General features: G+C 44.5%; 1 long non-coding RNA gene across 1 annotated transcript; it reads left to right on the forward strand.

Moving 5' to 3' along the window:
* Nucleotides 1-6,780: 6,780 nt before the first annotated feature.
* On the forward strand, nucleotides 6,781-51,472 carry LOC122738017. The gene is made up of 3 exons (XR_006354622.1): nucleotides 6,781-7,027; nucleotides 31,609-31,846; nucleotides 51,054-51,472. It is a non-coding gene; the product is annotated as an uncharacterized LOC122738017 (long non-coding RNA).
* Nucleotides 51,473-144,179: the final 92,707 nt, after the last annotated feature.

A 144,179-nucleotide genomic window follows, 5' to 3' on the forward strand; every position in this document is an offset into this window, starting at 1 on the left:
AGAGTTTTTTGTTTTTACAATATAATTATTATTGTATAAACAGCCCTCCAGTTCTGTTTATTTTTCTATATCCATTCATATATCTTCCCGGGTTTTTCTGAAATCATCACCTTCATAATTTCTGACAGCACAATAGTGTTTCATCACATTCATATACTATCATTTTTTTTTTTAGTGAGGCAATTGGGGTTAAGTGACTTGCCCAGGGTCACACAGCTAGTAAGTGTTAAGTGTCTGAGACCAGATTTGAACCCAGGTACTCCTGACTCCAGGGCCGGTGCTCTATCCACTGCGCCACCTAGCTGCCCCATAAATACTGTCATTTTTGAAGGCATTCCCCAATTGTTGAGTCCCTACCTCAGTTTCTAATTCTTCACCACAACAATAAGAGCTACTCTATGTCTGTACATATGGGTATGGAGGTCCTTTTCCATTTTCTTTGATCTCTTTGGGATAGAGACCTTTGTTTCTCCTGACTTCCTCCCTCCCCCTCCAATTACAGACATATAATCAGGCAAAAATGAATTCCTTTGTTGGGCATGCAGTGGTACCATTCCTGAATTAAAGGGAATGCACAGTTTAATAACAACGGGAATAGTTCCAAACTCATTTACAGAATGGTGGGATGCAGATATCCCCCCCCAACACCCCGCCCCGAGCTCTAGGATGCTTTGTAGTGAACCACCTACTACTAACCACAACCTGCTGGGGGCCCAGCCCTGATCTTTGACCTCCCTGGAGAAAGAAGACACTTTTCCCATATGGCCACAGAATCCTATTGTGGATCTCAGACATTCCATCCCAAAGCTGGCAAATGGATGGAGTTCTGAGCCTGGAGTCAGGAAGACCTGAGTTCAAATCCAGCCTCCGATACTTACTAGCTGTGAGACCCTGGGCAAGTCACTTAACCTCTCCCTGCCTCCATGTCCTCATTTGTAAAATGGGGATACAGTACCTGCCTCCCAGGGTGGTTGTCAGGATCACAGGAGATATTTACTTGTAAGGATCTTAACATAATACCTGGCATAGAGTAGGTACTTAATAAATGTTTGTTCCTTTCCCTCTTCTCCTTCTAAAAGTTTTTCTAAATGAACCTTGGAAATCTTGTCATCTTGGGACCATTTCTCCCTTCTTAGGGTTAGTTGCCTAAAGGACATATATAAAACTCATTCAGGCTGGTTCATCTCTTTGCCAAAACAGTCCCTTCCCTGATGGTTCTAAGTCCCCACCTGATTCTTCATCTAATGTGGTGAAAAGAGCAACCATCAGAAGAGATTCAAATGGGAAAAAAATTGATTCGAATCTCATCCAGATCTTTGGACATGGACTTTTGACTCAAGACCTTCACTGTGTCCAGGCTTTCCTGTTTATTTTCTTTCCCCTTAGTTATTTTATTTGTTTGTTTGTTTTGGGGGGGTGTTTGAGGGGCAATTGGGGTTAAGCAACTTGCCCAGGGTCACACAGCTAGTAAGTGTTAAGTGTCTGAGGCCAGATTTGAACTCAGGTACTCCTGAATCCAGGGCCAGTGCTTTATCCACTGCGCCATCTAGCTGCCCCCCCTTAGTTATTTTAAGCAAAATTTCCTTTTTTAAAAAATCCCTAACCTTGGCTTAACTGAATTGAGGGGAGAGTGGCTTGTCCTACCTGGCCAGAATGGGGCAAGGTGTCTGGAAATAAAGGGTTGGGTGTGGTAGCAGTGGTCCCAGTTTTGGATCCTGTGGCAAATAGAAGGAGAGATCTGGGAACAGCTGAGAGACCACTGGCCTCTTTTCTCCAGATGATAATAACTGACATTTATAGTGTCTTATGCTCTGTAAAGTGTTTTATTACATACATTATCTTTTTTGATCTTCACAACAATCCCATGAGGTAGGTACTATAGATATTATTTTATCTTTCAGATGAGGCTGAGAGGTTAAGTAATTTGCCTGTGGTCATTACAGTAGTGTCAGAGACAGGATTCAAATGCAAGGCCTCAAAATCCTGGGCTCCTTCCAGTCAGTACACCACCCTATTCCCAGGTATTTTTCTGAATAAGAGAGTGTGCATCTTCAATAACACATTATTATATTATTTGTCCCTAGGTATGTCTGTGTGGTGAGGGCATATATGTCACAGAGTCTGCTTATGTATGAATCTCTGAGTGTATTTTGTGTGAGTTAGCATCAGTATGTATATTATTTGAGGAACATATATTTATATGTCTTTGTTAGGTTTTAGGAATACACATGTATATGTACATATATGAATATTAATAGGTATATGAATATGAGCCTTTTCCAGAACCTCATTACTATTATACTACTCCCACCCCTCACCCCCCACATACAATCTCATCCATAGCCCTATTGCCCTATTCTCCTTTTAGGTAAATGGTGCTATGTTCTTTTCCCCCCTGAGGATGTAAAGTTTAATAGCTTTTGGAGAATCGTTCCAAATTGCTGATATTTAAAAGCTGAAATGGTGACCACCAACAGCTTCCCAAACCTCAGCTGTTGGGAAATATGGTTTGCCTCTTTCCCATATCTCTCTATGTGGTCTCTTTAGGGGGAAGAAAAGTCCAGAGTTTCCCAGCTTTTGTCCAAACCCATACTAATCTCCTCTCTCAGTTCTGACGAAATGTCCTTTCTTTGTACATCAAACCTCATCCACTCAGCAAACCTCTACTTGTGCCTGGTCCTTTTTGCAGAGTTGTGTAACCTGTCTGAGTTTTCTGAGCATAGGACTGTTTCTTTGTCTCCCCATGTTGTGATAGAACATGGTGGGTAGGGGCATTCATTGCAGGGGTCAGGAGGCTCAGCAAATATTTAGGGGATTGCACTGGATTAGATGCAGGCTTTAGCATCCTTCATGAAACAATGGAACATGGGGACTAAGAGAGAAGAGGGGATCCAGGAGGGTCCGTGTCCTGTTGGCCCTCTCCTAGGTCTTTTGGCCTGGGCCTTGGAGGGGAGGGGAGGCAGGAGCAGAGCTGTCAGTTCCCATCAGAGCTAGGGGATTGTTAGAGACACGAGGAGGCCCTGCCGGTGTTTCTGTGTCAGAGAGTTTTGCCGGCTCCGTGACCCATGCAAAGGGGGTCGGGGCTGCTCGTGTGGGAGCGGCCAACAGTGACCAACATGTCGACTGCATCATCGCTGCCTGGTCGGGTCACGTGGGTTCTGACTCTTGGAGCTCAGAGCTTGAGGGAGGGGGGAAGGGGGGAGGAAAAGAAGGAGGGAAGAAGGACAGAGAAGGGAGGAGATTGTGGGACTTGGGGAAGGAGTTCCTTTTGGAGGACGAATATGGATGAGGAGGTACATTATTCCCTCTGTGGGAAAGGATCCAGAGTGTGGGATGAGTAGTCAGGAGATAGTGAGGGTTAAAATATTGCCTCAGATTTCTCCCCTGTGGATTGATGAAAAGGGACAGGAGTGCGAGATAAGTAGAAACGGAGAATACCAAGTATGTTATTGCTTTTAGTTTCTCCCTCTATAGAAGGGGGCCCAGGCAGGTCTGAGCCCATGTTTCATGCCAGTAACCAGAGGCCTGGCAGCTAAAAGTGGTTGACGAAGGTTTTAGGATTAGGTCCCCTGGGATAAGTGGTACCATCTGGGCTAGGTCACAGGGGCTCTTGGGTCCCTTTGAAAGATCAAAGATCTAAGCTAGGGGATCGACAGGCATTGAGCCTGGACCCAGGCACATGAGGATGAGGAGGTTGTTCAGAAAGAGGCTTTGGGGCCCTAGGGGTGGGGCTGGGGCTCCAGTTTTAGCTAATGAGATGATAATAAGAGAAGTGAAGGGGGGCGGGCGCCCTGACCTCTCCTCAGCCCTGCCCAGTCCCATCTGAAGTCTGTCCGGACTGTCTCAGTACTTAATGATTCTGACGGGCTGCATGCGCCCACCATTGTCTGAGCAGAGCTGATGGCCTCCCTCCTGAGCCTGCCGATCATTCACCACAGCCTCCAGCTGTTCCCATCCCTTTGGATAAACCTCCGAAGCAACCACCACAAATTGTCTCTGAACAGCCGCTCAGAGACCCCGACTCTGTCCTTGTCTTGGGACAAACGATCCCTTCCCCCACAGGGCACCGCCCCTCCCCGCCCAGACCTGCTGCCGGCTGGAGAACTGGGAAGGAAACAGAGCCCAGCTTCCAATCCCATCTTGTCCAAGAGGCCTTCACCAGCTCCCGCAACCCATTCTAATAGCTGTTTTCTCTGAATTTCTCCTAATCTCTAGCCTTTATCATACACTTCCCTGTGTGTCTTTTGGTGTCTCCTTGTGCATGCCACAGTTCACCAGCTAGGCTATGAGATCTGGAAGGCAGAGGCCTGGTTTGTTCCCCCTTTGTCTTCCCTCCACAAGGCAGAAATGGGTTACCATGGGTATTGGGGGTAGAGTAGCAAAGGAGTTCCAAACAGAGAGATAATGGACCCAAGATGCGGAATTAGACACATTTTCAGGCATAGCCAATTTGGAATTTGTTTTAGGAATTTAGGAATATTTATACATTGTACTTATACATGTATGTATAATACATCTGTGTTATATATGTACATATATACACATATGTATGCTTGTGTTTACGTGCATATATATATATATACACACACAATCTTACTCAGCCTGGAAGTGTAAGAGCAGATTTTCACAGGCTCAGTCCCTCCAATCGGCACAGGAGTTTGACCTACACTGTTTCCAACCTGGCTAATTCACCTCTCCTTAGGCAAGCTAGTGAGTCATCTACAACTCACCACCTTATGCTGAACTTAGTGCAGGTACCCAATCAGCTTAACCCCCTGCAGTTCAGAACCCTAGCCCAAGATATCTGAGAGTTCTGGTCTTCCAAAGAGTTGAGACAACGGGCATGTGCCTTCACATCAGACCAGTAGGCACATTTGTTATAAAGGTTTTCCTTTCTTTTGGGGGGGCAGGGGAGGGGAAATAAATGCTTTTTAGTTGAAATGCAAAAAATGACAATAGATTTAGATCTGGAAAGGATCCCCCTCTCTTAGACGTGAAGTGATTTGCCCAAGGGCAGGCAGGTAGCAATTGACAGAGTCAGAATTCGAACCCAACTCCTTTCATTTCCATTGTAGTGCTCTTTCCAATGCACTATACTACAGAGACAAGAGAGGGGGAGCTAGAACCCTCAGGACCTCTGGAACTGTCCCGGCTGAGCTTGGAGCCAAAGACAATTACATGCCTAGTTTTGCTGATTGCATTAAAATCATTAGAATGAGGGATCTGAAAAATCACACATTACAGGGGGGAATTAGAAAGAGCTTCAGAGACAGGACCCAGCATCTCCAAAGGGAGTGGGACAAGATTAGCTTAAATTGTATTATCCAAACATACACTGACAAACATACATAGGTACTTGGGGGAATTCAGTCTCTAGGAACCACCTAACCCCACACCTTCCCCAACCTTTTCCCCTTCTTTTTCTTCCTTCCCTTTCTCTCTTAGTTTTTCCACTTTCTCCTCCTTCCTCCCTGCTATCCTTCCCCCCCCCCCCGCCCCCATCTTGAGACAGTAGACCTGAAAGCACCTTGTAGGTTATCAATCACCCTATTGATGAGAGATGGCATTGTATTTCTGAAGATCCATGATTTCATCAGTATGGGGGCTCCTCCTTTTTATGAACCAGTTTCATGAACTGCTGTGGCCAAAACCAAAAAGCATCATCTGACTTAACCTTATGGTGATGAGATGTTCATTGTTTTTATTGTTACTCTAATTGTTTCAGGCTCTCCTCCCTTCTCACTGTTCTCCCTTTCCATACACCTAGGCAGCATAGAAAAGATTTAGGCCTGACAGGGTGGGGCCTGTAATTTCTTTGAGGAAATCAGATGATGACCTGTGTGATGGCCTGAATCCATGGTCTTGAGGGCAGCATCCACAGCAGAATAAAAGGTCAATATACATAAGTTTAAGGGGAAATAGCAACTGCCGCTTGCTACCTTCATCACCTTTTGGCTGTGTCTTACTATGCATTCATTCAACAAACATTTTCTGTCCCTAGAAGGTGCTAGACTGTTTGAGTATCCAAAGATGAATAAGACCTGATCCTTGTATGCATATACATGTAATAGAAGGTAGATTGTGAAAATCTGAGCATATATAAATGTTATGAGAAATCACCTTGCCCTTGAACATGGGACATGTTTTTCTGATTCTAGGCCACGTTCAAGGGACAGCAATTGCTGAGTTGAAGGTAGGGAGGAGTAGGAAATAAGGTTAGAGATAATGTAGATAAGTGTGGGAGAAGGTCATGGGCTCCAGTCAGACTGTGTAGGGCCATATGCATGTGTATGAGGTTCCATGGCTTTCTGTGTTTTTGTGTGAGATTAGTATTTGTATGCGTGTTGTGAGAAGGGTAGATCTAGAGGGTTTGTTGTATGCCTCTGCGAGGGTGTGAGTGCACATGGGTATCAGTGTCTCTGCTTGGCCCTATCTGGATTCTTCAGAGTTCTCTCTGGTGTCCCACCTGCCTTCAACCCCAGCATGGCCTTACAGGGGTAGGGGGGCGGGGTGGTGAGAGGGAGAGGAGGCTGTCAACCTTCTGGCCTGGATGTGAACAGAGGGTCGGGGGCTGAGGGGGACAGGGCTGGGGTTAGGTTGGGGAAGTTCCAGTGGGCAGCGGTTGGGAGTGGGGCTGGAAGGGAGGGGATCGAAAAAAGGATGGGGCGTGAGTGGGGGTGGAAAATGGAATTGCCAGCGAGGGTGGAATGAATGGATGGCGGGTTCTCTTTTGTAACCGCGAATAATTAAGATGGATGTGCGGATGGATTAGCTGTCCTGCAAGGTCAGGAGCGGATTGCCGGATCACTCTATTATTCCGCTGCGCTGCAGCCATCGGGCTAACGCCTTTTTCATGATATTTTGAACATCCGCACGGAAAAAACCGAGGAGTGCGCGAGCGATACAAATGGATCGTGCAGTGGAGAAATCTGTCTTCGTCACCGCCGCCGGGGGCCGCCGGGATTAATGCGGCTGAAGGCTCCTCTGGGCTCCGCCAGGGAGACGGGCGGAAAAGCAAGAGAAATTGGTTTGTACCCCTGGGGCTGCGATTGATGGGCCGGGCTGGGCTCGGCCTGGCGGGGCTGGGGGCCTCAGTCGGGGGGGAGGGGAGGTGGCCCACAAAGGTAGAAGAAGAAGCGGGGACTGGGCCAAGACCCCAGGGTCCCCCATCTCCAACCCTGCCTGGGGCATAGGAATAGAGAGGACCCTTGCACGCCCCCGAACCCCCTCTCCAGCCCCACAGTGACACTACAACCAAATGTGAGCCCTCCTCTCTTCTGCAGGATCCTTGTTAAGGGGAAGGAAAAAACCCGTATCGCCCCAGGGGGCAGCTGGGCAACAGGAAGGGAGGAGCAATTAGCAACACTAAATTCCTATTGGGGTGGGTGAGCCCACACTGATAAAACAGAAATTAGGGCCCAGATGTGTAGGCCTAACCAGTTGTGAGACATCCTGGGAGTAGGGAGCTCCAATGGGTGTGGAGGTGGGGCGAGGGAAGGAAAAGATGTCACCAATAGGTCTCCAAGGACCTTCCATTTAAGAGGAAAGTAAACATCTTCAAGTACTGGAGAGTCAACTAGAGTCCCCTAGTGCAGGGGGCTGTAAAGGAGGACTCAGAGGCAGCTGGTATTAATTAGGGAAGGCTTCCTAAGGAGGTGAGCTTGTGGGAAAGCTCACCAGTTGGTGGAAGGGAGAGGAAACTGTGAGAGGTACCAAAAGATAAGTAAGCAGTTAGAAGGGACTACATTTGATTCCTGGTTTACCCCACCCCCCAATCTGGGTTCTTTTATAAGAGTTGCTTTGGGGTCTTCAGCGGTGTGTTCTGGAAATCTCTGCTTAAGTCACTGGTGAACATCACTGGGAGGTCTCAGAAGGGTTAGCTTTATTTAACAGTGTTCATCCTTATGAGGTTGCTCACTGGCTTAGGTCTATCAGAGTGGCCTGTTGTCCTGTGCCTCTGGGGATGGTGGTCTGTTGCCTAATATCTATAGGAATTGTCTGCTGGCCTGTTGACTTCGGTCTATGGGGGTGACCTGATATCTCAGCATTCTGTGGAGTCCTGTTCTAAGGAGAAATGTCACAGTTCATGACAATTCTATCTCCTCAGCATCTTACATTTTGTTTCCTTCCCTCCACTTATTTGACTATCACCTCAGCTGAGGAACTCATTACCTCTCCCCTGTACTATTTCAGTACCCTCCCAATTGGTCTGCTTGCCATCCATCCTCCACACAGGCTGATAGTACTAAAAACACAAGTCTGACCACGTTATTCCCCTGCTCGAGTGATTCTCCCTTGCATATTGGATAAAATATAGATTTTAAAGTTTGCTGTTGGGGGCAGCTAGGTGGTGCAGTGGATAAAGCACTGACCCTGGATTCAGGAGGAACTGAGTTCAAATGTATCCTCAGATACTTGACACTTACTAGCTGTGTGATCTTGGGCAAGTCACTTAACCCTCATTGCCCTGCAAAAAAACAATTGTTTTTTAAAGTTTGCTAATAAAAGACTTTCACAATATGATTAAAACTTGTCTTCCCAGACCAATTTTACATTACTCTCCATGAGTTCTGCATTCCATTTAAATTGACTTGCTTGCTCTTTCTTGAACAAGACACTCAATCTTCCATATTTGTGCCTTTGTGTAGCTGGTACCTGTGCCTGGAGTGCATTTCCTTTGCATCTCTGCGTCTTAGAATCCCTGACTTGTTCAAGGCTGACCTCAAGTGCCTCTCCCTAAATGATTCCTTTTCTGATCTCTTCAGTTGTTCAAGCCCTCCCTCCAGCCCGCATTCCTTTGTATATATTTTGTATTGACTTACTTGTCTGCCCAGTAGAATGTAAGGTTTTATCTTATACCTGTCTATATAACCCCAGCTCTTAATAAATGATTGTTGAATAAGTGTAGAATGGGAGACATAGAGTGTAGATCACATGTAGGCTCAGAGAAGGGAAAACTCTCTATGGGCTCTGAGCATTAGGGTGGTGAAGAAAGACTTTGCAGAGTGGGTAGGCCTTGAGGTTGCTCTTAAAGGATGAGAAGGATTTAGAAAAGAGAAGTGGAGGGTGAAATGAATGGCCTGGGCCTGACCCCCACATTCTTCTAGAGAAGTCTTCTGAAGGCTAAAGAGAGAGCCCACAGAGGTTTAGTGGCATCTTAGTATTGTGGATACTGTTCTAAACTTGGAGTCAGGAAGACTTAGGTCTGGTTACTTCTCCCTGGTGATACTTAATAGCCATGTCACTGAACCTCTTTAATCCTATTTTCTTATCTGTAAAATGAGGACAAGAATATAGTACCTATTGAATAGGGTTGTTGTGAGGGTCAGACAAGATGACATATGTAAAATTCTTTATGGTTCCTGTAACTGAGCTCTGCCACGTCCACCATGAATGACCCAGCTAACCGCTTTGGTTCCTAGAATTCATGAGTTAATTCAGAACATCTTGTCCCTTGGCCCTCAGGAGGCATTTTCCATCCCTCCCTTCAGCATGTCACCCCTTTCCACCCCTTCCCCCCCAACATGGTACCTTTTCTCTAGGATTACCTTCCATTTGATATATCTTGTTTGTATAGTTTTTTGTTTGTTGTCTCCTTCATAAGAATGTGAGCCCCTTAAGAGAAGGGACTATATTTTTGCCTTTCTTTGTAGACCCATCCCTTGGCATAGTGCCTGGCATATAGTAAATGCTTGTTGACTAACTGCCTGGAAGGAACCTTAGAGGCCAGCTGGTCCAACCCAATTTTACAGATGAAGAAACCCAGAAGTAAGGAGGAATTGACTTACCAAAGCCAAACAGGAGTAATCATTGGAGGTGAAATGTAAACCCAGGGCCTCTGACTCCAGAGGCCCTGCTCTCCCATGAGGCTCATAGTGAATATCATCCTTATCTGCCCCCACCCTGCAAATGGAGTGCTGCTCTGAACCCCCGTCACTGTGCCTAGATCTCTGTTACCTGTTGTTTTGATGTCCATGACATTCATGGCTGCCAGACTCCCCTGGTCATCCATCCATCCATCCATCCATCCATCCATCCATCCATCCATCCATCCATCCATCCATCCACCCATCAATCCAGATTTTTCCAGTCACTCTTAACTAAGACTTTCTCAGGTTTCCTCTCCACTTTAGTAGATGTGACCTTAATGCCCACATCCTGATTCTGATTGTACACAATTTGAACTGTCCCAATGCCTTTGGAGTTCCAGCACTGACAGGGAGAGTTACACAGACAGATGGTATGCTATCATAGAATCTTGCCTGGAACTTAAGGTATATGTCAGTCAACAAGCATTCATCACTTATTTGTATTTTCATTTACTTACTTATCTACCTTTATATTTCTTCTTGGAGGGACAGCATAGCATAATGGATAGAGGACTAGACTTTGAAGTCAGGGAGATGTGGGGTTTGAATCCTGCCCTGGGCAATTCACTTAATGTCGAGCCTCAATTTCTTCTGTCCAAGGAGGGGGTTGTACTTGATGGTCTCCAAGGTCCCTTTAGGCTCTGAATCTGTGATACTTTGATTCTATGATTGAGTATTATATTTCAGACACTATGCTAGATTTGGGGAAAATAAAGACAAAAATTAAACAAGCCTTACCTTCTAGGAGCATACATGCTAGGAAGGAAGAGAGCTTATACAAAAATAAACAGGTACAAAACATAAAAATATGTACAAGATTAATTGAAAGGGTAGGGAGAAGGGACCTAGCAGCTAGGAGGGCTGGGAATAGCTTTATGTAGAAGGGGGTGCTTGAGCAACAACGATTCCAAGAGGTGGAGGTGAGGAGGGTATGCAATCCAGATATGAGGGACAGCCAGTATAGAGGCTCAAAGGAGGGAGATGGAATGTCCTCTGGGAAACAAGAATACCACTTTCACTGGACTGTAGAATTTGGGAAAGAGAATGATCCATAATAAAGTTGGAAAGGTAGACCAAAAAGAGAAACACATATTCTAGAGCAATAGGGAACCCTTGAAGTTTATTGAGAAGGGAAGTGACATGGTCATACTTTCACTTTAGAAAAAAATCATTTTGGTAACTGTGTGTGGTGGATTGGAGGAGGGATATTCTCGAAGTAGGGAGAACAATGATCAGACTATTATAATAGTCCAAAGGTGATGAAGGCCTGAACTAGAGTGGTGGTTGTGTGAATGGAGAAGAAGGAGATGACTGTGAGTGATGTAGAAGTAGAAACAATAAGAATTGGCAACTGTTGAGTGGAGATGTGGGGTAAGGGAGAAGAGTCAAGGATAATACCAAAATTGCAAACCCAGATGACTGGAAGAACAGTGGTACCTTTGACAGAGATAGGGACATTTGGAAAGGGGTGGGTGGACTTTGGGGATGACGAGTTTTATTTGAGATATGTTGAGATTGAGATGTCTATGGAATACCAAGTTTGGAATAGCCAACAGGCAGTTGGAGATGCTCACCTGTACCTCAGGGAGAGAGTCTAGGTACCCAGGATGATAGACTCTAGACCTGGACGAGATCTCAGAGATGATATAAACCAATCCCCTCATTTTACAGATGAGGAAACTGAGGTCCAGAAAATGAAAGTGATCTATCCAAAGTCTTGTAGGTATCAGGGCTCCAGTTCTCTGACTCCAAATCTAATGCTATTTTTACTACACCCAACAGCCTCTAAGCTTGTAGAATAGTAATGGGGGATAAGATAAGTTATGGAAAAGAAGATTGGTACCAGATTATCAAAGGCTTCAAATAGCTGAATGAGTAGATTTAACTTATTCCTCTAGGTATTGGAAAGACAATGGAAATTTCTTGAATTGAACAGTGATGTGATGAAAATGAAGGGCACCGGGGCAGCTAGGTGGCGCAGTGGATAGAGCACCGGCCCTGGATTCAGGAGTACCTGAGTTCAAATCCAGCCTCAGACACTTAACACTTACTAGCTGTGTGACCCTGGGCAAGTCACTTAACCCCAATTGCCTCACTAAAAACAAAAACAAAAACGAAAATGAAGGGCACCTAGGTGGTGAAGTTAATAGAGCCCTGGGATTGGAACAAGGAAGACTCATTTTTATGAGTTCAAATCTGGTCTCAGATACCTGGAGTAACCCTGGAACAGTCACTCAACACTGCTTGCCTCAGTTTCCTCATCTATGAAATGAGCTAGAGAAGGAAATTCATTTTAGAAGAGGATGAAATATTAGAGGGAGTAATGAGGATCCATATTAGGCCAGTGTCAGTGAAAGAGAGGGTGAATTTCAAAGTAAGAATTGGTAGGATTCAGTAAATCACCAATCATTAATTAATTAATTCATTCATTCATTCATTCATTCACTCATTCATTCATTCATTCATTTATCTAACCATCTATCTATCTGTTTATTTATTTATTTTTGTTTTGTTTTGTTTTTGCAGGGCAATGAGGGTTAAGTGACTTGTCCAGGGTCACACAGATCGTTAAGTGTCAAGTGTCTGAGGCTGGATTTGAACTCAGGTCCTCCTGAAGCCAAGACTAGTGCTTTATCCACTGCGCCACCTAGCTGCCCCCACCAATCTTTTTTGAAAAAAATATTTATTGGTATCTTATATCAATCAAGCAATCAAGAAACATTTAAGTGCTTACTATGTTCCAGGCATTGTGCCTGGGTATATTTAAAAAGGTAAAAACAGTCTTTGCTCTCAAGAGCTCATATATTAATGAGGGAGACAACAGGTAAATACCTAGGTATGTATAGGAAATATACAGAGTATATGGGAGGTAATATCAAGAGGAAGTTATTTACATGTATTATAAATATATTTATACTAATTTCTATTTCTAATATATTTATTCATGTGTAGGATATAAATATATTTATAATTGCCTCTTGTCACTGAACTGTATTTGGCATCTAAAGTCCTTCACAGCCTGACTCTGGTCTACATTTCCCAATTTATTTCACATTATAACCTCTTCACAAACTATATTTTCAGCCAGAATAGCCAGCTTACCATGCCCTATTGATACCAGTCCTACCTTTGTATCTTTTTTTTCTCCTCACATTCATTCTTCGAATCAGTAGTAGAAGTGGTAGTGGTAGTAGTGTGCTGTTGGCGATGGTGGTGGTAGTAGTGGTGGTGGTGATTATTGATAGTTGTGGTGGTGGCAGTAGGCATCTAGGTGTACAGTGGATAGAGTGCCAGGCCTGGTGTCAGTAAGACCTGAATTCAAAGCCGCCTCAACATTTACTTGATTTATGACCCTGGGCAAGTCACTTAACCTCTGCCTCAGTTTCTTCATCCATAAAACAAGGAGAATAATAGCATCTAACTCCCAGGGTTGCTCTGTGGATAAAATGAGATAATCTTTTAAAGGGCATTGCAAATCTTTAAATTCTCATATAAATGCTAGCTATTATTATTAACGGTGGGTGGTGGCACCTGACATTTATTAATCTTTTTTAAAGTTTCTTAAGTCTTTCCTGATTCTTCTAGTTGTGAGTGTTCTTCCTTAAGTTATCTTGTATTTACTTCTCTGTATGTAGTATCAAGAGTAGAGTACTAGACTCAACCATGAACACCTAGTTTCAAGTGCACTTCTGACAGGAACTAGCTGTGTCACCCTTGGCCAGTCACTTTACTCCTTAGTGCCTCGGACAATTTCCTATACTAACAGAAGGAGATCTGTGATAAGGGAGGAACCTTCCCTAGCCAGGGCATCATAGATGCCTTCCCAGATTGATACTTTCCTTTGTGGTTTTTTTTAATGTTTTTTTTTCCCTTTTTTTAGGGGCAATGGAGGTTAAGTGACTTGCCCAGGGTCACCCAGCTAGTAAGTTGTCAAGTGTCTGGGGTCAGATTTGAACTCAGGTCCTCCTGAATCCAGGCCGGTAACTTTATCCACTGTGCCACCTAGCTGCCCCCTGATACTTTCCTTTGTAAATGTTTTATTCCATTTTTTTTGGTTTTGTCTTTAAACGTCCAGTGTCTTCTATATACATTCTGGTTGGATTGAATTGAATTGAACCTATGATTTCCCAGGGGGCATCCTATCCCTCCTTGTGCCTTAAGTCCACACTCTTCATGTTCCAGACTTACCCACAAATGACCTGAGTAACTCCTTCCTACCTGGAAGTTCTTTCATCTCTCTAACCTATGTCTCTCTTGCTGCTACATAGGCATTTTTTTTCCTCAGTGGAGATGAGCAGGAGCTGATTTCCTTCCTCTCTCTTACTAATGGAGCAGAAAGAACAGTCAGTCAGTCAAAGGACAAATCTCTCCTGACAGCTGCCCCTGCCTAACCCTGTGTGATGAGACAGAGAAGGAGAAAGCATGGCCCTTGCCCTCCAGGAGTGCACAGTCTAATTGGGAACTTATATTTTGAGATGCAAACACAGAAAACAGAGAACAACACAAATACCACAAAGTTGTGCCATGATAAGTGCTGTCTGAGTAGTGCTTTCTGAGTTCTCGGTGGTAAATTCTGTGGAACCCCAGAGGAGGGCTGGTTTGGTCAGGAAAGACTTCCTAGAAGTGGAGGGATTTAAACTGAGTCTTGAAAAATAGATAAGATTTGTTTGGGTCCCCAAAGAGGAACATTACCAATGAGGAAACATCTGGAATAAAGGCACAGTCCAGAACTAGCATGATGTAGGGCAGGTAGCTGAGAGGGGACCCTCCATGCAGGAGCAGAAAGGTTGGGGTTCTGAGGCCCTTGTGGCCTTTGAAAGAGCCAGAGAAGGGGGTGGGTGGGGAGGGAATAAGCATTTATATAGTGCCTGCTCTGTGCCAGGCACTGTGCTAAGCACTTTTTACAAATATTATCTTATTTGAGGGAGTTGGAGAAATCTCTGCCATTTCCCTCTCTCCTGAGAATCCTCCTTCATCTCATGCTTGGGAGTGTGGGAAGACTGGATCTTGAAGGCAGTCCTCAGATGCCTTGAGCTCCCTCCCTGGCCACCCCCAGACCAGGCTAGCCTCACTGTGCCCCTGTGCTCCCCCAGCCAGGGACCCTATGAACAAATCCCCATCCATCTGTCCTGGCTGCCCTGCGGGTCACCGCCTCCCCACTGCCGGGCAGCAGCAGCAGGCTCCTTCGATGATGGATGGCCCGCCCCAACGTACATATTATTATGAAATGGGTTTATTACACTCTAAATCTCCCGCTAATGTGCCGCTGTTTAATCCCCTTATCCAATTCTCAGTCTCTCAGGCTTGGCCGAAGCTCACTCCACCCAACTCTGGGCCTGAAGGGTTTATTGGACAATTTCTGACAAGGAGGGGGAGTGAGGAGAGGAAAATGGGGGAGCAGGGAGACTAGTAGGGGTGGGTGAGTGGGTTTCAGTAGTTCAGTACTGACATCCACTGTATGGGGTAGGGGTTGAGGCTGAAGTCAAAAGATAAAACTGAAGATCACTGTGAAAGGGGGACACTCCTGGGGGCCTGGAGCTCAGGAGCTCAAAGCCATTGGCTTTTCTTCTTCTTCTTCTTCTTCTTCTTCTTCTTCTTCTTCTTCTTCTTCTTCTTCTTCTTCTTCTTCTTCTTCTTCTTCTTCTTCTTCTTCTTCTTCTTCTTCTTTGTCTCTTGGTCTCTTACTTTTTGTCTCTGAGTGTACCTCTCTGTCTTAGTCTCTGTCTCTCACTGTCTCTGGTTTTCTTTCTTTTTTGGGGGAGGGTCTGTCCAACCACTCTTTTTTCTCTCAAGAAACTCCCCTTAGAGTATAGATTGTGGCCTGGGTTCTGCTAAGCTGGGGCAAGGGGGAAGGATCAGTGACCCCTGATTCCCCCTCATCTTTAATCAAGTTACCCTCCCCCGGGGCTCATTTATCTGTAGATGCCATTTTGTGTCACTTAGCAACACCACCTTCTCACATCCAATGACCAGCTTCCCCTACTTCCCCTACAATTCTCTTTTCCCAACTTCTGACTTCCTCTTCCTCTGACACCTCCAGGTTTTCCTCTCCCTCTTTCCTCTACTTCCCCGTGCTACTTCTCTTATCTGGCCTCTTGCCAGTCTCTGGCCTTTCCTCCCCTCTCTAGCATCCTCTCTGTCTTTGTCTCTTTCTGTCTCCTTAGTCCTCCTTCCTTCCATCCTTCTGTCTAGCTTTTGATGTCTTTTCCTGTCTCTCCCTGTCTCTTTCCTGGAACAGTTCCTCTTACTCTTTCTCTCTGGCCCTCCCTCTTTCCCTCTGGCCCTCCCTCCCTCTCTGGGTGTCTCTCTCCCTCTGTCTCTCCCCGTGTCTCTCCGAGCAGTCCCTCTCCACTCTGACACACCAGCCTGTACCACATCCAAGGCTTCCTGCTGTCAGCTGGGGAATAGATAAAGATAAATGATATTATGTTAAATTCCACTTAATGACAAATTTTTAATTTTCTGAACATGGTCATTTTCTGGCTAGTGATCAAGTGTAGGGACTAATTACATGAAGATCTGAACAAAATAACTCCTAATTTTCAAGGATATTGGAAGAGAAATGTTGGAGATTAATGTGCACTATTTTATCTTTTTAAATTTCTATCTTTCTCTCCGTGATAGCCGTGCGCCCAAGGAAAAATATTCATAAAATGAAATTGAAGTCGTAACTTAATAGGTTATTAAAATTTTTGAGTGCATATCACTTTCCTTCCGCAGCACTGTAAATTTAAATTGAAGTTTGCGGCTCCCCGAGTCACCAGCGGAGTTTTTTTTATGATAGCACAATAGAGGGAAACATGCATCTTTGTCAGGAGGTATTTGCTAGTCTAATTTTATGGCAGGCCGGATTATCAGACGGGAATGTCAGCGCCGGGGGAGGCTGACAAGCCCGCAGCCGCCAGCGATGTGTTTCCATTAGCGCCCGGAGCCGGCCGGGGTTTCTCCGGACTCTTATTTTCCATTTCAGTCTTTTATCTTGATTTAAAGTGAGGGCGCCCAATATTCAGGGCCTGTCATTTTTCTCCCTCTCCCTCTTCCTCACTTTCTCCCCTCCCACTCTCCTCTCTGCTTCCTTGCTCTCTGCCCCTCTCTCTTTCATCTCTGTCTCTCTCCTGTTATCTCTCTGTCTCTACCCCCTCAACCAAACCCCCCCCCTTTGGTAGATTCAGTGTGGGGACAGTGCCCCAAGGGAAAGAGGGGAAAGAAAAAGGAAGGGAGGGAAGTGGGGGGTGGGTACACGGGACCATGAGAGTTGGTTATAAATTTGAAAACTATGGCCCCCTCCCCCTGGGCCTATCAAATGGACACTCTAATGTGAGCCGCCTGTGTATTTGTTCGTGTGCCTGTGAGGGGCTCTGCAGACAAGAGGCCCATCAGGCCCCCTAATTGAGTGTTAATGGAGTTGGGGGAGGGAGCAGAGCGCAGCTGGCGGCTCAGGGGACCTCAGGGCAGTGAGAATTATCACCACTCTCTGTCTCCATCTCTTTCTCTGTCTCTGTCTCCATTTCTGTCTCTATTTCCATCTCTCTTTCTCTCTGTTCCTGTATCTCCATTCCCATTCCCATAGGTCTCTATTTCTGTCTCTTTTTCCATCTGTCTCTCCATCTCTGTTACCATCTCTGTTTCCATCCATCCTTGTCTCTATTACCCTCTTACCCCTTTCTGAACTTGCTTGCGCTGTATCTGGCCCACCTCCTACCCGCTTGTGAACTTCCTTGTCTCTGTCAGCGGCAACATCTCCAAGTCACCCAGGCTCAAAGCTCTGAGGAGTCTCTAATTTCTATGGCTCTCACCTCTCACATCCAATAAGGCCCCCAGACCCATTGACTCTACCTTATTTCTCACACCTGTCTGCTTCTTGCCTTTCTCAATGCCAGCCTAGTTCAGCAACCTACCTGATTTATGGAAATAATCTAATAATTGATCTCCCTGATTCTAGTCCTTGTTTTTCCAATCATAAGATCATAGATTTTAGAGCTTGAAAGGATCTTAGAAAAAATCCAAGCCAACCCTATGTTCTACATCTGAGGAAACAGAGGCCTAGAGAGGAGAACTTACTCAAGGTCACACAAGTAGCAAGTGGTAATTTGAACTCAGGTACTCTGACTCTAAATCTACCAATCTTTCTATGGCACGTTAATACTAGTATATTGAATATACTGCCATATTAACCTTCTTAATACTCTGCTTTGCTCATGTAATTTCTCTGCTTTAAAACATTCAATGACTCCCTATTAGATGTTCTTGGAGTTTGTCATTCAAGACCCTCTTCAGCCTGAGCCCAACTCACCTCTTCTGCTTTTTCTTCTCTGTCTTTCCCATGTGCACTCATTTCCCCATCATTCCCACAAAACGGCAGACTCATTACCGTGACCGTTATGCCTTTACTCAAACTTCACTTCTCTCCAAACCCTAGCCTTCCTTCAAGGTCCAGATTAAGTTTCACCTCCTCTCTGAAGCCTTCCTTGACCACTCCAGCCCATACTGATCTTCCCCTCCTTGGATGTCCCAAAGCACTGAGAATCTACCAGTTATTCAGTACTAATCATACACATATGGGATGCCTTACATTGTCAGATAAATATTCTGTGGATGTTAGACTTGTCTCCCCAACTGGACAGACTGTGAGCTCCTCGGGGCCAGGGACAAGGTATTCATAGGGGTCTCTCTTCTCTCTCTCCCACATCACAGCCAAAGGACCAGGCTGGGCGTACAGCAGGTTTCAGAAAACATGTTGGACTGAGTTAGGTTATACTCACTTCCTCTAGAAGGTTTCATGAACTTACTCATGTATGATGCCCATTGCAACACATCACATTAATAATACCTAATAATAGCTAGCACTTACATAGCGCTTTAAAATTACTTTCTAGATGCTAACTCTTTTGAATCTCCCAACAGCTCTGGGAGGTGGATGCTGTTGTTATCTTTCATAATAGGAAATGAGGAAATGAAGCCGAACACAAGTAAGTGACTTGCCCAGGAACACACAGCCAGTGCCTAAGGAGGTATCCAAGGCCATATTTTCCTGACTCCTAGTCTAGTCTCTATCCACTGCACTATCTAGCTTCCATGGATGACTCAAGCACAATGTCTATATGTGGCCTTTTGGTAGAACTCTGGAATGGAAGTCAGTGCCCAAGGAAGCATAAAACCATAGGCCATGGAGCTGGAAGGAACTTTAGAAGTCAGTTATTGTTCAATCTTGTCTGAGTCTTCATGACCCCATTTGGGGTTTTTCTTGGCAAAGATACTGGAGCATTTTGCCATTTCCCTCTCCAACTCACTTTACAGATGAGGAAACTGAGGCAAACAGGGTCAAGTGACTTGTCCAGGCTCACACAGCTAATAAGTGTCTGAGGCCAGACTTGAACTTGGATCCTCCTGATTCCAGGCCTGGTGCTCTATCCACTGAGCCACCAAGCTGCCTCCACTTTATAGGAGTCAACGATAGGGCAATAACTTGCTCAAGGTTATATGATGAGTCAGTGACAGTTTTGAGACTAGAATCCAAGTCTCCTGACTTTCAGTTCAGAGCTCTTTTCACTACCCAGCATTGCCTTCTGGGTCTTGGTTCTATGTCTGACTCCAGATGTCACTTAGGGCTCATCACTTCTCTCTTGGCCTCAGTTTTCTCACATGTAAATTGAGGAGAGAAATCCTGAGCCTCTGTGTTTGACTTTAGACCAGAGCACTTTGGAGATCTCTTAAGGACGATCTGGGTTTTTTGCTACTGCCAGTTTGGATCATAGCATGGTGCCGGGCACATAGTAGGTGCTTAATTAATGCTTGATGAATACAAAAAATCCAGGATTTTAAAGCTAAAAAGAGACCTTAGAAATAATTTCATCTATCTGGATCATTTTATATATGCAGGCACTGAGGCCTAGAAGGGGAAGTAGCTTGCTTATGATCATAAAGGTCATAAGTAAAAGTTGAGATTTGAAGCCAGGTCCTCTGTCTCCCCGCTGAGCACCTCACAGGCCTGTTGGGTTCTGTCCAGCTATTGAACTGGTCATGGGGGCCTCCCTAGGTGTACCACCTCCACCATATCACCGACCTACTGTGACAGGCTGGCTTTGGGGTGGCAGTCCCTGTCATGCCATGTCTTGTGGGCCTGTTGTTGGCTTATGCCATTTCCACTTGGCTGCACGTGCCATACAGGTCAGGTGGCTGTGGCCAAGACTGCCCCCACTCCATGTTTAGCGGTGGAGCTGAGCATAGTCTGTGTCTGGTTCCCCAGCCACAGTCTCTCGTTAGAAAGAAATTAAAAGCCACTCAATTTTGGCTAATATCCCTCTGAAGGCCTTTAACTCCACCTGTGACTAACCCATTCATAATCGCTCCCGTTTAGTGGCTCAGGCTGATGGAGCCGCAATTAATTTGGGAGGAGAGATAAACGGCCGTTCCTCTTTGTCTCCCTTTCCTTCCTCCTGTCCCCTTCTTCCTCTCCACTGCAGTCAGTCCCTCTCACATGGGCTGTCTCAGTCTGTCTCTAACATACGCTCTGTCTCTCCATCTCTTTTTGTCTCTGCTGCTCGTTGGTCTTTTCCCTCCCTGCTCAGTGTTTCTGCCTTTCTTTCTCTCCCTCTCTTTGTCTCTTGTCTCTGATAGTCTTTTTGCCCCTCTCTCTCTTTCTCCCTGTTTCTTTGTATGTCTTTCTTTCTGTCCATTCATTTAATAATTATTTATTGATACTTCGTACAGTGCACTGTACTAGACTCTGTGGGGCAATACAAAGATAAGAAAGCAATGGTTCCTGTTTTTCACAAAGCTCTCTGATTCTCTTGCTCATTCTGCTTCAGCTTCTCCCTGCTTGTCTCCATCATTCTCTCAGTGTCCCAATTCATCTCCCTCCGTCTCTGCCTGAGCTGCTCCATCTCTCTTCCCTTCTACCCTCTTAAGACTTTTTTCCATTTCTTTTCTTCTTTTACTTTCCCCTTTTTCTTTCTCATTTATTCTGTCTCTTCTGTCTCTGTTTATCTCTTTGTGCTTGTCTCTGTTCATCTCTGTCTGTCTTTCTCACTGTCAATTCCTGTGTTTCTCCTAGTTCTCTCTCTTCCCTTGTGACCATCCTCTCTTCATCTCTTTTCTGGGTCCCTCAGGCACCTTTTTTCCCAGACACATCTCCCCTCTCCTATATCCACCCCGACATTCATCCCTCTGTGCCCCAGCGATGCAGGTCCCTTTGTCTCCCCCTCCCCCCTGGATGATTATTAATGATAAAAGCTCAAACATCACATCAGTAATTTCTGAGTGAGTTTTGCAATGAAACTGGGGCCTCCTCAGCCCCTCCCGAGTCCCACAAATTCTACTTTTGCAATTTCACGCCTTTGGTTATCACCAGGCTGCTCCGTCCCTCTCTGCCTCCCCGCTCCCCGCCCCCCCCTGGAGAGAGCACTTAAGCTTGTTTTCATTCCCTTCTTCTTTATTTTTTTAATGTCCACTCTCTCCGGAGTCAGTAATGTTCTCCCTCTCTTTCCTCTCCCATTTTCTGCTAATTCTGCGCCATCTGCCTCAGCATCTGTTAAAAATAAAATTTCACTCGCACACTGAGAAAGCCCTCCCTGCCCCTCTCCCCCGCCCAGCCCCCCAGCTTTGGTACTGGGCCGTCAGATGCTGCCTCCTCTCCTGGGATCCACCCCCCAGGTCTCTAGTCTGGACTGAAGAGAGGAGAGCACCACAGGGGGTGAGCTGGTGGGTGGACCAGAGGGTGGGGTCAGTGCCAGGGTGGGGGTAGAGATGGAATAGGAGCCCTTACAATCCCCACCCACTTACCTGTGCTTCATCTGGTTAGGCAGGACTCTGGATTGCAGCAACAGGATCACCTGGACAGGTGGGTGCCAACAGGTTGGGGGTGGGAGGGATGGAGCAGTCAGTGGGATGACCCCACCCTCTCCAGGATTATCTCTGGATGTCCTTGTGAAAGGGAGTGGGGCATGGATATGCTCAGACTTCTTACAGTGGTTTGGCCCAGATATGGTCTCTGTGTTCATGACTTTAAGGAGGTTAAAGGTGAATATATCACAGGGAGACAGTCTTCAGAGTCCTCTTCATCTGTGTATTAGGTCAGTTGTGGGACTTTCTCTGTGTGACTATATAACTGGATATGTCCCCAGATCCTTCCCCACCAGGGCTTAGACTAGAGTTTGGCTGGAGTGGAGGGCTCTCTGTGCCCAGCTGTTCCTTTCTAGTTCTACCACCATTTGAGGATCATATTCTATGTCCAGGAACCATGGGAAAGAGGAGGAAAGAGCTTCTCATAACCCATGATTTTAGGAGGTGGCAAACTCTGGGTGTGACAGAGCAGGCTCCCATGTACTAGAGGACTGGCCTGGGTGAAGTTCTCTGTGACCATATCTTTTGGTGATTGTGTTCATGCCTAAAACTATGATTCCATGTGACTACATATATGTGCCCAATGTCTTTTTATGGCCGCATGTATAATTGGGGAAGGTATATACCTTTTTGTATTTGTAAGGTGGTGGTGTGTTATTGTGTGTTGGTACTGTTTCATGTAATCATCAGTATATTGCTGTGTATATATGTGTACATATGTCTGTAATTCCTTGTGTGTTTTTATGTCTGGGGCTATCATTGCCTACCTTACATACAAAAGAACATGTGAAAGAAAACATCCAGACAGCTAGGTGGCACAGTGGATAGAATGCTGGGCTTGGAGTCAGCCAGACATGAATGTAAATTCTTCATCAGATATTTACTAGCTGTGTGACCCTGGGCAAGTCATTTAACGTCTTTCAGCCTCAGTTTTCTCATCTGTGAAATTAGGGAGGGAAGACTCAATGGCCTCTAATCCAGCTCTGAATCTATGGTCTCATGATCCTATGTGTTGTGTATTAAATGAACATGGTTGTATGCATAGTCTGTTAGCTATAGACAGCATCTTCAGTGTGCATAGCCATGTTGTGTATGTATAGACAGGTCAGGGGAATGTGGCTTATTAGGTTTGTAGAGACCTCCTGGGTGTTCACAAGTATGATGGGTTTGCCCAAGCATGTTACACATGTTTAGGGGGGTTGTTGGGTTTGGTTAAGACCAATTTTTTTAAAAAATGTGTGTGAAAAGGCCTTAGGAAACTAGAACACTGAACTATGGGAAGAGTAACAATGTTATAACAGCTTTGTTCGCTATTAGATATAATTGACCCCACAATGCTCCCTTAGCCCTGAATCCCTCATTTATTTTTTTATTTTTGGGGGGTGAGGTGGGCAATGAGGGTTAAATGACTTGCTCAGGGTCACACAGCTAGTAAGTGTCAAGTGTCTGAGGCCAGATTTGAACTCAGGTCCTCTTGAATCCAGGGCTGGTGCTTTATCCATTTTGCCACTTAGCTGCCCCTAAGAATCCCTCATTTAAATCCCCCTCACCCTGCCACAAATCCTTTACTTTTGTCTTCTGTATCCTGACCTGAGAACTCCAAGCCCTTACTTCAGCCCCAATCCCACCCCCAGTAGCTCATCCAAGCACCTTGTCTCATCCTCCCAATACATCAGCACAGCTCCTGTTCCCTCACAAGAGATCAATCTCCTGCCTCAGCTCTCAGTCTCTTATTTAAGTCCCTCAAGTCCTGATCAGAGAAGTGCCCACTCTTTACTCCTCCAGTTCTCTTTACTCCCTCATCCCAGTATCATTTTAGCCCCCTGTTCCTCCTAGGGCCCTGCATTTCCTCCAGTCAGTCATTAAATCCTAGAATCCAAACTCCCAGCCCCTCTCTACAGGCTCACAATTCCTCATATCTGCTTCATAATCACTTCAACCACATAATCTCTCAACTTTGTCCCCAGTCCTTTAAATCAACCCCTAAATTCTCAACCAGGGCCCCTAAAGAACTTATTCTACCTTTTGAGTTAGGCTGAGGGAGTAAGTGCCAATGGACCCGAGGGAGAACCCTTAACGATGGATTTAGATTCCCTGGAGATCACAGGTCTTCCCCACTCCTCGTATCACGTCCCTGGTTTTTAGAAAGTTTCAGAAGTGTTTTTATGTGGTATAAGAAAAAGAAGCAGCTTCACTTCTCTGCCATTTTCCTCAGCCTTGTTTTTTGAGAGAACTGTGGAATATCTTCTCCTTAACCCCGCCCAGTGGGCTATTGCCCATTCTCTCTCAGTTGGTCTGAATTCCTTATACATCCCCACTCTCAGCCTGATTCTTCCCATTGGTGGGTGGGGGCTCCATGGTAGGGCAGAGGAGAGACCTTCCCTTCTGATTTCCAGACAAAAGAAGAATCAGCCATAAAAGGGAAAATTATTTTCTGGGAGGGACGGAAGAAATCCGGGCTAATATTCTGGATCCCGCTAGCCTGGGGAACCCGAGCGCATGCCATGTAAACCTATCGGATTATCCGCTTTTCGTTCCTTACTCTATCCACTTCCACTGTCTCTTTATACGCCCGTACATACTTGATGGACACGGAAGACACTGTAATCCCTCTATACCCCGAGGGGAGCAGCCGCATTTGTGAGACAGATTTTTACAAAACGTTTTGACCCTGTCTCTCTCCCCCGCGTCCCACCCCCCACCCCCACCCCTTCGCATCAGTGTCACATAATTAAATCAGCCTCTGCGGGGCGGCGGCTAGGCTCCAGGCGAATGACTCAGATGGACCAGGCGTGGCCCCCAAGCCTGAACAGCCAAGCCATAGGGAGGGGCCCTTGGAAGACCACGAACCCCAGAACCACTGAAGCCTGGCAGGACCATACCCAGGACAAACGCTCCACTTCCAGGTGGCTCGTTTGATACCTCCATCCGGGCCCCGGCCCATGTTTTATTATTTCTTTCCGATTGGAGCACCTAACCCACTCCTCCCAACCCCAAACCATTCTTCAGTTTGGAAGACTAATACACAATTCCTTTCTCTCTCTTACCCTTAGTCCATCTTACAGCCTGGGAAACTGAGGCACAATCAGCTCCTGATTCCTCAACCTCAATTTCTCCATAAAGGCGGTCTGAAACGAAGCAGGGAGTCGGGGTGGGAAGCGTGGTGGTGAGAGGAATGAGACAGTCCTTGGGTGATCTCTCTGATTTAGGAGCAGAGTGAGTGCAAGTGTCTCTGAAAGTTTCTTTCCCAGTCTGCCACTGTTCTAGGCGATCCGGAAGTAAGTTGTTGAGGGTGTAGTTTGTCCTCCTCTCACAAAGCCAGCAGAAACCCTCTCCTCTGTCCAAGGTGCTGAACATCTTTCGACACACTGCTATCCAATTGTGTGTATAATATATACTTTTATCACTTTAAGGTTTACAAAGCACTTTATTCGCAACAACCTGTGACTTTCTTCCTCTTCACAAGGTAAGAAACTGGTTGCTAGAAGTGAAATGACTTGCCCACAGTTACACGGGGTGTGTGTGTGTGTGTGTGTGTGTGTGTGTGTGTGTGTAACATGAAATGGAATTTAGGCCTCCCTTTTTTCCACTGAGCCATGTTGTGTATGTGCATTTGTGTTGTACTGCCACCAGCTCTGGAGGATGGATGCCTTTCCCTCTTCCATATTGTTCTTGGTCAAGGAGTCAAACCCAGTGGAGTCCCACCTGAAAATACAAGAATGTGGCTACACATACTACCCCTTTTCAGCTGATTGGACATTCTCAAATTCAGAACAAACTCCTTCTGTTGCTTGTTGGCCTTATGGTGAAAATAGCTAAGCAATGAGTCGATCACAATACAGACCCAAAGGTCAGAACTTCAGCAATGGCTTAATAAAGGAAGGGAGCAGTCAATAATACTAACAGTTTACATCTAGGATTTAGAACTGGAAGGGATCTCAGGCAATATTCAGTTCTGATGACACAAGCCTGCCTCATTTTACAGATGAAGGAGCTGAGGGTCAAGGAAATTAATGTCTTGCCCAGAATTATAGATTCAGCAAGTGATATCTTTGCTTTTTACCATGAAATATTTTTAAGTTTACAAAGCACATACGTCAATAAGGTCCAGGGTTGAGGGATTAGAAGCCTCAGGGGCACATTTGGTCATTTAGGCTAAAGGAATGGGACCACTGGTGAGGCCATGGGTGCTTCAAGTGAAAAGTCAAGGACAGAGGCTTGACATTGAAGGTCTTGATTGAAGGACCGGTGGTTGAGATGAAAGATTTGAGGACTGAGCAGATAATTCAAGTATTATTATTCCTATTTTACATATGAGAATACTGAAGTACTGAGAGGTTGAGTGACTTGCTCAATGTTACTTAATTAATAAGTGGTACAAACTGGAAATGGCATTTGAACTCAGGTCTCTGACCCCAAGATCTGCCTTCTCACATAAGGGTGTGAAGAATATAAGGAATTATATATATATATATATATATATATAATATTTGTGGGGCAATGGGGGTTAAGTGATTTGCCCAGGGTCATACAGCTAGTAAGTGTGAGGCCAGATTTGAACTCAGGTACTCCTGAATCCAGGGTGGGTGCTTTATCCACTGCGACACCTAGCCACCCCTGTGCCACCTAGCCGCCCCAGGAATTTTTTATATTAAAGGATAACATTTATTGGATATTCAGTCTTAAAGGGCATTGTTTTTATTTCTCAAGCAAATCAATGAAATTACATCTTAACTAAACATACTTTGAAGTTGACAACTACATTTCACTTACAAATACAAATGTTGAAAAGAGCTCTATTTAATCAAGCCCTAGCTCTTCCCCTTCCCTTTCCCCTTCCCCTTTCCTAAAATATAGAACCACTTTTTCATACTCATTATCTTGTCTAAAAAAGCATCTCTCCAAACTGTTCCAGTAACCCTGCACTTTGCCATTAGGGCTGATGGTGGAGTTCAAGAACAAATAACCAGGTGCTCATTCTTTTAAATTTTTAACTTTTTTTTACTTTTTGTCATGAATGGACAGTTAATCCCTGAAAACAAAGTGGTCAGGGAAGTCAAGGGACAGGGACAGGGACTTTGGAGATGAGGAACTACCTCTACTGATGGCACCTTTTCTGCAGATTATGATTTTAGGAAGTTGTCTAAGAGAGTGAAGGCTCTGGATCCTAGGCAGCTTCATTTCTGTCAATGGGGCTTTGGAAACATCTGTGTGTGCCTGGACAAACTTTGCACACCCTTTTCTCATGCCTATGTCTACCCTGCACACCGCTTCTTACTACAACATTCTGTCATTCTGGATTGCTATATTCAGTCAGAGCTCCTCTCTATCCCCCCCCCCCTTTCCTCTACTCCTTTTTTGTGGGGCAATGAGGGTTAAGTGACTTGCCCAGGTCACACAGCTAGTAAGCATCAAGTATCATATTTGAACTCAGGTCTTCCTGAATCCAGGGCCAGTGTTTTATCTACTGTGCCACCTAGCTGCCCCTCTACTCCTTCATAATTTGTAGACATTTCAAAGATTCTTTGCCTTTCCTGACACTCCCTTTTCACCATACACATCCCCTCCCTCTCCCTACAGCTAACCCTTGAATTCTCCTGGAGGATGGTCCTCCCTTCCTTCCCTTTTCCAGTGTTGCCCAAATACATCTGGACACTTCAATGGCTATTTGACCTCTGCTGGCCAAGCCTGATCCCCAGCTTCTCTTTGAGCCAAAGACCCATTCTCTCTCCTCTCAGAATGGCCAGCACAAAGAACCTGTAAAATCAAGTTCTATTGGGCAGCTAGGCGGTGCAGTGGATAAAGCACTGGCCCTGGATTCAGAAGGACCTGAATTCAAATCTAGCCTATGACACTTGACGCTTACTAGCTGTGTGACCTTGGGCAAGTTGCTAACTCTCATTGCCCCGCAAAAACAAAAAGAAAAGAAAAAATCAAGTCCTATTTAATTCACCTTGTCTCCCTGGATGCCTGACTTCACTACCACCTACTTGTGATGGTCTAATTCGAAGGGGCCCTGACATCTCCACTCTGTCATTTTCATCTGTCTAGGTCTTAGTGTCCTAATTTTAAAAAATGTTGGGATGGTCCTAGATAACTTCTATGATCTTCTAGTTCTGGTACAATATGATGTGTGACTATATGTATAAGGGTGCCTGTCCATATACATGGGTGTGTTGTGGCAATAGGATTGGATTTCAAGATAGGCTTAAGTACTAGGTCTGAGAACATCTGTATGATGACCTTGTATAAGTCCTTAACTTCTCAGATGTGCACCTGAAGTGATTGGGTGTGACTGTGTCACAGCATGTGTTTTCCTCAGATTGGTAGCATAGAACAATGTATATAAGTCTATGTGAATGTGCTCTGGTTTATACTATGTAAATATAGTGAAACTAAGGAAGAGTTGACATGATGGTTTACATTCTCTTCTTAGGAGGAGGATAAGTTGGTTTGAAACACAATGGTAGATAGTACCTTGCCTTCATCCTCTGAGAATTCATCTTCCCCTTTCAGACCTTCCTCCAAGGCCAATCTGAATGTGGAATCATCCCATGGATTCTCTGTGCTTGTATGAGTATATGTCAGGACAGCTAGGTGGATAGAGCACTGGCCCTGAAGTTGGAACAACCTGAGTTCAAATCTCATCTCAGACACTTGCTAGCTATGTGACTTAACCCCAATTGCCTTAAACATCTGGGACCTTCTTCAGTCATCTTCATACACACACACACACACACAAACATACACACATACATACATACACACATATACACATACATCTTGCCACTGGACCCAGATGGCTCTGGAGGATAAAGTAATGTTAGTGACTTTGCACAGCCTTTCCTCACTTAAATCCAACTCACTGCAAGTCATGACACCATCATGGTGTCACGGTCCTCTTCAAGAACAAAGAACCACAAAAAAAAAAGAACAAAGAACCACCACCACCACCACCAATACGAGTATATGTAAATATGCAAAAATGGTGCCCATGTGGGAGTGGACACATGTGTGCAAGTATATGCATACGTGTGTGCATTTATAAACTTTTTGTAAATGGTGCTGAGGGAAAAGAGAGGGGCAGTTGTCTTGAAGTTAAGTAGGGAAGAGGGTAAGACCCAGGAGATTCTCCTGGAGTACAGTGCTATGTGTTATAAGGGAACCCAGAGTTGGGAGGCAGAAGGCTTGGTTCTAGGCCTTCTTCTACCACTTTGAGTAAGTTAATTCCCCTTTCTAGATCCCAACTCTGCTATTAGTAAAATGAGGGGGTTGTATGGTGATCTCTGAGATCTCTCCAGTTTTGTCAGTATGAGTCTTAAAGTCCCCATCAGGTTTTAGCTTGAGGCAGCTGCAGAATTAATAGGATTGATCCAGAGATGCCTCAGAAACCCTTAGTTCAAATCTATTCTTGACCCTTGTCAATCAGTGAATTTCAGCCCCCCTTCTCTCTTCCTTCTCCTTCTCCTTCTCTCCTCCTCTCTGTCCTTTCTCCCTAAGTCCTGAGCTCTGGCTCATCTGGCCACAGGAAATGATAGTCACTATATTAGAGAAAGTGTGAGTCTATATGAGAGTAAGTGCCCCAAAGTGGCTGTGTGTGAGAGTGACTGGGTGTACTGTGACTGATTATGCTGTGACAGATTGTACCTAAACCTATAAAAGAATGGCTTCATTGTGACCCTGTAAAACTGTGAGTATATATGAGTGTGTGAGTCTGTCTGGATGTATGATATTGCCTGAGTGTTTACTGAATGTATTGTGCATGTGTCCTTGAGTGGGAAGTTAGTATCAATGAAGCTGAGAGGGATGACTGAGGAGAGGACACACTGAAGAAGTCTGAAACTGGAGAACTTTTCCCTCTTTGTCCCTTCTCCTCTCCCCACCAAATAAATTCCCTTATTTCAGACCTACTTGTGTAGAGGGCTTTGGTTTGTGGAGTATGATCGTCCATATTCTCTTCACATTAGTCCAGGCACACATAGTCTCTGGGGATCCAGTGTAAACAGATCTAGTCCTCCCCTGCTCTGCCTGAAAGAGTATGAAGTAGATGTGGTGTTTGCACAGACTCCATGGGCTGGGGAAACACTTGGGCAGGGAGTGAGGAGGAGAGTTTGTGATCAGGGCTTGAAAATTATTCCTTTTAGAGAAAAGAGGCTTCTGTGTTATGTTTGACTCAGTATTTGTATGGAAAGCACAAAATCATATACATTGATAGTCACAAACATATATACTCACAATGATCACAATTGTATATACATTTAACCACATGCAAAACCATAATATAATTGTACAATATAAATATAGATGAATACACAAAGGGAACTTCACAATCACACATACATATATACTCACACATAGCTAATTCACAATTACACAGGGACATACTCACATACATAAATGCATGAACACAAGCATATAATTATATGATTCATGTAGATACAATCATGTATATACACTTGGAAACACTGTAGAGAAGCTACTTTTTTGCAGGAGTAGCTAAAGATTATAATAATAAATAATAGTAGCTGACATTTACATGCCATTTTAACATTTGCAAAATGCTTGCACACATATTATTTTATTGGAAGGCCTCATACAGAAAGTGTTGGAGGGAGACATGGAAACTGAAGTTTGGAAACTGGTAGGACTGAAATGACTCAAATGACAAAAGCCCAATTTGCTCATCACCCCTACAGGAAATGAGCTCCTTTCCACTTCCTCATCCTGAAGATCCTGGCAGCTCCCAGACAGTTGCAAGGGAAGCCAGTGAGAAAATACTGGGAGCTTTGAAAGACTCTCAAATGGAGATGGGAAGAAAATAGGGAAAAGTGAGAGGCATAGTGGTGGTGGTGGTGGTGGTGGATTCTTAGGCGGAACTCTTGAACAAATTATCTTCCAGACAGTGTTTTTCCTTCTTTTTGTTACATGACCTCAAATCCTACCAATAAACTGTGCTGGAGTTCACAATCTCCTTTTTTGAAAAAGTTTATAGGCATCTGGAAGACCTAAAAGGTGATACCAATCACCCATACCGTAGTTAGGGTTAGTTTAATCAAATTCCTTCCTTCTGGCACTAGCTTTGATCAGCTGTCCTGATAGAGTACAGAGGTTTGAGAAGAAGGGGAAAGATAATTTTCAAGCCTGGCAAGGGAGTGGCAGTGGAAGGCTTAGGGCACCCTGGGAGTACTGGGAGTGAAGAGTCAGAGAAGAGGGAAACTGGAAATGGGACAGAAAGGGAGATAGGAGGAAGCCAAAACAATCTGCCCCTTTAGGAATTTTGCTATTAGCTGCTCCAAACGCAAAAGGGAAAAAGGAAAGTCTCCTCCTGTCTTTCCCTGCCCCCCCAACTCCTTTCCCTTCTCTTCCTCATCTCTTCTCTCCTCCCTGACAGATGACTCCAAGAAGACTTCCTGCTCCTTTTCCTTCTGCTTCTCTTTTTCCCTTCTTCTTTCTTTCCCCCTCTGTCTCAGTCTCTGTCTCTGTGTGTCTCTCTCATTCATTGAGGGGCCCCTGAACATTTAGTTTTTGTTTCCTGTGCAAGTCTCTTGGAACCCAAGCCTATTCCCAAACCTCAGCATCCTTAGCAGAATTACTCACCATTTATGTGGATAACCCACAAGTGTCCAGGGGGAGTCAGTCACTAATTGTGTGTGCTGTGTGTTTCCTGAGAGAGAGAGAGAGAGAGAGAGAGAGAGAGAGACAGAGACAGAGACAGAGTACAGAGACGAGAGACACAGACACAGACCACAGACAGAGACAGAGACAGAGACAGAGACAGGGAGGGAGAGATGCCTAGGGTAGTAATCTCTTCAGGAGGATCCAAGAAGTTGACCAAGTCCTCAATCTCCCTGGATCTCTCTGTTTCTCTCATGATTTTCTCTGTGTCTCTGTCTTCCAGCCTTGCCCCCGGGCGGTCTCGTCAGGAATAAATAGAAGCTGACACAGTCATTTGCTTAAATCTTCTCCGCGTTTTCACCGCATTTCCCTCCTGAGGATTCTCTAGAAACAGCCCCAGTCTGAAATGTCCCTGAGGGCGACCCAGACCACCACAGGAGGCATCAAACCATTACCGGCCAGGAATCACGTTTACTCCGAGGAGAGATACGAGAGCTGGGAGACTGAGACAGAGAGACAGTGTGAGTACTGTGGATCTGGAGTTACCCCGAATTCTGGGGAGGCAAAGACCAGGAAAGCAAGGGTCGGGGAGCATATAGAAAGGGAGAGACAGAAAACAATGTAAACAAGTGGAGAAGCAGACACACCTCCAGACACCAAAAACAAGAGACAGAGGCAGAGAAAGTCGGAGAAAAAGAGAAAGACCAATGAGAAATGGGGGAGATTAGGAGTAAGCCGATGGGTCAGCTAGGTGGCTCAGTGGATAGAGCACCGGCCCTGTAGTCAGGAGGACCTGAGTTCAAATCCGGCCTCAGACACTTAACACTTACTAGCTGAGTGACCCTGGCAAGTCACTAACCCCAATTGCCTCACAAAAAAAAAAAAAAGGAGTAAGCATGTGCCTCAACAATTTATCCATGATCAAAACACAAAACCCATTTTTTTCCCTTAGGGATGGGTGCTGGGGTGGTGGTGGTAGGCAGTATTTCAACTCAATGACTTGACTCTTTCCAAAGCCTCTCTTATAGGGACCCTACAGACCAGACTTTTCACCAAGGCAGAAGAGGACTCTTACTCCCAGGCTAACATCCCTGGAGTGAGGGGTGATAATGTGATGGAATAGTAGAGAGGCAGGAAAGATGGTCTTGTGGGACTGAGAAGCTTCATGTACAGTGGGGACCCCAAATTTATCCTTACTCAGTTTCTCCCATAGAATTAGTTATTAAGATCAATTAGATCCATCATTCATTCTCCTTCCCACCCACAACTCTCTGCTTTTATGACTATTCAAGAGTAGGCCTATGATGGGGCGCAAGAATGAAGAGCTTGAATGGAAACCTTAAGTTCCAGCCCATGATTTGTCTGTGCTGTCAGAAACCTCAAGGAAATTGGCTCCTTCTCTTGAATTTGAGTGTGTGTGTATCTGAGTATATATGTATGTGTGTATTATGGATGTATGGGATGGGTTATGTATGTATTACCTATGATATATTGTGTGTGTGTGTATGGATGTATTGTGTATATGTGTATGTTTATTAGATAAGAAAGTGGTAAAACCATTCCAGTATCTTTGCTAAGAAAACCCCAAATGGAGTCATGAACTGGATATGACTGAAAATGACTGAACCACAAGATGTATGTATATGAGGGACAGATTATGACAACTTGGGCATGGGGCAGGCAGTGCTCCAGGAAATTCTGTGACCAGTTAATAGGTCACTTTGTCCTTCCTTACTTTGGTAGGCCTCAGCCATAAATGTAGCCCCAGTCAAACCTGGGACTAAGGAGAAGGGAGAATAGGGAAAGATAATTGGGGGAAGAGAGTCAGTGAGAAGGGTAAATAAAAGGGGGTGAATCGCCAATGAAAAGCAGAAGTTTCAGTGAGAAGTGAGGAAGGCCTTCAATGACCCCCCTCACTGATGGGGGAGGATCAGTGAAATGGGGGCCAATTGGGGGTCAGTGGAGAGCTTGTAGTTAAAAAGCAGCATTTGCCATAGTGGGAAGAACGCAGGACTCCCGTAGCATAACAGGGCCTGAGAACAAATGCCAGTCTTGCAATTGACTACATGGTGTGTGATGTTGAGAATGTGACTCATCCTCACTGGGCTTCAATTCCTTCATCTGCACATGAGGAAGTAAGTGATCTTTAAGGTTGATCCCAGCTCTAAACCCCTGATCTGGGAGGTGAATGAGGAGACTGCAGCTGCAGACCAAGGTTAGTACGTGCATCAGTGATCAGGGGCCTGAAAGGACAGGCTCACTGTGGACAACCCCTCTGGGGTGTATGTAATGTACATTTGATGGGTTCAGGGACTCACATACATGGGCACACCTATTTTCCAAGGGTTGGGAAGGCACACGCACATGCACGTGCACGTGCACACGCACATACACACTCACATATACACGCACATACAGAACAGTGTCCATGGCATTGATTGTAACATCTGTCCAGGCCCCTAAAGGGCCTCAGGATTTGGTCCCCACCAGGATGATCTCCTTCTTCCATGTTCGGCCTCCCCCCTTCCTCCTTTCCTTTGGCTCTGTGAAGGAAGGAAGGTGACAGGACTGCCTCACACTTGCAGGGAAGGGTTTCCATGAGGAAGGGAACACACCCTTGAGCATGCTGCTGAGCAAACATCTGGGTATGAGATCATACACATGCACTTGTGAAAACATACATCAATCACACCAACACCACACATGCAAACATGCCAGTCTTTAATATCTGCTCTCACCGTATCATTTTGGTTTTGTGTGGTTGTTTTTTGATATGGAATTCATAGGAAAAGACATATTCAGACACAACTCTCTGTGCTCAGTTATAAAATGTTGGTGGATTCATTGCCTAAAAGGTTTCCTCCTTTAAGAGCAGAGTGTTAGAGTATGTAGAGACTATATGAGGGACCCTACATAAGGATAGGAGATGATCATATACATGTATAGAATGAATGAATGCATCTGTCACTATGACTCTGAGTTTGCAATGTAACATTGGCAATTATTTGTATCTCTGTGTTTGACCATATGTCTGTGTGATTGTGAATGTGAGACTATGAGGCGGGGCATACTGCAAGGGGTCAATGACTATGTAGAAAGTGGTTTACTTCTAAATGTGGACTGTGTAAGGAGAATTTCCTGGAGAATCTGATAGGGGTCACTCAGGGAGGGTTGTTACAGGTGACTATCATTTTGTGAGACTTTTGGGAGGGCAATTGTAACTATGGGTCTGTATGACTGTTTCTCTATGTGTGGCTGTTGGTGTAACTGTGCTGCTGTTCTAGGAAGTTAGATAACTGTGGACTATCTGTGTATGCTGGAGGGTAACATGTATGTGGGGCTGGGGATGTCTGGGTAGAGCTGAAAGAACCTGGGTTGGGGTAGAGGAATCTGTATGTACTCATTTGGGGAAAGAAATGACTCTGTGTATGGGGGTTGTCTGATTGTGTCTGCATGTTACTGTGTTTGGTGGAGTATCTATTTGACTTAGTGCGGAGGGGCTGATAGTGGTGTCTGTCTGTATATGGGGGATATGTGATTGTGAAACTAACTCGAGATTTGGAAAGACAGTAGGATGCATGATTGGGTCTTGGCTTAGGGCAGGGGGAAGCAGTTAACTGTGTATGTATGTCTGTTGTGTGTGTTTGGGGAAGGATGATGATGTTGTACTGGAAGGATATTTGAATAAGGTAGAAACTGTATCTGTTTTGTGGAAGGGGTTGGTGAAAGGCTGTCAGTTGTATGTGGGGTTAACTACATGTCTATACCTGACTATAATTGGAAGCTGTGTAACTGTCTTTGAGACCTGTATAGTTTTCATGTGTATGATTTTTGACATGACTGAGGGGCTTGTGTGATTGGATGGGAGGGGTGTTGCTATGTGACTTTGTGTGTGGGTACTGGGCTTTATGGAATTACTGTGGATCTCTGTGACTGTAGAGGGGTGTGTGTGTAAACAGTGAGGATGTGTTTAGCTGTGACTGTGTGTGAGGGCGGTGAGGGGGGGGGTTAGGTTGGGGCTGGGTGATGGTAAGATGTGGGGTGATGTTTCTGCGTGTGACTATTGTGGGGGTTGCCCATGTAATGGCTGTGTGTCTTGTCTCTGTATGACTGGGGGGGGGCTGTGTGACTGTGTGTATGAGGGGGGCTGACAGTGTGTGTGGTGAGACTGTGTCTGGGGGGGCTGTGCTATTTAAATAAAAAGGAAGGAAGTGAATCAGGGTCGTTTCCATTTTAATTGTAAACAGATAAGCACTAAACACTTTGAAAAAGTAAAATGACTTGAGAAATAATTACTCTCTATTACCCGGCGTCCCCAGGGGGTCAGTTGAGGAAGCCCAGATGGCTACAAAAATGGGATTTAGCAGAAAATGAAGACATTATTCACCGTAACACATTATCAAATTACCTTCGTATCAATTACAATAACCTACATTAGGGAGCGGCCTGGACCCTCCAGCCCTGGGTCTGAGGGGAGGAAGGGGGAGGATTCTTCAGGGGCAGGAAAAGAGGGGGGCCAGAGGATGAAGTCAGGAGAGAGAGAGGGGAAAGGGGAGAAGAGGGGGGCTGGCCAGGGTGGGTGCTTTAGTCATTCTCTTGGACAAAGATGGACTGCAGTAGTCACCCTTCCTGCTTACCTCCATCCTCTCAGAACTCGGCCCATTTCCCAATTACCTCCTCTGGACTTAAAGAGACTTGAAGGAAATATGAAGGAAGAGACTGAGGGGCTGGAGGACAGAAAGAGTGATCTGAGAGAATTGAGGCACAGAGAGATAGGGACTGAAAAAAAGATGGAATGGAGATCTGAAGCCACTTAATGGATGAAGGAGTGAAGGAGTGAATTGTTGAGGGGTTGATGAGAAAGAAGGGGGGGGCTGAGAGTCATGGAGTGTCACTGAAAGGCAGAAAACACTGAGGGACTGGAAGAGGAGGGACTGTAGGAAGCTGAGGGGTCAGGGCCCGATGGTAAGCAGAGGGGCCAGGGGACTTGTGGCTAAAGGAAAAAGACATATGGGCATGAGGCTCATTGGGACTGAATTAATGAATGGTGGGAAGAGGCATTCCAAGATAGGGGCTTAGAGTCTTGAGGGAGAGGTCCCCTGGACTGAGCAGTAAGATCAGGGGGAGTCTTAAGGACATGGGGTCTCTCAAGATGCTCCCCAGACCAAAGGTGCCTGGCTTCTCTGTGGGGGAATGAGGCAGGGAAGAGTGAGGAAGGGTACCCTTAGAGCTTCATATAAGGGACTGAGAGGCTCAAAGGATGGCCACCACTCTTCTTTCTACAGCCTTCCCCCTCCCCAGCAGGCAGTTTGGTTGGGGTCAGTGGATGAGATCCCAGCTGTGGGGGAAGCTGGTCAAAGGTTGCCATGGTGAGTTGTAGCTAGAGGATGGGACTGTGAGTGATGAAGACAGGCTGCCCAGAATGAAGAGAGCAGAATGGAGCCATTCTTCATGTCCCCAGAGAGGGCAACTAGGACCAGTAGAGAGAAAATAAGAGGGGAGAGAGTTTGGTACACTATAAGGAAGAATTTTTAAAAGCTGTCTAATATTGGCACAGGACTCCTTTTTTCTGTTTGAGAAAGAACTCAAGCAGAGGCTAGACAACTCTGTGGTGACTCATATTGTTCATAGAATTTTGTTTTACTGTCTTCAGCTAACATCTACTGTGACGCCTCATTGTGCTGGGGAAGTAACCCTGGTTCTTGAGGATACAACAGTGATTGTGAAAACTCTCATGAATCCAGAAAGGGTCTGAGTACATGCTCATCAGTGGTCTATATGTACTGTCTTCCCTAGACTGGCTCAGCAGAGTTCAAAGTTGGTTTGCCACCACCAGGCTGACCATTAGGTAATGAAATTTTTTTTCCAATTGCAACAAATAACAAAGACGATCTATTAAAGCATTGAGGGCTGGAAAAGGAATGAGAACTGGGCACAGACATTCACCAACCCACCCCCCAAAATATATTAGTCAAATTAGATTTAAAATGGCAGGATTAACATGAAATTGGATGAAATTTCTGTGATCTACAAACCTATTCAGTTTTGTGTTTTTGCTTTTCATTTTGCCAGTTCTTTAGCATAACTTCTGAAAAACCCACCTTGTATCTTGGGTGATCTAGGGAAAAGGGTTTGGGTTCTTATCCAGCCCTAAGGGGCAGGAGGTGGGGGTGCATGCAGAATTACTGAGCAGAGCCTCCTGGAGGCCAGAGGTGGTACTAGTCTTGACAGTGATATAGATAGAGCCAGTCAGACTATGGCAGATTGGAAAGATTTTGAGAGGAGCACCCTTGGTATAGGGTACATGAGAACTCAACTTCAAATACGATGAGATTCCTTCTTACCTGGAGCACTTCAGAGTATCCCAGTGCTCCTGTCAGGGATGGTGAAGGGGGGTATTCTGACACTGAGTGTGAAGTTGGATTTCTAAAGTTTGGCTCAGCACAAGAGCTAGGATTCTTTTGGGGAGTTTGGTGTCCCCAAAGGGAAGGTCTATTTAAGGACAGGGTTTTTTTAACTTTGGAGGCAGCTAGATATTTTTTAGTATATGGGGGTACACACTTGTGTGTTTATATGTTTTGGGGGAGTATCTATAGAATTGTACAGCCAGAGGAGTCCTTTGGGTTTGAGTGGAATCTGTGTCTCGGGGAAAGACCAAGGAGAACAATGAGCTCATTGCAACTAGGTAGCCATGACTGAGCATATTCTTGTTCTGTCTCTAGCAAAGAAGATATAGGAGTATCCTGGCTCCTGGGATATTAGGGAAATGAAGAAGGTAGAGGACTGATCTCTTTATTGTTTCAAAGGGCTGGATCAGCCCTGGGAGCCCTTGCCTCCCATCCTGTCAACCTAACTCTCCCACTTCAGGGAGTAGTTAGAAGGGACAGGATAGAGACAGGTGAAGGGAGAGAGACAGGTTGAGAAGGAGGAAAGGGCAGGAACAGAGACAGAATAGGAAGGGGGGAATGGCTCAGGGGCAGGTGGAGGGGCAGGGACTGAGGCAGAGGGAGGGGTGAGGCAGGGGTGGGACCAAGAGGTTTCCAAACTGTTTATGATGCAAATAGTGTAAAAGCTGCACATTGGCTCCCCTGAGAAAAAGAGCTTAAAATTGAAAGTCTAATGATAACAAATGATCGTTAATGAGTTGTCTAAACATAATAGATGGAAAGAATTAAAAGCCCAGAATAAAACAGTGTTTCATTAACGCACAATAAAGAACCACACGTGTTCCAAAGCAGGGCAGACAGATACTCCACAAACTGCCCCCCACCTTGATTCCCTACCAATATGGGAGGGTCAGACAGACCATACGGGTTAGGTGTGTAAGGGTCAGAGTGCATAGTTCATCTCAGGGTCTACCTGTGGAGTATCTGTGTTTCTTTGTATGTATGTGTACAAATTAGCATGTATCTATGGACTTCCTGTGCAGGGCCTCTTGACTCTGGGGAGCCTGATCAATAAAATCTTAAGATCATGCCAATAGAGGTGGAGTGGACCTTAAGGGATTAGTCATTCGTTCCACAAGCATTTATTAAATCCCTACTGTGAGACAGACACAATGCTGAGCCATAGATAACCAAAGGATAAAAATGAAAGTCCCTGCCCTTAAGGAACTTACATTCTGTTGGGAAGGTACCATATGAACACAGATAAGTACAAACAAGATATGTACTAAGTAAATGTGAAGTGATTTCTAGGAGGGGCTCTAGCAACTTCAGGGAAGATGGGGGAATCCTCTTGTAGGAGGTAGTACTGGTGCTGAACCATGAAAAAAGCCAGAGATTCTGAGGTAGTACTGAGGAAGGAGGCATTCCAAGTATGGGGAATATATTGTTCAAAGACATGGAGGTGGGAGGATGGAACACTCTGGATGGGGAATATTAAGTAGGTTAGAAAGCTGACTGGCCTACTGGTGAATGGCTGGAAAGGAGGGTGTATGAAAGGGAGTGATATGCAGTAAGCCTGGAAAAGTGGGCTGGAACCAGACTGTAAGAGGTTTTGAAGTCCAAATGCAGTTTTTATTTCCTCTAAGAGCAATAAGGAGACACTGGAACTTCTTGAGCGGGGAATGACATGGTTAGATATTCTCGTTAGGAATATCAATTTGGCAGCTGGGTAGAAGATGGATTAGGGGAAATATTGGAAGGAGGAAGACAAATTAGGATGAATTCATAACAGTCTAGGATGGAAGTAATGAGGACCTGAATTAGAGTTGATGAGGGTGGTGACTATTTGGGTGAAGAGAAGAAAGATTTGAGAGATGTGGAGGTACAAATAAGACTTGGTGATTGAACATGAGGGTTGAATGAGAGGGAAGAAATAAGTATGAGGTCCAAGAGTGTGAATCTGGGTGACTGGGGATGATGACTCCCTTGAAAAGAAATATGAAACTTAGGAAGAGAGTTGGTTTGGGGTTTTTTTTTTTTTTAAAGTTCTGGAGGCAGCTAGGTGGCACAGTGGATAAAGCACTGGCCCTGGATTCAGGAGGACCTGAGTTCAAATCCAGCCCCAGGCACTTGACATATACTAGCTATGTGACCCTGGGCAAGTCATTTACCCCTCATTGCTCCCCCCCAAAAAAAGAAAAGTTCTGTTTTGGTCATATAAAGTTTGTTATACCTATGGAGAATCCAACTGGAAATACCCATTAAGCAGTTGGTGTTCTGAATTGGAGCTCAGGTGAGAGTCTTGGGCTGAATATCTGGATCTGGGAGTAATCTGCATAGAAATAATTTTTGAATTATAGTGACTCATATGAGAGAGAAAAAGAGAGGGAGGAGAAGAAGAATATGAAAAAGAAGATGAAGAAGAAGAAGGAGGAGCGAGAAACAGACAGTGGGGACAGAGTTCTGCTATGAAAAAATATCAGGAGACCCAGCCCATGTGTCCTTGCTTGCAAGCCATTTTCCTCACTTTGAAAATAAAACTTCTCGAGGGCAGCTAGGTGGTGCAGTGGATAGAGCACCAGCCCTGGAGTCAGGAGGACCTGAGTTCAAATCTGGCCTCAGACACTTAACACTTCCTAGCTGTGTGACCCTGGGCAAGTCACTTAACCCCAATTGCCTCACTAAAAAATAATAAAAAACAAACAAACAAAAAAGAAAAGAAAAACTTCTCCTTGATTTCTGACTCTTGTCTGTAGCCTGCTCTGTTCGGCTCCAGCCATTCACAGGTTAGAGGCCGGTTCTGGTCCGTTGCCAGCTGTATACTCTCTCATAAGGGGCATGATGGTCCAATAAGGGAGACTGAGCAGCTGGAGAATCAGGAGAGTGAAGTAGCATAAAAACACTTATACAAGAGAGCATCTAGAAAAGGGATGGTTAGCAGCATCAAGACTGCAGAAGGATCAAGAAGGATGAGAACTGAAGAAAGGACATTGGATGTGGTGATTAGAGATCTCTGGACTGGGGACAGCTAGGTGGATAAAGCACTGGCCTTGTGGACCTAAGTTCAAATCCTGCCTCAGACACTTGATAGTTACTAGCTGTGTGACCCAGGGTGAGTCACTGAACCCTCATTGCTGAAAGAGAGAGAGAGAGAGAGAGAGAGAGAGAGAGAGAGAGAGAGAGAGAGAGAGAGAGAGAGAGAGATCTCCATCTCTGGTTACTCTGAAGAGAGTTTCAGTTGAGGAATGAGGTTGGAAGTCAGATGGAAGAGGTTGAGAAGTGACTGGTAAAAAAGTAGAGGCAGATTTTTCTAGATCATCCAGTCAAACATCTTCACTTTACACATTAAAAACAAAAACAACTGAAGGCCAGAGAGGTGGATGACTTGCATTAAGTGGCAAGTAGCAGAGATAGAGTTTGAGCTCTTGTGTTCTGACACCAAGTCCAAGGATCCTACTATATGAACCAAGATATATATGTGTGTGTGTGTGTGTGTGTGTCTGTATTGTACTATATGCAGTCCAACTTAACATGTCTCAAATCTCTCCCCTATTTTCTACTCATACAACTACTACTCTACTTCAAGCCCTCATGACCTCTGGTCTAGACTTTCTGCAACAGCCTCCTCCTAATTGGTCCTCCCCAATGTTGTCTCTCCTCTCTACAATTACATAACTCTACACAGCTGCCAAAGTGATTTCGTAAGCACAGGTTGAATCATGTCATTCAATGGCTTGGGTGCTACCTCTAGGATTAAATGTTACTGGCTCAGTTTTGACATTTAAAGCTTTCAGAATCCCTCAGCCTACCCTTCGTGTTTATTCCAAGTTAATCCCTTTCATGCATTCTACTTCCAGCCAAACTGTTTTACTAGCTGTCCCCAACCTCAAACATGCCTGTGGGCCTTTATGTAAACCTTTCCCTTATGCTTGAGACATATCCTCTCCTCAGCTCACCCTTTTAGATCCTTTGTTTCCCTCAAGGTAGAATCTCCATATCCTACTAGCTTTGTCTAAGCCTCTCTAGTTGTTAGTATTCTTTGTCTCTTCAAATTATCTACATGTTATATTCCCCAGTAAGAGTGTAAGCTTCTTGAGGACAGAGAATAGTTTTCATTAGGTTTTTTTTTTAAGTTTCCATTGCCTAGTATGATGCTTTGCCCATGATAGTGTAACGATTGGAATAACGCCACCTGCTGCATACTTACTGTAGAAGAGTTTCTGCCCATGAAGGGAAGGTCTTTGAGGGCAAGACCAGGAGTCAGGAAGTGACGCGGGCTAGTGGGAGGAGGAAGGAAGAGACTGGCGCTCAGTCTCGGGGCTCTTTCCTCTGGACTCTGGTGGAGAAGGGAGCTAAATATGTGCTCTCCCTTTAATAGATAGAAATCTAGGCCTTTCTCTCTCTCTTTACCAAATTCTTATTCTCCTTAATAAATGCTTAAAAGTCTAACTCTTGCTAAAGCTTATAATTGATTGGCGACCACTCATTAGATATTTTAGACAGATTAGCTAGAATTTTAGCCCTTAACAATAGTCAATAGATGTTTGTTGGAATGGATCAATTGTATGGTACATGCAGGACTGGTGGTCTGAAGACCTGGGTTCTAGTCATTTTTAGATTCTGCCTCTAGTTTCCCTTCTCTGGGACTGTTTCTTACCTATAAAATGAAGGGATTAGGCTAGATGACCTCTAAAGTCTTTCCAGCTTTAAGATTCTGAGTCTGAGGGTGTATGACTGTGGATCTTTGGCTCCATGGGTGAGTGTGAGTTTGAGTGTGTGTATGTAATGTATTGGGGTGGGGGGGGGTAAGGTACCCAAAATAGAAACTAGAGTCATTTGAGAACCCAAGGAAGTGAAAAGGGGAGGATGCTAAGTGTGACTGCAGAATCATTGTGCACCTACACATCTACATATAATAACAGTAAAAGAACCATCACATCTCTATACATTGCTTTACCATTGGTAAAGAACTTTCCTTATAATGTCATTGGGAAGTAGTGAGTATATGTGCTATTATCTCCATTTTATCATTGAGGAAATAAGGGCTCAGAGAATTTGAATAACTTGAGTCTGCTGGATTTGAGTCTAAGGGCCTGGGTTTGAATTCTGGTGGCTTTGTGACTTTCAAATCTCTGGGACTCAGTATCCTCACCTATAATTGGAGGTGGTTAGATAAGTTGCTCTCCAAGGTCACTTCCAGCTCTTAATATATGGCCCTCTAACTTATTCAAAGTTGCTTAGCTAGTAAGTGTCAGAGTCAATCCTCAAACCCTGGTTTTTTATTTCAAGTTCTTCCAGATTTCACACATGCATGGATACAGGCTATTGGGAGGACAGAGGGGAAGGAGAACAGAATGAGGGCTTTTGATCGACAGATTAATGAAGTTATTTATAAGACTGATGGAACTAAGCAAGCTGCCTGGACACAGAGATACACTGGCCAGATCTCATAAGCCATAAGAAGTTTAATGATGGATATGTTAAATTCAACCCAATTCAATTTTTAAAAAATTATTATAATTCTACTATGTACAAAAAACCTGTTAACTGCAGTGGTAGATACAACACAAAACCCTGCTTGCAAAGAGTCTACAATCTATAGAAAGGAAAAACTTGCCCACAAATAATTGTAGAAAGAAGAGGTCCAGGCAAATATTAACAGAAGTTTGAGGGGGAAGAGCTCACTTTTAGCTGAGGGGAGGAGGAGGGAGGTAAGACAGAATGGAGAGATGGTACCCAGTTGGGTTTTTGAAGAAAGAAACACCAATATGGAAATGACAGAGATGGGAGGAAACTATTCCAGGCAAAAAAGATGTTATCAACAAATGCACAGGAAGGGAAGAGGCCAGATGCAAGGCTAGGGAAGGATAGGAACCATGGACAGGGAGTTCCCTTTACCTCAAATATAGTGAAAGGGAATAGTATGAGATAAGACAAGAAGGATAGGGGCAGCTAGGTGGCACAGTGGATAAAACACTGGCTTCTGGATTCAGGAGGACCTGAGTTCGAATCTGACTAGCTGTGTGACCCTGGGCAAGTCACTTAACCCTCGTTGCCCTGTGGGAAAAAAAAAGACTAGAAGGACAGGTTAGAGTCATATGATGGTGGACCTTGAATGCCGGACCTGGAGTTGATGCTTCATTCCCTGAGCAATGTGGGTTGACTGATGGTTTTTGAGTAAATAGCAGTGACAGATCAAAGGTTGCTGAGCATCAGTGAGGAAGGATTAGAGAAACTGGAGGATAGACCAGAGGAAGAAAAATAGTTCAGAAGCTATTACGACAGTCAAGATAAGAATAGAGGACATGGGCAACTAGGGGCACCGACCTAGATCCAGGAGGACCCGAGTTCAAATCCGACCTCAGACACTTGACAGTTACTATGCTGTGTGACCCTGGGCAAGTCACAAACCTCATTGCCCCTCAGGCAAGTATAAATTGGGGTAGTTGCAATGGAAGAAAAAGGAAAGGAATCAGAGGTAAAAAAAAAAAATTAACAGATTTGGTGACTGATAAGATATAAGGGGTAAGAGGAGAGGTCAAAAACTTAAAATCTTTTCTTTTTCTCATTACATGTAAAAACAATTTTAACATTAATTTTTAAAATTTGAGTCCCCAAATTTTCTCCTTCCCTCTCTCCCCTTCCCCTTCACTGAGATGGCAAACAATTTAAATCAGCCTTTTTTGGGGGGGGCAATAAGGGTTAAGTGACTTGCCCAGGGTTACACAGCTAGTATCAAGTGTCTGAGGTCAGATTTGAACTCAGGTCCTCCTGAATCCAGGGCTGGTGCTTTATTCACTGCACCACTAATTGCCCTCTTAAATCATACTTTTAAAAGAATTGCAAAAACGACACAAGATGGTAGCTCGTCATAGAGGGGTTGTGGGAAAAACAGAAACAGTATAATGTCAGTTTGAAGTACAGTGGGATAATTAGGTACATAGTTGGCAGTTGGAAATAGGCAACTGGAACTCTTGACAGGGGTTAGATCAGGAGATTTGTGAATGGTGCATGGAGAAGTCATAAGTGATGTCATGGAAATAGATAATATTGACAAAGGGGTGTCCAGTGGTACAGAATATCAGGGAGTGATAGCATCAAGGAATGGGGTGGTCAAAAGTGAGGCTGAGGACAAGGGCTGAAAATAAAGCCTACAGATTTGGTGATTAGGAGATTATTAGTGACTTTGGAAGGAAAAATTCTAGTAGATTAGTAGGGACAGCAAATTATATTCCAAGGAAGTGATGAATGAGGGGATGGTAAGGCAGTCTAAGTGTTAAGAGGAAGGAAGAAGTAAAGCCATAGAAGGTCAAGGAAATTAACGTTTGGAGAAGGTAAAGTAGCAGTGGGAGATCTAAGCATGTTTTTTGGCTGAGAGGGAGAAGCCAATAGAAAGGGAGCTTGGAGAGATGAGGGAGGATGATTGATGAGCAAGATCATGGAGGATAAAGGAAGGAATGGGTCCAAGGTATTGGTACTGGGGTTAATGTTGACAAGGAAGGTGGTAACCTTCCGCAGGAAGGAAGAGAACCTGGGTGAAAACGTGAAGAGATATAGAGGAGTTTTCCAATTTTCTCAGACTGAATTTTGCACCTATACATTTATGCATGTCCTTGAAAGTACACATCTGTGATTGCAACCGTAAGCATGTTGTGCCTGTGCCTGTGCATCTGAGACTCTCTGCATCACATATATTGGGCTGGGAAGACAGTACAGTTTCTTTGAAGTGGCTGGGTCATGCTTCCTTTCCACCAAACAAATGTCTTGGAGAGTCTAGCTCCTGGGCCCCAATTCTATCCCTGAACCCTGACAGGTGGGTCTGGGGGCCTGTGGGCCTTCCTGCTCAGGTTAGGGTGCGAGGGATTTTGTGAGTGATTAGCTCCGGCAGAAGAAGCTCAGCAGTTTTGAACTTCAGGGCTTCCAGTAGTGGTCCAAAGCCGACAATTCAGGCACAGTCAGGGTGGGGACAACACCATCACCAGCGCAGGGCCCTTCCTTACGCACTGCCCGACTTCCTCACATCGCCCTTCCTGTGACCCCTCCTCTTGGAGCCCACCCTGATTGGCTGCCGCACAAGCGGCTTCGGCCAACCAGCCCCCTCAGCGCCAAGAAAGTTAATTGGAGTTCTGGTCTCCTCCCAGGATGCTTTGGGCGGCATCCCGTAATGAGATGCCTAATTGCGGAGGCCTGCCAACAAAAAGCAGGCTGGATGTAATGAGTCAACGCGTGGCCATTAATAATCTGACAGTACCCCCATCCCCATCTAGTAAAGCCACCCCTCCTTTAATGGCCCCCTGCCCCCCTCTTCCCTGCCTCTCCTTTCCCGGTACTTTCCTACCTCTGCCCAACAGAGCATCGCCCTACCCTCTACAACTACTCAATGTCCCTCCCCAGCACTTCCTGCCGCATTACCCTCCTAGCTCCACCTCCATTGTCCTCCCAAAAGGGTTAGGGTAGGAGGATCTATATAATTGGTCTAGGTCATCTTCCCCCTTATACCTGTCCCCATGCACCCCAATCTTCCAGCATAAGGAACAACCTGTGTGCCCCCATGCACCTGCCCCCCCCCCCCCCGTAAACTGTTCTCTTATCCTGGCTTGTCCGGCCTACCTGTCTGTACCCGTACATCTAGTTCACCACTCTTGTCACCCCATAAAGTGGCCTCCAAAACCTGCTCTCATACATTTTCCTCTATATACTTGTCTCCCATAATAAATACACCACCTGTCAAACTCATTCATCTACACACACCACCAGCAGCAGCAAGACCACGCTGGTCTTCAAGTCCCTTCCCCATCTTACTGCTTCCTCCTCCACTCCCTGTTCCACCCTTTCCCCATTCCCCAACGGACTGAGGAGAATCCATGACAAAATCCTCAGGTCTCACCTCCTGATTTAGGCTGTAATGGTGGGAATTCAAATCTGTGAGGTACCCTCCCCCACACACTTCCTGCTTCTTAAAACAAGTGTGTGTATGGGAGGAGTGGGGTATTAGTTAAGTGGTTTTATGTGGAGATGATTCATACCTTGGTTTCCTCTCCATCTTTGGCCTCTAGTTTGTCAGAGAATTAGCTGTTTGGACACCTGGCCCCTTTGGTGAAAAGGAAGGAGGGAGGAGCAGAAAAGATTCAGGTTTCCTCTGGGCCCTTCTAACCAAAGCCAGTGCCTCTATCACTGATAAGCAAAGGTGTGTTTAAAGGACTAGCAGGGCAAAGCCTCCCTCCCACCTCTCCTAGGGCTTTTCAAATGGGCCTGGAGAAAAAGGGGAGGGAACTTCCAATAAGGCCCAGGGGATGAGAGAAGCTGGCTTCCCATGGGGTCCTGGGGGAGGGGAGGGGAGGGAAGGGTGAGGGGAAACCTTTCCCCCCCCCCTCCCCCTTCCCCATCAAAAGGGCTCCTTTTAGGGAAGAACAGCTAGCTACTTAAACCCTGGAGGTGGGAGGAGCTGGAGTCCAGACTCTGTGCCCCTCCTCCAGTGGGGGAAACATCTGTGGAGGTGAGGCGAGAAGGAGCTTCTCTTCCCTCCCTCCCCCTCCACAAAGGTCTCCTCCAGGCCCTGTGGGCTTCTGGAGGAGGATCCCAGCGCCCTCTCTCTCACTATGAAGAGGGAAGGCGGGCGTGCAGCTCCTTGGAGAATCCCCATCACCCCGCATAAATCGCCGAAAATTGGCTGCAGCAGTGAAGACGCCAGAATTTGCAACCTTGCTCTGTGACCTAAAGCAGAAATGACATGAACATTGACAAATTGACAAGGAAATTTGTGCAAAAAACAACTTCTGTTTGGCTGGCCAAGCGGCAAAGATGACGGATGATACGCTTTAATTAAGCATCCATTTCTCAGCAATAGCGGCGCCATCTGCAAAGGTTACCGCGCATCAGGCGCGCACAGAATTCATCTGCGATCTGCAGGTCGGGCCGCACGCGGACACATTTTTCATGTACATGCGATTTCGGATGCAAATAGAATTCGTGATGAAGGGAGGGGGTGACCTTCCAGGCCGAGCCTGGCGCACTAAAGTCACTAGTGAAGCCGAAGCCCACCCTATTTGAGACTGGGGGGAAGGGGGCCAGGAGTGAGGTAGGTGGACCCTAGGGAAGGGCCAACTGGACACTTCAAGGGGAGGGGAGGGCAGTGCAAGGGGAAGGGGTGGGGCGACCACTTACCTCTCCTTACCTTGGTGTCCCATCCCCACCTTGGGGGCTGGGCAGAGGTTGAGAGGAGAGAACCTCTGGTGATGTGAGAGGGGAATGAGGCTGAGATGTTGTCTTCTGCCTCTCCTCTAATAAACTGGGGGCTCTGGAAGCTTGCTGCTCCCTCCTCTCCCTGAAGTCTTGGTTCCCCTTCTCTCCAACTCTTCCCATCACTCTACCTTCTCTACCCCGTCTCTAGGCCATTCCTCCAGATACAGAGAATCAATCACTCAAATAAGCATTTATTAAGAGTTGGACTATGTGCCAGCCACAGGCACTGTGCTAAGGGCCAGAGGTACAAAACCAAAGTGAAACCTCTTCCCAAGGAGTTTTCTTTTCACCGGAGGAGACGAATAAGGATAATTTAGTATATACATATTGTCTGAGTGTCAGCATGACTGTGGATAGAGAAGTGCCTCAAAGCCAGAAGACCTGAGTTCAAAGTCCTGACTCTGACACATTAATTCTATGACCCAAGGCAAAACACACCCCTTAGCACTCAAAAAACTTTCTAACAGTGTGAGTTACAGAAGAATTGCTTCCGTGGAGGTAGCTTCTTAACCATATCAATAAAATCACAGGTTTCTATCCCTGTCCCACATTGCTACATAGTGACTAGGGAGGAGGTGCACTGCCGGGAGTAGAGGAGAAAATCAGGAAGGGCTTTTTGTAGAAGGTGGTGATTTTAAGAGGCAGAAGTGAGGAGGAAGTGCACTGTGGGCAGAGGGGACAGCTAATGCAAAGGCAACAAGGAGGTGGGAAATGGAGTGTCTTATTTGAGGAACGGTGCATAGGCCTGTATGGCTGAATTGAAGAGTACAAGGAGAAATGTGATTTGTAAGTGAACTTAAAAAGGGAGTCAGGGATAAGATTGTGAAGAGATTTAAGTGTCCAACAAAGAAGTTTATATTTGATGCTTAGTATAGGCAATAGGGGGTCGTGGGAGTTTACTGGACAGAGAGGATGAAACAATCAGACCTACATTTAGGGAAAACCACTTTGGAAGCTGTTTGGAGGATGAATTGGCATGGGGAGAGGCTTGGGGTAAGGAAAGCAAATTTGCTGTTGCAATAGTTCAGGTGAGAGTTGATGAAAGCCTGAACTAGATGGATGGCTGTTAGAGTAGAGCAGAAGCAATGTGAGTACGATATTGTGGCTATAAAAACAACAAACTCTGGCAATTAATTAGATATGTGGTGGGGCATGGGCAGCTATGTGGCACAGTGGATAGAGTGCTGAGGTTGGAAGTCAGGAAGACCTATCTTCCTGAGTTCAAATCCAAACTCAGACACTTAGTAGCTTTATGACCCTGAACAAGTCACTTAACCTGTTTGTCTCAGTTTCCTCATATGTAAAAAGAGCTGGAGAAGGAAATGGCAAACCACTTCCAGTATCTTTGCCAAGAAAACCCAAATGGGTCACAGAGACACTACTGAACATAAAAAACATACCCCCATTCTCTGATAATCTCTAATTTCTCTACTTTTAAAACAATTCTTTGGTTACTACAATTCTGTTTATGGTCCCACTGAGAACTTGGAGTCTTCTGCCCGTTATTGTCTCTTCATCCTTGTTCAATTTTTTTTAAACCCCACTGATGGCCACTCAGGGTCTGAATACTGCCTTTCCCACTGTCCATTTACTCTTGGAACCAGGAGTAACATCACCTTCATGCCAAGGAGAATTTCAGATACTGGCCTCAAGTAATCCTGCTCACATTGTTGGTACAAATAACCTATCATTCAGGTTGTGTGTGTATAAAATAATCTTGATGTAAAATTACAACAGTAGCTATATGAAGAATTCTGAAGTAGAGAGGGACACTCCACAGAGTTCAGAGGACTTTGGGAAATAGGTGGGGCTGGAAGCAGAGTCAGGAATGGGTTTAATCAATCATTGAACCTGTCAGTCATATCTGCTCTTCTAAGGAGCTGATACCTAGAGAGTGTTTCTCAAACAAGGAGCAGGAAGTCCTAGGAAGTGGGGTGGAAGGGAGGGGGGTTAATGTTGAAAAGAGAAACAAAGGGTCACTAATGAGGTACAGACAGACTCCATGGTTCTTAGATGCCTATGAGAGACTCAAACTAGAGAGGAGTTATCCAAGCTTGCCCAAATAGAAGGATTAGCATGCAGTACAAGTTCCAAGCAGGACAGAATCAGAAGTGAGAAAGCAAAATAAATCAAGAAAGCTTAGACTTGTACCAGTGTCCTAAGTGGAACCTGGGTTCCAAGAGACCAAAAGTCCAGCTCCAGTTAGAAGTTTAGGTGGCTTAGCCTATGAAGACCGAACCCTAGTTCTGCTCCTGTCTTAACAGTGCCTTAAAGTTTTCTACTCATGAAATAAGTGCCCCTTGTTCTAGATTCACAGCTGGGTTTACTACTACTCTTTGTCATGGGGTAATAGTGTACCCTATCTCAGCATCTCGGTGGGCCAATAAATAGAGTACTGGACCTGGAGGTAGAAAGACCTGGATTTAAATATGACCTCAGATCCTTACTAGACGTGTGACCTAAGAAGTCATTTGATGTCTGCCTCAGTTTCCCCATAAGTAAAATGGGAATAATAACATCTACCTCCCAGGGTTGTTATGAGGATAAAATAAAATAATATTAGTAAAGTGCTTTGCAAACCTTAAATACTATATAAATGTTGTTATTTTCTTTTTCTTTCTTTCTTTTTTTTTTTTGGTAAGACAATTGGAGTTTAAGTGACTTGCCCAGGGTCACACAGCTAGTGTCAAGTGTCTGAGGCTGGATTTGAACTCAGGTCCTCCTGAATTCAGGTCCAGTGCTCTATCCACTGTACTACCTAGCTGCCCCCAATGTTGTCATTTTCTTTTCTTTCTTTCTTTCTTTCTTTTTTTTTTGGCAGGGCAATGAGGGTTAAGTGACTTGCCCAGGGTCACACAGCTAGTAAGTGTCAAGTGTCTGAGGCTGGATTTGAACTCAGGTCCTCCTGAATCCAGGGCCAGTGCTCTATCCACTGCGCTATCTAGCTGCCCCCCCCATCCCCATTCTTAAATGGGCTTTCCAATTGCCACTTCCTCTTCCTTTCTCTGGAAAACCTTCCCACTTCCAGAAGGAAGCCAGTTGTTCTCTCTGTTTTCAAGATGTTGGCCTTTCCACTAAGTTCCTGTTTTCTGTTTGACAGATACCACCAGCTGTCAGCTAATTTGCAGAACCCAGATGATTGACAGGACAGCAGCCCAGTGGACTGATGAGGTTTTCCCCTGGCTCAATTACCTGCTTCTACAGGTTCTCTCTGATAACTGGAGCACCCTGCCCCCTTCTCCTCTTCAGTGACCCTCCAGAACCCAATCACTGAAGTTTCCATAGTGGTAAAAATACATTACACAGAGAGTAATAATAACAGATAATTTCCACCTCCATGATGAAAAGGGACTACCTAAAGAGACAGCTAGTGAATGTAGTTTCAGATAAAATGACCTAAGAGGAATCAGTGAGTAGGCCCTTCCAATAGCTGTAGAGACAATTGAACAATAAACATTTAATAAGTGCCTAATATGTGCTAGGCACTTTGATAAGCTGTGGGGATTTAAAAAAAAAGAGGCAAAAGACAATCCCTGCCCTCAAGGAACTTATGATCCAATGAGGGAGACAGCATGCAAACAAATATATTCAAAGCAAGTCATATACAGGATAAATAAGAAATAATTAACAGAGGAAAGGTACTGGAATAGAAGGCTTCCAGTAAAAGAAGGGACTTTAGTTGGGACTTAAAGAAGCTAGGAAGGTCAGTAGGTAGAACAGAAGAGGGAGAGTGCTCATAATATGGGGGACAATCAGAGAGATAGTGTCTAGTTCCTGGAACCATCAAAAGTCAGTGTTGCTTACCAAAATGCAAGGGATATGACTGCAAAGTCATGCAAAGTCAGTTAAGTATGGCAGTATTCCCTTGTAATGTTCTTGACTGCTGGTATTATTTTGTTTTCGTCTTTGTATCCTAAGCACCTGGTAGGTAAGCAAAAAATGCTTGCTGAATTAAATTAGAAAAATCTTGGTGGTGGGATTGGGAAGAAGGGACCTGCTTTCTTCAAGCAGTATCTTTCTCTTGTCCCATAGTCCAGCTGGTCTTTGTCCCTAACAGAGAGGGGTTCCCATTCTCCCCTCCCTCAAACATACTCATCTTGGAGCTCCAGGCCTTGGTTCAACAGCTAACAACATTTTTTTGCTACCACCACTGATAATGTCTATCTGGCACCCTGAAAATGCAAAGTGTTATACAAAGTCAGTAAATATCATTAATATTTGTCTGAGGTCCTTTTCACATAGTACTCATATGGAAGGGGACACAGTATCCCAACTTGTCTGCCCTGATTTCTGTAAAATAATTACACCGGCCTTCTAAATTTTACCACTGGGAACTTCAGGGAAACAAAGTGGTATTTAAAGCAACTAACAGAAGGGAAAAATTAAATAATCATAAAAGTCTTCAAGGCAAACCCTGGGGGAGGGGACAGCTAGGTGGCACAGTGGATAAAGCACTGGCCCTGGATTCAGGAGGACCTGAGTTCAAATCCAGACTCAGACACTTGACACTTACTAGCTGTGTGACCCTGCACAAGTCACATAACCCTCATCGCCCACAAAAAAACAAAAAACAAAGCAAACCTTGGTCTTCTTAGCCAAAGAAGAGTGATCTAGGCCAAAGCTTCTTAAACAGTGGGTCACATATGGGGTTGTATAACTGAATGTGGGGTCAGAAAAGAATTTGGCAACAGTAAAAGGCTACATATACCTATTTTTATATACCTATATACCTGGGGTCTCGTAAAAATTTCTCTGGTGAAAAGGGGTTGGTTGTGAGTGGAAAAAGTTTAACAAGCCCTGATCTAGACCAATATTTTTCTTGTGGTTCTAAGAAGCTGCAGGCCTCAGTCCTGACTAGGTTGGATGCGATTTTAAATTCCCAGCCTTCTAGCTTGAGGTAAATTTAGCGTAGCACGATTCTTACATTTCTCAGCCTGTTTAGAACCTGCTTGCCAATCTTGCCTCCAGGTATGAACCTCCTGGCTTTTCTAGCTAGCTCTTATATTCCTGGGGCTTCAGGCAAGTCATCCTTGGAAGACTTGAAAGTCTCATCTCCTTCACCCTTCCTGGGTCCCCGACTCCCATCCCTAGAAATCTTACCCTCACAAACAAAACCCATTCCTCTCTGTCCTAGCTTGTCTAAGGGCAGTTAGATGGCACAGTAGACCCAGTACTGGACTTGGAGTCAGCATGACTTGAGTTAATTTCCTGCCTTAAACACTTATTAGCTATTTTACTTTGGTCAAGTCACTTAGCTTTCTTTAGCCTAATTTTCCTCATATGAAAAATGCCTCCAGGTATATTATCTCCAAGTACATGTGTCCCAGGACTATCGTGTGAGGATCAAATGAGATAACATATATAAAGCACTTTGCAAACCTTAAAGCAAAATATAAATACTAGCAATAATAATTATCATTAAAGTATATTCACCAGCCAAGTATTAGACCTGGTTCTTCCCCCCTCCTTCTGACTTCAGGACCTAGTTCCTCCCTGCTGGCCTTGTGCCTCAGTGACAGTGCCTTTCCCACTGCTAAAACTACCTACAGATGAAATTCTTTCTGTTTTTAACTGACCGCCGTCGTGTCACACCTCCCTCTGAGGGTCTATTTCCTGTCAGAAAAGCCACTGGGACTCCATCTCTCAGCTCATTTCCAAAGGAGAGGTAATAGACAGGTCCTGAACCCAATGACTAATGGCCCAGGTAAACTGCTCCACCCACTTGCCAGGTTCTCTTTGATGACTCATTCCTCAGATGTACTCCCCCCACTTCCCAGGGAGTGGTCCTTTCTGGAATCCAGGTTCACAACAGAACAATACTTTACACACAGTAATAACCGCAGACAATTTCCACCAAAGGTAAGGGAGGGGCTGTTTTTCCATAGTTTCCTAGACAGGACTATGGTGAGAAGTAGAAACTGGAGCCACTTTAGCAGTCCAACACACCTAGGGCCAGACCTGCATTCCCTTAGAGAAATTTGTCTTCCTTAAACTTCTTTCTAGGTTTTTAGATTTTGCTATCTTCTTCCCCTCCCCCTGCCCCTTGTCCCTTCCTTTTTTCCCTTAGGAGTTGCTTAGCAAAGCTGTTCTGGAAAAATACCAACCTTATCTCTGCTGAACAAGGATAAAAAGTGTTTGGACCTCCCTGGGCCAAGAGAGAGAGGATTAGAGCCCCCTAGAGGCTCAGTGTGGTGATGGCAGTGCATATTTGGTGGGCTAATCTTGGGGTGGTAGACCAGGCTGATAGAAAAATGAAAAATTAGGATGAGAATGGGCAACTGTGATTAGGTGCTTCCTATCTGGATCTTTCATTCAAACACCCCTTAACTGACCTTTCTGCCCAACCCTCCCCACTGACCTCTCCTACTGGGTCTCCTACTGTACCCCCATTGACTGTCCCTTGCTGAACCCCATTACAAGTCCTCTCACTAACCCTCCTGCTAACTCCTTTAGGCTTCCCTCTCATTGATTCATTTCTCACTGATCCTCTCTCCCTGACCCTAGCCTCAATCCTCAACTCCCCCACTTTCCCCTCTAATCCTCATAAACAGATTTTCTCACACCCTTTTAATTAATTCACTGACCCCCTCTAATTTCCCTCACTGTTCCCCATTTTAAGTCTTCCTGACTCACCCCTAATTGATCCCCCTCCCCCTTCCTGAGGAGGCAGGACTAACTAGGTAACTTTTAGGAATGCCCCTAACGAATTTCCTCTCTGGTGGTGGTTTCCCTACTGTTTTACTGTTTTATAAAATAGGGGAAGCAGAATGATTCAGTGGAAACATATGAATTCCACTCCCAGCTTTTTTTTTTTTTTAGTGAGACAATTGGGGTTAAGTGACTTGCCCAGGGTCACACAGCTAGTAAGTGTTGTGTCTGAGGCTGGATTTGAACTCAGGTACTCCTGACTCCAGGGGCTATGCTCTATCCACTTCACCACCTAGCTGCCCCTCGCTCCCAGCTGTTCTAATTACTACCTGTGTGACTTAGAACAAGTCACTTAAGTCCCCTGGGCCTCAGTTTCCCCATCTGTAAAATAAGAGAGTTGGACTAGGCCCTAGCTTCTTAAACTGTGGGTCAAGACCCCATATGGGGTTACATAATAATGTGGGGGTCATGGAAAATTTGGCAACAGTAAAAGGTTATGTATAACTTTTATATACCTATATGCCCCACAAAAATTTCTCAGGGGAAAACGGGTCTTGAGTGGAAAAAGTTTAAGGAGCTCTGGACTAGACCTCCAAGATATGACCCTTTGATTCTCTGAACTCACAGAGGTCTCAGACACGTAGGTCAGTAGGTCAGAGAAGCTACTTACCATGCAGGGTCTGGTTCTTCCTCCCTGGGGCTCATGCCTCATTTTGTCTTTTCTTCCCTCTGCTTGGGGCCTGAAGAGCTGGAGCACCCCTTCCCTCAAAGGAGGTCTCTCCAACCCCCTGATAGGATGAGGTTTCAAAGCAAATGAAAATACTAACTTGTTCCACCCCCCCACCCCGACCGCTGCACCAGTATATGCCCCAGCACACTCAATGTTCCCTGAGCCCCTCAATATTCCTGCTCCCCCATGTGTCCTCTACCCTCCACTACTTTTCCGAGTTACCCCATGTGAACCCCTCCTCAGTCTTTTGGGTCCAGACCTTGCCCGTCCTGCCACCTTCTGGCAGGATAAGAAGCCACCACAAGGGGCTGACTATGAAGCTGCTCCAACTTTCCTGAGGCCTGGAGGAAGAGGGGAGTGGGGTGGACTAAGCCAGAAGAGAGTGAAGTGGAGAGGAGGGGAGGGAGCACAAATAGTTGTCCGGGGGCACTCCCTTTTCCTTTTCTCCCCCCCCCCCCGTGAAAATGGTTTCACTTATCTGGAGCCCCTACCCCCAAAGTGGGTCTCCCCTTTTGGGTAGCTGTTACTGAGGGCTTGGGCCCCAACTCATACTGAGAGGGATGGACAGGGAGCTAAAGGGCCGAGGGAGAGTACGGATCCTATAGACAGTCTGCTCCCCGGTTCCCGGCCCCCGGAAGGCTGCGGGCCTTCCTTCGATCCTGCATAATTCTCTCCCCACCCCCACCCCCTTCTCCCGTCCCCTTCTCCTCCAGCTCCTGGCTTCCTGTGGCGCCTGGAGCAGGGCGGGGCCGAGGGCATTCCGGGGGGGCCGTGATCCCTGACGGACGGAGGCCAGAGCTTCGTTGACGCTTAGGGTGGGGGTGGTAACCATGCTATGAGGGGGTGGGGTAGAGATGTCCCAGACCGTGCTGGGTGGCAGGGATTGTGGCCCAGTTATAAGGCGCTCCTTCTATGCAGAATATGCGTATTCAATAAGATTCAAATCCTTTTCACTAAAGGAGGAATTTAGGAGGGGTAGGGAAGACCTCGTTTAATCCCAAAGTTGGTGTAGCTGCTGGCGGGGGGGGGGGGGGGGGGGGGTAGAATTCCGCAGCATCAGTTTCGGCCCTCAATCCCACACCCGGCCCTGATCTCCCCGAAGAGCATCAGAAAGGGAGACAGGAAGATAGAGTCCTTGGGGACCCTCTTTCCAAGAACCTTTGCCCCCCTCCCCCATTGCTCTCCTCTCAGCTCACCAACAGGAGCACTCGTCTTCCTAGTCTTCTCAACTCGCCTTAGCCCTCCTTCCATCCCCCACGTCTGGACCCCCCTCCTCTGGCCAGGCGAACCCCCTTCCCCCACCCTAGTGGCCGGGCGGGCGGGCACGCTCCGCTCCAGAAAGCCAGAATGTGTATTTCTGCAGATGATTAAATCAATGCGCCCTGACAGGACTTGTTGGAACACGCTTCTTTATTTTGCGCAATTCCTTCCCCGCGTCGCGGGCATTTATCACCCGCGCTGCTGTCAGCGGCGAGATTGTGCGGGCGGGGGCGGGGGCGCGCGGGGGCGCTGAGGGGCGCTGAGGGGGCGGGGGCAGGGGCACAGGAGGCGGAGCAGGGGCCGGGAGCAGGGGAGGGGGGCGAGGGTTAGGAGCTCTGGGGTCTAGGGATGTAGGGGGGTCTGAGGGTGGGTGTTGGGGGTGAGAACAGGGAGCTCTAGAGGTCGGGGTCTGTGAACTCAGGCGGAGTTACCGCCGCAAAGGGCGTTGGGGGTTAACAGCTGGGAGTTCTGAGGGTTAGGGCAGATGGGGTGCATGGGCTGGGGCAGAGCAGGGCATTCTAACTGAGAGCTCAAGAGCAGGGGAAGAAAGCTAAGGGGAGGGGCGAATCAGGGGCCCTAGGAGATGGGAGGGGGGATATTGGAGGCCCGAACCCAGGAGTTTTGAGCCCAGCCACCGGACACTTGGACTGAGGATTCCTTCCGGCCCCCCAGCCCCATCAATATTGTACAAATAGAGATAAATAAACAAGGAGGAATCAGACTCCCAAGTCCATCTCCAACCTTTCCAGACTCTACTGGGAATGGAAGGAGGCTGTGTGTGTGTGAAGGCTACAACCTACAAAAACGAAATACTGTGTATATTATACTCTATGTATATGACATCTACACATACACATACACACCGAATGGGGGCGCCCAGAGAGGCAGGGGTCTGCCATACACAAGAGCTTATCCTGCCAATTGGAGATGGTCATCCAGTAACCTTCGGTGACCCTGGGTGGGAATCGTGTCCCTGTAGAGAGAGTGGTTTCGCTGTGTATTCCCCCCTCCTGAGGGAGGGGAATGGCAGGGGGAGAGGAAGAGGGAGTAAGAAGAAGAAAAGGAAGGGATCGAAGAGGAATATGAAGCAGGAGGGGGGAGGAGAAGAAAGGAGGAAGATGAAAAAGAGGAAGAGGAAGGAGGGGAGGAAGGGGAAAGGAGGAAGAGGAGAAAGAGGAAGAGCAGTAGAAGGAGATAGGGAAGGGAGGAGGAAGAAGAGGGGGAGGAAGGGGGGAGGAGGAGGACTAGGAAGAGGACGAGAAGGAAGGGGACCAGGAGGAGAAGGAGGAAGGGGCGGGGGCGGCGCCAGGAGGGAGGCCGGTGACAGGTGCGCTGTACACGGTCTCTCCGAAGCGCCGTAGCCGCCGCGGCTCCGCCCGAGCGTGACTTTACAACTAATCCTGTTTGTAAGTTATTATTTATCTTCAGGAAAGTTTGTCAAACTTGGGCTTTGATTTTTCGCCCTGATTTCCCTCTTGTGGCGCGCTCTCGCACGCGCTCCCATATAATTTATGACTGCCTCTGGTCCTGATGACAGATTATTAAAAGTAGAATTAGTTTTTCGCGCAGAATTTTTCCACTGGGAATTGGGAAGGCAGCGCTCTCCGCGGAAGGTCTCCGGCGAGGTCTCCATTACTAATAGAAGTTTTTTGATGGGGTGAGGAGACTAATGATTTGAATTTACTGTGGCAGCAGTCACGTGGGCTGGAAGGCATCAGCCGAAGAGACAAGAGGTTAACTTTCTCCCTGTGGAGAGGTTTATTGGATTGTTTAGCACCAGAAGGATAATGTTTTTGTCATAGACTGCTGGTGCCGCGCGCGCTGCAGAGCTGTGGCCGCCAGCGCCGGGGAAAGGGAGGGGGAGGGGAAGGGGGGGGGGAGAAGGGGAGAGGGACTGGGGGAGGGAGGAAGAGAAGGGCTGGGGGAAACGGGAGGGAGGAAATGGGAGAAGGGAAGGAGAAAGGGGACATGAGGGGAGAGAAGCAGAAAGGAAGGGTGATGGGGAGGGAGGAGGCATAGGGAGGGAGGACGGAGGCAAGAGAAAGAGAGAGAGAAAGAGACAGTAAGGGGGAGGGGCCCTGGAGGGGAGGAGGGAGAGAGGGAGAGGAAAAGAGATAGAAAGAGGAGAGAAGGAGGGGGGCAGGGTTGGAGGAAAGGATAAGGGGGAATCTAAGAGAGCAAGAGAAGGGGACTGAGGGGAACAGAAGAGCAGGGAGGGGGTGGGGGAGAGCAAAGGAAGAAGCCCTAAATCCAGTAACCCCGGCCTGGGGCAGGGGCTGGCGGTGGTGCTGTGTGTGTTTGTGTAAATCCGAGGCGGCCCCTTGCAGAGGGCAGCGAACGCAGGAGGGAGGGCCCAGGCGGGCGGATCGTGCCCGGGGCTGGGCAGGGGCCGCGGGGCCGGGCCGGGCCGAGCTGGGCCGGGTCGGCAGAGAGGCCGGCGGGGAGGTGGGGGGTGGGGGACGGACTCGGCGGCGGCGAGTTCACCTGGCCGTCCGCTCGCTCGGAACTTGTACTCCCAGCAGCCTCTACAACATGGGAACCGGAGGGGAGTCGCTGCGCAGCTGAGAGTCTCGGCTTAATCTTATGCACCATTAAGCACTCAGCAGCAAGCCCGTCCTGTTCATATACATCATCCACGCTTAATAAACATAATGATGACATAAGATGTAATTCTAGATGAATTTTCATTTTATAGGGAAATGGAGAATTCCTGTAGAAGGGAAAAAAAGTAAATTATCTGGGAAGTGCAAAATAAATGATGTTGCTCCCAGAGATGAATAGAGGTGTTAGAGAGAGAGAGAGAGAGAGAGAGAGAGAGAGAGAGAGAGAGAGAGAGAGAAGAGAGAGACAGCAGAGAGACACAGAGACACAGAGAGACGCAGAGGCGGGGAGCAGAGCTAGAGAGCCAGCATGTTTGGGGTGAAGGGCTCTGGAGATAGTGAAGGAAGGGGCTCATAGAGACCAGTGGGGCACAGGGTTGGCGGAGGCGGTGCGGGCGCCTATGAGAAGCTTTGCAGGGGGCCGCTCCAGGCCAGGCTCCAGGCTCATCCATACCGGGAAGGATACTGGGTTTCAGAGACACTTAGAAGCGGAAATTGAATCTGATGGGGGGGGTGGGGAGGTCGGAAGGAGGGAATCGAAGCAAGCCGAGTTCCCATGCTTGCTGTGGGGTAGGGGTGGGGGAAGCGGGAGCTCTCACTGATTCGAGTCCTTTTCCCTCCCCCCTCTCCCTTCAAGTTGGGTCATCCACGGGAACTAGGTTTGGCTTAACTAGATGGGGAGTATCTTGGACTGCCCCGCCCCTCAATCCTTGACTCCTCCTCAACCTTCCTTCCCTGAGGGTTCTGTAGGGTATTTGTCTGCAGCGAGTTTGCCTAGCCACCATAAGGCCCTGTGCTGAGAGAGAGACAGACACAGAAAGAGACAGAGACAGAGACAGAGAGACAGAGAATCGGTGTCAGTGAGGGACTAATAAAAGAGGATTAGTGTTGGAAGGTCCATTTAGAGGGATCAATTTGGGGGTCAATGGATGGTTAGCTCGAGGATCAGTGAAGTGGGCTGATGAGAAGCATTGGGGCATCAGTGAAGGAGGATTAGCAAGGTGGTTCATGTGAAGGGGTCAATTTGGGGGTAAGTAGTGAGTAAGATAGTGAAGTGGGAAGAGGGGGGCCAATGAGTATGGGAGTAAAGCTCAGGAAAGATGGAGGGATTACTAAAGGATTCAGAAAGAGGGGGTTCAGTGACTAGGAGTGAGTGGGTAGCCATGGGGGGGGGCTGGTCAGTGGGATATAAGTGAGGGTTTAGAAGGATGGTGTCAGTGAGGAATCGATGTAAAGTGCAAGAGGGAGTGTGTGGAAGGGCAATGTTGCCATGGTAATCTTTCCCCATCTCCCACTACTTGGAGGGTCTGTACTTTGTGGGAAGCATCCCCCCCCCCTTTCCTGCACCCTCACTCAGCATATATCCAGACTACATGAGTCTTCAGAAAAGATCAGAGCATTCAGTTATATTTTCCTCTTTGAGGTTGGGTCCTGCCTTTCTTTCCAAGGCAAAGTTGGGAGGTTGCTATCTCTAGGGGCCAAATTTGAGGGAGAAAGGGAATAACACACCAAGGGGCCTGTTGCAGGGGGACCATGGGCACCCAGGGCACCCTTAAACAGTTTTACCAGGGCTTCCAGAGGTTACTAGAGGGGGGTGACTATACACAGTGTTGAATTCACCACATCACATTTACACAAAGTGTCATACTTACACATTCATTCATGCATTAAACCTTGAGAAGATGCTAAGTGCAGGGCCTAGTGCCATGCAAGATGGCATAGAGGACTAGGAGGAGTAAGGTGGTGACCTTATCCCCAGGAAGCTTACAGTCTATTAGAGAATATGATAAGCACACAGATACTTTAAATGAACATCAGAATGTGATAAGAATATAAGAGGGGCATACCCAATGCTATGATTCTTCCTGGGAAGGAAAAATCAATTCCTAGGATTCAGGGAAGGCTATAGACAAAGTGCCATTTGAACTGGGTCTTGAAGTATGGTTAGGATTTATTGTCTGGGGAGGCTATTCCAGGCACAAGGGATGATATAAACAAAGGGCCAGCAGTTTGGCTAAAGGAAGAAGAACAAGGAGGAGGAGGAAGAGGAGAAGAAGAAGGAGAAGAAGAAGAAGAAGAAGAAGAAGAAGAAGAAGAAGAAGAAGAAGAAGAAGAAGAAGAAGAAGAAGAAGAAGAAGAAGAAGAATCTGGAATAAGACTGGAAAAGGCAATGGGCAGATTGTGGAGGGCCTTGAATACCAGACTAAGAAGTTTAGACTCTTCATTAGTGTGCCACTCTGTAAGCTTTGAGTTGTGCCTTAGAGAGAATTCTAGCACCTTGTGAGAGATGGATTGAGGGCAGGAGACACAGAGCCTCAGCTGGAGTACAAAGAGCCCTGGAGTCAAAAGACCTGGGTTTAAATCCCTACTCTGAAACTTATTCATAGCGTGATGATGTTACACAAGTCATTTAACTCTTTGAGTCTGTTTTCTAATCTGTTTTGATCCTGACCTGTGATTATATCATTGTAGGCAACAGCACCCACGTGGCAGACTGGCAACTCACCTGCTATTTATAATGTCAGAGAGCTGCCTAGGATACTGAATTGAAGGGACTTGCATATTTAAATAGCTAGAATGGGGGCAGCTAGGTGACGCAGTGGATAGAGCACCGACCCTGGAGTCAGGAGTACCTGAGTTCAAATCCAGCCTCAGACACTTAACACTTACTAACTGTGTGACTCTGGGCAAGTCACTTAACCCCAATTGCCTCACTAAAAAAAAAATAGCTAGAAGGCAGGACTTGAAACCAGATCTTCTTGCCAAAGGTAGCTGGGCAGCCCAGGAGATAGTGCTGGGCCAGGAGTCAGGAAGACCTAAGATCAAATCTGTCCTCAAAAATTTATTAGCAGGGGCAGCTAGGTGGTGCAGTGGATAGAGCACAGGCCCTGGATTCAGGAGGACCTGAGTTCAAATGTGACCTCAGATACTTGACACTAGCTGTGTGACCCTGGGTAAGTCATTTGACTTCTGTCTGCCTCAATTTTCTTAACTGCAAGATGGAGCTAACAATCGCAACTACCCCACAGAGTTGCTGTGAAGATCAAATAAGGTAGTCTTTGTAAAGTCTCTGACTTATTTCCTCCCTTCCTACAAGGTGAGATTTTTATGCTGTCTTCCATTCTTCATTATCCGTAAAATGCGGGTAATAATACTTGTACTATGTACCTCACAGAGTTATTGTGAGGTAATACATGTAATTATTATACAACCGTTCAGTCTCTGTACACCAAGGACAGGATGTGGGAGCTATAGGTTTCTCTGCTGATAGAGAGCTATACATCAACACTATACATCACACCCTCACACACACATCACCCTGCTTCTGACTTTCTCATCCTGGGAATTACAGCCTTGACTTATTGACTGAAAGTAAAGGGGTGATTCCTCCACCTTCAGATAAGCCAAACCTACAAACCTTGGCAATTTCTGTCCATACCAAACACCTGGACTCTTATAAAGTCTCTTCCTCTGTATATGTGTATGGGTGCCTATATTTAGCGAAATGTCTTTTTCATTCTATGGCCTGAATACTAATTTTTATTAAAAGGAGATGATTAGATATATAATCATTGTAGGCATCCAGACACGTGGAGGATACAAAATCACACACAAGGGAGACACAATCTCTCTCACACACCCTCAAAGTCACACCCGCACAACCACAGACCGTGGGCACCAGCATGCACACAGAAGGCTCCTACATGCACCTCCCCTCTTCAAATCCCATACTCAGAGCCACAAGCTCCCTTATACTAACACCCTCCAACACATTACCGCAGGGTGCACTTCCAGGGCTGACCGCCCTGGGGAAGAGAACAGACGTTGGAGCCAGGGGCTAGCCAACTACCAGGGGGCACTATTGAGAGATGAGGACAATCCTGGGCCAGGGCAGGGATTGGGGTCAGGAGATCTGGAGGTCATGGTGGGTGGGGGTAGGGGTGGAGAAAAGCGTCCGGAGATTTCTCCTTTAAGCTGGGGGCGGAGATGGGGAGAGGGGGAGGCACAGATATTGACTGCGTTGCTAATGGAAACTAAAGGGCCTCCCAGCCAGGGCCCCCGCCGCGAGCATAAACGCACACACGTGCGCACACGCACACACTCGTACATGCAGGGGAGGGAAAGGGAGGGGAGGGTCTCTGCCCGCGGCCCCCGCGCCTCCCCCGGAGCCGGAGTTTTAATTTGGGGCGTAATTTCGGTGCGAACGGTCGGGCGCCTTTCGCTGGGAAATTGGGAGGAAGGCAAACAAGAGCTCACTTCATTAAACAGGGGCAAACAGCGGAGAAATTGCACTTACTTATGGAAATGAGTTTTAAACATGCAAAGCATTTGCTGGGGCCGCCCGCCCGCGCTCCCAGAGACTCGGCGCCTTCTTTAGATGCGGGAATAATTCACTGAGGGCCAATTAGGGCAACGCCCTCCCCCGCCCCATCCCGCCCCCTTCGGCTTGCCCCTCCCACGCTGACCTGAGGACCCACGCGGTGGCACCCACACACCTACGGGCAATGGCACACCGATGGTGATACACTGACACATACCCTGACGACACACTCAATGGCACACACAAAGCGGTGCACAGACGCTGGAACACACACTGATGCACCCAGTCACACACAAATGTGGCACTGACCCACTCTGACATACGACATCCCAGACATTTTCTGATGGGACTAGACTTGGCTCAGGGCTCCCAGCCTGGCTGAGATGAAGAAAGAGAATGGATGTTTTGCCCAAGTGCAAGTTCACTTGAAGGATAAGCTTTAGGCCTTAGAGTTCCGGGAAGCTGGGAACTTCTAAGTTGGGTTGTTCTCATCCCCATTTCTTTCTTCTGCCTAGGGAGGATGCAAGTTCTTTCCCTTCCAGTCAGGTATCAGTTATCCCACTGAGGCTGACCATTCACTGAAACAATCTCAACCACTCAAGAGTTAATCTCAGGGGCAGCTGGATGGCGCAGTGGATAGAGCACCGACCCTGGAGTCAGGAGTACCTGAGTTCAAATCCGGCCTCAGATACTTAACACTTACTAGCTGTGTGACCCTAGGCAAGTCACTTAACCCCAATTGCCTCACTAAAAAAAAAAAAGAGTTAATCTCAGCCTAGGTCTTTTGGTCACACCTCCCCCCCACCACACACACACACCTCCAGCACAGCCAAGGATCACTAGACTGACCACTCTCCAGCTCTGAAAACTTCCCAAGAAGCCTCCTCCCTACATCTCTGCCTCCCTACTCTGCATCTGTCCAAGCAGGTCAGTCTATCTACTACCCTCACACAGCACCAGTCCCAATAGTCTCCCTGGGAAGCCAACCACTTTGCTTCCCCTAGGACTCAGAGACCCACTGGCTAGTGATAATTGGCAAAAGAGAGGTTAGACAGTTTTATGACCCCTAGTACTTACCATCAGGATTTTTTAAAGGAGTAGACCCAGTGTCTGAGCTTGGGGGTGGATGGGATGGACTACATGACCAAACACAGGGACTTTTCCAGTTCTTTAAAATTCCTGATCAAAGATGAACCTTCAGGATGTACTCTGGCTATACAATTCTCATAGTCTAATCTATATCCTGGCCACAGTGGATGCAACCTGTCCAAGGTCATACTGAGGGAGTCTAAAGTAGACCCCCAAAACGCAGGAATTTGATCTCCAAGACCATAAGCCTCCAAGGACATGAAAACTAGGGTTGTGTCAAACGTGACTTCCCCAGAGACTTTCTTCTCCCAACACACATTTCTATTCATCCTTCCTCCTACCCTTCCCTGACCTGGACCCAAGTGCCACACCACTCCCTCCACCCCCAACACAGAGGATGGCCTCTCTCCCTCTCTGTCTCTGTCCTTCTTTTTCTGTCTGTCTGTCTTTCTTTCTGTCTGTGTCTTTCTGTGTCCCCCTCTCTCTAACGGGCACACGTCAGAGAACATTATGTGCTCTGCAGATTTGCATAATTCAAGAAGCATCAAATTAAATTTGCATAATTCCTTTGATTACACTTGTTATTAAATGTAAGTGACATTGATTTACAAAACGGCCACGGATAAGGTTAATAGGGAATGTCACCTTCCGAAGGGTGAGTGCAGGGTGAGGGGGGGGCAGCTGCAGGTCCCTCCTCCCTACTCTGCCCTGCCCTGCACCTGCTGTGCATGGGGGGGGGGAGGGGTTGCCCGATGTGATGCCCTTCCCCAGATCATCCCCTTGATATTCTCTCTTCCCTTTGAAGGTGCTGTGGGGTCATGGGACTATGGATTTAAGGGGTGCTGTGGGATGTGGTGTTAGGGAAATGTATAGTTGGGGGAATGCAAACTCAAGAATATGTGGAAATGTAGGTGATGGGATCAGGAGCTGTGGGCTCATGGAGCTATGGAGTTAGTAACAGTAGCAACTGGAGCTGTGAGATCAGGGAGCCGTTGGGGTTCATAGGATGTAGCCTGGAAGGAATCTAAGAGATCATCCAGTCCATTTGGGGGCTGTGGAGACAGAGGACTGTGGCCTTGGGAGCTGTTGAGGCAGGGCTAAGGGGTCAAGAGCCTTGGGCTCAAGGGCTGGGGCATTATGCAGGTCCTGGGGTAATAACAATGATCTCATATGTACTTCTCTTTTGGAATATTCTCCTAACCTCAGATGAGAAGGAAAACTGGGAGTGGGCAACATTGGGCAATGAGGACACAGGCCCCAGGGCACCGGTAAGTGGTTCCCCTTGTGTGGGATAGGGTGGGGACTGAATGATTTTCAGTCATCAGAGGCTCTGTATGTGTGTCTATAGCATAAGAACATACTGCTCTGGGCCTTAGAACAGGACAGGACCTGAGAGAGCACCCAGTCCAACCTCCTCGTTTTACAGATGTTCTATGGCTCCTCTCACGCATCATATATTATGCTGAATGTAGCCACTGAAGCTGGGACAGGAGGTACTGCAGCTCTGTGAGATCCCGGACAGATAGTGGGGAGGGGCTAGGGGCATCTTCCAGTCCACTTCCCCTACTGCCAGGCACCTAGGAAGAAGAGTGCATAATGCATTGGGATTAACCTTTTCAGAAGGAAAGACAGGAAGCAAAACTCCCCTGGACAGTTTGGGAAGACAAGGATACACATACACATAGACAAGAGTATTCACATGGAAATGGATACAGGTGTGGACACAGTTTCGATACATGGAAATAGAAACATACAACAGAGAGGCATCTAAGCATGAGTACATGTAGGAACAGGGGTATGCTCTCAATAGATATGTGCACAAACATGGATACACAAATGGACAGAAATACATATATAGGCAACATACACTTTTCTACAAGACACAAATACATACCTGGATACAGGTGCTCTTCATGTATGAATGTGACACACAATAGGCAGCAATACACAATGGATATGCCATGGATCCACATGAATGCAGATAGACACGGACATGGTTACGCACATAGACATTTGCACACATGCATATAGTTGTGACTATGGATACCTGCTGTTGTCACACAGATCATAAAAACAGCTCCCATTTATATAGTGCTTCATGGTTTGCCATTATTTTATATACATATTATCTCATTCGATCCTCCTTAGCCCTCTGAAGTAGGTACTGTTATATCCTTATTTTGTACATAAACATATAGACACAGGCAAATTCATGGACGAGGCATGTCATATAGCTTGCTTGGTTTGTAGTCAAGAAAACCTGGCTATAATTCCACTTACTAGTTTTGTGATGGAGGGCAAGTCACTTAAACTCTCTGAGCCTCAGTTTCCTCATCTGGAAAATGGGTATGATAATATCTCACAGGGTCATTGTGAAGATCAAATGAAATAATGCACATAGAACACTGACATTTTTAAAGTTCCACGTGTCAGTTATGCTAACATGGGCATCGTTACCGCCAGTGAAGATGGATACATAAGCTGAATGGACATGGGTGTCTACACAGACATAAAAACACATATAAAAGACACATCCCTCATAAGGTCATATGAGAATGTACTTGGACACACACAGGCACCTTGACAACAGCACATCTTCACAGGTCTGGCTCTGCCCCCATGTTTATGTGGATGTCAACAAAGCTGGGAGCATATCCTAAGAAGACGGGCCACAGAACAGGAAGAGGAAAAAAGGTTTTGAGGTTGGGGGGATAAGATGGGCATGAAGTGGGGAGTCCTGGCAGTACAAAGTGGGGAAGCAGTAGTCAAAAGCACCTAGAACAGTACCTGGCACATAGTAGGTTCTATATAAATGCTGATTCCCTCCCCCTTCTTCCCCCCTTCTCTCTTCCTCCACGTCCCCTCCCCACAGATCTTGCTTCCTGATCCCCTTTCTCTCTGTATACCATCACTTTCCTCAGGAACAATATTGACAAGGCAGTAACTAGTCGTTAAAGCCACTGGGCCCTTTAAACAGGAAGGAGAGTTATAGGTTAGCTGGTTGGCTGTGTGGGGGATGGGGACCCTGCCTTGATCTAATGTCAGAGTGAGAATCCAAGCCCTGGGCTCAGAAGAACTGACCCCAGAGCTTTCTGGGCTGAGTGAGAGGGCAAACCTAGGAACCCGAACTGTAGGTAGATTTGTGACCATGGGACCCAAACAGACTCCCAATAAGATAAAGGCACATGGCACAGATGTTGACATATGGAAACACATGGACACATGCATTAACACACATTCACACACACACACACACACACACACACACACACACTGAAATGGACACACATTCCAGAACATTGAATTAGCCGGGAGAAGCTGAGGCTGGTAGGGAGGAGCCAGGGATAGGGGGGCTGGCTAGAGAAAACAACCCCCAGTAGGATTGGTCGGAATATCCCCACTGCCAAGGCTGTCTTGTAAAAAAGATCAATCAACAAGTATGTATTAAGCACTTACTATGTGGCAGGTATTGTGTTAAGTACTGGCAATACAAATACAAAGACCCGGAGAAATCTTTCCCCCAAACTCAATCTGATGGTTTGTCCCTTGAAAGATATCTTTCCCTCCTTGACAACCCTAATCCCCAACCACAGAAAAATATGCTCCCGGTTCCTTTGTCTCTAGTAAGGAGGACTCATGATCATTGATCTACAGAACCTGGAGAGTCTGGATTGGGTTGTTTGGTTGTTTCCCTCAGGGTGTCTCAGCAGGTCCATTCATCCAAAAAGGATGAAGTGGGATTTCATCGCACTCTGCTTATGAGAGATAGGAATTACTGAACTGGGGATAGTGGGGCTGAGAGATTGTGATGCGGACCGTCAAAAAGGTAGGGTGTAGGGGCAGCTAGGTAGTGCAGTGGATAGAGCACTGGCCCTGGATTCAGGAGGACCTGAATTCAAGTCCGACCTCAGACACTTGACACTTAACTAGCTGTGTGACCTTGGGCAAGTCACAACCCCAATTGCCTCACCAAAAACCAAACCAAACCAAACAAACAAAAAAAAGGTAAGGTGTAATAAAGGTGGGGATCTTGGAGTTGGGTTATAGAATTTGGGATAATGGGTATCATAGAGCTGTAGTGGTGACAGTTGGGTGAGACAGAATTAGGGGACATGGAATGGGGAGATCATGTATCTAGATGGTAATAAATAAAGCCAGGAGAGATTTAGCAGTCAGGCCCTAAGAGTGTGTCAAACCCATTGATCATCTTTATCCATGGCTCAGATACTCAGGTGGAGGAGTGGTTAGAAAATATCCCTATGAGTCATTTGAATAAACAAATAACAAACCACAGTGTGTGCTGATTGGTGAGTAGATGCCTCAGTGCCCATCACTGAAGAGCAGCAGAATGTCACAACTCATCCGCACATATACACTCACAGAACACAGACTGGATATGGATACATTTACACTGGTGCAATATGGATGGAGTCATTATCATTGGTACTAATTTGCATATCACATGCATGTATGTAACACATAACACTCACACAGGCATATATACAACATAGATAGTACCTTTTTTCTATAATCCCCTATCTGCTTTCCTGCCCTTCTTCTCCTCCAAAAGGTACAGGATACAACATATATTCAGCCCTAAGGGTTTACAATTATTTGCCAGATCATGTGGATGTGTTTGTGTGTGTGTGTGTGTGTGTGTGTGTGTGTGTGTGTGATCATGGGGTGGGGGGAATGGTACATGGTATAGGTAGGGGAAGTGCCTTTAAGAAGGTCAGCTCATTGGTTGAAGAACAGCTAAATAAATTGTGGTACATGAAAGTAACTGAATATTACTCACTATAAGAAAGGAAAAATATGAAAAATTCAAGGAAGCATGAGAAGAAGCCCAGCACTGATACAGAAAGAAGTAGAAGGGAAAATATACACAATGGCTGCAATAGAAGGGGCAGCTAGGTGGCGCCATAGTGGATAGACTGCCAGTCCTGGAGTCAGGAAAACTTTCCTGAGTTCAAATCTGGCCTCAGACACTTACTAGCTATGGGACCCAGGGCAAGTCAATCAACTCTATTTACCTCAGTTCCCTTATCTGTAAAATGAGCTACAGAAGGGAATGGCCAACCATTTTAGTATCTCTGCCAAGAAAACCCCCAAAGTTGGAAATGATTGAATAACAACAATACAAAAAAAAAATTAAGAGAACAACCCCCCCCAACTGGCTGTTTAATTATGATGACCCAGTTTAGCCCCAGCGGAGAGTCAAGAAAATGTACCTCCCTTCCTTATATTTATTTGCAGAAGTGGAAGCCTATGGGTATGAAATGTTGCATACACTGTCAGACATAATTGATGTGTTGGTTGGGTTTGTTAAACTGTTCCCATTCCCTTCCCATTTCTTTGTGATTCTTTATCCCCAAGGATGGCTAGATGGGTATAGGAGGGGGAGGGACAGGCAATATAAAATCAAAAGAGGGACAGCCATATATCTGGGACACTTTCAGCTCATCACTACCCCCATATATTTATGTGTGTGGCTATATGTCTGGGAGTGTGTCTCTTCTTATGTGTATCCATGTAGGTGTCTCTGCATCTATCTCTCAATGACTCTGTTCCCTAGTAGATCTCTAAGTCTCTGAATGTGTTTCTGCATATGTACATGCACGTCTCTGTAAGAGTGTATCTCCGTGTGTTCATTGTACTCTCTCCAAGTCTCTCAGTGTCTCTGGGAGGCACTTTCTTGTGAGATACAGGGGACAATGGTCCTGCCTGGGGAGCCTCGGGCACCTTCCTCACGCCAGGAGACGCTGCTCAGATTCTTCGTCCCGCTCAGGAACAGGAGCCCCCAGGCGGTCACCTCTCTTTCCTGTCAGAGTGGCTGCCTTGAACAGCCCTGGCCAGCTAGATAGAGGGGGGCAGGTGGGGGGCGGCTCCGTCTGCTCCCCATATGGGGACATTGTCTGTCCCTGCCTGAGGCACACGGACACACACAGACACACACGGCATCCGCCTCCCCATTCATTAGCCTCCACATGGGGGCTGATTGGGGAGGAGGGCAGCTGAGTTTCTTTCAGATTGAAGCCTCCGGGCCCCCTTCCCTTGTCCCCCGTTCTTGTCTGAGTCTGCCAGTCTCAACCAAATGTGTGCACAAAGGGTTGGCATGAGTGTGCATATAAGCACATGGAATCAGGAGTACCCATGAAGGTAAGTCTATATGAGTAAGTGTGAATTGTATGGCACATGCAAAAATCTATGTGAATATGAATGCCTACCTGAGGATACATGGGCGCACACCAGGCACTTGTGAGTGGGGCTACCTGTGAGCATGGTCACCTCTGATCACATGTACATGTGAGGATGGAGGTGGATATCTGATAATGCTTCTGGACATGGTGCAGGATCAGGGTGGGGTAGAACAATCTCTGAGTGGAAGTGGGAGGAGGGAGAGCACGACTTGAGAATGGGAGAGAGAACACCAGTGGCAGCTTTCCTACTTCTCAGAAAGACCTAAGAGAGGAGTCATCTTTTCCCTTCCAGGGCCCAAATATTACAGGGGATCCACGGCTTCTTATCTGCCCCCTTCCCTGATCTTCCCCATCTATCTCCTCCGGATCCCCCACCCCCAGCGAGCCTATTGCCACATATCCCCCAACATACCAGTCTTGCTTGAATCCATCCTTTCCTCCATTCTTCCTATCCCTTCTTTGCCTGCCCAAATTCTATCCATTTCTCAAGGCTGCATTCCAGTTCTGCCTTCCTTAGGGAAACTTTCTGACCACACTAACCCACAGGGGTTTCCTCCTCCTCCTCCCCTCACCCCTCTGACTGCTGCATCATTTTTTGAGATTGACATCCATGGGTGAGCCTAGACTGTGGGACCTTCCTAAATGTAGGGAGCAGACATGTTCACTTTGCCCTACATGTGGCCAGTGAGGGCAGAACATTGAGGAAGGGAAGTTACCTCTTGATTAGCCCCTAATAGAGAAAACCATGGTTCAGATCATTTCAGATACCAAATGGTTTATAGTAGTAGCTTGCAGTCTTTTTGAGTATGAGATCCCCTTCATTTGTGTGTGTGTGTATATATATACACACACACATATATATATAATTACTATCTGAGATCCCTTTCATATATAATATGTGTATATATATTTATATATATAATTAATATCTGTCTCCTGTATAAATAAAGGAGGACAAAAAGCGACCATGAATTCAGGAGAGCTTTTAAATGAATTTGCACTTTATTCACCACAACAGTATCTATAGACATTTGAACAATAGTAATACATGTTAATGAATGTGAGCAGGCTATAATGCATAGAGACCAGGCCTGAGAATCTGGAAGATTCTGTCCTGATTCTGACATAGATTAGCTATAAGACTCTGGATAAGTCAGTTAACCTCTGAGTGTTCTGGTCAACTCTCTAAGACTAAACAAGTTGCAGAGAAGGTTCAACCTGCATTGGTAAGGGAATTATCTCATTGAGAACTTATCACTGAAATAACCAGTCTGGTTCCTATCCTCAGTATTACATTTTATAATATTACACACATTCATATTACATATATATTAAAGTATTCTATATATGTCCATATTATATAGGCTACATAGTACATATATGTATACTATGCAGCTAGGTGGCACAGTTGCTATAGTGTCAGGCCTGAAGTTAGGAAGACTCCTCTTCCTGAATTCAAATCTGGCCTCAGACATTTACTAGTTGTGTGACCCTGGGCAAGTCACTTAACCCTGTTTGCCTCAGTTTCCTCATTTGTAAAATTATCTGGAAAAGGAAATGGCAAACCACTCTAGTATCCTTACCAAGAAAACCCCAAACGGGGTCATGAAGAGTTGGACATGACTAAAAATGACTGAGCAACAACAATGTACATATATGTAATATACATGTGTATAGTTATGTCTATACACGTATGTTTGTGAGACATTTTATTCAGTTTATAGAAGATATATGTTTGCTTATTTATTATACTGAGTCATGCTGAATATCTTCTTGGAGCTAGCTACATATAGATCAGCATAAAAATGGTGATCCCATGGCTTGTAATAATTCTTTGGATCCCTTGGAAGCTACAGCCCACAGAGTTGGGAACCATTGGTCTAGAGTCATTTCTATTAGACTCATAGGGTCATAGGGTCATAGAATATGACCTGCATTGGGTAGTAGCTCATTTTAGTTTAGGTTAATGAAAGGGAGCCCATGAAAAAGAAGCCCATTGGTTTGATGAAACTGAGGCTGGCCCTGTGCACAGAAAGGTGGGGCTCCTTTTTCTGTAGAGGACGTAAGGACAGAAGTCTGTGAGGTCAGAGTCTAGTTGGGGACATAATTAAATAATTCCCACTAGAAGCCATTTAAAACCAATTATAAATGGGAAAAGGTAAAGGGAAGTTGGGTAGAGGGTATGATTGAAATTTAGGAGCTTAAAAGAAATGTATAATAAGTAATGAAAGAGAACATCCCTCCTTCTATAACTCCCCATTCTCCTGAACCCTGACCTTCTCTGACTCCCTAGTCCCCATCCCCTTTTCTCAGACCCTCACCCTTTCTTCCTCTTCATCCTTAGCTATCCTTCTCTGACTCAATCCCTATTTCTTCTTTCTCTGATCCCAGTCTCCTGATTCTCCCTTCTCCTATCCTCCAGTCTTTTCTCTATCTTCACTTTATTAATCTCCACCCACCATCCTATATTTCTACTACAATTTTTCTGATCTCTAGCCCTCCTCAGCCCCCTTTACCCCTAATATCCACCTCTGCCTTGCATCTGCCTCTCCCCCTCAACCCTCATCTCTTCTAGGATCAGAATTCCCCTTGAAGACCTCCCTTCTTCAACACTTTTTTTTTGGGGGGGGGGTGAGGCAATTGGGGTTAAGTGACTTGCCCAGGGTCACACAGCTAGTAAGTGTTAAGTGTCTGAGGCTGGATTTGAACTCAGGTCTTCCTGACTTCAGGGCCAGTGCTCTATCCACTGTGCCATCTAGCTTCCCCAACACTCTTAAACGAGCCAACGGTCATGTGAAATTTGTTTGTGTTTTGAAGTGATGGTATTTGAATTATTATTAACAATGATGCTTTCTTTTCTCCTCAGTATGTAAAAAGGATAGCACCAGGGTGCAGCTAGGTGGCGCAGTGGATAAAGCACTGGCCCTAGATTCAGGAGTACCTGAGTTCAAATCCAGCCTCAGACACTTGACACTAGCTGTGTGACCCTGGGCAAGTCACTTAACCCCCGCTGCCACACACACACACAAAAAGAAGGATAGCACCTTGGGTAAGTAATTAGTATTCAGGTAGGAATAGAAGACTGAAGCTTGTGGAGGGCAGGAGTGATTTCATTTTTGTCTTTTCACACCCCCACCCCCAGCACCTAGCCGTCTTTAGTGCCTAGCATTGTCCTTTGCACATAGTAAACTCTTATTAAACATTTGTTCATTTTAATTGAATGTAGTAAGGATCAACACTCAGCCAAGCAGAGGAAGGGGAGGAGGGGTGTTAAATCCCAATTGGTTAGCAGTTTGGTGGGATTCTTTTTTTTGTTTGTTTGGTTTTTTGGTGTTTTGGGGTTTTTTTTTGCAGGGCAATGAGGGTTAAGTGACTTGCCCAGGGTCACACAGCTAGTAAGGGTCAAGTGTCTGAGGCCAGATTTGAATTCAGGTCCTCCTGAATCCAGGGCCAGTACTTTATCTACTTCACCACCTAGCTGCCCCCTTGGTGGGATTCTTAAAAGCCAATAATAATATAATATGAACCTATATATATATATAAAATATTTTAAGGTTTGCATTATTATTAAAGATTATATTATGATATAATAATGTTTTGTCATCATATATTAAGTTATGTATTATATTATCCGTATTACTTAAGATTTGACATTTATGTAGCAGTTTAAGATTCTCAAAACCTATCACATACTTTATCTCTTATGAGCCTCATAATAACTAGATGAGGTAGATACCATAGGCATCATTATCTCCATCTTACAAATGAGGAAACTAAGTTTCAAAGAGATCAAATGGATTCTCCATCATCACACAGCTAATCTCAGAGGCCATATTTGATCCCAAGTCCAGCACTTTATACCCTGGTCTAGGTTGCTGTTCAAAGAAAGCTATGAGGACAGCTAGGTGGCGCAGTGGATAAAGCACTGGCCCTGGATTCAGGAGGACCTGAGTTCAAATCTGACATCAGACACTTGACACCTACTAGCTGTGTGACCCTGGGCAAGTCACTTAACCCTTATCACCCAGCCAAAAAAAAAAAAGCTATGACAGCCACCTAAGAAGCTGGAAGTTGGGTGGTCCCAACTCAGCCTCAAGAGAGTCCTGGGCTCTTCCAGGAGGTGCCAAGCAAAAAACAAATATTATACGCATAAGTCATAACTTTTTCTTTCTACATCGCTATCTTACCCTTGGTATATATTGTAATCCAATCCTACTTCATCAGGGAGCATAGTGGGGTGTCTTAGTGTGATTTGCAAAGTCTTTATCAAACCTGGGGATGGTCATGTATGTATGTATGTATGTATGTATGTATGTATGTAGATATGTAAGAGTTCCAAGTCCCATAACCAGAGAGGTCCCATGGAGTTCAGCTGTACTTAGTCTTAAAGATAAAACAATAATCTAGTACAACAATGTAACAGCGAGTGAGAATGTTCTGGTTCTCATTTCTAATAAAGGTCTGGAGTCAGGGAAGGGAAGTTGTTTTTTTCAGTCATGTCCAACTCTGTGTCCCCATTTCATATGGGTTTTTCTTGGGAAAGATATTGAAATGGTTTGCCATTTCCCTCTCCAACTAATTTTACAGATGAGAAAACTGAGGCAAACAGTTAAATGACTTGTCCAGAGTCATACAGCTAATAAGTGTCTGAAGCTGGATTTGAACTCAGAAAGAGCCCTGGCACGCTATCAACTGTGCCATCTAGGGGCCTTAAAAGGAATTTATTTCAGTTAATCCTTGAATGGGAATCTTGACTGCTACATATCCCAGAAGTGGTCATCCAGCCTTTATTTGAAGACCTCCAAAGAGAGGGGAAATCCACTGCTTCATACAGCATTCCATTCTTATTTTTGATAGTTCTACTTAGAGAATTTTGCTGTCTTTCTACAACTTCTACCCATTGATCCCAATTCTGATGTATGGGAGCTCAAGCATAAATAGAGGAGGTGGATAGGATAGTAGAAAGAGCACTGGGCTCTGAATTTAGAGTACTCGGGTTCAAATCCTACCTCTGAATTTTACTGCTTGTATAACCTTGAACAAATTACTTAACCACCCTGGGCCTTAGTTTCAATTCCTAATTTTTTAATTTTTTTTTTTTTTAGTGAGGCAATTGGGGTTAAGTGACTTGCCCAGGGTCACACAGCTAGTAAGTGTTAAGTGTCTGAGGCCGGATTTGAACTCAGGTACTCCTGACTCCAGGGTCAGTGCTCTATCTATTGCGACACCTAGCTGCCCCGGCCTTAGTTTCTATTAGCCATGGCCTAGTGGAAAGAGGTTGGATTTGGTGGCAGAGGACTTCTGGCCAAATCCTGTCATTGTCACACTAGTGTGTGACTTTGGACAATTCATTTTGCCCACCTGAGCCTCAGTTTCCTCATCTGTAAATTAAAAGGGTTGGACCAGATGACCTCTAAGGTCCCTTTCAGTGCTAAATTTGACTTTCAAATACTTGAAGATAAGCATTTGACCCCAAATCTCCTCTAAACTAAACAGCAGGCCAAGACTAGAAGGAAGATAAACCCTTGAACAAAAGAGACTTAGGGGGGCAACTAGGTGGTGCAGTGGATAAAGCACTGGCCCTGGATTCAGGAGGACCTGAGTTCAAATCCAGCCTCAGACACTTGACACTTACTAGCTGTGTGACCCTGGGCAAGTCACTTAACCCTTATTGCCCTGCCCCCTCCCCCAAATTAAATAAATAAAATGTTTTTTAAAAAAGAGAGACTGGGGCGGCTAGGTGGCGCAGTAGATAAAGCACCGGCCCTGGATTCAGGAGTACCTGAGTTCAAATCTGACCTCAGACACTTGATACTTACTAGCTGTGTGACTCTGGGCAAGTCACTTAACCCCCATTGCCCCGCGCAAAAAAAAAACAAACAAAAAAAAAAGAGAGAGAGAGACTTAGGGAATCAAGTGAGGGAAGGGGTAAAAATTTAAAAAAATGTGGTGAGTCAGCCGGACAAGAGAGAAGATTTCTGAATGTGGAGTGGTCTGAAAACATTCCTGTTTTAATCAGAGGAGCACCCCTAATGACTGCTCTGGGATCAAAGGGATGATTCCCTTTGAGGGGAAGAGCAGGGAGAGAAAGAATGACCTGATCTAAGGACCCCACCAAGGGATGCAAGCAGAAAGAACCTTTTGTGGTCTCAGTGACTAGGGATAGGGATGGAGCAATTGCTCTCTTTATTATCAGTAAAAATCGGTTTTTATCTTTCCCACCTTGCTGTATGGCTAAAGAATGTGTGATAATAAACAAATCATAAGGTGTGCTCTGGACAGGCACTGCCCTGGGGCCAACTGACCTGTTCCCTGAGAACACAGGGGAGTGGGTGGGGCTGGCAGCTGGGTTGGGACAGGTGTGGATGTTAATTGGAACCAGCAGGTATCAGTTTCTCCAAGCTCTGCAAATGGGTTGGGAAGTTAAGGTCCTTGGCAAGCACCCTCAGGCCCAACGAAGGAGCTTGCTGGGAGGTACAACTGGCTGAGTTTTGGAGGCAGAAAAGTAGGAGAGTCAGTTCTCAGCACTGGCAGGGGGCCGTCATGCTTAGCCCGCAGGAAGCGTGGCTCTGTGGCCTCATGGTGAGGCCTGGCCTAGACTCTGAGTAGGGAAGTGAGTTAGCAGTTCTTCACTGGGTGAAGTGGGCTTTTCTTTCTTTCTTTATTTTTTTCTTTTTCATGGTGGGTGAAGGAGACTCAAGGCCAAAAAAAAAAAAAAGGTTCAGGGAAAGAGTCTAGGGAAAAGGTAAATATAAGATTTGTCAGACAAATGGAATGAAACCTATCCAGTTTCATCATCCAGGAAGATTCCTACCACCTGTTGTTTTTAAATTTTTTTTGGGGGGGGGAGGTAGGAGAGGGAGAGGGGGGATGGTGGGAAGGGGAAGCAGGGGTTCTTGTCATGTGATCATAGACTTAGAAAGAACTTGAAAGATCATTTTGTTCAATGTCTTCATTTTACGGATAAGGAAACTGAGACCCAGAGAAAAGAAGAATCTTGCATAAAAAAAGGAGAATCTTACCTGATGTTGTGGAAATATTAGTATTAATATTAATTAATATTAGTATTAGTATTAATATTAATTAATATTAGTATTAGGTATTAGAATCAAGAATTAACCCCAGTTCTTTGACTTTAAATCCTGTGCTGGTATCATTGTTAGGGGAAAGAAGGGAGAGAGGTCAGGGTTGAGTATTGATTCCCCTGTGACAACTGTATAGATCAGAATCCACTCAGAAAAGGAAAGTTCCTGAATCTTCTTTAACCTGAAGGAGGGATGAGCTGTGGCTAGCTCCAGTCATATTCATTTGGAATCTTTTTGTTTTTTTTGTCTTCGTATCCCCTGCGAAGGACCTGCACATAGCACTTAATAAATGCTCAAAGAATTGAAGTGAATACCAGTTCTGCTACAACTAGCTCTGTGACATTAGATCTTCTCCATCATCATCACTATCAGCATCCTCAATAAGCAGGGTTTTTTTGTGTTGGTTTGGTTTTTTTGTTTTTTTTTTTTGGTGCAGGGCAATGAAGGTTAAGTGACTTGCCCAGGGTCACACAGCTAGTAAGTGTCAAGTGTCTGAGGCTGGATTTGAACTCTGGTCCTCCTGAATCCAGGGCTGGTGCTTTATCCACTGCGCCACCCAGCTGCCCCTTCAGTAAACATTTAAAGCACTGTGATACTGTGCTAAGCACTGGGGATACAAAGAAAGGCAAAAACAGGATCCCTGTCCTCAAGGTGCTTACATTCTTTTTTGGTTTTGTTTGTTTGTTTGTTTGTTTGTTTTTTTAGTGAGGCAATTGGGGTTAAGTGAATTGCCCAGGGTCACACAGCTGGTAAGTGGCAAGTGTCTGAGGCCGGATTTGAACTCGGGTACTCCTGAATCCAGAGCCAGTGCTCTATCCACTGCGCCACCTCGCTGCCCCAAGGTGCTTACATTCTAACAGTAGAGACAACATGCAAACAACTATGTCTAAACAAGATACAGACAGTATAAATGAGAGGTAATCTCAGAGAAAAAGCATTAGATGGGAAAGGGGAAAGGAAAAAAGCATCTTATCAAAGGTAGAATTTAAGCTGAGTTTTGAAGGGAACCTAGCTCAAAATCCAGTGGTTTAGGCACCTTCCACATGGTGCCGAGCTCAAGGTAGAAAGCCTCATTCTAGAGAATAAAACTGTCCTGTCTCCTGTTTAGTATGGCTTTCCCATCCTAGAGTCTGCTATTGGCTCAGACCCTGGCATCTGTCCTTCATCTCAAATACCAGCCCTCCTATAAAGATAAGATGAGATAGGGTTGAGTTTAAGGTTAGATAGGAATGGAGCTAGTCAATTCCAGAAGTAATACCGGCCTCTGGATGGATAGATCATGGAGATCTTAGGACAAAATGCTTGGACACTTACTTGTAAACTTATTGATTCTGTGGTTCATTCTAATGATGATGATGATGAAAGCTGGCATTTACACAATGCTTTAAGCATTTTGCAAAGTTCTTTACAGATATGATCTCATTTTATCCTCACAACAACTCTGGAAAGTTTATTAGTACCTGGAAAGTAGATACTATTATTTCCCCCATTTTAAAGATGAGGAAACTGAGGTAGGCAGATTTTGACTTGCCCAGACTCACATAGCTCCTAAATGTCTAGGACTGGATTTGAATTCAAGGCTTCCTCACTCCAGGTCTAGTACCACCTTGCTGCCTCTATAGTTTTCATTTTACCCTTTCCCCTTAGTTACCAGAAAAGCCATTTTTAAGATAGAATGGGATCATTGAACTAGAAAGGACCTTCGAGGGTTTCTATCTAGTATAACCACTTTATTTTACAGATGAAGAAACTGAGCCCAGAGAGGTTATAGATCACAAATTTAGAGTCCAGTATCTTCATTTTATATTCTTCTGTGAAGAATATAAATATTCTGAAAATATAATACATTCTCTGGCCTTAGCTCAGTTTGGTTAAATAACTTTCTCAAGGTCACACAGATTTTTACCCCAAGTTCTTGTACGGTAAATCCAGTGTTCTGCCCATCACATCATACTGCCTTGCTGAAGATTGCACAGGAAACTGCAATAAGTGGCAGAATTTAAACTGAAGTCTTTAATAAGACTAATTCTTTTCCCTATAAGTGAAAATTTTTGTCTTGAGTGACAAAGGAAGAAGGTATTTGTCCTTCCCCAGTCCTGTAGAAATGAGGGATTTGAGTCATTGAATTGAACTCTAGTTCTACCACTAACTGGCTATGTGACCTTGAATAAGTCATTTATCCTTTTTTGACTAAACAGAGACTAACAGTAGCAGGAGAGTAGCATTACCAAAATGTGTGTGTGTATATATGTGTGTGTGTGTGTGTGTGTGTATGTGTGTGTGTATGTGTGTGTGTGTGTGTGTGTTAGGGGATTGTCTCCTTAAAGAGTAAAAATTTGAGGAAGGAGTTCTATGATCTTTCTTTCTTTCTTTCTTTCTTTCTTTCTTTCTTTCTTTCTTTCTTTCTTTTTTTTGTGGGGCAATGGGGGTTAAGTGACTTGCCCAGGGTCACACAGCTAGTAAGTGTCAAGTGTCTGAGTTCATATTTGAACTCAGGTCCTCCTGAATCCAGGGCCAGTGCTCTATCCACTGCGCCACCTAGCGGCCCCTATGATATAATTTCAAGCACTTTCCTGCCTACTGCAGGGGTTCTAGGCTGGGCTGGGGATAGGATCAGGCCAATGAACATGATAGGCAGGATTTGACTGTGAAATAGTAGAAAAAACCCCACTGGATTTGCAATTAGAGAGCCTGCTCTGCTACCAGTCACTGGTGTGGCCTTGGGCAAATCTGTTGACCTCTGTGGGTTACAATGACCTCATCTATAAAGTGACAGTGTTGGGCTAGCTGATCTCTGAGGACTCTCCCAGATCTGCTATTGCAGAGTTTATGATGACCTTTCCCAGGGTTGGGAGAGATGGGCTGAGAAGGGGCTACACAAGTTGAAAAAGGTTTCTAAGTGGACGTAAACTATACTCTGTCTACTCTCTCTGAGGATGTTTGACCAGGACCGTCTGAGTTGGAACATCGGGAGATATCACTGACATTGAGACAGACACATAAATGTGAAGGGATTGGTTGAATTAGTGTGATGTAGTTACTGATTCCTTTAGGAAAAAGGGATGGAGCAGATCCAAGGTCAGGGCTTTGTACTTAACATATAGGACAGCAAGAGGAGGCAGAATTATTTAATTTATATTCATTCCATATATAGAAACCCAGATTTATAGAGGAAGAAAATTTTATAAGAGTGTCCACTACGGGATGCTCAAACTCAACAGGACCAAGACAGAACTCATCATCTACCTGCTCTTGCAAGGCCACCCATCTCCCCAACTTCTTTATTTCAGTCAGAGATTACCATTGTCCCTTCAGTCATGTAGGCTCACAACCTTGTAGTCATCTCTAATTTCCCAGGTCTGGGAAAGAACTTAATTTAGAAAGGCCAAGGTCATGCACTACATCATGGGCCATTGCCAGTCATCTTGATTTCATCCTGCCACTGCACTCTGATGACTCTGGAAGAGAGAGTGAGGCTGGTGGCTTTGTGCACCTCTTTCTCACTTTGATCCAATTCACATTAAAGTCAAGACATCACCCTCGTGTTCTCTTTGAGAATGAAGGACAAACAACTCCGTACTCTTCTGCACTCTGAATATCCACTCAGTTGCCAAGTCTTTTAGATTTTACCTCCCCAACAAATGTCTTCTCTATCTCCTCTCTTCTCACACAGGCACCACCTTAATTGATTATAGATTAATAGATTATGACAACAGTCTCCTAATTGCTCTCCTTGCTTCCATTCTCTACCCTCTCCAACTGACCCTTGATACAACCAAAATTCTGAAAACACAAAACTCACCAACGCCACTTCCCCGCTCAATAAGTCCCTATTTATTCAAGGACCAAATAGAAACTCTTCTGGCATTGAAAGCTCTTCTCAACTTGGCTCCAACTTATATGTCCAGGTTAATTATATGTTTTTTCCCTTCACATATTCTATGGTCCAGACAAACTGGCCTTCTTGTTCTTTATATATGGGATTCAAATTCCCATTGTTCCACAGCTTATTGCTCAAGCCTGGAATGCTCTCTTTTGGAATTCCTAGCTTCCTTCAAAGTTCAGCTCAAGTGGCTCTTCCAGACGAAATCTTTCCTGACCTCTCCACCCCAGATGCTTTTGAAATTAAAAAAAAATTACTCTGTGTGTGTGTGTGTGTGTGTGTGTGTGTGTGTGTGTGAAAGCTCCTTGGTGGCAGGGACTATTTAATTTTTCTCTTTTCATGCCTAGTAACACCACAAAAGAATTACTCTGATGTCTCATCGGGGCATCGAGATGGCCTTGTATTCTCTACGTCTATGCCAATAGAAGCCAAGCTCTGACAGGTTCTACCATGTAAGTACAGCTCCAGAGCAGTCCAAGTCTGTTTTTCAAGGGTGAGTCTAGTTAACCCCAGAAAATTGATCACCAGTAGTCTGGTCACCTGGTGATAAAATATTCTGTGCCATGGTAGTCTATGAAGCAAAGAAAAATGAAAACTAGCCCTCAGTCCTCTGTGGTCCCTTTCAATTTCTGTGGTGACAGTGGCAGAATAATAGGGAAGGGAATGGGACAAATACTGGGAAGAACCATTCAATCAATAATCATTTATCAAGTTACTGTATACAAGGCATTGTGCTAAGTGCTGGAGATACAAAGAAATGCTAAAAATAGCTCCTGCCCTCAAGAAAGATAGACAACATGTAAATAATGAGGTATATACAAGGTATATATGAAGTAGATGAAGATAATCTAAATTTTGAAGGAAGTCATGAAAACTGAGACAGGGGGCAAGAGACAGAGTATTTCAGGTATTAGGGACAACCAGTACTAAGGTATAAAAATGGGAGATGTAAAGGTTGTAAGCCTGGGTACTTGGGAGGACAATGGTACCCTCAACTGTAACAGAAACTGGGAAGGGAGAGGGTTTAGAACAAAAGATAATGGTTTTGTTTAGGGCATGTTGAGTTTAAGTTTGATATATCTAAGAAGCAGCGGGAAATACATCATTATAGCTCAGCAGAGAAACTAGGGCTAAATATATCAATTTGGAAATCATTATTGAACCCATGGAAGCTGATGAGATTACCAAGTAAACTGAGCAAAAGGAGGCCCAGGACAAAGCCATGGGAGCACCCAAGGTTATTGGGCATATTATGGATGAAGAACTACCAAAGCAGGCTGAAAAGGAGTGGTTGGGCAGATATAAAGGAGAGCCAAGATAGATTAGTGTCACAAAAACCTAGAGAGCTCTTAGGACATTGTGTATAGGTTTTAGATATATACAAACATTAATTTTATTTTTGGTACTCTAAACATGAGATTTTTGTCCAATGACTAATGAGTGGACATATTACTGGAGAAGCTGAATCATATCTATTTTGATATTTTTTCTGTAAACAAAACCAGAAGGAAGAAGGAAGTTGCAACTTAATGGAAGGCTGACTCACAGCTACTCCTGCGGAGGCAACGGAAGGAATATTTCCTTCAAAGAAAGAATTGGTAGACATTAGACACAGTAAACAACAAATAATCACACAAAGAATGAAATTGACCACATTTTCATACACAGGAAAAAATTTATTATGGTCATAAGAGTTATTCCTTGTTCCTGCACAGTCTGACCACTGACTCATCAGAGTGAAGATCAGAATTTATAATAAGCAAGAAGAAAGAATAGTAATGAAAATATATGGCATAAAATTTAGAAAATGAAATCCTTGGTTATTGATTGAAAATTTTAAAGTGGGAAAGGGATAACAGAAATTACATCAGCATCAACAATAGTAATTTCATCCAGATGTTAAACCACCATAAATCAGTTGTTACAACAAGAAAACCGGGAGCCTATGAAGTACATTGGTCAACAAACACTTGACTTACTTGATAAGTGGAGAGAAATGGCTGCCAAAGGCAACATTGGGTTAAAATGTAAAGTTATTTGTAAAATTCTATGAAGAAGGATGATGGACGATCATGAGGAGCATCCTCTCATAAAGCAGAGAGAATCAGTGGAGGGTAAAAACAGTCTAAGGAAAGCTTGGCATGATAGCCACCTAAGCAAAGCCATCTCAAGGGCATTCAAGGATGAAAATGGAAAGTAAGCTACGTATAGAAGAGAAATGGAAAACAAGTTGTTTTCTCCATCAAGGATAATGGAACCACCACATTTGGACCCTACGTCTCTGAGATGCTAGAAGAAGAAGAAGAAGAAGAAGAAGAAGAAGAAGAAGAAGAAGAAGAAGAAGAAGAAGAAGAAGAAAGTGGCAGCAAGAAGAACAAAGATAAAGAAAGTAATTGGATCAAATATATGGAAAGGATGTCTGAGTGTAGGTAATACAATTGTAAGGGCATTGAAAAGCCCATTTATGAGGTCAGTCAGTCAATAAGCATTCATTAAGTGCTTACCAAATGCCAGAAACTAAGCCAAACTCTGAAGATACAAAAAGGGGCAAAAATATTGTCACTTCCTTTAAGGAACTCACATTCTAATGATGGAGATAACATGTAAACAATGGCATTTATAAAAGATATACATGGAGTAGATAGAAAGTAATCTCAGAGGAAAGCATCTATAACAACAGGGATGGAGGGGGCAGGGTTGGAGGAGGGAGGGGACAAGGAATGTGGGATTTGAGCTGAGTTTTGAAGAAAATCGAGGAATCTAAGAAGAAGAATTGAGGAAGGAGAGCATTCTAGGCAAAGGGGAAAACCAATGCAAACACATAGAGTTCGAAGATGTAAAGTTGTGTTTAAAGAACTCCTAGGAGACCAGCGTGGCTAGATCATAGAGTTGATGTAGGGGAGAAAAGTGTGGGAAGAGTAGAAAGATAGGAGGCCAGGTTTTGAAGAGTTTTAAATGTCAAACTTAGGACTTCATATTTGATCAGCGTATTTGATAGGCAGTCATTAGAGTTTATTGAATGAGGGAGAGAATTGAGGTAGCAGACCAATTAGAAAGCTGTTGTAATATTCCAAGTTAAAGATGATGAGGGCCTTTAACCCAGCAGTGGATAGAGTGCCAGGCCTGGAGTCAGGAAGACTCATCTTTACGAGTTCAAATCTAGCCTCAGACATTTACTAGCTGTGTGACACCGAGCAAGTCACTTAACCCTGTTTGCCTCAGTTTCCTCATCTGTAAAATGAGCTGGAGAAGGAAATGGCAAACTTCTCCACAATCTCTGCCAAGAAAACCCTAAATGGAGTCACAAAGAGTGAAACAAAACTTAACAACAAGGAGATAACAAGATTTGGCAATAGAATGGATACATTGCATAAGGGAGAGTGAGAAGTTGAGGATGACCCTGAGATTGCAAGCCTGGATATCTCAGAGGATGATTATGCCTTCAGTAGTAACAGGAGAGTTGAAACAATTTCAGGAACGAGAGAAGGAAAGGAAAAAGGGGATAAGCATTTATATAGCATTAACTATGTATCAGGCACTGTGCTAAGTCCTTTACAAATAATATCTCATTTGATCCTAATAATAACCTTGGAAAATAAGTGATGTTATAATCCCCATTTCACAGTCAAGGAAACTGAGGCAAACAAAAGTTGAGTGATTTGCTTAGGGTGACATAGCTAGTAAATATGGTAGCAAGATGAGTTCTAAAAAAAGATGAGTTCTGTTTTGGACATGTTGAGTTTGAGATGTCTTGGGAGGGGGCAGCTAGGTGTCACAGTGGATAAAGCGCTGGTCCTGGATTCAGGAGTTCCTGAGTTCAAATCCAGCCTCAGATGCTTGACACTTACTAGCTGTGTGACCCTGGGCAAGTCACTTAACCCTCATTGCCCTGCAAAAAAATAAAAGAGATGTCTTGGGAGAATACAGTTTGGGATATCCAAGAATTAGTTGGTGATGAGGGGCTGGAACTGAGAAGAGAAATTACAGCTATATTTAGGAACTCAGTATATTTAGATTTGAGAATCATCTCCATAGTGATAATCATTGAAGCCCAGAGAGCTGCTGAAATCACCCCATAAGATAATACAGAGGAAGAGGAGAAGAATAAACACCTTGGGGAGACTCACATTTAGCAGTTATGATGTGGATGAAAATCTAGCAAAGGAGGCTAAACCAGGAGAGCACAGTGTCGTGAAAGTCTAGGAAGGAGAAAGGATCCATCCAAAGGAGGTGATAGTCAACTAAACCAAAAATTGCAAAGGTCCAGAAGGATGGGGTTTGAGAAAAGGCATTTAGATTTGACAATTCATTGGTAGCTTTGGAGAGGGCAGTTTCAATGGTAATTTGAGGTTAGAAGTCAGACTATAGGGAGTTTAGAATTGAATGACAAGCAAGGAGATGGAGGCATCTAGAAGAAATCTATATAGAAGGAATCTGAAGGAAGTAAAGATACCAAGATTATGGAAAAAAATCCTGAACCTCATTGATACAAAAAAAAGTACCTGAGAAAACATCAACTAGTGACTTATATGCTATTCTCCCATCTATAAAAAATCTTTATGAGTTATCTCTATATGAATCAAAGACATCCATTATGATGGTGTTGGTAAGGAAAAAGCAAGTTTCACGACATATTCAACATGTTTATTATCTCACAATGGACTGGAAAATGTAAACATACATAAGATCCTATTGTGCCTATCTTTGTTGATTATAAAAAAAAACAACATCCCCATACAGTAAGATACTGCCGTACTTACAGCTTTGGGTTTTTTTTTTTTTTACAACAAAGTGTCTCCCATCTATAAATCAAAATCTCTCAAAATTTTTGGAAAATGTAACAACAGAAATAACCCTGTTCAGTGGACCTCTGATAATAAATATCTGGCAAGTCATAAAACAGAGAGATGTATGATTATCAAAAGTGTTTGTCACTGTAATGGCCTTCCGGCATAGAGTTCAGGTTAAGAAAGGATTCCTAGTAGATAGTGGAATCCTCCAGATGCTCCTGTTTGCTAATGATATTGTGTCACTTACATCAAGCCCCAAAACATTGTAGAGCCTCCTCGAAGAGATCTGTAACCACTCAAAGGAGTTTAGCCTGTCCATCCACACAGAAAAGACCAAATAGATGAAGAATGTGTATTGTGTAGACTTCAACATTTATCTGATGTAAGGGCTAAAATTCTAGCTATACTGTCTAAAATATCTAATGAGTGGTCGCCAATAAATTATAAGCTTTAGCAAGAATTAAACTTTTAAGCATTTATTAAGGAGAGTAAGAATTTTTTAAAGAGAGAGAGAAAGGCCTAGATTCCTCGATTAAAGGGAGAGAACATTCCTAGCTCTGTTCTCCGCCAGAGTCCACAGGAAAGAGCGCGAGTCAGAGCACCAGGCTCCCCTTTCTTCCTCCCACAAGCAAATGTCACTTCTTGATGCCAAAGAAAAGATGCGTGGTCTTGCCCTCAGAGACCTTCACCTCATGGCAGAGCTTTTCTTTTCTTTTCTTTTTTTTTTTTTGTGAGGTAATTGGGGTTAAGTGACTTGCCCAGGGTTACACAGCTAGTAAGTGTTAAGTGTCTGAGGCTGGATTTGAACTCAGGTCCTCCTGAATCCAGGGCTGGTGCTCTATCCACTACACCATCTAGCTGCCCCATGGCGGAGCTTTTCTACTGTAAGTCTCCAGCAGGTGGCATCATTCCAATCATTACACTGAATAAAAACCCTATAGAGTTTGCCCAACAGTATGTATATGTGGGATATACAATACATATGGACAGTGGGTTTGGGTTGAAATGAAGGAGAACAAGTTGGATTGCTTTTCAGAAACTGCAAAGCACTCTTTTTTAGTAACCTCAAGCTTTCTATAATAGCAAAGGCCTGTCTTTTGGATACAAATATTTTACCAGTGTTTCTGTTTGGCAGCAAGACTTAGAATGCTACAGCCTCTGAAGAACTAAAGATAAACACCACACAGAAGGCGATGGAAAAGCTTCTGGTAGGTGTGATCAGGCATGTACCCAGGAGGAGGAGGAGGAGGAGGAGGAGGAGGAGGAGGGATAGGAGAAGGAGAAGGAGAAGAAGGAGGAAAAGGGAAAGAAGAAGAAAGAGAAGAAAGAGAAGAAGGAGAAGAAGGAGAAGGAGGAAGAGGAGGAGGAAGAAGAAAGGGAAGGGGAGGAGAAGAAATTAGTAAGAAATTAGTATTAAATAATTGAATGACAGAAAGATATTATGGACTGGCCATATGGTAAGAATGAGGGGTGACAGGTAGATGGTCATAGTGTTTGTACCTTCAAGATGTTTTTTTTTGCAGGGCAATGAGGGTTAAGTGATTTGCCCAGGGTCACACAGCTAGTAAGTGTCTGAGGCTAGATTTGAACTCAGGTCCTCCTGAATCCAAGGCCAGTGCCACCTAGCTGCCCCCACCTTCAAGATGTTGAGAGAAAGCAGCAAAAGTCTCCAGCATGTTTGGTGGACCCCCTATGGCAAACTCTTGAGAGAACATAGAGAAGAGCTGCATAATAGGAGGGAACCCTAGAATCAATAAGATCTTGTATCTATTTGAGTATCTCTAATGCCTATCACAGTGCCTAAAGCATAATAGGTGCTTAATACATGTTAATTCATCGATTTCTTTCACTAGTAACCACCTTACTGTTTTGGAAATGTTTTGATTTGCCCACCCTTTTTCCAGTATGGCTTTGTCTTACTTGTTCTTCAGGGACCCGTCAGAAGACCTGTAATTCAGTACAGAAGACTCTTGTAATTATTATCTGTGAGATCATGAATGTCATTTAACCTCTGAACCTCAGGTTACTTTCTATAAGTGGAGATAGTGAAAGTTGTACTCTTCATCACACAAGATTGTTGTGAGAGTGTTTTATAAACATTAAAGGGATATAGATAGATATAGATTTAGATGTGTGTGCGTGTGTGTGTGTGTGTGTGTGTGTGTGTGTGTGTGTGAGAGAGAGAGAGAGAGAGAGAGAGAGAGAGAGAGAGAGAGAGAGAGAGAGAGAGAGAGAGAGAGAGAGAGAAGGGCTTTTCTGGGATAGCAAGAATTCCAGCAGAGGACTCACTACTTGTGTCCATCTCTCCCCTCCTCTCTCCTTCCCTTCCATGAGTGTTTCAGTGACTCTTTGAAGCTTATCAAAGCTAGGACCAACAAAAGGGGATATCCAAGTTTACCCTCAGAAAACTGCTGTAGGAGATGTAGACTTTGTGGAAAGGCACTCTACCTCCTGAGGTGAGGAAGAGGTAAGAGAAAATCAGTCTCCTCAACACAAATTGAAGTTAGGGTTGGATACCTTTGGTAGAAAGGAGTAAGAAAGTATCTCACTGGAGAAGCATTTTGGGATTCTTCTCATGCAAAGCTGTGAGGGCAACTATCTCACGGCAGTTGCCCAAGGGGTCCTTTTGTCTACCACCCACTGTGAGGCAGGTGAAAAAAGATAGATCAAAGAAAATGGACAGCTCCCCTATCCACCGACCCACCAACTGAGGTGTGGAGCCTCTCAAAAAAGACTTACCAGAAACACCAAAAAGGAGAAACAAAGGAGAAGTGGCCTTCATCAGAAGACAGTGAAGAAGTGTGAGGTGAGCAGTGAGAAGCACTGAGCAACGCATGCAGACAGAGGTGGAAACTAACTGGGATAGACAAAGGTGGAGGTGGAATGGAAGCAGCCAATGAGAAACAGAGCTAGCTGTGACTGACAACTAGACAGTGGAGCTTTTGCCCAGTGACAGCTTAGGAGTCAAGCTGCTGCCTGGGAGTGGGGAGTGGGGTGTCTGTTTCCAGTTTCATATTCAAGTGTAGGGTTCTTAACCTGAAGTCCACAGTCCCAACCAGTTTCGTATTCATCTGGTAATCTTTGACATGATTCTTCTTTTTTTTTTTTGGTGAGGCAATTGGGGTTAAGTGACTTGCCCAGGGTCACACAGCTAGTAAGTGTTAAGTGTCTGAGGCCAGATTTGAACTCAGGTACTCCTGACTCCAGGGCCGGTGCTCTATCCACTGAGCCACCTAGCTGCCCCTCTTTGACATGATTCTTAATCCTCTGAGGGTTGGGGTTTTTTTTACATTTGTAAAGTAACTTAATGTGAAGAATAGAATTTGAGTTGCTTTCAAAATTTTGTAATTTGGGGATAAATAATTTTATTTTATTGTGTAGTTAAAGGTCCACGGATCTATTTCAGAGGATTCATGAATTTGATTTGTTTCTTGGGCTTTTTTTGGTGAGGCAATTGGTGTTAAGTGACTTGCCCAGGGTCACACAGCTAGTAAGCGTTAAGTGTCTGAGGCTGGATTTGAATTCAGGTCCTCCTGAATCCAGGGCTGGTACTCTATCCACTGTGCCACCTAGCTGCCCCGGATTCATGAATTTGAAAAGAAAAATATGTCTTTATTTTCTTTCATTAAACCCTACCGGAAATTTAGTATTTTCTTCAATTAAGAATTTTCAAATTCCCACCATATTATTCCAAGAAGGGGTCCATAAGCCTCACTGAACTAAGGGATCTTCAAAAAAAGAAAGAAAAAAAACTGCTTTAGTGTCTTTGAAGCACAGCCTCCAGGATTTGCTCCCTTCCCCCACCCCACTGGTCAATCATTCTGTCAATAAACATTAGGCACCTACTATGTGCTAAGTACTGGCACAAGAATCTGTGAGAGGAAATGTTTTCCACTGGTTTATTTGCAACTAAGAACAATTATACCTATGCAGATTGGCTACTGGTCTGTGGGTGCATGACTATAAATGTGTGTGTGTGTATTTCATTTGCCCAAAGTCATACAATAAGAGGCAGAACCTGAACCCAGCTCTTACTGGTTCCAAGACTGACCCTCATTTCAAGACATTCATCTCTACCAATAAGGAAAGAGCTTCATACCAATGGACTTTGGGACAGGGGTTACAGTCATATATATGCATATGAGTGTGTGCATGTATATGTGTGTATCTATATACATATTCCCACTCTCTATAAAATGCTCCAATAGCGTGCGTCTCAAATAGCCTCTGACAACCGAAGCCCAACTCCTGGCCTTCTCGTGGCGGAACTGTTTCCACTAACAGGAGAAGGGGCGAAGGCGAGTCACTGGTGCATTAAAACCAGTTGCTTCGGGCAGGTAGGGCTCCTTAGCCTTGGCAGGCAACCCACCTAGGGGAAGGAAACCCTGATTTTAAACCTCCTACCTATACCCATATATGGGAAAGGCTTTAGGAGTTAACCCCAAGGAAAAATCAGGAGTCAGAGTCCCTTAGGCAGTTGGATGTTGGACATCACATCCCTCTGGGAACTCCTGCAGCACTGGTGCCAAACTGTATTGGCTCTTTCTCTCCTTTGGATCCACCAATGTTGCGGAGAGGGAAAACCTGCTGCATGGGCAACAGCTTGTTTTCCAATTGATCCGCCCAGGCCAGCGCCCTGGAGAGGACACTCCAGCTACTCCTCATGGGGTAGATACAACATGGGATGCCGGTTATAAGTCACTCAGGAGCTGCGGCTCCCGTATCGGACTGCATAGCCACACTGTGGCCTATGGCTCTTCAAGGCACTGATCCATGGTCGTCCTCGACTGATGGAGGCCTACACACACACACACACACACATACATACATATCCATATATATATATATATATATATATGTAATTCTTGTTCTAATTGCTTTGCTAATGGAAAGGCTAAGTGGCTTCTCAGGACCTCAGTTTCCTTAACTATAAAATGAAGGGGACAGAGAGGGCAGCTTTTCCTTTCTAAGGTCCTTTACTATCATGCATGACAAGGAAAAGAGGAAGGAAACAGGCATTTATTAAGCACCTACTATGTACCAGGCACTGAAATAAGGGCTTTGCAATAATCTCATTTGATCCTCAGAACAACACAGTGAGGAGGATGCTATTATTATCCCCATTTTACAGATGACGAAACTGAGGGCAGAGGACAGAGAATGGAAACTGAGGACAGAGATTAAATGACTAACCCAAGGCCAACTAGCTATTAAGTATCTGAGGCTGGATTTGAACTCAGGCCTTCCTGACTCTAGGTCCACTTCACCACCAGCTGCCTTCAGCAACTATTGGGGAAAGTACTTCACAGGAATAAATGAACACTGGGACAGAGAGGAATCCAAGGATGTGATTTATTTATATTTTCAAAAACATTTTGTGGAGATTATGTGCATGGGTACATATGCACCTACATGCACCTACATGCATGCAAAAGGCACCATGGAGTTAGGGGGTGGGAAGGGGAGAAGAGAGATTACTCTTTTTAAATGAGAAACTTGTTTATTAAAAGGAAACAAAGTGTTTGGATAAGAAGGCTCATCTCTGGATGGAGAAATACAAATAGTGGGTTCCACAAAGATCCCTGCTAGGACCATTCTTAATTATTATGTTATTATGTTAATAATTACCGTGGTACTTCTCTCTTGACAATTTTCACATTCCGCATTGTGCTGTGATATAATGGAAGAAACACTAACTTTGGAATCAGAGGACCTGGGTTCAAATCCTACCTCTGCTACTTATTAGCTTTGTATGACTGTGGGCATGTTAATTTACCACTGAAGGCTTCTACTTTATCACCCTTAAAATTTGGGGAGTATATTCTGTTATCTCTACGTGGTTGTTGTTCAGTCATGTCCGACTCTTCATGATCTCATTTGGGGTGTTCTTGGCAAAGATAATGGAATAGTTTGCCATTTCCTTCTCCAGCTCATTTTAGAGATGAGGAAACTGAAGCAAACATGGTTAAGTGACTTGCTCAGGGTCACTCAACTACTAAGTGTCTGTGGCCAAAGTTAAACTCAGGAAGATGAGTCTTGCTGACTCCAGGCCCGGCAATCTATGTACTGTACCCACCTAGTTGTCCCTGGTGCCATATTTTTTCTGATCATCACAATAGTCATTTGAACCTCACAGGTTCATCGCACATTCTCATCTTATAGATGAAAAAACCAAAGGCTAGAAAGTAAAGTGGTTTGGTCCCAATAGGAGAACTGGGATTAGAAGCTAGGTCATTTGACTCCAGACCTAGACTCCGGGACCTTCCCCTTCTATCAGTTCCATGAGTTAGCTCTTCTCTCTTCCCAGCCCAGCATTGCCCAGAACCACTGACCAGAGAGAGGACTGGACGGAAAACTGGCATTCAAGTTCTGTCAATTGATACTCACCTGTTGGAGTATGTGTGTCATTGGTGTGAGCATTGGCCTTTGGTGGATGTCTGTGTGTGCAGTTTGCTTGTGGAGTCTGAGGGCTCCGGCGGGGCTGGTCCCTGGGGGGGGGGGCAGTGGAGTGGAGCTTCGGGGCATCGAGTGGTCACAGGTCCAGCCCAGTTTCAGCCTTCTGCTTGGAGTAGAGCTTCAGAGATTGAAGCCTGGCCCACAGACGCTGCAGAGGAAGGCCCCATTGTGGGCGGGCTGGGAGGGAGCTAGGGTGTCTGCGTCGCTCACATTACAAATCAATTCATTACTGGCTCTCGCAGTGGCCGCCGATCTTCAAGGATCGGGGGTTTGATGAAGAGGATTCATTTCAAGAAATAAACCTTTTAAATTAACCACGAGATGAGGGAAATTTCTTTATTTAAAAAATGCACCGGCCCCTGCCTGCTTTGTTTTCTCTCTCTTATTAATGTCATTATTAATAATCCCCCCGCCCCGGGCTCCTCTCCATTCCTACCTCCCACCCCCATTTCCAGCAGGAAGGAAGGGGAATGACTCAGGGTACTATGAGCATCTCCCCTAAGTTCACCCCACCCAGTTGCTGCTTCTCACTAAATCCCTCTCCCACCAGCACCCCTCTCCTATACCTCCTCTTCTTCCCAAAGGGCCCCCTTCCTCCAATCAAGAACCTTGTGGTAGAAAGGGTAGGACCCTAGGCCTAAGGGTGAAGAGATCTCCCTTCTAGCCCTGGATTTGCCTGCTTGTTCCCTTGGTCAAGTCACTTCATCCCTATGAGTTTTGGTTTTCCTCATCTCTAAAATGGGGATAGTAATCTTGCCTATCCACCGGTTATTGGGAGAATCAAATGCTGGTAAATGTTTAACAGTCTCCCTGGGTGCAGGAATGTACACAGGGCAAACTTTTTTTTTTTGGCGAGGCAATGAGGGTTAAGTGACTTGCCCAGGGTCACACAGCTAGTAAGTGTCAAGTGTCTGAGACCAGATTTGAACTCAGGTCCTCCTGAATCCAGCACCAGTGCTTTATCCACTGCGCCACCTAGCTGCCCCCAAACTTTAAAGTTTAATCTTCATTATTAACATTTTCCTAAGTCTAGACAATCAGCAAAATAATAATTCAAGCCATGATTTGTAACATTTGCCAATTTCCAAGGTATGAATGCTCACACTGAAAATTTAGCAATCAGCTCTCTCCAGATAGTTTGAGCCAGAGCCAGGAAACTCTTGGGGAAGGATGCATGTGGAAGTCCTTTGAAAAGTACAGGGGGACAGCTAGATGGCGCAGTGGTTAAAGCACTGGCCCTGGATTCAGGAGTACCTGAGTTCAAATCTGGCCTCAGACACTTGACCCTTACTAGCTGTGTGACCCTGGGCAAGTCACTTAACCCCCATTGCCTGCCAAAAAAAAAAAAAAAGAAAAGAAAAGTACAAAGGTTGGGGCAGCTAAGTGGCACAGTGGATAAAGCACCAGCCCTGGCTTCAGGAGGATCTGTGTTCAAATCTGGCCTCAGACACTTGACCCTTACTAGCTGTGTGACCCTGGGCAAGTCACTTAACCCTCATTGCCCCCCTAAAAAAAGAAAAAAAAGAAAAAAGAAAAAGTACAAAGGTCCAGGGCCCTGCCTGATCTTTCAGAGGGAATTGACAATTAAATATTATAATGATATTTTCTTTATTTCATCCAGGTAACACAATTGTCCTGCAATAGGGGCCTTCTGGAGACAGTGCTTTTGTCCCATTGAGGAGAATGATAGAGGTATTCCAGGCCCTTTCAAAGGGTCTTGGAGCAATATTATTGAATGGTTAGGTCTTCCCTTTTCCTTCACTTCTTACCCCTTAAGCAGCTACTTCTACCTATGACCCCTAGGGAAATCCTCTTGCAGACAGGGGAGCAGACAGATCAGATTCATTCATTCTCTCATGCCCTCTAATAAGGGTCAGGAAGAACCAAAGACTCCTCCAGGAGTGTCTGTCATCTATCAGCCATTCTGGGTTAAGCTCATCTACCTGAGAGGAGGAGCAGAGGGAGCCCCTAGAGACAACAGGATCTCAATCTCCTGACTCCCCTTTGACTCTCAGAAGGTAGGCTGAGCTGCCCGAGTCAGGAACCAGGAAGATAGGGTTGGTAGGAGGGGGAGAGGGGCCTTGACCCAGGAGCCTCAATGGAATTTATTGAGAGTCCAGAAAAATATTAAGTGTGGGGACCTGAGGACCCTGGAAAACATAAATCTTGGGAAATTCTCCAACCACTCCTTGGGAAAGGAGGGAAGAGTGGGAGGCACCAGACATTATTACATCAAGGTGGATGGTGCCTTCTTGACAGATTCCTAGGAAATTGGAGGGATTCAATGGGAGTCAGAGGGTCTGGGGTTCCATCCTGGCTCTGACAGGGTGAACAAGTGAGTGGTATCAAACTCAAAAAGAAATTAATCTCTATGGCCTGCATGTTGACTTAGAAAACCACAAATCAACATTATCTATGATGTGTTGTGTGTTTATTTATTTTGTTAAATGTTTCCCACTTACATTTCAAGCCGGTTCAAGCAACACTCAAGAATTTGGAGCAGTAAGTTTGATACCTCTGGACTCAGTGACTTCTGGGGACCTCTAAGGCCCCCTCCAATTCTATATCAATGATCCAAATAAGCCAGCCTGACACTTTTACTTTGCAGATGAACAAACTGAAGCCCAGGGGGCAGAAGTGGCCAGCTTCCTGTCACTCCCCATCATGCACTTAATGTCCTGCTCAGACTGGTCTATCGGCTGTTTGCCCATATGCAAGATTCCATCTCCAACCTCCATGCCTTTGCAGAGGCTGACCTCCATGCTTGACATACTCTTACATTATACTGACTTCTCTTGGAATCCCTTGCTCCTTTCAAAGGTCAGTTCGAGAGCCGCCTTTTACACGATGCTTCTCCTGAGCAAAGTTGGGATTAGAAGCAGTGTCTCTGACTCCCAAAGCTATATGATTTTCACTGGGCCACACTGCCTCCTATAACAGAGCTGGGACTCAGACCCAAGCGGCTTCCTTGTGGATGGGGTGCTGGATTCAAACTCAGTAACTTCAGTTGAAATCCTAGATTCATCACCTTTTACCTAAGTGACCCAAGGTGAGTTGTTAGACCACTTTGGGTTTGGGTTCCTTCTCTGAAAAACAAAGAGTTTGGACTGGACAGCATCTACTGTCTCTTCCAAATCCATCGCCCCTAATGGTCAGTGTTTTTCCTATCCCACCCCAACAATTGCTTTGACTGCACTGTATTAATTTATCTCTGTTCATACTGTTCCCCCATCCCTTCCCGCCTCAGTAGAATATGAAGCTCTTTTTTGAGAGCTGGAGATGTCTCATTTTTGTCTCTGTACACCCAACCCCAATACCTTGCATGTGGTAAGTGTTTAATTAATGCTTGTTGATGAAGTAACTTGGCCATAGTCACACAGTGAGTTACTAGAACATTGATTTTCAGCTGAAAGGGCCTTTGGGGGTCCTCCAGACCACTCTCCTCATTTTATAGATGAGGAAAATGAGGAATGGGGTGACCTTGCCTAAGATCATACATCTGCTAAGAGCCAGAACTGGGGTTTGAACTGAGGTCCTCTGACTCCATGCATAGGATGCTTTCTACAGGAAGCTAAGCACTCCAAGAGAAGGAAGTATCATGGAAGAGTGTGTCAGGCATGGAGGTCAGCCCCTGCAAAGGTGTGGAGGTTGGAGATGAAATCCTACATATGCTGCCTCCAGGAGCAGAGCTGGAATTTGAACCCAAGGGATCTGGCTCCTACTCAAGCTAGGACTCTTCTGCTAAGTGCATATGGGAACACGATTTATGTCTGTCTAAAATGGGAACAAAGGGCAGTAAGCCTACTGCAGGGGGGACTGAGGCAGAGCAAGGAAAGAGAGAGCCAGGACAAAAAGGGCAACCAGTTTGGAGGGCACATGAAGGAGTAAACAGGGGAAGAACAGAGCAGGCAGGGATTCTGGAAGAATCTGAGTTTCTTATCCTCCAGGCTTTCCTCTGGGTTATTTTTCCCCCAACAGCCTTTGTGGTGCTTGCTACAGCTGTATTCACTAAGCCCACTGACGGATTGGTGCGGCTCTCAGTGAGGTTGACTGATTGTGGCTTCCTTTCCACAAATGGCAGGGGGTGGGGGTGGGGGGCCAGGGAGAGACTGAAGGATGAGATGCAGAAAGATAAAAGATAGCAAGGAGCCTAGCCTATCCCTGGGAGAAGACCCTGAGATGGCTCCTCCTGAGGAGCCGACTGTTGTCTGGCTCATCATTGCCTTCTCCTCATTGTCTTGTGAATATAACACATCCAATCCTGTGTCACCCAGCATCACTCCCTCTAAGGAGCAGACATTAGTCACAGGCACACAGACCCTGCTCCCACTACAAGTCCTGTCTAACCCAGGAGGGGCTCTCCCAGATGGTCACTTTTAAGAGTCAGGAGCAGAACCTAAGAATCCTGAGTGAATGTGTTACTGTTCTCAAGGCTTATTCTGTCTTCCCATTGGTCCTAGGGGCTCCCTGAGAGTCAGCACTGTCTCTTTGCTCCTCAGATCAAAGGATTATGAAGTAGACACTTGGCCATGTACATTTGGGTTGGGACAGCCCCTCTACCTTCATTCTTCTACTACAAGCTGCCATTTTTCTCTCATTAGACTGGGGGTTCTCCCAAGGCCAGGGCTACATGTTGAAGTGAATTGAATACCCTCCTCCCTCAGTTTCTCTCTTGTGCTCCAGCCCACAGCCCCGTCATGAGGGATTGTCAGAGAGTGCTGTGTTTTCCATGCCCACTTGCTCGAGCCTCACCCTAGAGGGGCTACACCCTTGGCTATTCTTGTAAGGGGTTGGGAGGGAGGGAGGCCTTCCCTTCCCCCTTCCTGATTGCTCTTCTTTCCCAGGGCTTACCCTCCCCCCTCCCCTATGCTGCCATGGGCCTGAAGGTGGAGGGGGTGTCTCAACCCAGGTGTGCCAGGCCACACGGCCATCACATAAATGGGGAATTGTTTTTAGGTTAATAATCCTGTGTTAATTTTCCCTTAAAATATTGTCTTTGACCGTTAAATGCTCACACTGTTATAAAAAGAACGTAATAAATGATCTTGAAGCAAATTCTCCTGCCAAATGTCATAATTTATTTGCATAATTAGCTCTTAATTTTAATTCAATATGCAAATCCATGCTTCCTTTCTACGGCAGCCGCCTGTTTCCCAGCCGGGCGGCCATGGATTTATTGTGACGCCAGCTCGTCTGTCAGAGGCAGGAGGCTGGGGAGGGGCCTTCTGGGGACAGCCTGGGGGCCAGGCAGACAGACAGACACATAGACAGACACACAGACGCATTTAGAGGCCCACTGACATACAGGAACATATAAGAACATTCAGAGCCTTTTCCACACATACTCAGGGAGACTCCTGCTAAATGCATAGACATGCTCACTCACCCAAGGACATGCTCATGCAAACACCCACCCACATGTACATACAACATATGAAAGCAGATGCTTGTACATAAGGCTGAGCTCCAGAGGTCATGGCAAGATGAAAAGGCTGCCACTGTCATGGGAAGGATTAAGGGTGAACTCAGCCAAGGGGAGATGCACTGTGGGAGAAGGGGGGGGCGTATCTAAAGAGGCAGTGTGGAAAGCCCAGAACATGGGGCAAGGGGGAAACGTGGACAAAAAACGGCCCAAAGCTGCGGGGGAAAGGGGGACAGAGTCAAGTGTGGCCACTGAACACTGGCTTGCTCAAAGATTACAGGACAAGGAAATACATTTCTCACTCATCTGGTCTCAGGCAGGCTCCCCACATCTGGGACTAGGCATATCATGATTAAGAAAAAAATTGTAAAAACTAGACAAAATGATGCTTTCCCTAATCAATACCTTATGGCATCCCCGCATGAAATTCAATCCGGTCTATTCAACAAGGGACCTTGGAGATGAACTAGCCCAATACCCTAATTTTACAGAATAGAAAACAGGCTCCAGGGGGCAGCTAGGTGGTGCAGTGGATAAAGCACTGGCCCTGGATTCAGGAGGACCTGAGTTCAAATCCGGCCTCAGACACTTGACACTTACTAGCTGTGTGACCCTGGGCAAGTCACTTAACCCCCATTGCCCCGCAAAAAACCCAAAAAAACAAAAAAAGAAAGAAAGAAAGAAAGAAAGAAAGAAAGAAAGAAAGAAAGAAAGAAAGAAAGAAAGAAAGAAAGAAAGAAAGAAAGAAAGGAAGAAAGAAAGAAAGAAAGAAAACTGAGGCTCTGAGAGAGGATGTTCACATGGTAAGTCAGTGACTCCGGGTGTCAGTGGCCAAGTTGAGGCTACACTCCAGGGACACAGTGAGATGGGAATGTGGTGGAGGAGAGATTCTTGGCTTCATAAATCTGCCTCCCTAAAAGTTTAACTTAGATTTCCCTTCTCCTTTAGGGAGAAGGCAGGAGGGGAGGGTTTCTAATGAAAAAGGGGGTTCTGGGGGTGGGGGACCCTGAACTCTGCCAAACGGGAGCCGTCCCTTGGGAGGTATAAATGTATATGTGTTGTCATGGGTGGGGGGGAAGAATGTTTTTGAGTGTGTACAAGAGCACGTGTGCAAGATGAGATGGGCTCTATCTGTATAAGTATGAGTGCACCCCCGCCCCCGCCCCCACCCCCAGGAGAGTGCCGGGTGCGGCCTCAGCGGAGTTTCTAACCTGGAGTGATGGCTTTCCCGATTTGCCACTTTAGTACTCTTGTTAATGAATTTTTAATCTTCTTAATGACATTAAACACGGAAAGTAATTAAGGAAAACAAGTTTGAAACTGCTGACTTCAACCCTTTATTCACAACTATTTAATGTAGAATTAATTTGATTTTGCCCATTATTCAAATGAACGGGCTCCCTTCTCCCCAGGCCTGGCCATCCCTTGGACCCACGCATCCCCCTCCCTCCCCAACCATTCCCTGGGCCCTCCTCCCTCATCTCCAGACACCCGCATCCCCTAGTCCTTGTCCCGGTCCCTGGCCCCTTGTCGACCTTTTTAACACCCTCAAAATCCTCATCCCCAGTCTCAGGTCCTGGCCTCTTGCCCATCTCTGAGGAGGCATCAAGGTGAAATGGAAAGGCTAGTCAGAGGGCCTAGGTTCAGTTTCCAGCTCTGCCTGTATGACCTTGGGCAAATCATTTAACCCATTTGGGCCTCAGTTTCTTCATCTATAAAATGAGGGGTTTGTGTCAGGTTCAGTGACATATGGGGAGACTGAGGCTGGCAGATCCCTTGAGCAGAGGCATTCTGAGCTGAAATGGGCTCTTTTCAATAGTGAATCAGGCCTGTCAGTAGCCCCTGCACTCCCAGTCTGTGCAAGATAGGGAGGCCTAGTTAAAAAAAAAAAAAAGATAGGGTTATTTGAGACCTCTGAGATCTCTTCCCTCCCTGAGATCTCTAATCCCTCCAACACACAAGTACCCTGATCTCAGGGCCTGGCTTTTTGCCATGATATTTGTCAAAGCCTGGGGGAAGAGCTACCTACCCTTGACTTCTCTCCTCCTATCTTCCAATGTCTTCTTACTTCAGGCCCCTATAGGAAAGAGCCATGGGATGTCCCTGAGTGTGTGGCAAGTATCACATCACTCCATCTGCCTGGGTCTGGCCACATCATGATGGAGCTGGAGCCTCTCCAGGTTTGGAGGACAAAGAAGAGTTAAGTGCCAGGGGTTGGGGATGAGATGGGGGTCAAGAAGAAAAAGGAAAGGAAGAGCTGAGTCTCAGGCAATGGAGAGACACTTGTATTCCCATACACTAGGGCCAAGTAAGGAGGCACCAGGTCTAGCTTCTCCTATTTGACAAATCGTCCTGGTTCAGGACAGGTTCCCTCAGTGAAGGATCCCATCCTTATGGTAATCTATACTTCCCAGATTCCAGTGGGGGCCTTATAGAGAGGAGTAGCTGGGGACAAAGGTAAGGAGGCAAGTTCATTGTCTCCGTGAGCCTTTGCATTAACAATTGAGCTATTCGAGTTTTGGTTTCCTTAACCATTCTAAGGTTTGGTGAGCTTTCTTTTCACTAAAAAGACTGCCTTTCACATTGCAATGTTTCTGGGTTTTGCCTCCAAATAGCCATCCCCCTTACATGTACATGTGAAATGACTTGAGTGTATCTTATCTGTGTGATGCATTCATGCATGCAGCCTGGTACCTGCTGTTGGGTACACAGGGTCAGTGGGGAAGGTGTTCCCCTACCACAAACCTGTCTTTGTTTGCTTTTTGATCTTCCAGGGAACCAGTCAGCAACAAGCATTTATCAATTGCCCACTGTGTGTCAGGCACTGTGCTAAACATTTGAGATACAAAGAAAGGGAAAAGACTTACTATTCTCAAGTCTAATGACAAAGAATGGAGAACATTAGTGGTGTGAGAGAACTGGAAGACTCAGGAATTCTTGATGAGGCTGATAACTTTGGGAAGGTCCTCGTTAAGGCTGGGGGGGTGGGGGTGGGGAAGTAGAAGAAACCTGCCGCAGGAGAGTGATATTTCTCAAGGGTCAGGGAGAAAGTTCTGGCAAGTTCTGGATCTGGACTGAGGCACTTCTGATGGAGATGTGTCCTTCAATGGGCACAGCTGGACTCAGTCTCTCTGCTGCCCCAATATTCCTATATTGCTGGTATTCTCTTCTCTTTCTCTTTGTCTGTCTCCGCTTCCTTCTGTCTGTGTCTCTGTGTCTGTCTCTCTCTTTCTCTTCCTCCCTCCCTCTTCTCTGTCTCTCCCTCCATCTATTTCTCTCTTTCTCTCCTTCCCTCCTCTTCCTTTTCTCTGTCTGTCTCTCCCCATCATCTTGGGCACTTGTCAGAAAAAGCATGGCAGTAGGACCCTCCCTTCAAGGAGGGAAGAGAATCTGAACATTGATGTTCAGGACAGGCCCCCTGGTTCTTGGGGGCCATCAGGAAGAGGGCTAAGGCCACCTCCTTTTATGTCAATAAATTGATCCATCAACCAATATTTATTACATACCTGTTATATGTCAGGCAGAGTGCTAGTTACTGAAGATACAAAGACAAAAATGGAAAGTCCCTGACCTCGGGAAGCTTATGTTCATTCTCTCAAGGGACATAAGAGGCTTCTTTTAGCACCTCTTTCCTTCCGTGGTCTCCAGGGGGCCTCCAGTCATGGGACAGGGTGAAGGAATCCTCAATACAAAATTAGATTTGGGGGCAGAAAAAACCTAGAAAGGGTCTGAGAAGCAACTTGAGGAGAAAGTAAAGGGAGAGGGGCAGCTAGGTGGTGCAGTGGATAAAGGACCGGCCCTGGATTCAGGAGGACCTGAGTTCAAATCCAGCCTCAGACACTTGACACTAGCTGTGTGACCCTGGGCAAGTCACTTAACCCTCATTGCCCTGCGAAAGAAAGAAAGAAAGAAAGAAAGAAAGAAAGAAAGAAAGAAAGAAAGAAAGAAAGAAAGAAAGAAAGAAAGAAAGAAAGGAAGGAAGGAAGGAAGGAAGGAAGGAAGGAAGGAAGGAAGGAAGGAAGGAAGGAAGGAAGGAAGAAAGAAAGGAAGGGGAGGTGGTGTGTGTCCTGGGGTGTAGTCAGGTTGCACTGGGTGATATTTGATTTTATCAGAGTAGTGTGGGGCCATGTTCAAAAACAAGTGGCAACTTCCTGGTGGGCAGAAGTGAGGCTAAGCCTAGAGCCATGCCTCTGGAGGTCCCCTTTCCCTGCCCATATGCCAGCACATGCACGCACGCACTGACAAATGCCCATTAACATTCACACTAGAATGTTTGTATGTGTATTTGTCACACACACACTAGAACCACACACACAAATATACACTAACTTGCCCCTAGAGTCACCGCCCCAAATAACAGTGAAAGACACTTATGAAGGTCCCTGATTCAGTCTGACTTTAGAAGGAAGAAGGTTAGGGCTTTCTATTAAAGCCCATTTTAGAGCCAATATGTTTGCCATATTAGCTCAAGATCACTTTGGGAAGGGGGTACAGTGAGCCGGATCAAAGGAGGGAATCTAGGACTTAGAACCCAGAACCCAGGATCCAGGCTGGAGTAGAGGAAGACCTGAGAAAAACAAGGAAATAACGGAGCATCACCAAGATTATGAGACAGAGGCTGTGAGGAGACAAGAGACAGAAAAACATCCAGACGGGATCCCAACCAACCCCCCCCCCCATCCCCAAACATATGCACACACACACACACACACACACACACACATTCAGTCACATCATCTTGGCTCTTGGAAGAACATCAGCCTCCACTACTATGTGTCCCCTCACCCCCAGTCACTCTGCACTGAGCTGTGACTCTGATCAGCACTGAAGCCCGAGTCTCTCTTGCCCCTTTCTCCCATTCCACAGACTTTATGGGCTGAGACGCTTGCTTGCTGGCTCTCTCTCTCTCTCTCTCTCTCTCTCTCTCTCTCTCTCTCTCTCTCTCTCTCTCTCTCTCTCTTCTCTTTGTCTCTGTCTCCCCCTTCCTTCTTTCTGTGTGTCTCTCTCCCTCCCTCCTTCCTCTCTGTCTCTGTCCATCTGTCTGTGTCTGTTTCTCTTTCTCTCCCTCCCTTTCTTCTATCTCTTTGTCTGTCTCCCTCCCTTCTACCTGTCTGTCTCTGTGTCTCTCTCTTTCTCTTCTTCTCCCCCTCTTCTCTGTCTCTCCCTCCACCTATTTCTTTTTCTTCTCCCCTCCTTCTCTTCCTTCTTTCTGCCCATCTGTCTCTGTCTGTCTTTCCCCATCATCTGCCCCATCTCCATCTTGGTATGCTTATGCCTGTATTTCGTTTCATGCCTGTGTATGTATCTGTCTCTGGTTACCAGGATAAGCTGGGTCTTGGATTGCAAGAAACTTCCAGATACAGAGAAGCAGGGAAACTCCCAAGAAAGGAAAACCAAAGCAAGTTGGACATGTGTTTGGGTGGGTAGGTGAAGCACAGGGGAGTCAAGGACTAGAAATGAAGCTCTTGGATTTGGCGGGTAGGGGTGGGGATGGAGTTTAGAAGCAAGAGACTCTGAACACAAGAATCCATAAGCAAGCAAGTCAGAACTGAAGATGGCTCAACTGGAAACTGGGTAGGAGTCGGGGGGATCATTTCCTTTTGATCTCTTCCCCCCCCCCCACTATTCCCCTCTTCAACAAAGAGGCCTGGGAAGAGTCTGAGAAAGTGCCTGAATTGTTTTTAATTCCTCCAAACATACATGTGCATGCCCTCACACTGATGCTTACACACTCAAAGTGTTAGAGCTCTGAGACAACCTACACACTATCCAGTCTATATCTGGTCTAAGTCCATTGTAAAGATAAAGAAAAAAAAAGGGACGGGCGAGGCGACTTGCCAAGCAAGGGTCAAATACTCAGAGGCAGGGACAGCCAGAAGGAGCTTCTGGGTTACCTCCTAGTTCCACACTCTTTCCTGGGTCTCATACCGTGTTCCTTTCCACGCTCATCTATGCTCACACATACATGTTCACATATGAACACATGGGCTCTTAACCACACAGACACATGGACACACATGCTCCCATACATGCCTGTGCTGCGCACGCACACACACACACAGATCCCACAGGCGCCCACAAGCACAGGGCAATGATTAATGTCCCCTCAGAAAAAGAAATTATATCGAATAAATTAAACTACTGTGGCAGCAAATTGAAAAATAAGGATGTAAATGAGGTTTGAATACTTAATATCTGAGACATGGGGGGACGACAAGAAATTGCTGGGTCCCCGAGAGGAGACCGAAAGGATGGTCCCATTCTTGCCTTTTCAGCCCCACCCTTTCACCATGAACCTGAAACTGGGAGGGCCTGTGCACAGGGGTCCCAGTGACCACTGACCAGATCTGCTTAGGCAGTGGAATACAGAGCTGAAACCTCCAGGGAAGGTTGCAATTGAAGACCAACCTACATGACCCCCACCCCCCACCCAAACTCTGTGAGCACAAATTCTAGGACCCAGCCCTGATATACATCCCTGACCACCCTCCACACTCCCCAAGACCCAGATAACCTGACATACCCAAACAGTGCTCATGGGACACACACACACACACACACACACACACACACACACACACATGCACCTTGACCCACTGATTACTGGGCTTGAATACCTCTGAGAAAGTGTGTGTGTGTGTGTGTGTGTGTGTGTGTGTGTGTGTTTGGCATGTTGGGACAGAAGGGGCTAGCTCCCTTATCCCCAGAGTTTCACGAAACCTTTCCCCACCATGAGGGTCCTTTATTGGGGTGGGGGGTTTTCCTGGGATTCTGACTCTAATCCTTAATCTTTTTTCTAAGTTGGTCTTCCTCTTTTGGCTTTATCTTTTGCTACCCCATATCCCCCTCCCAGTCACCCTCCCTGGCCTGTTCCTCCTTTCCTTCCCACCCCCATCCATCCCCCTTCCTCCTCTCCCTCCTCTCCCTCCTCTCCCTCCTCCTTCTCCCCCTTCTCTTCTTCCCCCCCTCCCTCGTTCATATATATTTAGTATTTATTTACAAGGCCGGTTTTTCCCTGGGCGGGAAGCCAGCCGTGCCCAGAAATCCTTAAGATGCTATAAAGCCGCTGAGGTATAAAATGGAAAGTGGTTAGCGCGCTGTTCGGAGATTTCTCACCGGCCTGGGCTCTCCTCGCTCTGCCCGCCCCCGCTGTAAATCTCCCCGAGTTTAGCCTGATGGTTTGTGCTGTTTGTGCCAGGCCCCTGGATGGGGCGGGCCAGGAGTTAGGCTATGCCCCCCTCCCCTGGGGTCTCTTTTAGAGCTGGGGTAGATTTGAGGGGGTCCTTTCCTGGGGACAAGATCATATCTGATCATCCCTCCTTTAGGGGGATTGAGGGCATGCAGCTGAGTCTCTCCTAACACCCTAGTGGGGTGGGGAGATAGTGGGAGACCAAGGAGTGGGGAGGGGATGGTGCAGGAGGAGAAAGAGATGGAAAGAAATAGTCCCCCTTGCCATCTCTTGACACCCTATTGTTATCTTTAATTGCTCATTCTTGACCCTAGGTCCCTTAACCCATATCCCCAGCCCTTATCTCTATCTCCCATCCAAGATTTCCCATTCCTGACTTTCCCATTCTTGATTCCCTATTTTTGACCCCCATCTCTGATGCCCATGTGTTCCTTCATCTCTAACCTCAAACTCTGATTTTTCACTTCTATGCCTCTACCCCTGATCCCCAAATTCCTATTCCTGACCCCCATCCCTAATGCCCACATCTCAGTTCCATTTCTGGCCTTCATCTCTGTAACTCTATCTTTGGCTCCCCACCATGCTCAACCTCCTAACTCCAATCCTGGACCTCAACCTCTATCTTTAACTCCTATATATGTCCAAATCTATGACCCACCCACCCCCATACCTGATCCTACATTCTTTCCCCTCATTTCCAACCCATCACCTCTAATTCCTCATATTTGACTCTCTTATTTCTGATCCCCAACTCTGACTTCTACCCCTGACAAACATCTCCGCTGCCCTCCCTAGATGCCTTACCCATGACCCCATCCATGACCCCAATCTCTGACCACTTCATCCCTAATCTCATCTCTGCCATATCTAACTCCCATCTCTAACCCCTCTATTCTGATCCTATCCTGATCCCCATTTCTGAGCTATTTTTCTGATCTTCATTGCCTGATTGCAATCTTTGATTCTCCATTCTTTACTCATTATCTCTTACCTCATTACTAGCTCCTACTTCAAGTTCCCATCTCTGACTTCTATCCATGTCCTTCATTTCAGACCTATGTGTTTAATTCCTCCTTCTGTTACCCCTTATCCTCTATCTTTGACCCTATCTTTGAACCTTTATATCCTGATTCTTATCCTCAGTCCTCTAATCTTGATTCAATCTGAACCCATTTCTATTCCCATGTTTTACCCTTTTCTCCAATTCCCTTTTCTGACTCCTAGCTCTGATTTCCATCCCTGACTTAAACACAGAACTACATTCATAGTTGTTCATGTTTGATTTGTCATCTTAAACCTGTCCTTGATCCTAAAAATGGAGCCACCACTCTTGGTTCTCATCTCTGGTCCAAATTTCTGCTTTTCATCTCTGAAATCTATCTCACCCTCCATTCCTGATCCCCATCCCTAATCCGTCATCTGTGACCTCCACATTTCTGACCTTCATCCCTGATTCCCATCCTTGATTCCATCCTTGACTCATATTCCTTAGTTCATTGCTGACTCCATCCTGGAACCTTGGTTTTGAGCTCCATTTCTCATTCTCTGTTCCTGACCCCCCTCATTTCTGACCCTCACCCTTATCTTTCCATCTCTGGATCTTCATCTTGACCTCATCTCCTAGTGTTATCCCTGATATTCATGCTTGATTGACATCTATTTCATGACTATCTCTCATCTCATATCCCTGACTCCCTATAGAAGCTTCCAACTTCAGATCTTTTCCCTAGCCCCATCTCTGATACCCATCCCTGATCCACTATCTTTAAGTGCCATATTTGAACCCCCATCTCTCCTGCCTCTATGCCTTTCTCCCATCTCTGTTCCTCATCCTTGATTCTCCTTTCTAACACTTACCTTTTTTTTTAGTGAGGCAATTGGGGTTAAATGACTTGCCCAGGGTCACACAGCTAGTAGGTGTTAAGTGTCTGATGTCGGATTTGAACTCAGGTCCTCCTGACTCCAGGGCCGGTGCTCTATCCACTGCGCCATCTAGCTGCCCCCTAACACTGACCTTTGACTCCATTTCTTATACTTTATGGCAGCCAACAAACAAACAAAAAAACTCATGCAATCTTGTACTAAATTAAGGAAGGCATAGAGGGACAAGGGAAGGGAAAGGTTAGGCTGAAAGAAAGCTCCATCTTAGGAAGGACATTGATCAGCAGCAGAGCAACCAGAACAGAGCAATCAGGATGCTAAAGGGCTTTGAGATGATATTATATAAGGACCAGTTATAAAACTGGGGATGTTTAAAATGGAGAAGAGAAAAATAAGAGGGGACATGATATTTTATCTTAAATTATCTGAAGGGTTGTGGTGTGAAAGTGGGTTAGATGTTTTCTGTTTGCACCCAGAAAACAGAACCAGGAGCACTATTGGATGTTGCAAAAAGGGGGAAATTTAGACTTGTTGTGAGGAAAAACTCCTTAATAATTAGAACTATTCAAAAGTAGAATGAATTGCCTCAGGAGGTGATAGATTTTCTCTTCAATGAAGGTCTTCAAATTACAGTGATCAAACTTGTCCACAAAGAAAAGATGCAAATACACTTCCTTCCCTTCTCTGTAGAAGTGGAAGACTCTGGGTATGGAACACCAATGAGGATGCAGGATGAGTCAGTTGATGTATTGTTTACTTTTGCTGAAATTTATTTTTCTCTTTGTTTCATATTTGTTATAAGATGTAGCTCTCTGGAAAGCTATACTGGGCAATGTAGATGTTACAAGAGATTGGCTAGTTCCTCATTATATAGATAATATAAAAACAAAGATATTGGAGAAAAATTAAAATAAAGGCATTCAAACTAAGGCTGGATGGGCACTTATTGGGGATATTGTAGAGGGAATTCTTGTATAAAGGTTGGATTAGGTATCCACTGAGATTCCTTCCTATTCTGAGATCTCTGACTCCATCTCTGCTCCTGATCCCTGACACTGATCTGATCTCTAACTCCCATTCCTGCCTTTCTTCTCTAACCTTCCCCAACCCCTGGCCTGCTACCCTTGATCTCTAAACATCATTCTGGCATATATACCCTTCCACTACCCACCAATCTGTACCCTTCATTTCTTGTTTTTGTTTTGTTGTTGGTTTTCTTTTTTGGGGGAGGTAATTGAGGTTAAGTGACTTGCCCAGGGTCACACAGCTAGTAAGTATCAAGTGTCTGAGGCCGTATTTGAACTCAGGTCCTCCTGACTCCAGGACCATGCTCTATCTACTGTGCCACCTAGCTGCCCCTTGGTTTTTTTTTTGGGGGGGGGTTACCCTTCATTTCTTAATCCTGTCCTTAGACACAATCTCTTATCCTCATCTGACACTGGCCTTTGACTTCCATTTCCATTCTCTGCATCCCACCCCTGACCTACTCTAAGTCTCTAACTCCCAACCATGATCACTACCTCTATTTTTATTTCCATCCATTTACTCTTGTCTCTTACTCCCATCCTTCACTCTCCTCTCTGACATCCATTTATGGCCCCCATCCCTTATTTTACTATTTCTGTCTCTAATTCTAACCCCTTAATCCCATCCCTCCATTCTATATCTATTGTTCATCTTGCTCTGCCCCACCTATTTCTGACCTCTAGTGCTGATCCTCAGGTCTGAAATCAACTTTTTTTGGGGGGGGGTAGGGCAATGAGGGTTAAGTGACTTGCCCAGGGTCACACAGCTAGTAAGTATCAAGTGTCTGAGATCAGATTTGAACTCAGGTCCTCCTGACTCCAGGGCCAGTGCTTTATCCACTGTGCCACCTAGCTGCCTCCTGAACATCAACTTTTTATCTCCACCTCTGATGCCCATTCCCTCCCATTTCTATTTCTAATCCTGAATTTCTTTATCATTACGCCTGAAACACTCCCCCATCCCTTAACCCCCATCTCTGATTTCCTCCCTGTTTTCTCATTCTTGACCTTCATCTCTGGCTCCTATTTCTGACCACATGGATGATATCTATTTCTGACACCATCTCACACTGATTCCAAATTCCAATCTCTGACCATTTCTGATCCTCTTGTCTTATTTCCCCATTATTGATCCCCCCACTCCTGACTTCTATCCTTTACTCCCATTCTAGACCTTAAACCTACTACCCATCCTCTATTTCTATCTTTGACACTTATACTTGACTTCTTTCCTTGATTTAATTGGTGGCCCATCTTTAAACTCCAATTCTGATTTATCTTTTGTCCCCAGTCCTGGACCTCCATCTCTAACCTCTATCACTGATTACTTTCTCTATAAATTCCAACTTTTACTGCCATCCCCCAACCCCCAGCCCTCACTCTCAATACTGATCCTCTTCTCTGATCTCTCCCCTCTCTGGCTCCTATAATTGAACTTCATCTTTTACTCCCATCTCTGGCCTCTATTATTGATCCTACCTCTGGCCACTTTCTCTTACTCTCCTCTTTGATGTCAAACCATGAACTTCATTGCTTACTCATCTTTAATTCCTAACCCCCACTCCTAACTTTCCCATACCTGCCTTTATTATTTTTTTTGGTGAGGCAATTGGGGTTAAGTGACTTGCCCAGGGTCACACAGCTAGTAAGTGTCAAGTGTCTGAGGCTGGATTTGAACTCAGGTCCTCCTGACTCCAGGGCCAGTGCTCTATCCACTGCACCACCCAGCTGCCCCTCTGACCTCTATTCTTGACCCCATCTTTTACCCCATGATTATTCTCTAAGCTCTATCTTTTACTCATATCACAGACCTCAATCTCTACTTCTCATCATTGATCTCTAACACATCTCTAACCCATTCCATCTCTAGGTTTCATCCCCAAAACACACCTGACCAGTCATTTCTGGCCTTTATTATTGACCTCTGACCTGACTTTCATCCCTGGTCTTGCTCTTTGACCCTCATTTTTAGCTCCTAACCTTGACACCTCATCTAGGACCTGAAACCTTTGACTAATATTCTGGACCTTATATCCCTGATCCTCATATTTGACCTCTTTTCCATTACCTCCCTTTCCATTACCTTCATCCCTAATCTCATCTTTCTCGACCTGGCATTGCTGACCCCTATTGCTGACCCTTCTTTATCCCTATTTCCATTTATGAACTATGAACTGTTATCTCTGACCTCCACCCTTTACCTCATCATCCTCTGACTCCCTCTTCAAAAGTTCATCTCTGACCTTTGTCTTGGACCTTCCTCTCAAACCCCCATTTTTGATGCCCTGTTCCTGAACACCTTTATGCCTGACTTCATACTGTTCACCACTTCCCCTATTCACAAGCTCATTTCTAACCTCCTATTGCTGACTTCCCCTTTCCTGTTCTGATGCATCTGTTTCAATTCCTGACCCCCACTTCTATGACCTCTCCCTCCCCCATCTCTGTTCTCTATTCCTGGACTTTCCCATCCCTGACAGTCCCATTTTTGATTCCCCCTCCCTTCACCATTCTCCAAGAATGCAAAATTTCCTCTCTCCATCCACTGGGGTGGCCCTGAAAGAGAATAATTATTGTCCTTATAATCAGTTCTGTGAATACCTGTGTCCATTCTTTATTCATTCATTCACTTACTCCTTGGTTCATTTATTCACTTTAATTAGCTCACTAAATCACAGGATCATAGGTTTAGAGCTAGATTAGATGTCATTGAGTCTAACTCCCTCATTTTACAGATGAGAAAACTGAGGCTTAGAAAAATGAAATGGCTTGCCCAAGGTCACACATCTAATTAGTATCTGAGGCAGGGTTTGAGCTCGGGTCTTCCTGACTCCAAGTCCAGCACTTTATTCACTACACTATGTACTTGCCTCCCATCATTCATCAAATTCACTCATTCACTCAGTAGGAATTTACTGAAAGTTGCTGCATGCCCAGTCTAATACACAGCTAGAATATGGAAGAGACCAGAGGAGATATCTCCTCTCCCCTGCTCTCAGGTAGCTCTCAGGGAGAAAAGGTCCATACAAAGGAAAAGCTAAATAACCATTTAAGAGATAAAAGGGAACAGAAGAAATAACTATGAGAGTCCATCCAACAAACATTTACTCCAGTGGCTTACGGGGAGATGAAAGAAAGAGTTTAGATTTGTGAATCTGGTCTCTGAAGCCAGACTATGAGCTCAAAGACCCCTGATTGGACCTCTGCCCCTTAGCACATATCAGATAGCAGTGGTGGTGGTGGTGGTGCTGTTGCTGCATGACCTGTGCTCTCCTTCCGCACAATTTCTTTTTTTTTTTTTCTTTTCTTTTCTTTTTTTTTCTTTCTTTTCTTTTCTTTTTTTTTTTAGTGAGGCAATTGGGGTTAAGTGACTTGCCCAGGGTCACACAGCTAGTAAGTGTTAAGTGTCTGAGGCCGGATTTGAACTCAGGTACTCCTGACTCCAGGGCCGGTGCTCTATCCACTGTGCCACCTAGCTGTCCCCTCCTTCCGCACAATTTCTGCCTTGTCCAATCTATCTTTTACAAACCTACCAGAAAGACATTCTTATAGTACACGTCTAGCTGTGGCACCTACCTTTTCTTTTTTTCCTAAAGGACAAAATAGAAACTCTTCTGTCTGGTTGTGAAGATGCTCCAGAATCTGGCTTCAACATTGATTTTCATCCTTACCTCGTGCCACTCCTCTCGACTCTTTCTGGAACCCACAATGTCATCTCTCAGCCCTGTGCATCGTTCCCTCATCCACTCCCTTCTCTCCAATGGGCTGGACTGTATCTCTTTCTCTTTGAACCTTGCCTTGCTTTAAGGTTCAAGTTCAGGTGCTATCTACACTCCCTCACCCCCTTTCCTAGTTGTTAGTGTCTCTCTTCTTAAGTTACTATTTTCTGAAATGTGTACACGTTCTATCCCTCTGACTGGAGTGTGGGAGTGTGAGGACAGGAATAGTACCCCCTTAGGGCAGCTAGATGGCACAGTGGATAAAGCACTAGCCTTGGATTCAGGAGGACCTGAGTTCAAATGTGACCTCAGACACTTGACACTTACTAGCTGTGTGGCCTTGGGCAAGTCACTCAACCCCTCATTGCCCCGAAAATAAAAAACAAAACAAAACACACAAAAGGAATAGTACCTCTTTTTCCCTTTCTACTATCAGTGACAGCGTAATACCTTTCGTGAAGTAGGTTATTGATAAATATTGAATTAATAGTCTAATCCTATGTAATTACTTGAAAAGACTGCAGTGTAGATTGGAGAGGAAGATATTGCAGATGGGAGGAACAGTTATTAATTGTAATAGCTCACACTTATATAATGTGTATAAACACACACACACACACACACACACACACACACACATATATATATATATATATATATATATATATAAAACTTTAAGGTTTGCAAAGCATTTTGCATATATTTTAGCATTTGATTCTTATAACCCACGAGGTAGGTGCTATTAGAACCCCCATCTTGCAGATGAGGAAACTGAGGCTGAGAGAGGTTAAGGAACTTGCCTGGGGTCACATAGCCATTAAATGTTTGAGGTGGGATTTAAACTCAGGTCTTCCTGACTCCAAGTCCAGAACTCTATGCACTGTGCCACCTATGAGGGTGGGATGGAAGAAATGAAAATGAAAAGCCGAGGGGCAGCTAGGTGGCGCAGTGGATAAAGCACCAGCCCTGGATTCAGGAAGACCTGAGTTCAAATTTGACCTCAGATACTTGACACTTACTAGCTGTGTGACCCTAAGCAAGTCACTTAACCCTCATTGCCCCACACACACACACACACAAAATGAAAAGCAGAAGCCAGATATATAGAATTGATAGGCTTTGGCCATTGATGCAAGGTTAGTGATGTGGAAGATCGAAGAGTCAAAACTGGGAAGTCTAGAGGCTGGGTCATTGGGAGGATTATGGTGCAGTTGACAGAGATGGGAGAAGTCAGGAAAAGGAACAGCAAGAAGTTGGGAGAAAATAGAGAATTATAGAATACATTAGAAAATAAAATCCAAAAATAGTTTGTTTTTAAGAAAGATGTTTGAAATATTTTAAAAAGATGTTGGGAGAAATACTGGAGCTTAGAAATACTGAGCTTAGGGGCAGCTAGGTGGTGCAGTGGATAGAGCACCAGCCCTGGAGTCAGGAGTACCTGAGTTCAAATCCGGCCTCAGACACTTAACACTTACTAGCTGTGTGACCCTGGGCAAGTCACTTAACCCCAGTTGCCTCACTTAAAAAAAAAAAAAAGAAATACTGAGCTTGAAGTCTGGGTGCAGCTGTCCATCAGGCACATTGGCAAGACTGGACTAATATTTTAGAGTAAGAGGTTAGGGCTAGAATCTATAATTGAAAGTCAGATATGTGGAGGCAGTTACTGAAGCTGTAGGGTTAGATAAGGTTACCAAAGTGGAGATTGTAGAGAGAGAAGAGGACCAAGGATAGAGGCTTGAGTGACACCCACAGTTAGGGCAAGAAGGGAATAATAATGGGAATATTTTGCTGTCTGCAGTGGGTATTATGCTATCAGTCAGTCAACCAACAAGCATTTATTAAGTGCCACTAAGCATGCACTGGGGATAAGAAGTCAAAGAATGAAATAATCCCTACCTATAAGAAGTTCACATTCTTTTTTAAAAAATAATTTTATTAATAAGGCTAGTGGGGTTTTTTTGCAGGGCAATGGGGGTTAAGTGACTTGCCCAGGGTCACACAGCTAGTAAGCGTCAAGTGTCTGAGGCCAGATTTTAAACTCAGGTCCTCCTGAATCTAGGGCCGATGCTTTATCCACTGCGCCACCTAGCCACCCCTGAAGTTCACATTCCAATGGAGTAGACATCAAATATATGTCTAAGTGTATGCAGAATAAGTGTATAAAGAGAAAAAAATACAAGATACTTTGGGCGGGAGATGAGATATGAATAGCAGGATGACTAGGATGGCAGATTTTGAGTTGAAGGGGACCCTGGAGGTTATATGACCCCCCCCCTTCATTTTACAGATGAGGAAACTTGAACCCAATTCATGATTTGCCCCAGAACACACCCAGTTAGTAAATAGCAGAACTGAGATCCCAACCCAAGTCTTTTGACTCCAAAATCAGCATCTTTGCCACTGCCTCATAGTGGTCACCATGTGCCCACCCTGAAGATGCAGGTGTCACAGTGTGCAGTGTCCTCTCTGAGTCATTTTGTCTAGCTCTCTGCTTCTGTCCATCTTTCTGCTCAGCTGGTTCTGGACAGAAGGTAGGATCTTGTGGAAGTTTGTTCTCAGGTCTGCAGCTCTTGCCCTTCATCCTCCATTCCCTCCTGATCGGAAGGGAGGAGCAGGGTGATTGGGCACCCAAGCCAGGCTTGGAGAGTAGGGAGCAATGTGATGGAGTTCTGTACTAGTGTTCGGGCTGGGGTCAAGGGTGAGCAATTGATGAGCAGGGGGTCCGAACCTCCATCCGTGTTTCCCCATGGTTCTATGACTAACTCCCAATCAGTTTGCAGCCCCCTAAGACCCTCAGATATTAGCCATGCCTGCCAAAGGGTGGGCTGTTTATCTGTTTAACCTCCACACATGTGTCACTCTCCGTGTTTTTGCCTCCTCTGCACAATCGCACTCCCTCGGCCTTCTGTCTCTTGTGGACTCAGCCCTCCTGCAGGGGGGACAGGGAGAGATAAAGCCTCCCTGTGGTCAGCTGGAAAGTCCCTGATGTCCTGGGGTGAGAGGTGGGGGGCGGGACCCAGGGCCGAGATCCCTGTGTAAGAAGCCAGCAGCAGCGCAGGGAGGGAGCCCCGCCCCCCCGGGGGCCTGCAGCCCTAAATGCCCCCGCACCTTCTCCATATTGTGGGGAAGTCGCTGCATCCATCAATGTCAGCCGCCGAGTTTGAATAAATTTGAATGCACTGAGCCGTGGGCGGCAGTTTCCATAATATCACTTTCCAGTTTGAATATTTCACTTTTTTTTTCAAATTTCTTTTTATCCAACAGTTTCTCCCCCTTTTCATCTCCTCTCCCACTCCCAAGCAGAGCCCCAGATGTGGAGGACACCATTCTAGCATGTCCTTGGGGGCTGTAGGCTGCTACCTCAATAGCTTTTAGCCCTACCTACCATTCACACACACAGCCCCTGGGGCAGAGGCTCAATATTCTTCCCCTTGGACAGAAAGGGGAAACTGAGGCCCAAGAAGGCAGACACCTCCCTGGCCCCAGTGGCACATGGACTATGTATATGTGGCTAGGCTGGCTTCTCCACAACTGGGAAGGACTTGATCCCACACTCCTGTCCTTTCAGTAGCCCCAATTCCTTTCCTTCGTACCCAGCATCCCTGGCAGCTATATAGCACTCCACGCTGACCAGACCTCCAGAACTCTCCCCAACCCACGGACATCTTTTTTTCTCATTTCCAGCCATTTTCACACCATACTGCCAGAACTCTGGCCAACCCCACCCCACTCTCAGCCTTGGACTCCAGCCCTGGAACACCTCATCTTTCCTGGAACTAGGTTTCCATGAAACTTCAACACCATCTCAACACGATCCCACCCCTATGTTTCTTAACACCCCACCCTTCCCAGCTCCCCATTTATATGCTTTCTCTCATTAGAATGTAAGCTTCTTGAGGGCAGGAATTGTCCTACTTGCTTGCTTGTATTTGTATTTTCAGTACTTAGCACAGTGCCTGGCACATTTACCATGTATTTGAAAACTGCTTCATCTATCCATCTATCTAATTTCATTGAGGTGCTAATGGATGGGGAGAAGAGGAAAAAGGGAACAAGCATTATTAAGCACCTACTATGTGCCTATCCTTGTGTTAGGTAACTGCTTTACAAATATTATCTCATCGGTCCTTACAACTAGGGGAGATAGGTGCTATTGTTATTCTCATTTATAGTTGAGAAAACTGAGGCAGACAGAGGTTAGGTGACTTGTCCAGGGTCACACAGCTAGTGTCTGATGCCAGATTTGAACCCAGGTCTTCCTGATTCCAGGCCTAGCACTCTGTCCACTAAGGGATGATGATGTCCCTAGCAGGAACAAAGGAGCCTTTGCCCCTTCTCCTCTAGCTCCCTTGAGCTAGGACAGCCCTGGACATTCATGTTCAGCCCTCCAAGACTTGTCTTTTAGAAGTGATACAGCTGCGTTCCCATTAGGACTTGGGGAGAAGGAAGGGAAAGCTTGCCAAGACTCATAATTCCTACAGCATAGGAGGTAGGGGGAAATGAAGCATAGTGTAGGGGACAGGGATAGAAACTGGGAAATCTGGTTATAGTGGTGTCTAGAATGGGAAGTTCTGGTAAGGAAGAAGTAGAGCACCCAGGAAGAGCCTCTCTAAGAATTTGTATGGAATTTCCCAATGACCATCCATGGGATACCGGCCATCCCTGGTAACATCACCTTGATCACCTTGATCATACATACATACACTAACTACTGACCATCCATTTGGATGTTCCCATCCTTGGGGGCATTGACCACCTGTGGGGTGAAGTGATCACCTACAGGGGCACTGACCATCTTTGGGGAATGCACCATGCATGCAGAAATTGGTTATCCATTGGTCCTTCATCAGGCCTCTGCATGAAACAGAGGGTCATGGCACTAATATCCCCTTTGTCTGGGAGAACACTGACCCACTGACCATCCATGGAAGACACTGACCATTCCTGGGGACACTGACCACAGGACAGCCTCCTTTCAAGATGGGTGACCTTCTCTCACACAGCTCTTCATTGATTTAATTCTGGTACACAACCTACCTCCCACACTCACAGACATCCACATGCACATTTCAAGCTTTTCTTGGGCCATTCCTGGACAGCTGAAGACACTTCGCCTCTACTGGTCCCTCTTACTCTTCTTCCTTTCTTTTTGTTTCTGTTATTTTTTTGGGGTGGGGGAGGCAATGAAGATTAAGTGACTTGCCCAGGGTCACACAGCTAGTCAAGTGTCTAAGATCAGATTTGAACTCAGGTCCTCCTGAATCCAAGGCCAGTGCTTTATCCACCGTGCTACCTAGCTGCCCCCCTCCACCCCCGCCTACTCTTCTTACCAGTTTGTGGGGAAGAGTAATCTTTAGAGACATAGAGTTAGAAGGTCTCCCTAGGCCCCTACACAGAACCAACTTCACCCCCACCCCCTGCCATATTGCACATAAACATCATGAGGGAATAGATGGAAGGGGGGAAATCACTCCCTTCCCAAACAAGGGACAAGAAGAGAGACAGGGAGAGACTCAGGACCCCAGAAGAGGTTGAGATTTTGTGATACAGAAATATACAATACCAGTACCATGCCCTTCCCTTCTCCACAAACTTAATTTTTCAATTCAATTGGGCTTCCAGTTCTCTGTCAGACCACTCAGGGGAAGGGCATAGGACAAAGAGGTGAGATCTGTCCTCAGGGAGCTTCCAGTCCAGTTGGACGTTACCCAGAAATGGTTAAAAAAAAAAATGAGATGCAACCAAGTTCTTGTTGGGGTTTTGCTATGTGACCTGGGGCAAGTTACTTGAGGTCTTCTCTGGACCTCAGCATTCTCTTCTGTAAAATGAGGGAGTTGATCCAAGCAGCTTTGGCATTCTATGGTTCTAGGATGCTATATGGGAGGATCTGATGCAGCAGTTGCTATGAGAGCTCAGGGGAGGGACAGATGGCTTCAGATGGGGTGGTCACGGACGGCTCCTGATAAGAGATGGAATTTGGGCTGAATCTTGAAGGTGGTAGCTTTTAATTTAAATAAGCAAAGAGAGGAAGGACGGGTATTTGAAGCAGGAGGAATCATCTGAGCAAAAGCAAGGAGACAGAAATGAGCTTGGCATGGGTCATATTGGGAGCATGAGAGAGATAGGAATTATGTGGGAAATCTGTAGCCCTGTAGTGGAGCAGGGTGGGGCGAGGTGGGAGACTGAGCTTGGACATGAGAGGGGCCCATGAATAGGTGGAGATGAACATACCCTATCCCTCCAAATTTCGGCACTGGTCCCATGACCACCGCCCCAATGATCCTACCCCTCCAAACCCTCTCCCCCTCTAATCTCAGACCTGGGACCTCCAATATTGACATGGGAGTAGACCCTGTCGAGAAGGTAGACCCTCCCCAGTCCCTCATATGAGGTAAGGGGATCTCTGAACTGTGTGTGGGAACTGGGAAGTGTTTTCTGATCACTGTTTGGGCATAGAGTTAGAAGGTCTCCCTGATAACTGTTTGGGCATGGGGGCGATCTTTGCGCCTTGGAGTAGGGGTGTTCTCTGAGGGTGGAAGAGATCTCTCAGAGGTGCTCTTTTCGCCTATGGGGGTGGGGGTGGGGAGAGGGTGAGGGGTGGAGAGCACTCTGAGCTCTCCCCAGGGTGCCAGTGTCAGCATGCCAACCCCCCCACCCCCACCCCTGGCCGGGCCTACAGCGGGAGGGAGTGTCGTGTGAAGGGAGAGGCCCCCGCCTGCCGCACTATGACAGATGATTGACTCGAAACAATATCTAAGGCGATCAGGATAAAGTGCCGGCCATTTCAAGGCTCAGCAGAATTCAGATTCTAATTAGACTTCTCACCACATTCCAAATAAAAATGGTTCCCCTGGTATCCTCTTTGCCTATCAGGTGTCTCTCCCTGATCGCTGGAACAAAACGCATAAAGAAAGTGATTAAAGCCATAACAAAGGCATAAAATTGGAATTATCGCTGCCACCACATCTGGGAGCACGGAGTGTCACCACACCGCCCCCTCCCTCCCCTCCTTCCCCTCCCCTCCCCTCCCTAAATACGCACATGCTCAAGAACACGCATACCACCCCATTACCATTTACCCCATCGAACCACCCCACTATCAGGCTCCCTATGGTCGGGCTGGTGGGAGGGGCAAAGGATCTGGGGGGTGAGGGGTGAGGGACAGGGAAGTAAGAACAGGGAGGAATAGAACAAGGGTTGGGGGGGGTGAGGGTTAGTGAGGGGTGGTAGAGGTGAAAGACTGAGACTGGGAAGGTTGAAGTTGAGGGATAGTGAAGTGAGACATGGGGTTGGGGCAGTATCGGTACGGGAGATGAGGGGTTGAGGTGAAAGACAGGGAGGTGAGAAGCTAGGGACTGAGAGATAAGAGACTGAGAAGAAGGGAGGTGAGGATGGTGAGGTGAGGGGCAGGAGGTGAGGCTTGGGGACTTGAAAGGTTGGAGATGATGGGTTTGGGTGAGGGACAGGGAGGAAGAAGTCAAATCCCTAAGGAAAGAGTCTATAGTGGGCAGTTCTGCCAAACAGCTAATCCTAAAGCATTAGCTATCTACTCTGCACCAGACACTATGCTAGGCACTGGGAATGCAAATACAAAGAATAAAATAATCCCAAATATCTACAGCAACTAGACTTTTTACATATATATATGTGTGTGTGTATATATATGTATGTATGTATGTATGTATGTATGTATATAAAAAAAAGGTGGAGCTGAGGGATTTGGGTCTCAGCTTCCCACATTCCTCCTACTAAGAACACATAAATACACATATATGCATGGAGATAGGACAATAGACTTTAAGGAGTGGAAGGGATCTTCCAGTTAAGACCAACCTTCTCATTTATGGACGAGAAAGACCTAAAATAGGAGAGTGACTTCCCCAAGGTCAAATTGTGAGTTTTTGGCAGAACCAGAATTCGAAACCAGGTTTACTTGATTGAAATCCAGTGCTCTTTTCCTTATGTTCCTCCATTTCTAAAAACATATGTGAGTATACACACACACAAATATGCATTGTCAGTGGACAAGGCATGCAGCACATGTGAGCCACCATCTTGGTGTTGTATCCCCAGGTGACCAGGGCTGACCCCTTCAAACAGAATCTATGTGGTCATTCCTCCTTATCCTAATCTACCAAACAGACCAACTGCCTGCACATGGACCTTAATTACGGGGTTCATATATCTCTCTTGTACCCTCAATAAGGCATAGCCATGGAGACTACAGCATGTTCCACCACACATATATGTGAAAACCTTCCACAAACATCCACTCAGTTGGATATACCTTTAACCAGATACACAGACTGAGACTCATCTGGATCCCTTCCTGGGCCCTTATGAAGGTTTCCCACCCCCCAACCCTTCCCAGTGAGATACCCTCCTATGGCACTTTTCCTAGATCTGTCAAGTTGTCCCTCCAAAACTTACTGCCCTCCAGTACAAGTCTTTGGCTCCGAGCCCTGATCCTTAGCTACCCACCCCCATACACACACACTAGGCCTAGGCCTCTACTCTATCCCCCCCGGTACCTGAGACCCCAACAGCTAGGCTCATTCCCCTGATTCGACACCCTGCCCTCCCACTCAGCCTTGGTTCGCTGGTACCTTGTTCCTCCCCCCATCCTCACTGGACTCAACCCTTTGTCTCCCCCCTCCAAGTCCCAATCCCCAGTTCCCCTCATATTCTGGGTCTCCTAGCCCCCCATTCTCTGATGCAGGGCAGGCTGGCGGGAGGCAGGTCCAGAGGAGGGTGAGAGGGAGTGGGAGCGGGATCAGGAGCGGGGACGATATAAAATTAAAAGGTAAAAAGCAGGAACGCAAATGGAGGGTGCTTTCAGCTTTCACATTATTAATGACTCTTCAAAAAATCGGCGAGTTTTCCAATCTTCTCCGAGAAGCGCTTGAAGGAGCTCACAGATGAAACTGACCTTCAAAATGTTCTTTGGTCTTTAGTTAAGAAATTCGCTCGCCATTATGGCATCATTAGGGAAACAAGGATAAAATTACTCCATGGTTAATGACCTATAGTATCTCCCCACCAAAATTTGTTTCAGATCTAATAAAACTGTGCTTAACACACTCGGATGAGTTATGAGGACTGTTCTGCAGGGTATTAAAATGTGGAAAATAGATTTTCCGAAGCTGGGGGGACTGGACTTTTTGAATCAGATAGCAGAATGGAATTTTCTGGGCAATAAATTCTTCCATGTCTCAATTTCATCTCGCTCTCTCTCCTGCCTGCCTCTCTCTCTCTCTCTCTCTCTCTCTCTCTCTCTCTCTCTCTCTCTGCCTCACTATCTTTCTCTGTCTCTCTCACTGTCTTCCTCTCTTTTTTTCTCTCTCTCTATTTCTGTTTCTTTTTCTCTGCTCCTTCTCTCTTCTCATCTATCCTGAAATATTGAACCAACAAGAAAATCTTGATAGCCCAGATATCCTGTATTAAACTTTGCCAAACCTAAACAAAGAGGATAGTAGTTATGTGTCCTCATGTTTCATGGAGGGACCTGAGGAAGGAGGGGTGTTCTCTGGCTCTCTGTCCATAAGCCCCTGTATCAAAAAGCAGTTGGGTGGGGAGGGCGGAACATCAAGGAAGGGTTCCTTCCTTTGGCCAAGCTATGACTCAAGAAATAGGGAGGACACAGGAGTGCTAACTGCCTACACACACACACACACACACACACACACACACACACACACATACACTGGTCTGTGAGTGAATACTCAAGGATACCAGACTCTATGTTGTGGTGATGGGGCGAGTGCACGACCCCCACAGAGCACTATGGTCACCCTGCCTTGCATGCACACTTGTGCACATAGAACAGAGCACACACAGCTGTCCGGGCCCGGACAGAGCTGAGTCCAGGGGTCTGTGAGGGCCGGATGCTGCCGCCGCCGCGGAGAGAGGTGGCTCTGGAGGTAATGGCATTTTGCTCTCTTTAAACTTTAATCTTTCCTATTAATTCCCTGCAACTGGAGAATGTGTGAGAGTTAATGTTCCGTGAACGTGTTCCGCACTCCGCAGTCTCTTCGAGCTAATTACCTTCAGGTGCTAAATGGAGGGAAATTGCAATCCATTTGGATGTGAAAAAATTTCGCCTTGGCGTCCCCTGTGAGACATCCTTTTTCCTGAGTGCTGCAGAAAGAATGCTCTCTGGGCGGGAGGTTTTTCCTAATGTTTTTGTTCCCCCCCCCTCCTTCTTCAAGAGACCAGGTTGTGCAGGACGGAGGTGAGGGTGTATAGTCTGAGAAAGGCCCAAAGTAGCAAGCCTGGAACCTGGAGACAGAGATGGGGACAGGGACAATGAGGAGGACATATGGGCCCTGAGTTTGGGGGATACTGGGGCAGGGAACCAGCCACATACCCTCCTCCTCTCCCTCAACCCCTCAGAGGCTCCAGAGTAGAAGTGTATTGACACGCTTAATAACACGCTTATTACCAGCATTTCTCAGCTGCTGGGCTTTGAATACAGATATAATAGAATTTTACAAGCCACATAAATGCTATCCTCTTCCTGGACCCCAATCTGGGGCATCCAAAAGAATGGGGATAAAGATGGAAGATGAAGATGGAAATGAAACATGGGAAGAGAAAGATAGGAGTGGGCATAAGGATAGACATGAAGATGGGGAGGAGAAAATGAAAATAGCAATAGGAATAGAGATGGAATGAAGGTATGAGTGGGGAATAAGGGTTGGAATGAACGTGGAATGAAAACAGGAATGGGGATGGAGATAGAGAACGTGGAATAGGGTAGGGCTGGGGATGGTATAGGGGTGCAAGATGGATGATATTGATATTGCTCAATCAACATTTCAGTGCCTACTATGTGCCAAGCATTTTTAATGTGACTGGGGGATACAAAGACAAACGTTCAATAGTCTCTCCCTTCAAGAAGTTTACTAGCTATTGGGAGAGACAATATATACATATATAGGTATAACCCGAGTCCCCAAGTCCATTGGGCTGGGATCCTGCTTATGGGCAGAGAATCAGCATCCCATGCCTGCATAAAGGGTGGGATGGGGTTGGTGGTTTCAGACTCTTTGGGTCTCTTGATTCTGTTCAGGCTCTGCAGGCTTCTGGGTTCTGGCTCCTACCTTCAAGAAGAGATGGAAGGTACCAACCTTACTTCAGGTTGCTGAAGGGAGAATAAGACTGGGAAGAAGTCATCATGAGAGGATCTGACAGTCTATCATATCTCCATCCCCAATTTGCTCCACTAGAGATTTCAGGGAATTTCATCTGGAATTCTCTCTCTTGGTTGAGTTGAGTTACCTTGCTTCCTGTGGGAGGACTCCTTCCCTCTGTATATGTATATATGTTATATACGCTCCCACATGTACTTCCTTTGATTTCTGTTTTCCTATCCACTTGGATAAATAGGCTTCTTGGCAACTTGCTACGCTTGTTCATTGTGGAACTGGTATTTGGTGGGAAAGAAGTCAAGCTTTAGATATAAAGCTGGGTTTTCCTTCCCCCATTAATGAACGATGGGAAGAAGGTTTAGCTTGAACTTGAAAACTACTTCCCCTAGGTGATGTATTATACCTATCTGCTCTTTTGAATAATATAGTCCAGTATCCTCTCTTTCTGAGGAGAGCAGAGTGGTCAAGCTTCTGCCCCAACCTTCATCTTCTCTTCTTGGAATGAAATAAAGTCTCCCTTGGAAAAGGGTTGGGGGAGAAGAGGCTAGAAATGTCTATTCTGCCTCCCTTTGAGCCACACAACACCCCCATGCTACATATCTGAGGAACAGTCTTGTTATAGAGATAACTACAAAGTGTTTCTGTTAGGGAAGGTACTAGCAGCTAGGAAATCAAGAAAGAAGGTGGTGTTTGAGCTGTCTTGAAGGAAACTAAGGATTTCAAGAGGCAGGGGGCAGGAGAGAGGAGAGGTAGTGCATTCTAGGCATGGGGGATAGTCAGTGTAAAAGGATGGCAATAGGAAATGGAGTGCTGTGTATAAGAGACAAAAAGACTAGATTGACTGTACCTTGGGGTGCATGATATAGTGAGGATCACAGAATCTAAGAATTTGAGGGAATTTAAGAGTCACATAATCCATCCCTTGTCCATAACAAATAGAGCCCCCAGGTTCTACTTGAAGAACAGGGAGCTTACTACCTCACAAGATGACTCCATTTTGGAGAAGCTCAAATTGTTATAAAGTTCTTCCCTATATTGATCTTAAATCTGTCTTTCTATAACTTCCCCATCTAGTTCTGCTCTCTGAAGCCAAATCGAATCCTTCCAGATCGAAATCTATATGACAGCCTTTTTCCATGTCAACCTTGCACACATAAATGTATATCTGCATATCTATATACATATGAGCATATAAATATACTACATATGTGTATTTTGCATATGCATATACAGCTAGATATTATAATGAGTAGCTAAGTGGTACAGTGAATAGAATGCCAGGTCTAAAGTCAGACCTGAGTTCAAATCAGGCCTCATACACTTACTAACTGCATGACCCTGAGCAAGTCACTTCTACCTGTTTGCTCTCTGTAAGTGATCTGGAAAAGGAAATGGCAAACCACTCCAGTATCTGCCAAGAAAACCCCAAATGGGTTCACAAAGAGTTGCACACAACTGAACATAGTTATGTACATGTTGTTTTATCTCAGTTGAATATAATTTTCATGAAGGCAAGGAATACTTCACTTTTGTTTTTTTATCTCTTGCACATAGTTTTCAATTGATTTATGATGGGATCATAGATTTAAAATTGAAAGGAACCTAAAAGGTCATTGAGAACTGATGCAAAGAGGGAAGTGAGCAGAACCAAGAGAACACTTGTACACAGTAAGAGCAACATTGGAAGATGACCAACTGTGAATAATTTAGCTATCTTTAGCAATACAATCATCCAAGACAATTCCAAAGCACTAATGATGAAAAATGTTATCCACATAAAACTGATGGAGTCTGAATATATATTGAAGCATCCGTTTTTTTACTTTATTATTTATGGGTGGGTTTTTTTTGGTCTACATTTTCTTTTGCAACACGGCTAATATGGAAATATTTTGCATGACTTCACATGTATAATCTATATCAAGTTGCTTGTCTTCTCAAGAAAGGGAAGGGGAGGGAAAGAATTTGAAACTCAAAAAAAATTTTTTTGAGACAATCAGGGTTAAGTAACTTGCCCAGGGTCACATAGCTAGTAAGTGTCTGAGATTGGATTTAAACTCACATTCTCTTGACTCTAGAGTCTAGAGTCTGTGTTCTATCCACTGCACCAACTACCTGTCCTGGAACTCAAAAATTTTTTAAATGAATGATAAAAAATTTTGTTTACATGTAATCAAGAAAAAAACTAAACATAAAAAATGAAGTTCTCAGGGGCAGCTAGGTGGCACAGTGGATAAAGCACTGGCCCTGGATTCAGGAAGACCTGAGTTCAAATCTGGCTTCAGACACTTAACACTTACTAGTTGTGTGACCCTGGGCAAGTCACTTAACCCCAATTGCCTCACCAAAAAAAAAAAAAAAGTTGTCAAGGGACTTTCATGCAATTCCCTCATTCCACAGATGAGGCAACCCAGACTTAGACATTTCAAGTGACTTGTCCAGGGTCACACAGCTAGTAAACATTCAAGGAAACATTATAACCCAGGTCTTCTGATTCCAAGTTCAATACTCTATGTAAGTGCTCAGAGCCTCATCTTCTGACTCCAACTCTAAGGTTCTCTCTATTGTACCATATTTCCTTTCAAATGAGTTGTTCTTGGGGCAGCTAGGTGGCGCAGTGGATAAAGCACCAACCCTGAATTCAGGAGGACCTGAGTTCAAATTCAGCCTCAGACACTTGACACTTACTAGCTGTGTGACCCTGGGCAAGTTACTTACCCCTCATTGCCCTGCAAAAAAAAAAAAAAAAAGTGAAGTACAAATGAGCTATTCTCTCCTACAGCATAGATTTCAGATTCCTGGGCATCTCAGGCTTGTTTTTCTATAGAAACTCCAGCAGACCTGCATGCCTCCTAATATATAGTGCCCAGATTTTTATCCCCTACCTGTATATCTCCCTCAGTATTCTTTCCTCAGTCCTGAATATGATTTTCCATCTGTAATCTTATCCATTCATAAAGATATAACTATCACCCCTATGTATATGACTCCTAAACTTAAATCTCCAGTCCTGAGCTCTCCCTCGTATCTCCAAGTATCCATAGAACATCTCCATCTGAGTCCACCCCCCACCCCAGTCCCTCAAATTCAATGTCTTTGAAGTAAGAGCAATATTCTATAATGATTAACTATGACTGACAACTCTTCTCAGCCCTACAATGAGTCAAGACAATTCCAAAAGACTCATGATGAAAATGCTATTCATATCCAGAGAAAGAACTATGGAGTCTAAATGTTGATTGAAGCATACTATTTTCACTTTTTGTGTGTTTTTTTTGCTTTTCCCTTTTGTTCTGTTTCTTTTTTCATGACATGAGTAATATGGAAATATGTTTACATGATTGTACATGTATTAACCTATATCATATTACTAGGTGCCTTGGGGAGGGGGGTAGGAAGGAGGAAGGAAGAAAAAAATTTGAAATTCAAAAATCTTTTTTAAAAATGAATTTTGAAAACTAACTTTACATGTAATTGGGAAAAAATAAAATAGTTTACAAAAAAATTCAGTTGTCCAAAGAAGCACATTACTTTCCGTGTCAATGGCAACATCTTCTCCCACTTAGAAACTATGTCATTTATCTCTCTACTTCAGAGATGTCAAACACAAAACACTGTCATGTGCAACCAGAACCAGATAGAAATGTAATTGGTAAATATTTACCAAAATAAAAATACAATCGAATATAGATAATGATAATAGGTGGTTTTCTAAGTCAACATGGTGCCTAAGGAATCCCTCTGTGTATGGTTTAGTTTTCTATTTGAGTTAGAGAGCACTAGCTTTCTGGACTACAAGCTTCTTGAGGGAAGGGACTGCATCTCATCTCTCTTTTCATGTCTCCTATCATCGAGCACAATATTTTGCATGCTGTAGGCATCTAATAAATGGCTGTTGAATTCAACTGAAATGAAGTCCATCACACAGATACACACATACCCACTATGATGAAATCACCTTAAATATCATTTAAAATTGTGTTTGCATTTTCTGTTTCATTTTGTTGGATTAAAAAAACTTAGATGTATGATTTCATTGATAGTGGAAATTCCTGGTGAGAAACTCTCTGTACAAGTACAGACTGGCACCTGCTATTAACTTACATTCTTAGAGAGTTGCCTGGGAACACCAAGTGGTTATGTGGCTTTCCCAAGGTCATGCATCCAGTAGGGGACAGAGGTAGGTCTTCCAGGTCTTTCTAACTTGAAGATGGACTTTCTGTGTTCTATGCCATACCTGTCATTTTCTGTCTAAATGTAAAAAATCTAAACTTCTTCAGAAAGCAAATGTGCTCATATTCTGATGGTCTTGAATTTGGTCTTTCTAGAGCCCTTGCCAATGGAACCAACAGAGAAAGGATTGTCGCTTTTGTTATTACATGCAAATTACAGTGGACAATAATTAGTTTTGGTTCCACCTTCAGCTCTAAGGCAGGCTCCAATAGCAAAGTGACCATAGGAGGATGAGTCGATTCAATTCAATATTTTCTATGGGCCAGACCTTGTGCGACAGATACAAAAACAAAAAGGAAACAACCTTGTTCTCAAGGAGTTTCCATTCTACTAGGCTTTCTTTCCCTGTTTCTATTTTATGGATGTGGGAAACAGCTCTAGGTAACTGGATAATACAGGAGCCAGTGATCTGAAATCTCTTTTGACTTATTCTTGGAAGAGAAAAAGGAGCAGTAGACAGGCTAATGGTCAGAGAAGAGAGTTTGTTTTTCTGCCTCTTCCCCAGTCAACCAGAGTTAATGGTTCCATGTCAACTTGGTAGGAGCTCTGCAAAGGGGTGCCCCAGGGATGTATACTTGGCCTGGTTCTATCTAATGTTTTTATTAATGACTTGGATAAAGGTATAGATTTTGCGTTTATTCAAATTTACAAATGATAACATAAGCAAGCCCCATTTATGATAAAGATAGGCATTCCTTTGGGTTCTCTCCACTTTCTCAATCCTTTACCATCTGGCTAACTCCTCTCCATGAGGTTTTATACTTTCTGAATTAAGTACAATGTTTAGGTGTTTTGACAAAGAGTGCTATTGTCATTTGTAAGACAGGAGGAATTTTTAAAAATTACATTTGCAAGGATGCTATCAGAAAAACCTAGAAAGACCTACATGAGCTGATACAAAGTGAAATGTACTGTATATAAAATAACAGCAACATTGTAAGATGATCTGCTGTGAATGGCTTAGTTATTTTCAGCAATACAATGGTCCAAGACAACTCTGAAGGACTTATGAAAATGCAATCCATCTACAGAGAAAGAACTGATGGTATCTTTTTTAAATAGAATTTTATTTTCCAAAATATATGTAAAAACAAAATTTTAACATCAATTTTTAAAAAACTTTGTGTTCCAATTTCTCTTCCCTACTCCATTCCCACTCCCCACCCACAAGAACTCAAGCAATTAAAAATAAGCTATACATGAGCTAATATGGGAATTTTTCCATGAACTGATGGTATCTTAATACAAATTGAAGCATAATTGTTTTTTGTTAGTTCCTTCATCTGAAGTTTTGTTTTTGTCTGTTTTCTTTCACAACCTGGCTAATGTGGAAATGTTTTGCATGACTATTCATGTATAATTTATATTGAATTGCTTGAGTTCTTAAGGGGTTGGGGAGGGAGGGAGGAAGAGAATTTGGAACACAAAGTTTTAAAAAATTGATGTTAAAATTTGTTTTTACATGTAATTTGGGAAAATAAAAAAAGATGTTCAGGGAGTTCATTCCTCTGCCCATCACCCAACTTTTAAATAAATAAAAAAATTACATTTGCGAGGTACTTGGAAGCTTACAACATACTTTCTTCACAGGGACCCAGAGAGAAATAGTGTAATAATTATTATCCACATTTTACAGATGAAAAAACCGGGTCCTAGGAGATAAAATGACTTTCTAAGGTCACATGGCTAATAATACAGCCAGGACTCAAATTCAGATCTTTTGATTGTAAGTCCAATTTAATATGTGCTAACATTTATCTGCAGTAAATTATGCCTATCTTAAGAATGTAAAATTTGACCTGTCCTGGAAATGATAAAATAAAAATAGCTTCTAGAAAACTGATACCCAAAATAAGAAAGGAGACAGTAAGAGAACATCTAGTTTCTCAATGAATTCAAGTCACCTTGCTTGGGTACTAAAAACAAAAATGCCAGGCATAATTGCTGAGCCACAAAAGAGATCTTTGTGAAGCATGTAGCATAGTACCTGGAACATAGTAGGTACTTAATAAATGCTCGTTCCCTTCCCATTTCCTTTCTCCTATTTGAAAGATTTTGGAGAATGAGAGAGGAGCTATAGGACTAGAGAAGGGCAAAATTTTCCCATGTTTTTAAAGGGGAAGAGAATATAGAAATGAGGCTAATAAGGTTGGCTGATTCTTTTTTTTTTTTTTTTTTTAGTGAGGCAGACTCACTATTTCCCTTTTTCTAAGCCAAGGTTGAATTCTATAGAAATTACTTCCTGGATTTCAGCAAAGCCTTTGATAAAGTATCTCATACTATTCTCAGGGAAAAGAAGGGGAAATGAAGGCTAGAGGGTAGTACAATTAGATAGAGTCTGCACTGGTTGATTGGCCACATTCAAGGAGTTAATGGCTCCATGTCAACTTGGTAGGAGTTCTCCAAAGGATTGCCTCAAGGCTTTATGCTTGGCCTTGTGCTATCTAATATTTTTGTTAATGATTTGGATAAAAGTATATATTTTCTGCTTATCAAATTCAAGATGACAAAGTTGGGAGGGACAGCTAACGCACTAAGCTAAAAGAGTTAGGATTCAAAAACATCTTAAGCTGGAGCATTGGACTTCTCTAATTAGATAAAATTCAATAGCAACAAATGTAAAATCTTATACTTCGGTTCAAAAAATCAACTTCACAAGTACAGGATAGAACAGGCATGGTTATACAGCAATTTGTCTGAAAATGATCTGAGGGTTTCAGTGGACTGCAAGCTCAATATGAGTCAGCAGTATAATAGAGCAGATGAAAAAACTAATTTGATCTTGGACTGAATGAAGATCATAGGATCATGGATTTAGAGCTAGAAGGTACCATTGAGGCAAATGACTCCAACTCTTTTATTTTACAAATGAGGAAAAAATTATAAGAGAGCTTAAATGATTTGCCAAGGTTCACACAGCTAGTAAATGTCTGTGGTAGGATTTGAACTCAGGTCTTTCTGACTCCTGACTTCCTGATTGGAGGTATAGTTTCTAGTATTAGGGAGATGATAGTCCTTTTGTACTTTGCCCAGGTCAGACCACATCTGTAGTATTGTCTATGGTACTGGGCACCAAAATTTAGGAAAGATATTGAGAAGTTGGAGTCTCAAGAGTAGGGCATTTAAGACGGTAAAGAACCTTCAGTCCATGTCATATGAAGATTGATGAAAATACTCGGTAAACTTAGCCTTGTATAGAGAAGAAAGTGAGGAAATGAGAGCTATCTTCAAGTATTTAAAGGACTGTCATATAGAAGAGGGCTTAGATTTGTTCTGTTTGACTTTGTAGGGTAAATCCAGGAACAATGGATAGAAGTTCCAAAAAGGAAAATTTAGGCTTACTTTCAGTTTAATGGGGACAGAGGACCTCCCTCTCACCCTCAATCTTCAGGACCCTGGTTTGATTTTTAAAAATTTATCTTTCATGATCACTGCTTGATCACTTATGCTCAGGGAAAGAAATATAAAGGAGAAGAGGCAACCAGGGGTCAAGCAGCGCGTGTCCTGGCTATTTTGGTTTCTGATTGGTGGGGGGTACGTGGAGGGATGTGGAGAAGAACACTCCCTTTCACCATGAGAAGTTTCACAGAGAGAAATACATACCACATGACCCAGAGACAGAAAGAAAAGAAAGCAAGAGATCTTCCTCCTTTTAGATTGTAAGACAGCTCTTCCTGCCTCAGGGGTCTATAAAGGGGTTGCTTTGTAAAGCACCAAGACTTTCACCACTGAGGCAGAGACCGTGTGGCCCACCAGAAGTGGCCCTGGCATTTACAGCTCAGGGGTGCTCCCCTATTTACCTTTATTACACTCTTCCCCAGGGGACTATTTGCTATCCTCAGTAAATCATCTGGAGTATATTTAGCACATTTGTACATAACAGAAATTCTGGAAAGTTCTTGAGGGACCTGGGGAGGCTCAAGTATTGTCCTTTCAAGTGTCTTCCCAAATGGTTGCCACTAAAAAGTCTCAATAAAGTACCTATGACATTGTTCTTAATGGCCTCCTAAGTCCCTATCAGCCCATTCAGCACAATTTTTAGATGATCCCCAAATCAACAGTTGTTTGTGAGAGCTTAGGATGGCTATAGTTAGTTCAATAGTCAACTAATATTTTTAAACTGCCTACTATGTGCTGGACACTATGTTCTGAAGAATGAGAAAAACATTCCCTGCCTTCAAGAAGCTCACATTCTAACCACATGAAAACAATTATGTACATACAAAATATAGACAGGATAAACCGAAGGAAATCCCAGAGGGAAGCCATGAGTATTGTGGATGATTGGGGTGACTTCTGCAAGAAGATGGTGGGATTTTAACTTAGCCTCAAAGGAAGCCAAGAAGCCAGGAGGCAAAAGGGAGGCAACAAAGAATTCCAGTCATGGGAGACAATCAATGAAAACCCACTGAGTTGGGAGATGGAGTGCCTCCAGTAAGAAGATCAGTGTCATTGGATCATAGAGTATATGGGTGATACTAAAGTGCAAGAAGACTGAAAACATAGGGATGGCCTAGATTATGAAAAGGGTATTTAATATTTAATTCTGGGGATAATAAGGAGCCACTGAGGTTTATTGAGTAGGGGTGGAGGGGGGTGTGGTTATACAGTCAAATCTGTGCTTCAGGAAGATCCCTTTGTTAGGTGATGGAGGATAGACTAGAGTATAGAATAGAGACTTAAGCAAAGGAAACCAATCAGAAGAGACTGGCCTGCGACAGGCCAGGTATGAGGTGATGATAATTTGTACCATGGTGGTGCTTGTTTTAGAGGAGAAAGGGGGGCCTATATGAGAGATCCTGTAAAGGTAAAAACGATAAGACTTAATGACAGATGGGATATGTGATGTGACAGAGGGTGAGGAGTCAAGAAGGATACCTAGGTTGTAAAGTTCTGTGACTGGATAGATAGTGATATCCTCAGCATTAATGAGGGAGTTTGGAAGAAGAAAGGGTTGGGAAGGGGGTAGAGATAATGAGTTCAGTTTTGGACACATTGAGGTTTTTTAAAAGATGTCTCTAAGACATCCAGTTTGAGATGTCCAGCAGGCAGTTGGGAGATGCCCGGATGGAGGTCAGAGAGAGGTTAGCATTGGCTAGATAGATCTGAAAATCGTCTTCATAGAGGTGATCACTGAATCCATGTGAGTTAATGAGATTACTAAGCAAAATAGTATAGAAGAGGGTCCAGGAGAGAGCCTTGAGGTACATTCACGTGCAAGCTGGGTGAAGATCCAACAAAAGAGTCAGAGAAGGAGCGGTTGGAATGGGGGAAGAAGAAACAGGAGAGAGCAATGGCATGAAAACCTAGAGAGAAGAAAGTATCCAGGAGAAGATGATGAATCCGGTGACCTCTATGACAACAATTCTCAGATGCATGTTCCAGTTACACTGGTCTTCTTGTTCTTCCTCACAAAGGACACTCCATGAAGTTTCACTGAATGTTCTCCTTTCTTAAGTCTGTCTTCCTTCAATTCTCAGCTAAAACCCCACCTTCTACAAGAAGCTTTTCCACAGTTACCCCCAATGCCAGTGGTTTCCCTCTGATTTACTCTCTATACACCTTATATGTACATATGTGCTGCATGCTGTCTTCCCCCATTAGAAAGTAAGCTCCTTGAGAGAAGCAAATGCTTTTTTCTATCTTTGTATCCCCAGAACTTAACAGACTGACTGACACATTGTAAGCACTTAATAAATGCTTGTTGACTTCACTGACACCTAGTATTAACCTACCCTAACCTACCAATTATAAGGGCAGCAAGGTGGATAAAGCACTTACCCTGGACGCAGGAGGCAGGAGGCAGGGGGACCTGAGTTTAAATCTGATCTCGTGTGTACTAGATGTATGACCTTGGGCAAGTCACTTAACCTTGTTTGCCTCAGTTTCTCATCTGTAAAATGAGCTGGAGAAGGAAATGGAAAATTACTCCAGTATCATTGCCAAGAAAACCCCAGATGACTCATGAAGAGTCAGACACAACTCAACAACATCAGTTGTAGGGAAACCAATGGAGAAACACTGCATCCTCTTGAGGGCTGGACTTCTAATAGAAACAGAACTCACTGTGATTATACATGTGCGTGGGTGCCCTCCCCACTGGAATTTAATTTGTAGCTAGTTTGTGTATGTTTTGTATTTACTTATCAGTTTATGTGTTGCTTCCTGTGCTCCCCTCCCCTGATATGTTGACTCCTAGAGGTCAGGAAATTTTTTTGGTTTTGGTTTTGTATCTTCAATACTAGCACAGGGTAGCAAGTAATAACAGGCACTCAACAAATGCTTGTTGTTTTATTTTCTAACAGACTAGAACATGCACACTGATGTAAATACCACCTCCTTCAAAGAAGTGTCCATTGTATAGCACATATTTATTTCATCAAGGCTCTCATTTATTGCTCAGAACATTTCCATAATTTATCCATTCTTTAGGAATTCTTTGGAGTCTTATTTCACTCACTCTCTTTTGAATGCCCTTGATGTTGGCCAATCTTTGTCTTTTGAAAATAGGTTTAACAGGCACATGAATGCACTGTTGCTGGAGCTGTGAATTTGTGCAGTTATTCAGGAAAGCTATTTGGAACTATGCCCCAAAAGTCACTAAACTGTGCATACCCTTTGAGTTAGTTACATGTCTATTAGGCCTATATCCCAAAGGGATCACAGAAAGAGGAGAATACTCATATGCACAAAAATATTTAGTTGTTCTTTTGTCAAGGCACAATAGAAACTAAGGAGCTGCCTGTCATTTGGGGAATGGTTGGACCAATATAAAAGAATAAAATGGAATTCTATTGTGCTGTAAGAAATCATAAAAGGGATAGGTTCTGAAAAATCTGGGTTTTGTTTGTTTGGTTGTTTTTTTTGTTTTTTTAGTGAGGCAATTGGGGTTAAGTGACTTGCCCAGGGTCACACAGCTAGTAAGTGTTAAGTGTCTGAGGCCAGATTTGAACTCAGGTCCTCCTGAATCCACAGACAGTGCTTTATCCACTGTACCACCTAGCTGCCCCAGCAGAAAAATCTGGGAAGGTTTGTTGAACTGATACAGAGTAGAGAAAGCAGAAATAGGAGAACAAGAGCAACAAAATGTTGTAAAGAAAAACACCTTTGAAAGATTTAAGAACTCAGACCGATGTAATTAACAATCATGATTCCGGAAGACTGATGATAAACTACGCTATCCATCTCCTATCAGAGAGGTAATAGGTTTAAAATAAGAAATGAGATTTTTTTCTTTTTTAAAATTGAAATTTATTTTAATTTTATAAAGATCTGGCTTTCCCCCACCTTGAGAAGCAAAAAAAATAAAACCCCTGTTTTACATAGAGAATGTCGAGGCGCAGCTAGGTGGCACAGTGGATAAAACACCAACTCTGGATTTGGGAGGACCTGAGTTCAAATCCGGCCTCAGACACTTGACACTTACTAACTGTGTGACCTTAAGCAAGTCACTTAGCCCTCATTGCCCCACAAAAGAAAAAAAGGAGAAAAGAGAGAATGTGGAGATTTGCTTTGATTGACCATGTTTTGTTCCATAGTTACAAAGTTTGTTACAAGATTTAATTTTTCTTTTTTTTTCTTTTCAATGGAAGAAGTAGAAGGAAGTGAAAATAAATGCTTATTAATCAAAACATTACATAAAATGAAAGTAAAATCACCCAAAGGGTTTTGGAACTGAAGATATGAAATTATGTAGGAAATGGATTTAGGCAATGCTGCTTTAGTCAAGAATGTGTTGTGGTTATAAGATGATGAGACTGATCTTTCCTTCATGATTTCAAAGGTAGTTTCCAATGAGAAGGCAGTCCTGGAAGTGCTCTGGGCCAAGGCAGTGTCATTGGAAAGATTGCAATTTCCCAAGGTTTCTCCTTCAAAGAACAGAGCGATCATTTGGATCATGAGATCATAGATTTGGATTTGGAAGGGACCTTAGAGATTATCTAGTTCAATTCCCTTATTTTACAAAGGAGGAAACTGAGGCCCAAAGTGTGAAGTGACTTGCCCAAGTGTATGGATTATCATCTAGTTATTAGACAAATCTCTTTGCTTTATAGTTATGTTTCAATATTTCATGGATCTGTGGTTCTGACCATTTGGGCATGCCCCCCTCCACTGATGTAGATAATAACCCCTTCACACCTTAGTAAATCTCAACTTTTCTAGAATTGACATAGCTGAAAAATTAATCACCAATGCAACCAAACTGGTAATAAGCCTCTCCAAATTTAGCTAGATGCTCAGATCATACACAGACATGCCATTCATACCTGGGCCCATACTCAAAAGTCTTTCCAGCTTGGTAGGACCTGACAGAATTTGTGTTTTATTCACATAGCCTTTGAGGACTCCAGGTCACCTCCATGCCATTATGAGACATTGAAGTGAGATTTTAATGGAGAATTTTATAGTCATACCTAGGGGAAAAAAGTGATGATAGAAATAAATGTCACACATGAGATCTGACCAAAATGGCTCCCACTATCCAGATCCCACAAACCTATTCCAGCAAAAATCTGAAATTTACACCAAACAAAATAATGATCAAGAAATCCAATAAGGAATTAATTACCGTGACTCCTTCCACCCCAAAACTGAGCAAAAAGTCAGCAGGAAACCCATAAGCAATAAGAAAGGGGGTCATCAAGAAAACCGGCATCAGCCCAGGCAGAAAGTTGTCTTCCTGCACAACCAGAGATGGCCAGAGAAAATGTAGCCTATAGATCTCTGTGTTTGGAGGCAGTGAGAGTGGACAGCTTTCCTGAGCATGCCCCAGGGTGATTCCAAAGCTCCAAGGCAATCAAGAACCTATAGTGGTGAAGGTGGAAATTGCCAGAAGTGGCAATGATCAATGACAGTGTAGCAGCACTCAAGTTGGGAAACCCCAGCTTTCTGAGATCCCTTGCATTCTCTCCTGAGGATGCCAAAGGGGGCCCTGAAGATCAAGTACTCTGAACCTGAAAGATGCAAGGAGGCTTAACCCAAAAAGGTGTAGGTCACCACAGGAACCCAGGGGACCCAAGGTGAGACCAACTAAGGTCAACCACTCCATGGAAAAGTATAGTAGAGGGAGGGAAAGAGCTTTCCCCTAGCACAAAGCCTCAATTCAAGAACTAAAGCTGCATGTGAATCCATACAACCATTCTGGAAAGCATTTTGGAATTTTTCAAATTGAGAAACTAATGTCCCTTTCCTTTGACACAAAGATTGTATTGCTAGACTTATACCCCAAAGAGGCCATTGATAAGAAGAAAGACCCCATGTACACCAAATTATTTATAGCAACTCTTTTTTGATAGCAAAACATGGAAACAAAGTGGATGCCTGTAGATTGAGGAATGGCTAAGCAAAATGAACATAATGTACATGAATATAATGGAATATTACTGTGTTATTAAGAAATGATCAATGCGATGAATACACTTTTTTTTTAGTGAGGCAATTGGGGTTAAGTGACTTGCCTAGGGTCACACAGCTAGTAAATGTTAAGTGTCTGAGGCCGGATTTGAACTCAGGTACTCCTGACTCCATGGCCGGGGCTCTATCCACTGCGCCATCTAGCTGCCCCTGAATGTGATGAATACAGAGAAACATGGTAATAATGTGAATGGGAAGAGCAATTCCCCCCATCCCCAATCAAAAAGGGAATGCTGCAAAATTGTAAAGAACAAGCATGGCTAAAAAGAGAGAGACAGACAGAGAGAGGAAGAACACTCCTACCCTACCCCTTTGCAGAGTTAGGAGGTCTACAAGTGTACATTTAACATATTTCCAAACTTTTGTGCTGTATAAATAAATGTAATCATAATAATATTAATAATTTAAAATTAAAATAGAATAAAATTAAAATCAGCTATATGGTTTTTCCCTTTTTTCTGTCTTTAAAATGCTAATTATTATTTGGGTTAGTTTTCTGGGTAGTAGAGGGAAGGATGCTTGGGGAAATTATAGTAAAGTAAAAAAATTTTTTTTAAAAAAAGAACTAAAGCTGGAAATATGAGTAAAACAAAGAAGATACAGATCAGTATAAGCAATTATTGTAGATCTAGAAATGCCAAAAAATCCAGAAGAGAGAAATTCCATAATAACTGCAAGTAGAGACTCAAAAAAAATTAATTTTCCACAAGGATCACATAAACCTAGGAGAAATGAAGCAAGATATAAAAAGTGATATAAAAGTTCTGGAGGAAAGAATTAGAAGGAGAATAAATAGCCTAAAAGAGAATGTGATAAACTTTATCCACTTAACATACTCCCTTACAGCTAGAGTAAACCAAAAAGAAATCAATAACTCCATGAGACATCAAAAAACATTGTTGTTGTTGTTGTTGTTTGTCCTTTGTTCTAGAAGAGGACCATGACATCAGGGTGATGTCATGACTTGTAATGAATTGGATTTAATCTAGGAAGGATCGTGCAAAGTTACCAGCCTCACTCTCTCCTCCAGAACCATATGGGTCCAGTTGCAAGATATATCATTAGGATGACTGGAGATGGCCCCTTATGTTTAAGGCAATTGATGTTAAGTGACTTTCCCAGGGTCACATAGCTAGGAAATGTTTGAGGTCAGATTTGAACTCAGGTTTTCCCAACTTCAGGGCCAATGCTCTATCCACTGCACGATCTAATTGCCCCATACTCAAGAACAATGTAAAAAGAATGAGAAAATGTAAACAAAAACAAAAACAAAAACAAAAAACAAAAACGGCACACCTAGAAACAAGTAAAAAATAGATAATTTAAGAATCATTGGACTACCTAAAGGCATGATTTTGAAAAAAAAAAGTCTGATCTATGATTTCAACAAATCATAAATAAAAACTGCCCAGATCTGCTAGAACCAAAAGGAAAAGGAAAGGTATTAAGAGTCCACCAACCTGGGGGCGGCTAGGTGGCGTAGTGGATAAAGCACTGGCCCTAGATTCAGGAGGATCTGAGTTCAAATCCAGCCTCAGACACTTGACACTTACTAGCTGTGTGACCCTGGGCAAGTCACTTAACCCCCATTGTCCTAAAAAAAAAAAAAAAAGAATCCACCAACCGCCTCCTGAAATACCCAAAGGAAAAATTCCAGGAATATCAGCCAAAATCCAGAATTTCCACATCAAAGAGGAAAGAAATACTGTAAGCATCAAGAAAGAAGCAGTTGAGATCACATAAGACCTGGCAACTTCTACTATAAAAAGAGAAATGTTTAGTATAAAAATTTTAAAATATATAGACACGGGGCGGCTAGGTGGCACAGTGGATAAAGCACCAGCTCTGGATTCAGGAGGACCTGAGTTCAAATCCAGCCTCAGACACTTGACACTTACTAGCTGTGTGACTCTGGGCAAGTCACTTAACCCCAATTGCCTCACAAAAAAAATATCTATATATCTATATATATAGATATAGATAGAGATAGAGATATATAGAGATATATAGAGACATACTACAAATAATAACCTACCCCAAACAGTTAAGAATAATCCTTCATGGGCAAATTGCTATTTGATGGAATAGAGCACTTACAAGCATTTATGGGAGGCGGAGGGGGGAATCCAACAACTTTGAAATAAAGGTAAATTTATTCAAGCATTTGGATTTGTATGAGGGATTGTATGATGATATGGTGCTAAACAATTGTCCCTTGAGAGCCTTAATAGCTTCAAATAATATTGAGGAAATTAAGAAAAACAGAGGATCCTGGGTATGGATAAGTTCTGTTCTGAGGGTTTTAAGAGGGAGAAAAGAAGGAAGGATAAAAGGAATACACTAATAGTAGAAAAGAGGATGTAAAGGATAGAACCTGCTATTGCATAATTGGGGTATGTGAAAAGAGTATATAGACAGGGAGGAAGAAGTTGAAAGAGCAGGCATCAGCTGAACCTCACTCTTATCTGAAATTGACAAAGGAGGATTGAACACACATGCATTCACATAAACAGTTTGGCATAGAAATACATCAAGCTCAACAGGAAAATAAGCAGGGATGGGACAGGGTTAAGAGGGAGCACAGAGGGGCAGCTAGGTGGCGCAGTGGATAGAGCACCGGCCCTGGAGTCAGGAGGACCTGAGTTCAAATCCAGCCTCAGACACTTGACACTTACTAGCTGTGTGACCCTGGGCAAGTCACTTAACCCCAATTGCCTCACTAAAAAAAAAAAAAAAAAGAGGGAGCATAGCACCAAGGAGGGAATAGTCACACACGTATATGCCTTCATCCACTTTCACGTTCTTTCTCACATGTGCATTTATCACTATAATATGAGAACACTGGACTTGGAATCAGGAGATTCAAACTGAGGTCCTGGATCCACCATTTGTAGATTGTAAAGCCTTGGACAGGTTGCCTCAGTCTCAGTTACAATTTCCTCATTTGTATGTAGAAATAATGGTGACTTGGGTATGGCTATAAAAATGTAGAACAAACATCATGTAGAACATGTAGTACAAACAACATGTAGAAAAGGGTCTGAGTCTCACACACATACACACACACACACACACTAACTGAAATGATCCTGAGGCTATGGACTAGACTCACACACACAAAAAAAGCTATCAACACACACCTACTGAGAAGAGACCAAATAGTTGCTACAATTCAACAGAGAACCAGCAGGGGTGACAATACAACAGAGAAGGTAAGCCAACATCAGTAACTCTTTAAAGAAGGAGCAACTTTAAAAGCAAGGGGAGTGCCAGCTGGGACAAACATAGTACTAAGAATGTGAATTATCTGGATTTAGCTGTGTCCCACACTTGTATTCTCCCTCCTAGTCATTCTCTTCTCCTTGTTGATATGAGAATCTATGATGAGTGACCCCCTGCATTCAAGAAACAGATTTTCCTTGTTAGTTATCTTGCTATTCTGTTTAATTAAATGCCTTTGCTTTGAATTAATGTGGCTTCTGGCTTGGTCTTGTTAAAAAAAAATCATTGGATATGGGGTTGAGAGCTGTGGTTTAACATGGTTGCTTACCCAAGCAAGCCTTGAACCTGGGTATAGCTTTCAGAGATCCATGTTAAAGGGGTTCCAGGATGATATATACAAATGTGCTAATAATATATGCACTACCTACCACAATGGGGATGTTGTGAGAATCAAATGAAATGACATTTGTAGGTTGTTTTATAATCATGAGATTATTATTATTATTATTATTTTCCATAGGTGTATCCAAGGCAAGGGTATATGGGGAACAGAAGAGGTCAGCACACAAGACATTTTAGCATGTGTTTCTTGCATGTATCCAGGCCTCCATGTGATCCATGCCATGGGAAAATGAGGCATTTTTCTGAAAATAACAAATGATGGAATGGATGATTTCTTCATTTTGTGACTGTTCAATTATCTTAATGTTTTAACTTCTATCCCTGAAACTGAGGCTTTGGGAGAATGCAGTGGACAGAGCAGTTATCAGCATTTCCACAATGTTCCAAGCTCTTGGCTCCCCCCAGTACCTCACTGTGACTTTTTTTCTCCTCTAAGTCTTTTTTTTTTTGGCAGGGCAATGGGGGTTAAGTGACTTGCCCAGGGTCATACAGCCAGTAAGTGTCAAGTGTCTGAGGCCAGATTTGAACTCAGGTACTCCTGAATCCAGGGCTGGTGCTTTATCCACTGTGCCACCTAGCCGCCCCCAAAACTAATTAATTTTTTTTTTTGGTGAGGCAATTGGGATTAAGTGACTTGCCCAAGGTCACACAACTAGTAAGTGTTAAGTGTCTGAGGCTGGATTTGAATTCAGGTACTCTGGAATCCAGGACTGGTACTCTATCCACTGCGCCATCTAGCTGTCTCCTCCTCTAAGTCTTAAAGGAACAACCTCTTCACTAAGTGAAAATTTTTAGTTATTGCTGATGTGTCTGTGAGGTGTCTTTTTCTTTACTTCAAACTTACAGTGACAGGATTCTAGTAAGTCATTTCCCTTGGGACAACACCTGAGTGGTTCATCAGAGAAAATTTGTGTAAGTGAATGGGGCTGATAACCTAGTTTGGGAAAGTCCTGGATAGGCTCAGGATCTGTAGGTTGTCTCTATTTTATCCATGAGCTGAGAGCCACAGAGATCTTATAGACTAGAAATAGAGGCATAATGAGAGGTCTGAAAAGGAGCTTGGACTTTGAAAGAAGAGAAGACAAAAGCATCCAGCAACTGGAATGGAGTGTGTTCACATGAATCAGAAAATAACACCTGTAATATCTATCTCAAAGGACTGCTGTGAGAAAAGCATTTTGCAAATTGTTAAGGGTGACACAAGCATGAGTTATTATTGTCCTCTACAAATGATTATCCAGAATCTACTTGAAGACCTCCAATGATGGGCAACCCATTGATTCTTTGATCCACTGTTGGACATATCTAATTGCTAGCAAATATTTCCTTATATTGAGTTATAATCTGCTTTCCTGGAACTTCTATCCATTGTTCCTGCCTCTGGCTTCTGGACCTTCAGTGGCCGAGAAGAACAAGTCTAATCCTTCTTCCATGTGAAAGTCTTTCAATTACCTGAAGACGGTTATCATGGCTCCCACTAAATCTTCTCTTCTCCAAACCAAACATGTCTTGTAAATCCATTCAATAGGCTTTTAAGCACCAATTATATGCTGAGGGCAATTGTCCTAGGTCCTGGATATAAAGACAAAATGAAATTGTCCCTGTCCTTAAGAAACTTACATTCTATTCAGGGAAACAATAATATACAGAGAAGTTCCTTCAATTTTTTGTTGTCTAGCATAGTTTCTAGTCTTTGTTATTTTCCTTTTGATGCACTGGAGTCTGTGGATATCCTTCCTAAAATGTGATGTCCAGAACTCAGAAGAGTACTACAGATATGGATTGTTTAGGACAGTGTGCAGTGAGACTATTAGCTCCTTCATACTGGATAATATGACCCTCAGTGAAGCCTAAGATGGAATGAACTCTCTTGGGCTGATGTAGCACAACTGTCTTATTCTGAACTTATAGCTCACTAAAACTTCCACATATTTTCCACATGAAAGGTTGTCTAGTCTGCCCAACTTTGTGCTTAGGAAATTGACTTTTTGATCCCAAATAATTATTTTCCTTTAATTCCTGATAAGTTCCATATTATTAGATCCAGCCCATCATTTTAGCCTATCCAAGTCCTTGCATCCTGGCCTTGTTATCCAGTATGTTAGCTACGTGTCCTGATTTGGATTCATCTACAAATTTCATAAGCATGCATTCTATTCCATTACCAAAGTGATTAATAAAAATGTTGAATAGCTCAGGACCAAGGACAGATCTCTGGAGCATTCTGCAACCAAATTCACCCTATGATAACATTGATCTACTAATGACTCGCTACTCCACTTATTATCCCAGTTCCAAATCTATCTAATTATACTATAAACTGGTCCATATTTCTGAATTCTATCCAAAAGGGCAGCTTAAGAGACTTTTGTCAAATGTTATACTGAAATCTAGGAATACTAGGTCTCCAATATTTCCTTGATATACCAGTTTAGTGGCCCTGTCAAATAGGAAATAAGGTTAGTATGACATGACCTGTCCTTGATGCTGGCTCTTATTGATCACTGAGTGCTCATAAACCACCATTTTAATAATACGTTGTAGAATTTTGCCAGGAATTAACATCCAGCTCACTAGCTCTGATTCAAAACCTGTATGCTCTTCCCTTATTTGAAAATCTGCTTACCTCTAGTGCTTTCGCACCCCTCCTATTCTCCATGATTTTTCACAGATCATTGATAGTATATCAGTAATAACTTCCATCCATTCTTTCAGGCTATACTTTTGTATATTTATCCCCAGTATTTAACACAGTGCTTGGCACATAATAAACCCTTAATAAATGCTTTTTTATTCATTCGTATTCTGGGATATAGTTCATCTGGGTCTGGTGATCTGAACTCAGTAGGACAGCTAAGTCAGTTCAGGATGGCCTAAAGCCTCAGGAAGGATGCCAAATATGGGGAAATGGCTTCTTTCTGAATGCAGGATTTAGAATCACAGAATTTGGATTCAAATTCTGTCTCTGTTGATAACTCTGTAATCTTGGGTAAGTCATTCACTTTAATGGACCTCAGTTTCCTCATCTGTAAAAATGAGGAGGTTGAGCTAAATGACTTCACAGGTTGCTTCCAACCAGAAATCTATAATCTTATGATCCTCCAAGAAACCATGATAGGACAGAGATGAAGAACGAAAGTGAGGTTTAGGGTCCATCAAATGGGCCAGCTAAGCCGACCTAGGGCTAAAGTTGCAGAAGTACATTCTGTGTTCAGTAACCTTTTCTGACATCCAAACTTTCATGATTGTCTTCTCTCACCTTAATTCTTAGAAAGGCAGTACTGGTATAGTGGATAAAGGGCTGACCTGAGAGAGAAAGAGCTGGGTTCAAGTTCTTCCTCCAACTCATACTGACTCTGTGACCCTGGGCAAATAGGTCAGTTCACCCGTGCTGTCAACCCTTCTCCAAGATGAGATGGTGTCAACCTTCACTGGAAGTTTCCTATATCAATGAAATCACCAGTCTAATCCATATGGCTAGCTCTTTTTAATAAATGCCTTTTAAAA

This window comes from Dromiciops gliroides, chromosome 2 (assembly GCF_019393635.1).
Source record: "Dromiciops gliroides isolate mDroGli1 chromosome 2, mDroGli1.pri, whole genome shotgun sequence".
NCBI lineage: Eukaryota > Metazoa > Chordata > Mammalia > Microbiotheria > Microbiotheriidae > Dromiciops > Dromiciops gliroides.